At 43.0% G+C, this 144,179-nt stretch overlaps 1 protein-coding gene across 2 annotated transcripts; it reads left to right on the forward strand.

Moving 5' to 3' along the window:
* Positions 1 to 31,666: 31,666 nt before the first annotated feature.
* LOC147890642 (uncharacterized) lies at positions 31,667 to 85,604 on the forward strand. Of its 2 annotated transcripts, XM_087390682.1 has the most exons (7): positions 31,667 to 32,217; positions 67,239 to 67,370; positions 67,515 to 67,760; positions 67,953 to 68,066; positions 84,249 to 84,431; positions 84,692 to 84,906; positions 85,039 to 85,604. In XM_087390682.1, exons 1-7 carry the CDS (start codon positions 31,678 to 31,680, stop codon positions 85,364 to 85,366), a joined length of 1,758 nt encoding a protein of 585 aa, XP_087246808.1. In that variant the 5' UTR covers positions 31,667 to 31,677; the 3' UTR covers positions 85,367 to 85,604. The 2 variants fall into 2 exon arrangements, with proteins under 2 accessions (XP_087246808.1, XP_087246809.1); XM_087390683.1 differs by lacking the exons at positions 84,692 to 84,906; positions 85,039 to 85,604 and adding an exon at positions 84,581 to 84,667.
* Positions 85,605 to 144,179: the final 58,575 nt, after the last annotated feature.

The following is a 144,179-nucleotide window of genomic DNA, read 5'->3' on the forward strand; positions in this document are numbered from 1 at the left end:
ATGCTCCTATAGAGCTTTAGTAGACTTTCTCACCATGCCTTGATCCCAGCACCTTATTGCCCTGCAAGATATCGAGTGTGTATCCCTTCTTGCGCTATTTTTGCAGCATTCAACTCCCACTAAACCCTCAAGATGATGGCCTAGATATCTACTGCTCTACTACTCTGAAATTGCTCCACAAGTGTTGCTGCAATGGATGTATAAAAAGCCCAAATGGCTCCCTTTATATAGGGGCTAGTAGCCCCTCCCAAAATGACCGACTAGGGGTCTAGACGGACTGACCAACCAACTAGACCCTGAAGTCTCTGAACAAAACTTGAGGGTGCTCAATTCTTAAGGCCTTGCAAGCCCTACTTGCTAGCCACATCATGGCCCCATGTGGCAGGCAACCATGCAAGTCTTTCCTGCTAACCTATTCCAAGCCTATATCCAAGCCCAAATCTATCACACAAGGATGTGATTTTCTATGTGCAAATAAACCTGTGGATACTAAAAACACCTAAGGTTCGATGCGCGAGAAGTAGGGTCTAATCCTAAGTGCACCCACTAGGCCCAAATGCTAGGTCCAAGTCAAGGAATCAAGGGTTCTAATTGTTTGATCCAAGGGAAGGCATAAGCATGTCAGAGGCTTTAATGAGCCATGTGGTAGTCTCTGGTGTGCATGTGATTGCAAATTTTGTCACTTGTTTCTACCTTGGATTTCTCTCTCTAGATTTGGACTTTGCATTAGGGAAAAAGGGGGCTCATTTGGGGCCCTGAGAGAAATTCATGATTTCTTCAAATTTTTTTCCCCTAAAACAATAAAATACATCATAATCCCACTGATATACAGTGTAGAATTTGGTATTTCTGACATCACTGGCGCATCCGGAGTGGGGATCAACCCTCGAGAAGACTTTTGAAATGTCGAAAAAGGCCACCAGGAGGCCCAAAAAAGGCCAGAAAGGCTAAAAAAACCGATTGTACAAAAGAATGAGATTTGATAGATCAAATCGGTTTTTTGGGGCCCTATCAAATTGCATTCTTTTGCACAATCAGTTTTGGGCTTTTCTAGCATTTTTCGAGCATCTAGGTGCTCGTTTTTGGCATTTCAAAAGTTGTTTCAAGGGTTTTGGCCCGCTTCAAATGTGCTAATGATGTCAAAAATACCCAATTCTACACCGTATATCAAATGTAATAAAGTAGCTCAAGTATCTTCATTGAATGTAAACTCAACGGTACATGCTCTCCTAAGACCATATTATCATTGATGGTTGTATATTATAAATGATGCACATGCTTGTATGGGTTATTCATGGCTAATTCATTGTTGTTTATTTGCTATAATTTAGTAGCAAACTAGATAGTTTTCTATCTCAAGAAGGGTGTATGTTTTGGGGACGTGATTTTCTATGTGCAAATAAACTTGTAGATACATCAAACCCTTAAGGTTTGATGTGAGAAGTAGGGTCTAATCCTAACTGCACCCACCAGGCCCAAATGCTAGGCCCAACTCAAGGAATTAGGGGGTCTAGCTATTTGACCACAAGAAGGCATAAGTGTGTCATTGGAAAGGGGTTAGATGGTTTAATAAGCCATGTGGTAGTAGTCTCTAGTGTGCATGTGATTGCAAGTGTTGTCACTTCTCTCTACCTTGGATTTCTCTCTCTAGATTTGGATTTTGTAGGCTGCTCATGTGACGTATGAAATTCTCTCTAGCTATCTTTTTTTTTTTAATAAAAATAAATGCGGGTTTATATTAAAAAAGACTCAACAGTATTTACAATAGTAAAAAAGATTAACATAAAACTGATAGTTCTGCTCGCTATAGTAGAGCCTATACCAGAGTCTATATCAACCACACCAGTCATCATCTTAATAGAATTCAAACCACAAATGAAAAGTGTGTTATGCCACCTCCTACGATTCTTCCTTTGGCTCAAGATGGACAACCACTCGTAGGACGATCATGCAGGAATGTGAGAATGTGGGTACAGTTTATGGATTCTGCTTCGAGGCTTGGGTTCAAGCAGCTTGAAATCTGGGGGAGGAGTAGCTTCATTGTGCACTTTGATAAAGACACCGGCTGGGACGTTCCTTGCCACCGGTCTCTTGTAAACAATTGGAGGGGGTGCCTGTGGAGAAGGAGTAACATAAGACATATGTTGAGGCACTGTGGAAGTAGGGAGAGTTGTTGAAGGGGAAGCAGTGGAAGTCTGAACCATAGGGGGAGCAGTGGTCATCTGAGTCACAAGGGAGGCATGGAACAATTGACCCAAAGGGACGTGATAGTACAATACTAGGCATTTGTCCAAAGAAGATGCCTAGCCATGGGGAGGGATCCTCTGAGTGGTAGTGGTAGGGAGCTCTTCCTTTCTGGCCTATTGCTACAGCTGGGCCAGCAGATCTATTTCCTTTTTCACAATGAGCTCCTCCTTTTTGTAGCACTCTTGAATTTGTTGTTGAAATCATGAAATCTTTTCACGGTTTTTTCCTCTTTCCTGTGATCACACATACATTCGTTACAATACTAACCACAACATTACCAAAGATTTTAGTGCATCTCTAACCCCATAGGGCCCAAGGAATGGAGCTACGCATGATATTCCAATTTACCGGGGCTCTTGTTGGTCTATCTCCCAGCAGTCGACATGCATAATTAATCGAAAAAAAACCAAACTATTTGTGGACCAAGTCCCATACATCTCTGGATGACCTACAATTTAGAAACAGATGGGGGATATCCTCCTATGCCCTACTGCACCTTTGGCAGTATCCGTCACCTTGACCAATTGTTAGTGCATGCTTCATAGTCCAAACTCCCTTGTGTATAATTAGCCATAAGAGGCAGGCCTCTTTCTATGGAATTTCCTTGTCCCATAATTTTTCAAACCTCCTCGCCCACACTCTTTCCATGCCTGCTCTCAACCCATTTCCTGTTCAGCTGGGATAAAAGCTCTTCCTGCCCTTCAACAAAAATGGGGACCGGGAAGAGCTTAGTTTGCCCTGCCCACCTGAATTCTTTGATCGTCAGCGGTGATCTACCCCCCATCCATGCAATCGAGTCTCTGTCCCACAAGTTTTGTCTCTCGGATATCATTTCCAGGTCGAATCTATTAAGATTAAATCGAACCTTTAAACGGTTGTTATCTAACCATTTCCTTTACTCCCTATCCCACAAGTCTCCCCAGACCCGTACCCCTTTCTTGTTGAGTCTCAAGGCGCTTTTGATTTCATCATCCCTGAGTGGGGAAGCTTTCCAGATGACAAAAAACCAGATTTAGTTATTTGCCACGAAGGTGTCCATTTTTCTTGAGAAACCTTTCCAAATAATGTAAGGTCTCAACACCTCCCAGGCTGTCCACATGCCTTTCCAAAGGTCTAAACCCTTCACAGAGCAGCTTTCTTTCCCATACAGGGCAGACCCCACCGGGAGATGTTTCCAGTGCTTAAAGGGGCTGCTTAAAGGGGCTGTAGATAGAGACTTTTCCCTAGGAGAGCTGAAAGGGGCTGTAGATCAAATGGGGAAGGTAAGACCCCAGGGGAAGATGGACTCCCTATTGAGTTCTATCAAGTCTTTTGGGAGACGACAGCAGGCCCTTACCTCATGCTGCTCTTGCAAGATTCCAAGGAAGGGTTTCTCTGGCTATATTCATGCATTATGAGGCTATAAACGAATTATGTCATGCATTTTGAGGTGATCTACTAGTGTATAACCATTTACAAGCATTCTGATGCACATTTGATACTCGTACACATTGTATGGACTATTGCACACATCTCAAGGTCTATTTGTTGATCATACGGATTGTTTGCATGCCACTTGGGGTGCAGTTGTTGGCTATACAATGGACTATTTCACAAATCTTGAGGTATTTTTAGCTTATTGTATGGATTATTAGCATGCATTTCAAAGCTAATTGTGCTAGTCGTATGGCCTAACTGCATGCATCCTAAGGCATCTGAATGAATGTACAATTTTTTGCATGCACCTTGATTGCATTTTTTTCCCAAAAAGTAGCATGAATAGGGTTGGTATACAACCATGGTGCATGAGACCATATTGGGGGTAATCCACACCCATCACTGAATCATAAATGAGCATTGTCAAGGAATATTCTATCCACTTTGAGCAAAATATTTCAAGGGGGGTAGTCCACGCCCTTGAGTGAAGATTATTATAACCAACCATTATAGGGGCTAATCCGCACTTGTAATTAAAAGTCTAATAAAAACTTGAAGGTTTACATGAGAATAACTAATTATTCAATAAATTCAAGTAAATGACAATTTTAGTAATTAATGGCTATATGATTAGATTAATTAATAAAGACATTATAAGTTAGATTTTTTTTTTAATGAAAAAATGAAAGAACTAGGAAGGCAAATTTTGACTCATAAATTTCCTAAAAAGTTATTAAGTGGAGTAATCCATACCACCAAATTGAGTAAGGCTATAACTCAAATGAACCAATTTAAGGAAATTAGGGCCATTGAAGGAAAATTAAGAGAGAGAATTAAGTAAGGCAATTAGTTAAAGGAAAAAAAAAGAAAAAAAATATGGGAGATAAAGAAGGAAAAAATAAATGCTATAACCTAAAAAGTTATTAAGTCGGGTAATCCATATCACCAAATTGAGTAAGGCTATAACTCAAAGGAATTAATTAAAGTAAATTAGAGCCATTGAAAGAAACTTAAGAGAGAGAATTAAGTAAGGAAATTAATTAAAGGAAAAAATGAAAGGAAAAGCTTATGGGAAATAAAGAAAGAAAAAATAAAAGAAAATAAGAAGGAATGGAATAAGTACATCAATAAAATCAAGTACACCAAGAAACCAAATGAGTATTATTCATTATGAAAAAAGTAAAGCAAAATAAAAATTATGAAGAATTAAAAATTTTAAGGAGCATTAATAGAATAAATTGAAAGAAATAAATTACATTATCCGAGAGAGTATATATATTGTTAATGTAGATAGATAGATAGGGTGATTAATTAAATGTTGTGGAACTAAGCAAATAAATCAAGTATATAAAGCATCAATCACTAATCGCATACTATATGATAAGAAAAAAAGGAACATTAGAAAAAGTGTTATTATTTTACAATCAAATACATAAATTACATTGAACCAAAAAATTACACCACACACACACAAACATTAATTGTTCTTTATAATTTGTCACACACACACACACATTCCTCTCTCAGAATGCCCCTTTTTTTTAAAAAAAAACCCTTACAATAACAACACACATATAGCCCTACATTTTCTAAATTTTTTAATTAACTCACACTATTGGGATGGTAGGCGTAATGCATACCCTCTCACTTACACACACATAAAAAACTCATTGCTCTTACTCACTCACAATTAATTTCATTTCATCTCATTTGTTCCTTGAACTAGTTCTATTATGTTCTTCTTAATCTCGGTTTTTCTTTACATACTTAAATCTTGTTCTCGTAACCTTTTAGTTTCTTCTTTTTTAATTGTGGATTTTCTTAATTAAGTTAATGGTTATCATTTTATTCTAACTTGAGACAAGCTACAATGGTACAAAGTTTATTTTTCTTTTAATTTTTCTAATAGCATGCCTAGTTCTCGAACCCCTTTTATTAACTAACCTTGTAATTACCTAAACCCTTTGATCTAACCCTCTCTCCACCTAACTATTTGCTCCACCGCTTGCCACCTCTCACGTTTTCTCCACCACCACTGTTCTTGGTATGTCATTACTCCACTTCTTATCTTCACTGGCTTGCTTAGACTGCTCCTTCCGCCTTCCTTCGTCTATACTTCTTCATTGCCTATGTCCCTTTTGCCTCCTCTCCTTTCGTAGTACTTTGCTCGCTCCTTCCTTCTCGTGCTCCCAGCTCTCTTCTTCATCCTTTACTCACTTTGCTTGGCCGCCTTGGCTCTACCACCAGAGCTGCTCCCCTTCTCGTTGCTCTTCTTTACAACTTCTTGCACGACAACCTTTAAGCCAGGTTCTTGGCTTCTTATCATTGCACCTCTTCCATCTCATAGTTGCCAACGCAATCACTCGAGACCTTCTTACGGTACTTTTTTTACCTTAGGCTTGCTATTTATAGGCTGGCGATGCCACCTTTTGCTCTCCAACTTTTTGTCTTACAGCTTTAGTATCGACTGCCGTGTCTTTACGTTTTAGTGACCTTCTCAACTACCTCTCTTCTATGTTCTACCCTACCTTACACACTTACTTTATTTTCCTCCCGACTTCTATTGCACGATTCTGCTTATGTGCACCTCACTCAACTAATGCTACCACAAAAAATACAATGGAAGCTCCTTCAAGCACCATCTCTGTCTTGCATGCTAAGAGCAAGCTAGCCAATAACTATTGATTCATTGTTACCTCTTATATAGAATCGGAGTAAATCAATATCAAATCCACCCTTATCTACCCACCATCAATGCCAATAATTTTGCACCTACTTTTTGGTCATATTATGGTCCCATGAGCATGGCCAAGGGGGCAGCTAAGCAACGCAAGAGGACTAGAGCAAAATATTAATAACAACTAGAAGATTGTCAAGAAATAGTTGTGAAATCAAAGACATAATCCTAGGTGGTAGAAGATGCTCAAGAAGTAGGTGCAAAATCAATAGCACTCATCATGGGCAACAAATCACGGTCAAGAAGCAAGTGCAAAATCATTGCACTGATCACGGACAAAGGAGGTAGTTTTGAAACTAATCTACTCTGGTACTATATAAGAGGTGATGATGAATTAGTAGTTGTGTGGCTAGCATACAAGACAAATAGAGGCCAAGCAGGGACTTTGAGCTAGTTGTATTTTGTGTGGTAGCATTATTTGAGTGAGGTGCGCACACAAAGCATTAAGCATGCAACTACAACTATGTGTATTTGGGCATAGAGCCCCCTTCTTTCCTAATATAACTTGGCTTCCCTTCAATATCTAGCCTATTATTCAGTAGTCACCTCTTTCATGTCTTCATATGTCTATCACCATGCATAGTAAATGAATAGTGTAGTGACACTTGGTTTCCTCCCTAACTTGCAACATTGCTAGTGTCACTTGGCAAATAGGCCAAGGTGGTTTCAAAACTGATTTACTCAATTCTATATAGGAGGAAATGGCAAATTAATAGTTGTTGGCTAGCAATTGAGACAAAGAGTTGGAGCTTGAAGGGCTTTTGTAAGGCTTCCAACATTTTCTTAATAGCATCAAAGCATTTTCTTAATAGCTTGAAGGGGATTTTGTAAGGCTTCCAAATTCCACGTCATAATAGCATCAAAACATTTTTCCCACTTTTGATCTTGTCCTAAAGGAAATTTAAAAACTTGGGAAATCAAGTCAACTGTGATAGATAACCCCAGTAATATCTAACCTTGTGATTTTTACAGAGTTTACTTCATAGGGGCAAAGATATTGGCCGACTAGTGCTTCCATGGTACTTAATCATATTCCTTCAAACCAATTTGATGAAGCTAAATCATATTTCCCACAACATTAAGGTTGGTAGAGATAGAAAAATCCTGACATGGATACACAAAATCTATTGCCAAAGTTGTCATCTATTGGGACTTTGATACTGGGTGAAAAATTGGAACCGTCTGATGTTGAGGAAATGGAGGCTGCTTTAGCAATCAACATTATCTTCCACAAACTTTTTTGAAGAGAAGTAGCGATATTCTACACTTTTGTTAGCTTTTGCTTGAAGTGAAGACATTAGCTGCACACTTGAGGTCATGCTATCAGATTGCATTTTGGAATATAACATGCAAATGATAGAATGAAATGAGTACCTGATAAAGCAAATTGAGTAACAGCTAGAAACAATGATGTTTAACATGCAAACACGTCAATTTGAGAGCATCTTTTTTATAAACTTAATGTTACAACGAACTAGTTTGAAGATGGCAACCCAATTGGCTAATAGTTTTTGTTGATCTATTCCTTAGGCCCCACATATGGTTTCAAAGAAAAACCAATAATTGGTTTTTTGAAAGCAATGCCATTTAAATCAAAACTATGAATGTACCTTCTTCTAACACATCATTGATCTCAAATGGCCCATCGTACCTGAGTTTCATTTTATATGCTCAGTGACCCAACTTAGAATTGTACATCATGACCAAATTAACATTTTTGAATATTTTTAATTTGATATTTCAATTTACCCATGCTTGTTTGTGTCTATGAATTATATTACAAATCAAAGAATTTGGAATGCTATATCTCTACTTAAGTTTTTCTAGTCTATCATTAAAAGACTTTTTAAGGGGATAATTTATGCTACATAATGAGTATATGATAAAGAAAATTAAGTAACAGCTAGAAAAAATGATGTTTAACATGCAAACACATCAATTTGAGAGCATCTTTTTTATAGACTTAATGTTACAACGAACTGGTTTGAAGATACCAATTGGCTAATAGTTTTTGTTGATCTATTCCTTAGGCCCCACATATGGTTTCAAAGAAAAACCATTAATTGGTTTTTTGAAAGCAATGCCATTTACATCAAAAACTATGAATGTATCTTCTTCTAACACATCATTGATCTCAAATGGTCCATCATACCTGAGTTTCATTTTATATGCTCGGAGACCCAACTTAGAATTGTACATCATGACCAAATTAACATTTTTGAATATTTTTAATTTGATATTTCAATTTACCCATGCTTGTTTACATCTATGAATTATATTACAAATCAAAGAATTTTGAATGCTTTCTCTCTACTTATAGAAGTTTTTCTAGTCTATCATTAAAAGATTTTTTAAGGGGATAATTCATGCTACATAATGACCTTGAGATTTGTTTAGAGATAATTTTAGGGGATAATTTATGCTACACAACGACCCTGTTACTTTTGATAAAGAGATTTTACAACACTATTGGCCTTATGGTCTGGTAGTGCCTACAACAACTAGAATAAGTGACTATGTGTATGTTTTGTGGCCGTTTGATTGGACCGACAAAATCTAGTCCCCATTTCTAAAATGGTTTTAGAGGAAGCCTTGGATTAATGAGACATTTTATCTGATTCAAGTGGTCTACCATTTTTTTAACACTGAAACAATTTTTAGCATAATTGAAATTCTATAACGAAATAATATTTAAAAAGTGGTGGCCATAATAAACCTACTTGCATTACTTTGCTACCAGTTATATCTCCAAAAAATGACTTGTAGAAATTCGTTGTTGTGTTTTTTAAACAAATGCATCTTTTGCAAAGTCAAGAGCACATCTTCAAAGCACTTGATCACCAACAATTACTAAAATTACTTACTCCTTAAAGCAATACTCTTTCCTTGATCCTTGGATAGAGATTCTTTTGAAACAATCCATCAGAAGAAAAAAAACAAGCATCTGAGCATACCAATCATCACAGGTGAGTGATTGAATGTGAAAATATGAATTAGGTAACTAATGATAAATGCATTTTGATGTTTTTATTAATTCAAGTTTACTTAGATAATTGCATCTTGTCACCTTGGAGTATGCGAAACTGTATTATCAAATTTTTATAGAGTAAAAGAATCCATCTAGCCAATTTATCGAATGATGGATCACTAGGGGATCACTATTGATGTTAACCAAATAATCAGAGTTTAATGATCAACATGAAATATGCTTTTCCAATAAATAATGTCTCAATTTTTTCAATGATTAAGCAAGACCCAAGGCTTCTCTTCCCATTGTTGAATAATTTTGTTTAGCTTTATTCAATCAATCTACTTGCATAATACACTAGTTTGTACTAGATCTTTATTTCACTCTACATTATAACTACTCTAACAATGACTTGTGAGGCACCCACAAAAATATGAAAGGTAGTTTCTAATCCAGAGACTGTGAGATTAGAGATACTATTAATATATTATATAATAGAGTTTTTTTTTTAACTATTTTTCAAACCATATATAAGGAACATTCTTTCTAGTCAAAGTTGTCAAAGGTTTACTAATATGAGACAAATACATGAGAAATCTATTATATCATTTAATTTTCCCAATGAATCTTCTCAACTAAAGAATTTTAGGATCAAGGGCTTTTGTAATTGCCTAAATTTGTGAAGGATCCATTATTGTACCTCCTGAAATAACATGTCCCGACCGTCTCTTTAACTTTGAAAGCACGCTTCTTAGGATTCAAACTTAATCTTTCCATTTGACATTTTTCCCAATAGAGCTTCAAATGCTGAATATGCTTTGCCTTTCTGCCAAAAATGCTGAGATCATCCGAAAAGAGTCTCATAAAATCAATAAGGAAAGGCCCCAAACAGTTGCAAGATCTATTTTGTAAAGTAGGTGGAATATTTTTAAGACCAAAAGTCATTACATTACTAGCAAATACTCCCCATTTTAGTGATAAAAGCTATCTTATTTTTGTCTTTTGGTGCCATCAAAATATGATTATAACCATTGAATCCATCAAAAAATTTGTATATTTCATGACCTATTAGGAAGAGGCAGGTGCCGAGATCATCCAAATTGGCAAGGATAACACAAGAACCATTTGGATTTGTCCTCCTAGATGTTTGAATGTATTATAAAATTGGGAACAGACCAAGGGAGTATCATAGACTTGGGATATGGGAGTTGATATGTGTGGAAAAATGTGGCCAAGCGTTATCACACACAATTGAGAGTGCGTAACCGCCTAGCCCACATGGGAGACTCTTCCACACACACCATGCATGTGGGAGGATGCATTTATTGGGAGAGACCCTCTCTCTTGGCTATAAAAGGAGGGGGCTATTCCTTGATGAGACACGCTCATTCTTGTAAAGCCACCTAGCTAGTACTTTGATTTCTCCCTTTCCTTCCTTTCAAAGTAAAGCATGGTCCTCTTTATTGATGTCTCCATCTTTACATTCCTCCTCCCATCATGTACACGCTTCTCTTCCCCCTCTTCCTTTCCCCTTGTGTCATAGTCTCCCTCTTGATTCCCTCCCCTTCTAATTCCTTTTCCCCTCCCATGATAACGTTTTGCCCTCACGTTCTCTTTTCCTCTATGGCCCTCGAGTGTCACCATGCTTAGCCTCTAGCCTCTGGTCGTGATTTCTTTTCTGGCTAATAGAAATGGTGTGGCTGCTGGGATCGAAATCTCCACAGCTAGTGGTATAAAATCTGTTACTCCTACGACTGGGTGCGGCACTGCGGCCTCTTCCGTGCACAGTTCTCTTCTTTTGCGCCTCCAGACTGCATGCCTTCCCTATCTCTACGGCTGCAAAACTGCCCTACTTCTACGCTTCCAATCGGCCTGCTTTCTTCTTGCGGTTCCCATGTGTATTCTGGCTGGCGAATCTTCTGCTCGTACCGATCACAGTTGCAGGACTGCAACATCTGTGCTCCTGCACGCGCATTCGCGCATCCACTGTGTACACTCGCATGCATCATGGACAAATCACGACATTTTTCTGGGCTCCTACGTCTTCTGGTCACGGACTGTTTTTCTGGGTTTTTGCAAAACTGTAACAGATCCTGCGCCCCCCCTCTCTTCTCTTCTTCTTCTTCTTCTCTCTCTTTCTCTTCTCCTTCTCCTCTCCTCTCCTATCTTTTTATTAAAGAGTGGGATTTGAACCCAAGACCTCCCCCTTCACAAAAGGGAGACTTACCATTGGGCCAGCAGATAAGAAGTGATGAAAATGGAGTGAAAATGTAATGATTCTTGCTTATATATTGAAATCTCAAAAACTGTAACTCTCTAACCGTAGGGAGTTTTCACATGCTGTAAAAAGCAAAAGTACTTCACTTCACGTGCTCTACTCATATCTCCTACTAGATTGCATATTCTGAACTTTTCAAGTTCACTTCACGGATGCACACCACATGAAGAGGGCGGATATTTATGTTGACCACTTCTCAATGAGTTCAAGGATTTGGTGCCTAGTCCTCCGCGCCTTATGGCTACCAATGGGTGAGATCTCTTTCTTGATCTTGATGTCGATCTGCAACAATTGATTGTACAGTGCATTGCTCAAGGAGACGACGGGTGGGATGATACACTGTGGATGATTCAAGGTGAAGAACTACTGATACGCTGGGAGAACTTTGATTTCAATTCTACTCATTGTACGGTGATCGAGCTACTTGTTGCTTTGGAGGTAATTAAAAGGGTGTCCTTCTTCGAAGGGTGGGATGCTCCCCAAGCTTGGGGGGAGATTTGGTGCATCTGCTTATTAATTCCTGTGGATAAGCTCGTCTTGAATGGTTTATTCTCAATCTCACTACAAAGGTTTCTAGGCCTTGGCTATGGTTGGTAATGTTTCGACCAAGGAATCTATTTGTACCTAATCAACCCTTTGTGCCTCATTTTGAGCTTCAAGTTGTAATTCTTTTTTGTCTAAAGATAAACTATCAACAAAGGATTGCCAGTTTATTTGGTGCTGAACGTTTGGCTCAAGTATTGAATTCTCCCCACCCTCTCCTTCTACCTATCTTGGACTACCGAGAAACTTGGGTCCAGATTTGAGTCTTGGTGCGATGACATCTTGGATCCTTCAATTTGATGAAGCTCACAAACCTTCGACCAAGGCTGTTGGCATGGGTGTGAAGCTCAGTTCACCGGGTGGTGAGGAGTATTGTTACAGCAAGTATGCACCTACAAGTACTTGCAACCAAGCTGAGTACTCAGTACTCATTTTTGGGCTACAAACGGCACAAGACCATTGCATCAAGAAACTTGAGGTGCAAGGAGATTCTTAACTAGTGTGTGAACAAGTTAGTGGAAGGTGGAAGCTGCGGAGCAAAGGCTTGGTTCCATGACGTCAACAAGCATTGGAACTGTGCCAACAATTTGAAGAGGTAAAAATTCAGCATATCCCTCGAGCTCAAAATATAGTTGCTAATTTCTTGGAACGAGAAGCTTGTCCTTCAATCATGCATGACCCAAGTGGAAGCACCACCCCAACAAAGCTACAAGCCACGAAGGAGGGTGATCATTTGTAAGGAATGCAAAGGTTGTGGTCATCATGAAACTAAGTGTTGGGCATACTTGATATGAGTTTATTGACTTCAGAAGATCATCAGAAAGGTCCTCAATGACATTGCTCAAAAGAAGGATGCCAAACCGCTCACCCCTTGAAGAAATAGCATGGCGACTACAAGAACTGGAAGAAGCTGAAGGTGATATGCAAGCTCTCCAACTGTTGACATTTGTCATGGCATTCTTGTTTGCCTTGATGAACAACCTCATGCAGTGCCACATCTCTAACCCTCACTTGTAAAGATGGCTGTGATATCATGAGGGTTGGTCCTTTTAAGATTGTCTATGAGCTATTCTATGCCGAAAATTATTCCCGTGTAGTGTTTCACAATACACCAGTCACACCCTACACTGCCTATGTGTGCTTTGTGGATGTATCTTCACCTGATTTTCAGTTCAAGCTACCTCTTTCCATTGTTTGCCCATAGATAAGGTTCATTTCGTCTCTCTCTTTTCCATTTTCCAAGCATGGCTGACATTCCCGTGTTTTGTGGATGGGTTGAAGAAAATCCAAATGAGTATCTTGTGACCTTCAAGCGCCGTTGTGTTTCTCTCAACTTTCTTACTGAAGACAGATGGCTATTGGTTCTTCCCACATTTCTAGAGGGTTTGGCTCAAGTGTGGTATGAGAAGTAGGCCGAAGACGTTTGCCAAAGCTGGCCAAGGTTGACAACAGTGATGATTGAGTATTTCGGCAAAGAAGAGGAGCCAGAGAATGTGTACCTACAGGTGGCAAACTTGAAGCAGTCAGAAGGTGAGACGACGTGTCGATATGTGGATCGAGCAGCCGTGTTCTTGGACTGTTTAATTGCCACATAGGAGGACAATGCCGGATTTCAAGTTGGAATGACTCAGCATGTGCTGGGCTATCTTGTAGCAGGAGCAAGTGACGAATTCCGCCTCAAGCTTAAATGGGAGAATCCAGAAACTATGGTGCTAGCAAATGAGATTGCTCAAAAGTTTAATAAAGTTCAGTCTGATCCCGCTTCAAAGAAGACGATTGTCCCTCCACAAGCCCCTCAATTCTTGCAACAACAACCTGGGGGGTCTAACTCAGGGGCATACCCCCACCCCTCATCAAGGATGTATCCACCACCTCCACCTCAAATGTATGGTCCTCCCTTAGATGCTTACCCTCAACAAGGTGTATATTCTCACCCTCCGCCTCGAAGATTTCCCCAGCCTCGCCCACGAGCCCCCCTTCTTTCTACTCCCTTGGCCCCTCCAGCTAAAGAGGCCCCTCCTGCAAAAGAACTCGGAGTCAATGACCTAGCCAAGGCCCTGCATGATATTCGGCTTGAGATGGTGGGCATCAAAAATCAAGCCAACTGCCCTCCAAGAGACCGAGGTAATGTTGTATGCTACGAGTGCCACTAGAAAGGTCATTATCGCACGGAATGTCCCAATATTCCAAGGGTGAATCTTCTAAGTGAATCTGGCATTGAGGATTCTGATGTAGAGATCCTTGACCTCGGGTAAAGAAGTCGTACCACCTCGGACCCCTCTCCAAACTGTGGAACAGGCCGCCCTAGGAAGAAGGTGTCCTTCTAAGAGCCCTCAGATGCTGAGATGGTAGACCCACCAATAGAGAAGACTAAAAGATCTCGCAGGAGTAAGTGGTCGCCCTCGGATTTTCCCATCGACTCGGGGCAAGAAGACTATTCGGTCATTCAGGACCTTGCTCATCATTCTTTGAGCATCCCGATCCCTCAACTAATAGCATTAAGCCCTAAGGTGAGACGTGAGCTGCAGCAAGGGCTCTCAACAAGGAGGAACAAGAAAAAGGGAAAGGTAAGAGAGGTATCTTCTATCTCTGAAGCAATTGATCGGCACCCACATATAGTCGATGTCATCATAGATAATTGCCGTGTCAAAAATGTGTGTGTTGATGGGAAAGGTGCATGTAATATCATGGTGCCCCGAATCATGAAGAAATTTAGAAATGTACAAGGCGTTTCTCCACTCGAATCAAGGTAGCAGATGGTCGACGACTCGCCACCCTGGGAGTCATTGAGGATTTGCCCATCACTGTCAATGGGTTGGCCACCACCGTCAATTTCTATGTAGTGGACATTGAAGATACAGGTAGGAGTTACCCAGCCATACTCGGGAGACCATGGTTGAGAAAGAGTGATGCAGTCAGCTATTGGAAGACAGGACACATGTCTTTTGGTGCTTCTAAGGAGAAGATCCCGGTGCAACTAGGTGCCACAGATTCAGAAGAAGAAGAGGAGCAAGACAATGATACTCTGTCATCCTCGGTGTCTGAATCAATGGAAGAATCAGATGGGGCGAAGGAGTTCTCAAAGGAGGAAGTTTACATGATGGGGGTGTCTTCGACCCCGCCACCTGCAGAAAAGGTAATAGCTAGTCCTCAACAACTTGAATCTATGCTTTCCCCAAACCTCACTCCAAGTGAGAAAGACAAGTTCCTAGAAATGTTCAAAGATTTCCTTGACCTCTTTGCAACTAGCTACCACCACCTTCGCCATGTGACTGCCATAGAGCACAAGATAGAGCTGAAGCCTGATGCGAAGCCTGTGGCTCAGAAGTATCAGAGATTAGGACCCCTATAGACCGATGCTTTGTGCTCGGAGTTGCAGGAGCTTGTAGAAGCTGGGTTTATTGTTCCGGTTCAGCAAATGCATTGTGGTCAAAGAGCTGTGTATGCCTCCACCTCTCTTATGAAATGAAGAACTTCTCTCGTGTGTGTATACTTGCACAATTATAGAGCTCAAGCTCCCTCCTCTTCCGCTATGTCATTGTTGTTGTCTTATTTTGTTTCTTGGTATTAGAGCTCCACACATATCTTTTCAGATGGTATCAGAGCTTTGTGATTTTTACATGGTATTAGAGCCTACATAGCTAGAGGTCTAGCACATGTGAATGTTGCACATCCTTAGTAAAGACATCAACATTTTACCCATAATTATTGTGGAGATTGGTATTTCATCCACCGCTAGTGTGAAGGACGACATCTCATCCATAATCAATGTTTGAAATCTCAGATTCATAGAAGTTGCAAAGTGTTGAACACTTAGATCCATACATATTGTAGGGTGTTGAAAGTATTTTCATGCTACAAGCAATTTTATTCCCTCAAAAACGTTTGGGTTGCATTGTCACGGCTAAAAAAGGCTCCTTATTGTATTTTTGAAGGTTAAAGGCCAGTCTACATCGAAAAGCAAAAGGAAGGTACAACCTCTAGAGACTTACGAGAAGTTTGGTAAAATATTTTGGTTTTTAAATCACCTTGATCCGGTGGGGTGCAAAACTTATAGTCTTCCGAAGAAGTGCTAGAAAAATCATTATATCGTGAGAAGGGACTCTTAGCAGATTCGTCCCAAGGTGGCCATGCTGCAATATCAGCTGCCTCTACTGATAATGAACAAGGTGGCCATGTTGCTAGAAGAGCTAGTAGTAGTGGACACTAGCAAAGCTACAAAAATCAGCAATACTCTAGTGAGAGGTCTCGAGGTCGAGGAAGAGGAAACTATAGAGGCAGGGGGAGCAACAGAGGCCAAGGTGGAGGGAAGAACAATAGACAAAGTGAAAATCAAAGTGGTTGCTATTATTGTGGAAAACCAAGTCACATTGAAAAGTTTTATTACGCAAAGAAGTTGCAAAGAATGGCAAATTTCAACAAGGCAATTATGCATCATCCAGCAGACAAAATGAAGAGAGAGAAAATTTGTTTCTAATGCAGCATATGTTGAACACCATTTGAGATAAGGAAAGGATTAAAGATGTATAGTATGTGGACTTAGGTGCATCGAACCGCATGAGCTATCATGGAGAGTGGTTTGCTGAGCTGCAATAGCTTGAGAGGCCTGACTTTGTTGACATAGGAGATGATACTTGTCATACAATTGAGCATGTTAGCAGAATTTATTTGAACATTCAAAATGGGCATATAAGTACTTGATTAATGTATTACATGTGCCAATTATTCCTAAAAACTTAGTTTTGGTTGGTAAAATGGTAGACCAAGGATTACAGGTCAATTTTAATAGAGAGGGTGTGCAAAAAGTGAGGCCTACAAATGAGAAAACTCTACATGGATCCAGTAGGGTAAAGTATCCAATGCAAAGTTTTGGATTTGATAATTATGTAGCACATCATTATGCATACATGACAAAAGTAATGCAAAGTGCTGAGCCTATATGTTATGAAGAGGCTCGTGGTCATGCTAAATGCAAATCAACAATGGATGAAGAGATGGATGCACTTAACTTGAATGGTACTTGGGATGTAGTACCATTGCCAAAGGGAAAGAAACCCATTTTTTTGTAAATGGATATATGAGTGAAGTATCACGTTGATGATATAGTCAATAGGTATAAGGCAAGGCTTGTTGCCAAAGGATACGTGCATACATATGCCAAAGGAGGCTTGTTGCCAAAGGATATGTGCAAACATATGCCAAAGGATCTATGTAGACATATGTGCAGACATATGCCAAAGGATCTGTGTAGACATATGTGCAGCCATATGCTATATATGGATATACAAGGTGAAGCATCATGCTGATGTTATAGTCAATAAGTATAAGGCAAGCTTGTTGCCAAAGCATATGTACAGACATATGGCATTGAATATGAGGAGACATTAAGCCCCATTGCCAACATGGCTACTGTGATAGCTGTGATAGCATTGGCTACATCAAAAGGATGGACATTACAACAAATGGATGCCAAGAATTCCTTCTTGAATGGAGACTTGCAAGAGGAAGTATATACGGAGCAACAAAAAGGGTATGTGCACCACACTATGTATGTAAGTTGAAAAGAGCATAGGATGGGCTGAAATAGGCTCCAAGATCTTGGATAGAGAGAATAAGCAAGTTCTTGAGGGAGTCAGGATTTGTGATTCCTTTTAAAGACAAGTGTAGGAATGGTGGCAATAGTCAGCTAGGTGGATGACTTAATAATTACATGAAGTGATGTGGTTGAGATAGCACATGAAAAATCATGCTCTGTGTGGAATTTGACATGAAGGACCTTGGTGAGCTAAGGTACTTATTGGGAACAGAAGTGATTTGTAGTCCTCATGGGATATGGATGCTACAATGGAAGGATATATTAGATATGCTCCAAAGGTTTGGGATGATAGGATATGAGCGAGCGTCCACACCAACAGAAGTGAGTTTGAAGTTATGGCTCGATGTTACAGAGGAATTGGAGAATCCAATGATGTACAGGAAGTTGGTTGGAAGTTTCTTCTATGATAACTTGAATAGGCCACATCTGTGTCACCATATAGGAGTGCTAGCTCACTCAAGAAAGCCACATTTTGATGTAGCACATGGAAGTTTCTATGGTATGAAAAGACTACATTGAATTATGGGCTATTTTATGCATAAGGTATAGTTATAGAGGTATTTGGATACACCGATGGAGATTGGGTAGGTAGCTCTTATGATAGAAGATAGACTAGTTGCTATGCATTTAGAAACCGCATTTGGATGCGGCTAGATGCATATTGAGGTATGTGAAGTCCACATTGCAGTATGGACTATTTTATGAGACTGGGGTTCACATACATTTGCATGGATACACTGATGCTGATTGGGTTGGTAGTATTTCTAATAGACAATCTACTAGTGGATATGTGTTCTCTTTTGGGGAGTGTTGAAATAGTGAGCTCACCACATGATCACCCACCTAGGTTGTGGGACCTACAACCATTGGCATGATAGATTAGGTGGGCTACAATGTGATTGATGGTATCACTAAGCCTAATAGCCACCTACATATTTAGTTGGTTCACCATTGTATGGTGATGTAGGGGAGCTATTGTTTGTTCTGTTGAGGTGGTGTATTGTTGTGGAGCTATTGTGTGTAAAGAGAAGATGTCTTTGAGTAGTTGCATTGTGGTCAGAGAGTTGTGTATGCCTCCAGCTCCCTTATGAATGAAGAACTCCTCTCTTGTGTATACTTGTGAAATTGTAGAGCTCAAGCTCCTTATGAAGAACTCCTCTCTTGTGTGTATACTTGTGCAATTGTAGAGCTCACTCCCCCCTATTCAATTGCATCATTGTTGTTGTCTTGTTTTGTCTCTTGGTATTAGACCTCTAGATACATCTTTTCACATGGTATCAAAGCTTTGTGATTTTTATAGTAATGAGGAGGAGTTGATAAACATCTTTTTAGCATCAACTCCAAGGACTTTTGCTAGAAATTCCTTGAGCACAATCCCCATCACCTCTCACAGACACATAGATTTAGTACACCTACACACACACATTATACGACATTCCACACCAACTCGCTCCTGACCTCTCAGACTCACCTCAACCTATCTCCTACACTCTTTTCACCGAGGGGGGTGCCAAGATGCAGTACTAAAGCTTCATAAATGGCCAAGCAAAGGAACATGAGGGTTTCTGGCACTGAATCCATTGCATATAGGATTGAAGACCTAGACTTGTGATCATACCAAAGCTCTTCAATGAGGCAATTTGTCTTAGCTTTCCACACACCTAGACTCAACACACCACTGCACCCATTACAAGGTAGTGGATCCCATGAGCTTGGAAAACTATAGGACCATCAGGATTAGACATGTCATGTCTAAGATATATGCAACAATACTTGATACTGAGGTCAGTCAATTTGTGGAGATGTAGGGACTCAAAGAGGGGGCAAGCTTGCTTTCGATCTGACCACAATACCATCGATCACATACTCATACTTAGGGGTATCTTCGATGAGGCTAGAGGATGGGGATAGAGGGTTTATTGTTGCTTTGTGATTTTCCACAAAGCCTTTGATATAGTACCAAGGGATCGCCTTTTTAGACAATTACAAGAGTTGGGGTTATGACCAAGAGATCATGTGGGCTACAACCCTGTTTTGCCCCTATATAGACAAGCTTGAGACATTTATGGACACATTAGGGGGGGTAAGATGTTCACCCAAACCACTAGACATTGTGTTGTTGTCCTCGTCTGTAGAGGGCCTCCAGATGCATTATAGTCATTATGTGAGTCACACGATTTGAAGGTCAACCTTAGTAAGACTGAGATCGTGATTGAAATCTTCAACACATCCTAAGAAGCTATGCATAGAGAGCAATTCACTTTTGATGGATCACTGGTTGAGATTGTTTCATCATACACTTATCTAGGGGTTCTCTTTTCTAGACAACAATAATATCGGCAATGTAGAGCTATTTAGTAGATGATATTCATCGTTAGTGAGGTTGAAGAGATTGTGCTTCCACTCACACTTTCACAACGCTCCAGGCCAAGGCTCTCCTCTTCAACTCCTTGGTCCAGCCAGCAAGCATGCACAGTAGCCCTTGTTGGGGATAGGATCTCTTTGATGTAAAGTGGGCTCAACTAGAACATCTCCAGGCTCTCATGCTATCTCAGATAATACACAATAAGCCATGAGTTCCTCGCTAGATCATTTAGGCTGAGTTTGGGTTGTCTCCACTATAGCTTGATGCAGCATTCCAAGTCATCACTTATCTATGCATGGTTGGTGGATACGGTGACTCTACTTCAAGGCAACATAGACTACCATGGCTAACACTATCCTCTCCCATGACCTTGGTAGCTAAGGGCGATTAGAGATGCTAGTATGCACACACATGTAGGTGGTTTGAGAGATTGGGGCTGCAGTACACACCATTTCTCCCACTCACATATCATGAGGTCACCTAGATCATATGCGAGGACCTTCTATAGCTACACACATTTAGGATTTGCTTGGCATTGAGTGAGCTCCCAATGAAGCTTAGCTTCTACAAAGATCATTGTTTGTGCATTTTTTATTAGGGATTTATTGATCCTCCAAAAATACTTGGATTCATTTCCAACCATTCATTGAGGATCTCTATTGGGAAATTTTGGAATTCATCACATTGACTGTGCATTGAGAATGGGGAGATGAGGGAATATCAAGGGAGAGGAAGATTTGTGCCTTGTGTGACCTACAGGAGATCGAGTTAGAGGAGCATTTCATCAAGTGCCCAGTGCACTATGAGATCCAAGGTCACTACTATTGTCTCTTCAAAGATAGCTGAAACTGCTCTCCCACTCCCTTTCTTATCTAAATTAGAGATGCCTTGCCACCTCCATCCATGAGGTAGTTAGACATTGAGTGTGCTTACGCAGATTGCAAAGACAAGGATGGGGCACACAAGCAGGCTCATCTCAATGCATGATAATAGAGTCCTTCCAGTCAGATCACACAAACCACCATTCCATGCGTAGTTGGCAAGGTAGAGATCTAGAGCTAGCAACACGACAGACCCAATGGAGAGAGGACCCATAGATCATGCTTGGAGACATCCCTTACATGTTCTAGGTAGGCCCAAGACACGACATATAGGAGGTACCATGGCCCTTGTCAAATGTAGTGTGACACTTAAGAGGCCATGTTGGACCACATCCATAGATAGCTGCCAACGTTCTATCTTTGATCTTATACCACCATAGCCCCACCAGCCACACTAGGTCCATCATGACACCCCTTCTAGGGACCTCTAGGATCTATTATATTAGACGAGACTTGACATTGGATTTGATGTGATATGATGATGATGATGATGATGTAGATTGATGTTGATGTTAGGACTATGTAGTAGTGATGTTTTTGTGACTATCATTTAGCATCTAGCAAGGGTGATGCTGCCTATTCTAGTACTCCATCCTTTTGGCTTGTCATTTCAGGTTTTAAACAGTCTCAGAGGCCCATTGTTATTCCAAAGACTTTAATAAACTTTCTTTCTTTCTCTCTCCCTACACCCCCTACCCCCCCTTACCCTCCCCTCTCCTCTTGTGGTAGTGGCTTTGCAGGAAGCCCCCTATCCTCCCCCCACCCCCCTTCCTATCTCACTAGGTGGCTATAGGTAGCCCCCTGCTCCCTCTCCTTCCCCCCTATCCTTTATCCTCCCTCGCCTCCCCCCGTCTCCCCACACTCGCGCTCTCGCCACTCTACCTACCCTCCCCACTCCCCACCCTCTCACTCCCATTGCTTGTGATAACAACTGCAAGTAGCCCCTCTCACTATCACTCCCCTCCCCCCCTCTCGCTACTACGATAGTGGACACAGGTAGCCCCCCCAATCTCATTTCCCCTAGTGTTGTTGCTCCTCACCTTCCCCTCCCCCCCTCTCGCTACTATGATAACAGACACAGGTAGCCCCCCAATCTCATTTCCCCTAGTGTTGTTGATCCTCACCTTCCCCTCTCGCTCAACGAGAGGGTAGCCCCCCCACCTTCCCTTCACCACCCTCCCATCTCACTATTGTGTTAGTGGCTACAAGCAGCCTCCCCCTCCCCTCCCGCTACCATGGTAGTGGTTGTTGTGAATGGTCCCCCCCTCCCCACACAACTAATGCTTCCTTACCTCTATCCTCTCCACTTACTGCTACAACATGGCAAAGTGGCTATGGGCAACCCAACCCTCCCCTCTCAATGCCCCTTTTCTCCTGCTCTCTTCCCCCCCTCCCCCCTCTATTGAGGATTCAACTCAACATCATGTGTTATCATATGTGCATAGCACTAACACAAAATGCTAAAAGGCACAAGCATTGGAAACCCTAAAGGAGCCAATACATATTTTTATCTTCAACTAAATCTAGCATGTAGTTAGTCATCTATGCTGTGCTCTCTAGCTATGCCCTCTCTCATCTCCACTCTTCTCCTCTCCATCAGAGCTCATGGTTTGAACTTTTGTTGAGGTGCCATCCTTGAGAGTGTCAGAGTGTGAGAAAGTTTGAGACATTCTGGAATGATCTCTTTCATATAGAGATTTCAATTCATCTTCTTGAGAGTCCTTAAAGGATTTCTATCCATTGCCAATTTTTTGTTCATCTAATCTTGAGAGAATTCTTCACTAAAGAGTTAGTGGTCCTTATGGAGAGTAAAGAAAGTTTGAGTATTTCTTATTCCAAGATTCCTTGAGACTAAGAGACAGGATTGCATTGAGAAAGAGAGCTAGTTATGTGAGAGAGAATTTAATGTTTTTGGTTTCTTCTTGTGAGAAAGAGAGAGATTGTTAGAGCCTAGACTCATTCCTACATGCATTACTACAACAAGGTGGCATGGGTGTCTGAGGACGTACATAGTGGCAAGCTCTATAATCTAAAGTGAAAACTACATGCAACCAGCTCGAAGCAAGCAAATGTAGCTGCCACATTGTCAAAGTGCCATGTTAGCATAGCCACATCATCAGATACGTTAGCATGCCATGTGATCAAGCCACATTAGCTATCATATCAGCTTAACACTACCACATGGCACATAGCCCCTCCAATGGCACTGTAATATCTTCCTCAACACTTCCATGTGCACACAAGTGCCACATCACATAGTTATCCATAGGCACATCTCTTGCTAGGCATAGTTTCTACATGTGAAACCTCTTGCCACATCATTATTTCAACCCTTTTTTGCCCCTCCACCTAGATCAAGCCATATCTCTAGATCCAAGAAGAATTTGAGGGTGCTCCAAAGAGGAAAATCGCTCAATTTTTTGTGCTCTATGTGCTTGTCACATCACCTGCACATTTTAATGCTCGTATCAAACACTTGTTAGCCTCAACACAAATCCACTTTTTGTGCACATTGAAGCTCTGCATCAATGCATCTAACCCCATAGCAAAAAGAAATAAAGGAAAATAAACTATTTGCTACTTCTCATCGCTTGATGGTTGGTGTAGGTCTAGATCAAAGTAGATTAGATTATCCATAGAGGAGACAACTCCAAAGGAGCCAATCAAAAGCCATGCCCAAAAATTCCCAGCTAGTCTCTACTTAGAGTTTCACAGCATCACATGTCTTGAAACCCAACCATCTACACATTAGTGATGAGCATATTCTAGAGTATTTATAGGTATTGGCATATTGTTCCATGTGGGTATATTGCACATCTTTCATTTTGCACTCACATGCCTTTATTGTAAAGACTTATTGGTTATTCTTAGCATTTTTGCATTCTATTTAAGCCTTGTAAAGCATCTTGGCTATTCCCAACATCATTTGCCACATAAGATTTGTAACAAATTGGAATATATTATAGTTTTATCTTCACCAAAAATTTAGGTCGCAATTGATTTAGATAGTATTTTCACATGCATTTTGAGTACTATTTTTTGCATCATGTTACCACTAGTGTGTGGTCTCAAGTGATGGCTCACGTGCTGTGGGAATCTTGGAGGAATGATGATGGAACTCTCCACCTCCGACTCCTTGTCACACTTGAATTGTCACAATGTGTTTCCATGAGATAGAGGAGGGGAAGGGGAAGATGGAAGAAGAAAGGGGATGAGAGGGGAGAGGGGCAAAATGAAGGGGTATAGAGTGGCAAACACAAGGGCACTACAATGGAAGCAATAGAGAACTCAAACACTTGGAAGAGAATGAGAGAGCTCTATTTCCAATCTTGTGCAAACAATAATGAAGACCAAAGTCAAACATTACATTCCACTTTTTGAAGGGAGGGAAAACCCTATTCTTTCTCACCTCTCTCTCTTTTGTTTTACAAGCACTTGGGCCCATATGGCTCCAAGGTGGATCTTGTATTGTCTACCTCTCATCCTCTCATCTTTCTCCACTCTATCTTGCAAAAGATTTGGCACTTGCATGAATAGTTAACCATGGAAGTTAACATGCCCCCCTTCATGCTTTTGATCCATAGTTTTGGACACGTAGATATAGCCGCATTACTTGTGGAAACTGGGAATGGGTGTTGAGGTCAAACACTATCTTGGACCACAGCCTTTGAAAGTTCTCCTCCGTAATGGCCTCTTCACTGAGGATGTCCCGCAATAAAGTGATGAGCAGCCAGAAAAAGTGAATAGTGGCTGTGACTGCTAGATTGGGGATCATGGAAAAAGTCATATGAAATCACTCCATTTGTGCCGCTAGTGCATAAGATGTACCCAATGTCGAAAAATCAAGCCTTGAAAATTTATATACAATGTTTAGATTCGAGGCCTTCATGGCTTCAAAATTTTTCTAGGGCCAAGGTCTTCACAGAGGCATGTATGTATGGCCGACACTCGGTTGACGCTTACTGAACAGTAAGTTCTCTAAAAGGCTTCATGCTTTAAAAATGGTATCCATCATAGTGTGGCTGCAGTCATGCGTCTGTATCTATTTTTGGCACCTTATTGGGACCTGAGCGTTTGCAGCCATCTCAGCTTTTCCTTTAATTATCCCATTGCCATTTTTGGAAACTCTTTTGTAGTATTTCTATAAGGGCATTTTGGAAACTCTTTTGTAGTATTTCTATAAGGGCATGTCCCTCCATTATGACATCGGAGGCATCATTGATCATGTGGAATGACGTAATGGCTTGATACCATGTGTTGTGATCTAGTGGGGGCTCTTGTGGTGGCAGTTGTTCCTTGTCCTCATTCCGATTCTCACTGACTTCTTCATTGTCCTCTTCCTTGTAAGGACCCTAGAAATCTGAGAGAGTATGGGCTTTAGGACTTTATACCATGTGGTATTGCCCATATCTTCTAGACCCTCCATGCCAAAAGACTCTTGTTGCATTGTGTTGTGGGTTGTGTCATGCGGTGAGGTGGTGTGTTGTGAAGTGGAGGCCTGAGAAGGGTCTATGGTAGCAGTGATAGTGGAAGTGGGATCAGGGTGAGGTGCAGTGTTGGTATTAGTTGGAGGAAGAGGACGAGTGGAATTGAATATTACCCATGTTGTATCAGCATTAACTTCTCATAGACCCATGGGGTATGCTACATGAGAATCATCAAACTTGCTAATGCCCATTTGAATCATATTCTAAAGGGCTTCATGGATATTATTATACAAGGTGTTTATTCTCATGGGGTGATAGCGTTGGATATTATTTATATTAAGATGCTAGGAAATAAACTCAACATCATTTCGGCCCTACAATTGCATCCAAGGTTTGTGGGTTACACGGTATGTCCCAGAATTCAATGTGTTTTAGGAGTTTAAGCATACATGTCTCATTAGATAAGAGGGAAGAATCTTGGATAATTCGAATCCATGCCATAAAGTTAAAATATAATGGGATGGTATTTGAGGGTTAGAATATCAAAATAGTCTTGGAGGGTGATGTCCTCGTGAAAATAAGCCATGGAGATAATAGAATATGCTTGGATATTATTACGATGGAGGATTAGGTCAAAGGAAGAAGAGGAGAGTGGGTGTGCAAAATTGAGGGTGTGCTATGTGGCGGTGGGTCATAAATGGTGTGGAGATACTAGTTGAAGGTGTATTGAACTGTGCGTGTAGAGAAGGCGAGTGATGCGGCACATGTGGATGCTTACAAAAGTCTTTCTTAGATTTCGTCACAATCCTTTTGAGGAGATAAATCCATTTTCTTTACCTGCAATACTCTTGCTACCATTGACCATTGGCAAAGGAGGGCATGTAGCTACTCTATGTGAGTGACTTGCTGAGTCAATTGTAGAGCCATATTATGGGCCTATACGAGCTTGTGCTACTAGTGATCAAGGGTGTCTTAGTGTTGGAGGGATTCACAATCTGCTTGTACATCCTGTACCTTAGATCGCTCCATGACAAGAGCTTCTTCAGTTTCTTGTAGCTTTACACGAAGCTCTTTGGCAATTTTGATGGCTTTTAGGCCACTACCTTCGACTACTTTTCTGATCAGCCTTCTCTTTCTCTAGGGCAGCTTGGGCTCTTTCGAGCTACTGTTGGCAGCTATTACTTTGCAGCTGGGCATTGTGTGCCTGGAAGGCCTGCTAGGCGGCATACTCTTGCTTGCGGGCTAGTATATTCTAAGCTATATGGGCCATGGTTGTTGCTAGGGTCTCCATAGTACTGCTCCTTTTGCAGGGTACTCTGGTCATCCCTCATTAGCTGATCATACTGTTGGGGAGAGTTGTAGGTAGTGAAGATGCAATGGTCAAGCACTTCAAGTATTAATGGGTGACGAGGCAGTTGGAGTTGTGCCTGGCGTTGCTACATTGCCCAGAGTTATTATGTCATAATACTTTCCACCCTGCCCTCCGTAGGACGCGATGGTGAGCTCGGCCCCTATTTTTGAGAGAGGTTGATGAGAGGCTAGTCCTCAGATATTGGCTTCTTTAAGGCCCATTCTTGTTCCTTGAGCTGCTCTAGCACCACTCGGACTCCTTCTCCCGTGCTTCTTCTTCTTGCTTTTGTTTAGATCAACCTCCTACTTTTGAAGATCCTTTTGCACCTGTTTTCTAATTGCCTCTGCTTCGCCTGTGAGTCTTGGACATGCTGGCTTATTTGGCCATCTCTCTTCTTCCTTAGTGAGGGCTTGGTAGGCGTGGGACTTAGAGGAACTAGAGGTGATAGCAATGTGCTATCCTTGGATGCATCACCGAAGTTGTCAGGTACAAGATCCTTGGATAAGAGATGTATAATTGGCATGAAGAACATTGGATTCCCGATCCGATGCTGAGAGTTGGTGCAAACATTGAGTAGCTCTATGTAAAAGTGCTTCGCCCAATTTGTCTCCTTTGGTTGATGTAGGCGGGTGAGTTGATTTAGGAAGATCACGTTGTGATGCTCCATATGCAATATCTGGGCTAGTAATGTGATTGTCCTCATAGCCTTGGCAACCACATGATTGTTAATTAGATTTATAGGGATTCCACCCATGTGGACCTTTGTGTCATATGGCACTAGCCCTTGGAGCGATTGATCCACTTGGTGAAGCATCTCAAATGGCTTAGAGATTGTTAATAGGACTTGTGCTATGTTAACCGGCCGTATTGATACAATGTTTCACATACACAAATTTGCGAGCTAGAAATGAAGAAAAGGGGTTTGGGCGGTTTAATAGTACACATTTGAGTCAAGTTGCTTAATCAAACACGATAATGAAATACTAAAAAGAACCACAATTAAACACGGAGACAAAGTCAAAAGCTAGAAATTGAAATGAGGAATACATAGCTCAAAGTTCCCTGTGGAATACAACTCAACCAATGGATCTAATTGAGAAAAATCACATGTATTTTAGAAGTTTGGAATCAACTGCCTTTTATAAAGCCTATTTCCATCCAATGGTCATTGTAAGATGCCATGGGGTTTGAACTAACAACTGTTTGAATGAATGGCTATGGATATGTGGGTGGTGTTGCATTAACCATGAGTGGCACTACATTGAATAGGAAGCAGCATGGCACTAACCCACAATAGCTTCCCTCTTGACTGCGTCTTAAAGGGCTTGATCGCGGTGGGTCTGGGTCAAGTGGCTATGATGGTTGGACCTGCTGTGTTACCAGAACATCTACTCAATAGGGGTGGTTGGACCAGTTAACACTTTGGCATCGCCAAGGAAATGCGTAACCAAAATCGAGAATCTTGCAAGGCCTTAGGAGAAGTCATATACCTTAATAGTAATACTAATTTAAAAAATACATCATTTTATGGCAAAGACAGGGCTGAGAACCCAACTAATGACTTGGAAGATGCTAATTAAAAAGTCCTGATGAATCAAAAGATGCTACCTTTGGACTTCAAATGATGATGAGCATTGTGGAGGTGGAAGGCTGGCGGATTTGGTGCTAATGGCGGAGGCGATAGTGATAGCTAGGGCTAGAGTGGTCTGATTGCATGTGCGTAGCTACAAAAATCTAGATAGCACTCAGATACCACATTGATTCCGGTATCTATGCTTGTGCTACCAACTGGGCAAGGCACTGGATTCCCATGCAAGCATCTTCAACACTCTGCCAAATGAGGACCATCTGTTGCTGGGTTCTACTGGAGCTACTATTTCTTGAGTAGAAGGTCATTATTGGTTACCCACATCATGTGGACTGTTACTACCATTCTGCTATGCTCCTCATGCACTATCTGTAGAATCGTCTTGGAGGAAGGATGATGCTTTGCCTACTTCTATGGTGAAGGGGGATGAACTTGTTGGTTGGACAGGAGATGACTCATTAGTCGGTGTCTCTACTGGAGGATTCGAATCTGCTTGGCTCCTTATCTTTACTCTCCTCTTCTATAGGACCTTATTACTTTGCTTGAGTGTCTAAATTCGAAGCTTTAACTAGTGCTCTTGCTCTATCCAACTCTTTGAATCAAGATCAAAATGCAGCTTAGCTACCCTAAGTTGGTCCCTAGCATTGTTGGGGCATTGTTGGCATGTAGGTGATCAACATGCTGCCTCCACTATCGGGTTTGCTCTTCTATGATGAGCGTACAGAGCTCTATCAATGTGTTTTTGGCATCCATAGGGACTGCCTCTTCAATTGGCTTTTGGGGGTGTGGAGCTCCATATCCCAGAGGAGGGCTCGAACTACTATCTCTACATGTTGCTTGCAGAGGCTCTCCACCCTGCAGTCATGCTCCTCTTTGGTCTACTGTTGCTGCATGTGGTTGAGGTTTTCAACCTCCTGTGATAACTGGGAGACCCTGATCCCAAACTCCTGGTGCAGACCTACCATCTCCTATTCTTGCTATTGCAACATGTTGTTTGCATGTGCTAGCTCCTGGCAAAGATGCTTTATCTAGCTAACAACCAAGTATTCATTGATGTACTAGGCATGGAAGTAGACCACCTCAACATTAGTGAGCGGGGACAGACATGTGAACTCAACTGGGATGCCCAACTAGGTGGGAGGCAATGTGATGGTGAGATTTGATTGTGCCTCCTAATTCATGTTAGGCCTTGAGCGCTTGCTTGGCAGTTGTGGCGGATGTCTCTGTCATGGGGACTTATTGGGCCTTCCTCTTGAACAACATCTTGATGGGGTTGCTGAGCTTGGTGATCACCCATGTGGTGGTCTTTATACCAGCCGCACGGTCGTCAAGGGAGGAGGAATAGACACAAAGGCAATAGGGAGGGACACAATTGTCTAAAGAATAGATGAAGAAATGGCCAGATAGGATGAGAAAGCCGAGGCAATTGAAACAAGAGGGAGGGGTGCTAGCACGGTTGTGCTCATTGAGGGAGTTGAGGGAGGCACATGAGAGAAGGCCATAGTTTCAAGGCCAATGGGCAAGGGGAAGGAGGTGATTGGCTCAAAATCATCATCGGTGAAGGCCTCGAAGTCAATGGCCTAGTCCGGGTCGCTATCTGGTGCACTTGGTCTTCTTTTTCAATGTGTGCTTTGAGCGGCGCTTCATGGCATTGGAGGTCGTTGTTGGGTTGGACTCCAGTCCACTGCCTATTGGTGGAATCTCCAACTCCAGTATTGACCAGGGAAACAAGACTGAGTAGATTTGGCCGATGCAGCTTTGAGCATTCTTTTGCTCTACGAGGAGTTTTGCCTCGTTGAGGAAGTGCTCTAGGAATAGCCGTGCCCATGCCATGGGCTTCCCTTCCACGCCTACAACAACCACCCTATTGTAGCAATCGAGATGTTAGCTATTTTTTCTTGCAAACAAATCAGTTCGAGAAAGAACTTGAAGCAAGGGATGAGGGTAGGGTTGGCAAGGCTACTGAGGAGATACTCTTGTGCGGATTTCTTGCCAAATAAATACACCATATCATTGGACTTGGCACTGGGGCAGCGAGTTTTGACATCATAAGGGAGATGAAGCGTTGTGGCGACCACCTTTGTTGTGAGCATGTATTCCCGAAGTCGACATGAACTATCTTTCCTTTGTTGTAGTTGTGTGAGTCGTCTCTTCATAGTGGCCTCAAGTGGCTTTGTAAGCCAATCCAACAATGCCAAATGTTAGCACGAATAAAATTTTGTATGCTTGTTATCGTATTGGCCGAATTGGCATGAGCCATATCCAAAACTAGAACATTTATTGCAGTTGAGACAATGGTGAAGATTGTGGGCAAGCTAGTCCTTACTCTTAATCAATGTTCACAAAAACTCATCAAAGTATGTACAATGAAACTTTAATTTTACAAATATATTTATAGAGATTTATCTTTCAAATTTTAAAATTCAAAATTTTTTTCATGTTTTATTTAATATTTTGCCCTTAAAACTTGGAAAATTATAGGAAAACTGTGTGAGGTGGAAAGTTTAAGGTTTCCCTATCTACAAATATAGAACACTCCTTGGAATGACTCCCACAAGTTGATGAGTGAGGCATTTTCTAGGAGACCCACGAGCTATGCATTTGGTGGATCCCCTAAAGTTCAAAACCAAATAATGGGGGATTCACAAATTTTTGCACATCCTCCGGATTGTTTGATGAGTTGTGGACATTGTTTGTTGAGCTAGCAAATGATTCTTGGTTGAATGGCTCATTCTTGTAGATGTCCGTAGCTTGGGTAGCTTGGGGAGGTCGCCCATCAAATTCTCTAGTGGACAACAAAAACTTTTTGTATGGCTTATCAAAGACTGTCAAGTGGAAGTACGCCACTATTCTTGAGGCATGGGCGGATGTTTGTGAAACCTCCCTAAGGGCGGTTACACATCGAATGCTGCCCAGTACCTTGCGGTGAGTGGGACCAATGGGGGTGTACAAAACATAATCTTCGTTTAGAGACGATTTCATAGACTGCCAAGTTGGAGTCCACATCTCACTCGGGTGCTAGCCTCTGCGTGGCTCAAGTTTGGGCGGGTTTGCTGTGCAGGAAATGGCTATATGTCATCCTCGGACAGAATTGAGGAGGTAGATGAAATGCTACAAGATTTATGAAGTAGAGGGGCTTAGCGAGTTCCGGAACCACCGATTGTTTTGCTTGCACAAGTTCGGGCACACGTGGTCTCTTGGAGAGGGAGACTATCTAGTGCCCCATGAGTCTCTCCTCGTCCTTAAGGAGCTAGCATTTGGGGAGACTACGTAGTGTCCCATGGAGACTCTCCTCCTCGTGCAAGGAGCACATTATGAAGCATGCCTTGCCTCGTCATGGTTTTTGCCCCGTTGCCCTGCACGCTCTACACCCCACATCTTCTTTTCGACCTCTTCTCCCTCGCCCCTCGTTGGTCCCTTGCTTCCTCTTCGTTTTTGCGCAGCACATGCAGCAGCTTCACCCCATGACGCATCCTCCACTCCCCCTCCTAATGCATTCCAGCAGGCTGTCACTGCTCTTGCACGGGTGCTTTCGGAATCCGGGCTCCCCTACGACGACGCACTCCTCATCTCGTCCAAAGCTCCCGCCTCTGTCCAGTCTCTCATCGATGCAGCTGGCGAGCTTGATCAACTTGCCTTGTGGAGCTCCGACACACCAGCTGTTCACGTAGATTTCCAACAACAGGTCTACAAGGTTGCTAAAACGAGGCCTGGCCGACAGATTGGTGCCCTTATCGAGAGCGTTGGGGTTGAACAGCGCCATATATCCCGCGTATGCCACATTTTGGCGTCACAACATCTTCCTGATCTGTTACAAAAGGTTGTTACTTCTTTTCCCAACTTAGAGTCAAGACTTATTCCTATATGCCTTACGGGGGATGGCAAGACAAACCTGGTAACTCACTTTTTGGATCAGTCAGCTCATGGTTTTGTTTGCATGGTCAAAGATGAAGCATCCTCCGTCATCAACTTCAAACTCCATTTGCTATATCTGAAATGGGATTGACAAACAACAAATTCACTGGAGTCTAGGATACGACAGCTACTTCACGGTTTAGTGTCAGATAGACAAGGAGCGGCGTGTGCTTGCATTCATTCCATAGTTAGGAAAAACAGAAACGGAGACAGAAATGGGAACGTATCTGCATTTTTAGGAGGGCTGAAATGGGGAAATGCCACGTCAGCAAGGGGGTTAAAAAGGGGGTTTAGTACTCACATTCAAGATTACGTTCAGCACACATACATTCAAAATGCTATATTCTACCTCCTACATGGAGGCTGAAACATCAAACAAGTAACAAAATGCCAAATGGCAACAATATTTTAATCATGCATGTCTGATATCAAAAGTACAAAACCTAAAATGCATAGTCTTCACAAGCAGTTGTAGCTTGAATGAAGAGAATGTGGACTACTTTTTGATTAGCCTTCTCCTTTAGTGCTAGCCTTTGTCACGGTTGAGTTTGCCCTTCACCTCCGAAGTGTCGATAGAAACTCAGTACGAAGACCTTTGTATAAATGGATGCTCAAGTATTTCTGAGTGTGTGGACTTGTATGTGTGAGACCATATGTTTATGCTAAGTTAATTAATAGTCATTAGAACCTTATTATTATTAGGGGTCAATTTGATGGTGCGGTAATATGCTTGTATTTATGATCGATCAAGCAGTGTAAATAGTACCGCAAAACTATGTAACATTGGCCAATGATTAGTAATAAAGATGTGCACACACGTGTCTAGGTCTTAGGGACAATAGAAAAGGGAAGGGTGCATTAGAGTGCATTGAATGGTAGGTGCATGGGTCATAGGATAAGGGTAGGTGTAAATGGGAAGATGGAACTTGAGTCATCTCAAGGGACATTAATGAAAGGGTATCACCTTTAGTGTGAATCTCACGTAGCATTCTCTCTACCACATTGCATTGATCCGCCTTTTCTCTCCCACCTTGCATGTAGGTCGAAATAGAAAGAAGTATTCTCACGAGGGCGCTCTTCCCCATTGGAGGGCCAATTGGCATTCAAATTCTGCATGCATTGCACACATTTGCTTTCTTAGGGTTACCGGAAAAGAGTTACCCAAAAAGAGTGAGGAAGATAGGAGAAAGAAGTATTTAGCAGCCTTAAGCCCAAAGGTAAGATACGAGGTTGAAATGTTTAACCCGACCACGCTTAAGGACCTCACTAAGCTGGCTGAAATAGCCGAGAGGAAAGAAAAGGTCATTTGAAGAGTTTTTTGGACACAAGGGAAGCGGGAGTCGAATAAGTACCACCAACTCTACAACACTTGACTTTTGCTGTAAAATAAACCCTTTTTTTGAAATTACAGCAAGTCATTTTCTCTCTTGTATTACTAAAAGGAAAGAATGAAAGGGGAAGGGAGATATAACAATGAACTTATTCCTTTTCCTTCATTATCCGAAGGAGAGAAAGAAAGAAAGAAAGAAAGTCTATTAACGTCCACGGGAGACCAAGAGGTCTATGGGACAACATGAAATCCATCTAGTACATCAGCTTAGGGAGGGCGCAGGGCAGCTCCCAAGGAGTGCAAAAGCAGCTCCATTTATTTAGATAGTACCTATATTGTAGCCTAGATAAAACATACACACATATATATAGTTGGCCTTACATCAGTTTAAGACTGAGAGTCTTTTGGTTTTGATTTAAACTCTCTAATGAGTGCTATCCCGTCCCGGTAGACTGCCTATTTACCATCCTTCCTGGCAGCCCGAACCTTTGCTAATTCCTTTGCCTTATCCTTCAGTTGAGCCTTGGTGAGTTCCTCGGCTATCCGTATCTTCGTCCCTTTCAGCTTGTGAGATTGTCGCAGAACTTTTATACGTATGTCGCGTGAGTTGAACGTAATGATAGCATGGCCATTACGTTGACTGATATGAACTACTCGAGCTTCACCGTCATCATCTGGGTTGTCGGGATTGTCATTGGCATCAGTTGTCCAATCAACAGTAGGAATGGTTGTTTGGACATGTGCTGAGGTATCACTAAAAGATTCATCTTCTTTATACCATTCATCTGGATGCCCCCCAATTCTGATTTTCAAAGCATTATTCTTTCTAGCTGCATGTTCTTTAATCTCTTCTTGAATATCAGCTTTGTTGACCTTTGCATTAAACTCCACAGTCACTTCTTGCTTGGCTGTCTGCATTTCAGTATGAACTAGATTCTTGACTGCAGAGACTAGTTAGGGGGTAGGGGGGGAAGCATTGCATGACTTTATAATCTCGTCAATGACTTCCTTCTTACTAGGTCCTTCCAAGACTTGAATTCTAGTTATGGCATCCGTTAGCTGCATCCTCAGCTCTCTCACTCGATCCTGTAGGAAGTAAATTTGTTCATGATATCCAAGAATTGGTTGGTCAAAAAGACCACCTCGTTCATATATATGTGCATACGGGGAAGGCAACCTGGCTCCCACTGTGGAGTATCTTGCTTTGTTACTGGAGGCTGCTGGAGTAGAAGGGGTTTTTGAAGAGGAGGAAGGTAGGTTGGGCCATGCTTTGTTGGCCATATCTCCTGTTACCCCCTGGCTGAGCTAACCCCTAGTTGGGCTGGGGGTTCAGCCCAGCTAGGGGTTAAAAAGACCACCTCGTTCATATATATGTGCATACGGGGAAGGCAACCTGGCTCCCACTGTGGAGTATCTTGCTTTGTTACTGGAGGCTGCTGGAGTAGAAGGGGTTTTTGAAGAGGAGGAAGGTAGGTTGGGCCATGCTTTGTTGGCCATATCTCCTGTTACCCCCTGGCTGAGCTAACCCCTAGTTGGGCTGGGGGTTCAGCCCAGCTAGGGGTTCCTAATTCAAGAGCTTGCTACAACCAGCTAGGGGGAGCAGGTACGAGCGTACGGGTACGGACGGACAGGAGTAGGTACGGACGTGAGCCGGACGGGAGCCGGTATAGGTACGGATAGGAGCGAGAGCAGGTACGGACGGGAGCGAGAGCAGGTACGGACAGGAGGGAGGGGGAGGGGACTAGCAGAGGCTATGAGAGGGGGGCTGGAGAGGCTACGGGAAGGGGGGAGCGGAGAGGCTACGGGAGGGGGGGCGGAGAGGCTACAAGAGGGAGGGGCGGAGAGCTAGGGGGGGCGGAGAGCTAGAGCTAGGGCTGTTGGGCGGAGAGGCTACGGGAGGGGGGGGGGAGAGGCTACGAGTGGGGGGGCGGAGAGGAAAACGAAGAGCTTCTTAACCCCCGAGGGAAATCCTCAAGGGAGTGTCGAAGGCTGAAGACCGAGAGAGAAATAACACCTTCACCGCCTCTTGAAGAGGATGGATTAGGTGAGAGTTACACACATCTTGAGTATGATAACCCACAAATAGATTTACAACAGTCTCTCCTTCAAGAACCTTTTGATAGGGAGTTCTCCTTTCGTGATGAAAGAAAAAATGAGACTAGCCAAGAACAAGGTGATGAGTTTACGCCTTCAACTCGAAACCCAGCACACATGGATTATAATCCAAGTGCAAGAGGAAGAGAGGAGGACTCTTGTTGATAAGCTGATTTTCTAGCTTAGCAATATGATTGAACAGTCCATTATGACAAGATTAGGGACTAAGAGGACTTTAAACTTTGGGGATGAAGAGTTGAGTACCCCTTCTAAGAGATCCAAATTCCAACTGCGAGAGAGAATCGAGTTTGCCAAATATGATGGGGCAAGGGAGGCTGACAAAATCCTCAATTGGATTCGCCATTTTGAGCTATACTTTGCTCATCAAGACAAGGCCGAGCAAGAGAAGCTTGCTCTTGCTACATTGCATCTGTAAAAGGATGCTCTAATGTGTTGGTCTTTGTCACAAACAGGAAAAGAGCCTATTCATGAATCGGCTAAGTTTGTGGAGCAACTAAAAGCCACTTTCATGACACCAAGGCATGAAGAGAACCCTAACCTTTCGTTGGGAGAGGTTTAGGCAGTTCGATAATGAGAGTAATGCAGATTTTACAGTCAGGTTTTAAAAAGAGTGAGGAAGATAGGAGAAAGAAGTATTTAGCAGCCTTAAGCCCAAAAGTAAGATATGCGGTTGAAATGTTTAACCCGACCACAAGACCTCACTAAGCTGGCTGAAATAGCCGAGAGGAAATTGAATCCTCGTAAATCGTTCAATAAGGAGGGACATCTAAAACCAACAACATACCCACTTTTAGGAAACCAAACCAGTTTAAGAATAATAAAGGGAAGGGTAAAGCTCTTGTAAGGAATGTGAACAGCCAATCACGTCTTGGATGGGTGCCATTTCCTTCTATGACGGACGAAGAGAAGAAGAAGTTGATTAAGGAAGGAAAATGTTTGGAGTGTAAGAAACATAAGCCAGGGCACGTATGGCATAAGTGTCCTGTTCTCTTGGCTAAAATTGCCAAGACGAATTCAGTAAAAGGGAAAGCCAAGGCATCCGAGCAGGAGGGTGAGGCTTCTACCTTGTCACCCTCGAAATCTACCGTGACTATTGAGCCAATAGTGAATGCTGTCCATTCACCAATACCTTTGGTGTTGGAAAGGTCACCTCCCCATCTGTAAGCCCCCATATGAGAAGAGCATGGGGGGGGTGAACCTAGGGTTTGAGTGTCTGTCACATGGGCATCTGATTGGATGTCATGTGGGCAAGAATCAAAGAGATGGTGGGTACCTGGAGCTAGGATGGATCTGCAGTAGCAAAAGGCAAAGCAGTAGCCAGCACAAGGAACCCGTACGGCGCAGGACACGTGGCCGGGAAGAGGGCCTGGCAGAGGCACAGACATTGCAGGGAGTGCAGGCCCAGATCTGCAGCAGGAAAAGTGGCTGTCAGTGGGCAGGAAACAGGCCTTTTATAGGCTGGATATATGCCTTGAAAGGAGGGCCAAAGGGCCTTGGAAGTTTGGGCCAGAAAGCCCTGGGTTGTGTGCCTTATAGGGCTGGACCAGCCACAGACTGGTCGGCCAGTCTGTACCAGGCTGGTCGGTTTTTACCAGCCCCCTTGGGGCCTATATAAGGAGGCCATTCAGGCCTCATTTCATCATCACTTGCAGCAGCAGATCCAGAGTAGAAAGGAGCAGCAGGCAGCCACCCTCTGGACCTACATTCAGGAGGATAGAGAGGTGCTAGCAGGGCTGCAGACTTAGCAAGGAGGCTGCCCACCTAGGCTGGTTTCCAGACAGCAAGGTGGAGAGGATCATTCTAGACAGAAAGTTTACTTACGCTCGAGGTGGAGCACGCGGACTCTAGTCTAGAGATAGCCAGCAGATAGGAGAAGGACTTTGTGGTAAGATCAGAGGACCACACCATTGGTGGGACTCTGGATCTGTCTCTCTTGTATTGTGTCCATAGTTGTGGACGGAAATATATTATTTGGTGGTTTCTCTATCTAGTTTGGTTCATTGTCTATTGATGAGTCTGCACACCTATTGAATGCACATAAGTAAAGAAGTTTGTGATTCCACACCCACACCGCACATTGTGTGAGCTCCTGGGCATTACTATCAGTCTTCCGCTGCATGTACCCTCTGTTGGGTAATTTCTAACTTGGTATCAGAGCCCAAGTAGGAGGCTCACAGGTGTGGGAGCCTGAAGGCAGGGACCTTGCTGAAGGACGACCCTGATTCAGAAGCTCTAGGGAATCGACTTCCACGACTGGAGGATTGTGCCCTTGTGAGAAGGAGGGTGACTCAGGTTCAGTCAGGTGCGTTCAGAGTTCTGGTTTACTGAATTTGAGTTTGGTTGACTTTGTTGTGTGGTATATACAGCAGAGATGTCGACATCTACAGCCTCTTTAGCCCTAACTTTGGAGAGTCTGGGAACTTGGACGGGACTAATTACTCGATCTGGAAAGTGATGATCCGGAGTCATTTAGTGGCTCGGAAGTTGTGGAAGCTGACCACGGGAGAGGAGTCGAAGCCGGAAGACATGGTGGACAGTAAAGGGAAGGTACTCATGGCAGTAGACAGAGAAGAGCTTGAAGCTTGGGAAGAAAGAGATGCCCATGCCCTGGCAATAATCATAGGGACTACGGCGGACTCTGTTCTTCCGCATATCCAGCTGGCCGAGACGTCAGTAGAGGCGTGGGCCACCCTGAAGGATCTGTACGAGACAGATAATACCTCCCGGATCGTGCTTCTTCAGCATCAACTCTACAATCTTGATATGGAAGAAGGCGATACGGTACATAGCCATTTGACGAAGGTCAAGGTGGTGCGGGATCAGCTAGCAGCGATTGGTCAGAAGACAGACTCATGCCATCTGGCCTTGATGGTACTGAGGAGACTGCCTCGGAGTTTCAAGAGCTTTGTTATGGCTGTGACAGCAGGACAGAGGACCAAACCTCTGACATTTGAGGAGTTGTGTCCCTTACTGCTACAGGAGGAAGCTCGGGAGAAGCTCTACAGCGAGGATAAAGATGACAAGGCGATGCTGGTGAAGGATTCTGCTGGGAAAGGAAAGGGCAAGCCTAACTGTGGCAAGTCCAATAAAGACGACTCTGACGACGAGGGGATTTCGAAGAGGAAGCACAAGAAGAAGTGTTTCTATTGTGATACGCCCGGACATTTTGCAAAAGACTACAGAAAGAAAAAGGCGGATCTGAAAAACAAACAGGAGTCTGACTCAGATTCAGAGGGAAAGGCCAAAGCTAATGTGGTAATCGAAGAATTGTTCCTGGTGACATCACCGAGTGTTACCGAGGTCAGATATGTTGATCCAGAAGTCTTAGTAAGGATGTCTGACATAGAGATGTGGGTCGACGAGGAGTCAGATGCCTTTGTGAAGGTGAAGGACAGTATGGAGCGCTTGGTACCTTCCAGGTGTGTAGCTGTTGACACTGACATGAGGGTGGATTCCATGGAAAGTCCTGGGGTCTCATGGTCAGATGGATGCTGGACTTCAGAAGGGGACGGTACAGGATTACACAGGATCTTGGCGGGTGCCTCATTGAGGTACAGGGTTTGCTTTCAGAGCGAACATTCAGGTAGTACAACAGTCTGGTATGTATTTGATATTCTGCATTTGAGCCTTTATAGCATGCTGTGGAGAGATTCTGCTCTTCATTTGTCTCAGGTGATTAGAGATTGGAAGGAATTGGCCTTCTTCGAAGGCAGAAGGGGAAGTATTGGTGCTTCTTCAAATCTTGGACGCAGATTGCTAGAAGGTGGTGGACAAAGAGTACTGAAGCCAGAAGAGTACCTGCTTGAGAACTCAGCGAGAGTTCCTGGTCCAGGTTATCTGGAAATATTCATTGGTTGCAGACCTTGCCAAAGGAAGGACGGGTTGAAACAGACCCTCAGAGCATGGTGCCTGGAAGACTCTAGGTTGTTCACTCATTATGAGGGGGACGACTGGAAGATCGTGACGGCTGGGTTGCTCAAGTTCAGAGGCGGGAATGCGACTGAAGGAGGTGGTACCAGGAGGTGCTACTAGAGATGGACCTGTGTACGAGGATGGTGTGCGGAAGCGGAACCGGACCTGGTGGAGCAGGAGCCACTGGATGAAAAGCCAGGAAAAGATTTCGACACCGAAAGGTTCCAGAGGACTACGACCAGGGAGTTACTGGAGCATCTTCATCGACGTGTTGGCATTGGGCTGAGATGTGTCGGTGAGAGGGGGTGTTGGAAAGGTCACCTCCCCATCTGTAAGCCCCCATATGAGGAGAGCATGGCGTGTCTGTCACATGGGCATCTGATTGGATGTCATGTGGGCAAGAATCAAAGAGATGGTGGGTACCTGGAGCTAGGATGGATCTGCAGTAGCAAAAGGCAAAGCAGTAGCCAGCACAAGGAACCCGTACGGCGTAGGACACGTGGCCGGGAAGAGGGCCTGGCAGAGGCACAGACATTGCAGGGAGTGCAGGCCCAGATCTGCAGCAGGAAAAGTGGCTGTCAGTGGGCAGGAAACAGGCCTTTTATAGGCTGGATATATGCCTTGAAAGGAAGGCCAAAGGGCCCTGGAAGTTTGGGCCAGAAAGCCCTGGGTTGTGTGCCTTATAGGGCTGGACCAGCCACAGACAGACCAGGCTGGTCGGTTTTTACCAGCCCCCTTGGGGTCTATATAAGGAGGCCATTCAGGCCTCATTTCATCATCACTTGCAGCAGCAGATCCAGAGCAGAAAGGAGCAGCAGGCAGCCACCCTCTTAACCTACATTCAGGAGGATAGAGAGGTGCTAGCAGGGCTGTAGACTTAGCCAGGAGGCTGCCCACCTAGGCTGGTTTCCAGACAGCAAGGTGGAGAGGATCATTCTAGACAGAAAGTTTACTTACACTCGAGGTGGAGCACGCGGACTCTAGTCTAGAGATAGCCAGCAGATAGGAGAAGGACTTTGTGGTAAGATCAGAGGACCACACCATTGGTGGGACTCTGGATCTGTCTCTCTTGTATTGTGTCCATAGTTGTGGACGGAAATATATTATTTGGTGGTTTCTCTATCTAGTTTGGTTCATTGTCTATTGATGAGTCTGCACACCTATTGAATGCACATAAGTAAAGAAGTTTGTGATTCCACACCCACACCGCACACTGTGTGAGCTCCTGGGCATTACTATCAGTCTTCCGCTGCGTGTACCCTCTGTTGGGTAATTTCTAACTTTTGGGCCTCATGATCTTTTTAAGGTGTATGGATTCGTGAATGGATAGAGAATAGTGGTTCTCCTAGATGATGGATGTAATTATGACTTGGTGAGTGATAGATTGGTAAAATTACTCCATCTTAAACCAGAACTTATAAAAAACATGCCACTCTCAAGAGTTTTTAGGAGACATGATGAAGAAGACACATCCATAGTATGGAATATCCCTTTACGTATATAAAAATATAGAGATCGAAGGGATTTTCTAGTAGCTCCTTTACAAGACGTTGACATGATTCTAGGTAAACCATGGCAGTATGATTTAAACCCTGCTATTCATTCTCATACTCATCATTGTTGCTTTGTACATGAGGATGAAAACATAAGGATCATAGGGATTGAGACGTGTATACAATTCCATTGATTACTCCTACCCAAGTGAAAAGATTGGTAAAAAGAGGGGTAGATTGTAATGTTGTGTATATATGGGATTCACGAGATCTTCATATCTCAAAAGAAGATCAGGAGAGAAATGAGTTCCTTAGAGCTTACGAGGATCGATTTTCAAGAGATGACTCATTTGAATTGCCTATGGAGAGAGAAGATGATCATGCCATATACTTAGAGCGAGGAGCTTCTCCTCCATGTAGAGCCCCATACAGGATGAACAGGATAGAAATAGAGGAGGTAGAAAAACAAATTGAAGACCTATTGCAAAAAGGTCTGATTCGACCAAGCAGTTCTCCATTTGGAGACTTGTATTATTGATCAATAAGAAGGATGGATCATATCGTATGTATATAGATTACCGTGCTTTGAATAAAGTTACGATTAAGAACCGGTATCTGATTCCAAGAGTAGATGATTTATTGGATATGCTTAAAGGTGCTAAAGTTTTTATCAAATTGGATTTGAAATCTGGTTATCATCAACTTTGGATGAAAGCTGGAGATGAACATAAAATGCTTTTCGCACTCTCACTGGACATTATGAGTTTTTGGTTATGCCTTTTGGCCTAACTAATGCTCCAGTCACTTTTAGTAGGCTGATGAGAAGGGTTTTGCGACCCTACTTGGGAAAATTTGTCATAGTCTTCTTTGACGACATTTTAGTTTTCAGCCAGACTGAGGAAGAGCATAAGCATCACCTTGCTAAGGTGATGGAGCTCCTAAGGAAGGATTGATTGTTCCTAAATACCAAGAAGAGTGAGTTTTTCAAGACATAATTTTGCACATCTTGCTTCTCCACTAACAGATTGGTTGAAGAAGCATTTCTTGTATGAGTGGGGAGAGGTTCACCAAGTAGCTTTTGAGGAGCTTAAGAGAATATTGGTCGTAGGTGATGCTTTGAGTAGACGGCCCCAAGTTAAGCACATTTCTGTGATTAAGGAGAAATCATTAGGAGCGATGGTTGAAGCTTATCCTTTAGATGAGGACTTTGCTGAAATTTATGGGAAGATTCAGCGTAACGAGCTCGGGGGCTTAGAGGTTTATTCCATCATGGATGGATACTTATTGTTGGGACGTGCCATATGTATACCCAAAACATTTCGGTATCTAGTCAAGAGTGAGTTACATGTGAGTCCATATTCTGGATAGAGGCATTAGAGGGACCGTGGACAATATTGAGAGGTACTTCCATGGGCCTAAACTTCGCAAAGAAGTTTCAACCTTCGTTCAACAATGTGACGTATATCAGCGCATTAAATCTGACACAAGTAAGACTGTTGGTCCTTTTGCAGCCTTTGCCTATTCCCTCAGAAAGGTGGGAACACATTACAATGGATTTTGTGTTAGGTTTCCCCAAGGTTAGTCAGTTTGAGCAGATTTTCACTGTTATAGATAGGCTGAGTAAACATACTCATTTTATTCCCTGTAAAAAGGAGTTGTGTGTTCCTGAAACAGCAAGGTTATTCATTAGGGAAATCTTTAGGTTACATGGCTTACCAAAATCTATTGTATCCGATAATGATGGTTGTTTCATTAGCAACTTTTGGACAGCCCTATTAGAGAATCTCGGAACCAACTACAACCTTCCATCCTCAAGGAGATGGACAAAGTGGGAATGCCAATCAAACCATAATTACTTTACTTCGAGATTATGTCCATGACCAACCTAGAAGGTGGCCAGAATTCTTACCCATGTTAGAGTTTGCTTATAATAACACTGTACATACTTCCACCAAGAAAGCCCCTGTCACATGCACCCCTGCACTTGGGTGCAAGGTGACACATTGGCTACATCGACAAGTGCATTATAGTTCCTAGATAGGAGATTTTGTCGTATGCTGTGACCCCTTGTGAGCCCTTGTCCAGGGACAGTCAGGCACAAGCTACGTAGGTCAGTCTCTCAGCCTTAGGTCAAGTTAGTAGTCAGTTCTTGTTCACTAGTACCCACTGGAGAACAGTAGGTTAAGTGTTTCCATCTTATAGTTTAGGTCTTAGCCTAGGTTAAGAGTCCCTTTAAGGTCCCCAAAGGCTGGACAGGTAAGCAGGGAAGGCAGCCTGTAAAGGATGCCCAAAAACTCCCCTGGCAAATGAGCCAGGGAGGCCTTGGAAACACCTCCTCTCTGATCTGAAAACACCCTTCAAAGTCACCCCTTTGATGATCACCCGAACAGTCCACTCCTCGAATACGCTCCTCCTCAAAGACACCTCTGAACAACACCCCAAATCCTCCTCTCTGTAGGTTGGCTCAACACTCCCTTCACCCCTCGGATCTCAAGCCAACCGTGGCTCTGATACCATGTGAGAAGTGCAGCGGAAATGAACGGAAGAGAGAGAGAGAGAGAGAGAGAGAGAGAGAGAGAGAGAGAGCACACCTCACACACACACATTGAGGAGAGAGGAGAGAGAACGTGTGAGCCCCAGATTTGAGGGGACAAGGGGGCAGAAGACAATAGTGTTGGAAAGGTCCCCTCCCCATTTGTAAGCCCCCATATGAGGAGAGCATGGGGGAGGTAGACCAAGGGATATGGGGGCTGCCACATGGGCAGCACACAGCAAAAGGTAGAGGCTGCCACATGGGCAGCACACAGGCTGCCATGTGGGCAGCTATCCAGACAGGGCCAATGGGCTAACAAGAAGGGTACCTGGCAAGTCGTGGAGCTCCTGATGTACGGGGCAGACACGTGGACATCAGGGACCTGCAGCAACCTGATTGTGCAGGGTTTTCCAGCAAGAACAGATGGCGCACCCCACAATGGGTCAGTTTTGAGCAGACTGGTCGGCCACTAAGGGGCTGCCAGTCGGTTACTACAAGGGGCCCTTGAGGGCCTATAAAAGGAGAGGCCTCAGGCCTCATTTCATATCCAACATTCAGCAAGAGCAGGAGCAGACAGGAGCAGCCAAAAGCCACTCCCTTGGGCCTCACACTGGGGGTGAAGGAGAGTGGAAGGTGTGCTGCAGACCTAGAAGCTGGACCTTGGCTGTCTTCTAGGGCAGCAAGGTGTTGCAATCATCAATATATATTCTCTGGAACAACAAAGCTACAGCAGACAGGAGCAGCAGTTAGGGCTTTCTTGGGCCTACTCCCAAGAGGTGAAGGAGACCTACAAAGAGCTGCAGACTGAGCTAGTAAGTGCTGCCTACCTAGGCTGATCTACAGGCAGTAAGGTAGAGAGCCACTAAGGGGCTGCCAGTTGGTTACTACAAGGGGCCCTTGAGGGCCTATAAAAGGAGAGGCCTCAGGCCTCATTTCATATCCAACATTCAGCAAGAGCAGGAGCAGACAGGAGCAGCCAAAAGCCACTCCCTTGGGCCTCACACTGGGGGTGAAGGAGAGTGGAAGGTGTGCTGCAGACCTAGAAGCTGGACCTTGGCTGTCTTCTAGGGCAGCAAGGTGTTGCGATCATCAATATATATTCTCTGGAGCAACAAAGCTACAGCAGACAGGAGCAGCAGTTAGGGCTTTCTTGGGCCTACTCCCAAGAGGTGAAGGAGTCCTACAAAGAGCTGCAGACTGAGCTAGTTAAGTGGTGCCTACCTAGGCTGATCTACAGGCAGTAAGGTAGAGAGAACCACTCTGGACAGAGAGTCTACATACGCTCGAGTGGAGCACGCGGGCTCAGAGATGTAGAAGTGCTTGACATCTAGTAGGAGAACCTTTTGGTATTGTATCCTATCCTACTTTGTGGACAGACGGAAATGTACAGAGTTGCTTCTACATTTGTCTCTGAGCATTGTCTATTCACTGGCTTGCACATCTATGCACATTAAGTTAAGAAGTTTGTGATTCCACACCCCACACCACACTGTGTGAGCTCCTGGGCAATACTATCAGTCTTCCGCTGTGCGTACCCTCTGTTGGGTTATTTCTAACAAATAGGGGGATGGAGGAGGTTGTACCTGGCTGTTTGGAGGCAGATCTGTGCCAGATCTGAGGCAACACCCTGCGTGGAAGATTGCGCCAGCACCATGGGTCCATGCGGGGGCATATACAGCATCACTTGTAACAGCCAGCAGCAGCCCAAAGGCCCAGCATATGGGGCCTTATCTAGGCCAAGAGTCTGGCCCAAGAAAACCGATTAGAGGTCCGCCATTTTGGCCCCTTTAGGGGTCGGTCCAGCATGCAGAAACTGACTGGCCAAGTCGGCCAGTCTATGTGGGCAGCAAAGGCAATAACAATGCGAATGGTAGTGATCCCAGAAGTGGGAGCAAAATTCTCCTCAAAGTCAATGCCATGCTACTGAGCATAGCCCTTAGCAACAAGACGGGCTTTGTAACTGTCCACTGAACCATCAGCTTTCCGTTTGATTTTGTAAACCCACTTAGTTCCAATGGCATTCTTGCCATGAGGCAAATCACACAACTCCCAAGTGTTATTCTAATGGATAGAATCCAATTCAGCTTGCATGGCCTTCATCCAACAATCATTCTAAAAGGCATCTTGATGACATAAGGGCTCTTCATTGCATGCTGTAGGAACCAAAGCATAAGCAACAAAACTAGCATGCTCTTTTCGGACTGCTGCTCTCGTACGGGCTGGCAGAGGAGTGTCTTGTTTACTGTCTTTTAATGTGTCAAGGAGCTAACGGGGTACCTTTTTAGGCTCCTGAATTTCTGCTCTTTCCTGGTCAAGAGCCCTGTGCAAATGATCCTGATCAATGAGAGGCATATCAGGCCGAATTTCTGGCTGCACATGTGGCTGCAAATGACCAATAGATGGAGGAGGTACAACCTCAGATGGAACATCATCCTGAGCATTGGATGGAAACAAAGGCATCAAGCTGTCAAGTATGTCAGGGGGCATCAACAACGGGTTGTTTTTGACAGTCCAGCAATGGCATTATGGAAGATTCATCAAACACAACATCCCGACTGACAAAACACTTGCTCGTGCAGGGCTGATCTAGCTTATAGCCCTTGCTCTCTCAACTATACCCAAGAAAAATGCACTTGACAGTTTTATCATCCAACTTATTGCGTTTCTGTGAAGGCACATGAGCATAAGCTAAGCATCCAAAAGTCCTCATGTGGGAAATGCGAGGCTTACGACCCGTCCACCAAGCCTTATAAGGTGTGATAGTCTGCAATGCCTTTGTAGGACATCTATTCAAGATGTAATTTGCACACATGACCGCATACAACCACAACTTATTAGGAAAATGTTTGCCTTTCAACATGCATCTGGCCAATTCCATCACTGATCTACTCTTCCGCTCAACCACGGGATACTGCTGAGGAGTATAAGGCACCGTGCATCGATGATTGATGCCACGGGAAGCCAAAAAAACAGCAAACTCCTTCGACATGTATTCACCCCCCCTGTCTGTATTAAGGTGAGCAATGTGTAGCCAGTGTCACAAGAAACGTTTCTAGAAACACGTTTCGAGATTTTGACAAATGTTTCGTCTAGAAACGTGTAAAATTAGTGTATTTTATATAAATAATAAAAAAAGTGTATTTTTTATTTTAAAAATTTGAAAAAAACTTCCACATTTCGCACATTTCTTAGAAACGTTTCGAGCAAAAACGTTTATTCATGTTTCTACTGCTTGAAACGTGTTTTTTGGTTACAGTGTGTGCAGCCCACTCTCATTCTCAGCCAAGGCAATAAGGTGCTTGAAGCATGAAGAAACTTCAGATTTGGATTTCAATGTGAAAATCCAAGTGTACTTGGTGAAATCATTAATAAAAGTAACAAAATAGTAGAACCCCCCAAGAGCTGCAACCCTCATGGGTCCACAAACATCACTATGAACCAGATAAAGCTTGGGTGAAGCACCAACTCTCCCATCCTTGGGAAATGCAGCACGGTGCATCTTACCAAGCAAGCATGGTTCACAAACATGTTTTGTAGGCATATGCATTTTGGGAAGATCCACAACCATATCTTCCTTATATAACTTCACCAGGGCTTCAAAATTGAGGTGTCCAAACCTCTCATGCCACAAATGAGTCTCTGCCATGGTAGAATCAAGAGCAAAGGCATGTGCATTGGCAAGTGCAGCATCATCATCCAAGCATCTGTCATAAGCATCAAGTCTATAAAGACCTCTAGACAATGTGCCAGTCAAAACCATGGTAAAGGCATGTGTAGCATCATACACTGCGCACCTCACACCATCAAAAAGAACCTGAAAGCCACTTGTAGCAATGGCTGAAATAAAAATGAGGTTCTTACGGATGCCTGGAACATAAAGCACATGCTCTAGAGTAACAATACCACTAGAGACAGAAGTAAGAGCAACTTGCCCAATACCTTTCACGGTATATGATGCATTATTGGCACATGTGACACTGCTTTCCTTAGATGTAAGCTCCAAAGAGCTGAATAACTTCCTGCAAGAAGTGATGTGCTTGCTAGCACCACTATCAAAGAACTAGGCATCACGAACATCTGAAACTGCCATACAAGCATCATGAACATCAGGATTATATTGACATGTAATCAAGAAAGCCCAATGCTGGTCTTGTGCGAAATTAGCGGACTCATGTCGATCTTTTGCACTAGAAGAACCAAATACTGCAAGACCAGACTCTTACTTTTTCTTTTCAGATGCTATGCGCTTCCTGCATTCAGAAATATCATGCCCAGGTTTCCTGCAATAATTACATCTCTTCTTCTTTTTGTTATCCCTTGAAGAAGAGGCACCATGTGAATGACCAGCATGGGAATGAGAGGGTTTTCCAGTTGAAACCTTGCCTTTACCTTTTTGTTTGTGATGGGCAGCAAATGCTTGATCACTAGCCATAGAGGCATTGCGATTCACACGACTTTGCTCCTCGTGAAGAAGAAGAAACTAGTTGGTCAAATGAGAAATGATTGGCATCACCCCCTGCAACCAACCTCAATGTAGTAGCAAAGCCTTGATATGAATCAGGCAACCCATCAAGGGTATTAGAAACCAGCTGAGAATTAGGCATAATCTCATCAATGTTGGCCAACTACTCTTTCAAATCCTTCACATTAGTGAGATAGGCATCCATGTTACCACCCTCATCAAGCTTCAAATCTTTCAACTGCTTGCGGAGATATGCAACCCTCGCCTCATCCCGCACCTGATATAAAGATGCAAGCTAATCCCATGCTTGCTTAGCTGTCTTGCAAGACCGAATAACCCGTTTCACTGAAAGAGCAATCAAGACATGTGCTTTGGCACCACGACCATCCCACTGAATTTGCTCCTGTGAAGGAGGCAAAGCACCTGGAGCAGGAGGTGCAGGTGTCCTAGATGTAGCATTGGAACCATCACCTGAAGACCCATCACCTGAAGAAGCAGGGGCTGTAGGTGTAGCACAAGAAGTCACAGTGCGTGTAGGTCTGGCCTCAGAACCTGAAACAATATGCCATAGATTCTTGGCAACCAAAACATGTCCCATCATGTATGACCACATGGGATAATTGGTGCCATCAAGCTTGTCATCAGCCCCAATCAGCCCAAACAAATCATCTTTGCCACCAGACATGGTGCTGAAATACAAGACAAATGCACCAACTGACAAAGCAAATGAGAGAAAGGCAACCTCTCAAAATCAAGTAACAAAAATCTGCCCAAGCTTCAAAGCTTATGCCTACAAGAGACTTTGTTGTCCCAAGGTGTACCTGTTGCAAGACAAATCCCCGAAGGAAACACGAGGCCTTCCAAGGCAACACGAGGCCCGCGTGTTTCCAAAATGCAAATGAAGCAGAAATTGGAAAGAGCAAATGCAACAGCGGCTTACCCAATGATGTAGCCTGAAAGGACAGCAGTGAAAGGCTCTGAATGGGAGCAAATGAGGGCTGGAAATGAGAATTACAGCAAAAGAAAGTGCTCCCACGAGGAGGAGAGCACCTAGAATTGAGAGAAGAGTGATCCAATGGAGGGGTACAAGACAAATGCACCAACTGACAAAGCAAATGAGAGAAAGGCAACCTCTCAAAATCAAGTAACAAAAATCTGCCCAAGCTTCAAAGCTTATGCCTACAAGAGACTTTGTTGTCCCAAGGTGTACCTGTTGCAAGACAAATCCCCAAAGGAAACACGAGGCCTTCCAAGGCAACACGAGGCCCGCGTGTTTCCAAAATGCAAAATGAAGCAGAAATTGGAAAGAGCAAATGCAACAGCGGCTTACCCAATGATGTAGCCTGAAAGGACAGCAGTGAAAGGCTCTGAATGGGAGCAAATGAGGGCTGGAAATGAGAATTACAGCAAAAGAAAGTGCTCCCACGAGGAGGAGAGCACCTAGAATTGAGAGAAGAGTGATCCAATGGAGGGGTACAAGTACAGTCCGTACTAGCTGTACGAAATTCCGTACATGCAATAAATGCAGTGTACGGCCACACGTGCAGGGCGGAATTGCTGGAAAATAAGTTGAAAAAGCTCCTCCTCTGCAGCAAGTGCTCCAAAATGCACCGAAACAGGTCTTCCTTTGTAGCAGGCACTCCAAAATGCAAGCTTCCCGCGACAGAAATGCTTGGAGAAGCCACAGATGCTCACATGTGTGTAGAAGACCAGCAAACCAGCAAGAAATAGGCGGCCAAACAGCTCCCAATGGCTCTAGAAGGGCTCCGGGTGGCTGGAAATGGCTAGAGAGTGGATCCCTGACCTGCTCTAATACCACTGTCGGGTGTTGGAAGCAATGGAAGCTCAAAAATGGAAGCACAAAGGAGGAAAACGAGATGCTGTAATAGATTGCTTGAGTGAAGCACTGGGTTACGCGCAATGGCCAAAGCACTCTGGCTGTCAGTGTAGACAATAGTGGAGGATGTCTGGCAAATACCAAGATCTGTAAGTAACTGTCGAAGCCAAACACACTCTACTGTAGCGGTGAAAGCTGCCTTGTACTCAGCCTCATAGCTAGATGTGGCAACTGTTGGTTGCTTCTTGCTGAGCCAAGAGATACATGAATTGCCAAGCAAAAAACAATTGCCAGTATGTGACACTCTGGTGTCGGAACATCCTGCCCAATCACTATCCCTGTAAGCATGCATGGTAATTGAACCCTGATCACCATAGAAGAGGGCTAAATCCTGAGTGCCTCTGAGATATTTGAAGACTCTCTTCACTGCCTGCCAATGCTGTGAATTGGGCATGTGCATGAATCTGCTGAGCTGTGTGAAGATCCACACTTTTTCGAAAATGCAAATGTGTGCAATGCATGCAGAATTTGAATGCCGATTGGCCCTCCAATGGGGAAGAGCGCCCTCGTGAGAGTACTTGTTTCTTTTTTTGACCTACATGCAAGGTGGGAGAGAGATGACGGATGAATGCAATGTGGTAGAAAGAATGCTACGTGAGATTCACAATGAAAGGGTGATACCCTTTCATTAATGTCCCTTGAGATCACTCAAGTTCCATCTTCCCATTTACACCTACCCTTAGCTTATGACCCATGTACCTACCATTCAATGCACTCTAATGCACCCTTTCCCTTTCCTATTGCCCCTAGGACCTAGACACGTGTGTGCACATCTTTATTACTAATCATTGGCCAATGTTACATAGTTTTGGCGGTACTATTTACACCGCTTGATCGATCATAAATACAAACATATAACCGCACCATCAAATTGGCGCCTAACAATAATAAAGTTCTAATGACTATTAATTAACTAAATAATCATTTCTCTTGTCATGACACTCCCTCCTGCTTGAATGAGCAGAAGTCCTCTTCTGGATTATTGCTTGTCTCTTCCTCTTATGTGCACTTTCTCTTGTTACTTCTGCCATTGCATCGCCTCTTTGTAATCTGCGAGCATACTCTTCTCTTTATGGTACACGATCTGTTCCGGAGTAAGAACTTCAGTCCCATCTTCAAGTTCAGGTTCTTCTTATGCTGAGTATCTAAAAACGCAGAAGTATCGCCATGGTATCTCTTCAAATTGCTCACATGAAAGATGTTCTTCATACGCCAATGGGCTGGTAACTTCAGCTCATACGCACTGGATCCTTCTTCTGGATATAAAGCTGCTGAAATCTGAAATGGACCATAAAACTTCGGTGCTAGCTTGACATGTTTGGTACTTCCTCTCACTGACTTGATTCTTCTTTTATCAATCTTCAATAAAACCCAATCATCCTCCTTGTAATAAACTTCTTTTCTTTTTTTATTGGCTGCCTTGGATTGTTGAACCTGGGCCTTCTTAATATGTTCTTTTACCTGCTCAATAACCTGTGACATATTCTCAGCAAACTGGTCAGCAGCAAAAAATCGCTCCCCCAAGTGTGTTATTGGAGTGGGTAAACATTGCCCATAGATGATTTCAAATGGGGCTTTCTTGGTGGAAGTATGTACAGTGTTATTATAAGCAAACTCTAACATGGGTAAGAACTCCGGCCACCTTCTAGGTTGGTCATGGACATAAGCTCGAAGTAAAGTAATTATGGTTTGATTGGCATTCTCACTTTGTCCATCTCCTTGAGGATGGAAGGCTGTAGTAAATTTCAGTTTGGTTCCGAGATTCTCTAATAGAGCTGTCCAAAAGTTGCTAATGAAACGGCCATCATTATCGGATACAATGGATTTTGGTAACCCATGTAACCTGAAGATTTCCCTAATGAATAACCTTGCTGTTTCAGGAGCAGACAACTCTTTTTTACAGGGAATAAAATGAGCTTGTTTACTCAGCCTATCTATAACAGTGAAAATCTGCTCAAACTGATCAACCTTGGGGAAACCAGACACAAAATCCATTGTAATGTGTTCCCACCTTTCCGAAGGAATAGGCAAAGGCTGCAAAAGACCAGCAATCTTACTTGTGTCAGATTTAATGCGCTGACATACGTCACATTGTTGAACAAAGGTCGAAGCTTCTTTGTGAAGTTTAGGCCAATGGAAGTATCTCTCAATATTGTCAATGGTCCCTCTAATGCCTCTATGTCCAGAATATGGACTCGCATGTAACTCACTCATGACTAGATACCGAAATGTTTTAGGTACACATATGGCACGTCCCAAAAATAGGTATCCCTCCACGATGGAATAAGCCTCTAAATCCCCGACCTCATTACGCTGAATCTTTCCATAAATGTCAGCGAAGTCCTCATCTAAAGGATAAGCTTCAACCATTGCTCCTAATGATTTCTCCTTAATCACAGAAACGTGATTAACTTGGGGCCGTCTACTCAAAGCATCAGCTACTAAATTCTCCTTTCCTGGTTGATATTCGATATTTGGTTGCCCAAAGGATTGAATATATTCAGCCCATTTGATTTGCCTTGAAGAGACAATGGGTTGAGAAAACAAGTGCTTGATACTTTGATGGTCAGTCTTAATCTTGAAAGCAGAACCATATAAGTAATGCTTCCATAACTTTAGAGCATGAATGACTGCCAATAACTCCTTCTCATACGTGATATATTTCAATTCAGCCCCTTGAAGTTTTCTACTCTCATAAGCAATGGGATGTCCTCCTTGCATCAACACTGCCCCAATCGAGGTACCACTTGCATCCGTACATACAACAAAGAACTCTTTGTCCATGTCCGGAAGTGTTAACACTGGTGCAGTCACTAATGTTCTCTTAAGCTCCTCAAAAGCTGCTTGGTGAACCTCTCCCCACTCATACAAGGAATGCTTCTTCAACAAATCTGTTAGTGGGGAAGCAAGACGTGCAAAATTCTTAATGAATCTGCGATAATAACTACACATCCCTAGGAAGGATCTCAGCTCATGTAAGTTTTTGGGTATTGGCCATTCAATTATGGCCTTGACCTTTTTAGGGTCAACCCGAATTCCCTCGGCAGACACAATGTGTCCCAAATACTCTATTTCTGTCTTGAAGAACTCACTCTTCATGATATTTAGGAACAATCGATCCTTCCTTAGGAGCTCCATCACCTTAGCAAGGTGATCCTTATGCTCTTCCTCATTCTGGCTGAACACTAAAATGTCATCAAAAAAGACTATGACAAATTTTCCCAAGTAGGGTCGCAAAACCCTTCTCATCAGCCTACTAAAAGTGGCTGGAGCATTAGTTAGGCCAAAAGGCATGATTAAAAACTCATAATGTCCAGTGAGAGTGCGAAAAGCAGTCTTATGTTCATCCCCAGCTTTCATACGAAGTTGATGATAACCAGATTTCAAATCCAATTTGCTAAAAACTTTAGCACCTTTAAGCATATCCAATAAATCATCCACTCTTGGAATCGGATACCGGTTCTTAATCGTAAGTTTATTCAAAGCACGGTAATCTATACACATACGATATGATTCATCCTTCTTCTTAACCAATAATACAGGTGCTCCAAATGGAGAATTGCTTGGTCGAATCAGGCCTTTTTGCAACAGATCTTCAATTTGTTTTTCTACCTCCTCCATTTCTATCCTGTTCATCCTATATGGGGCTCTACATGGAGGAGAAGCTCCTGGCTCTAAGTCTATGGCATGATCATCTTCTCTCTCCATAGGCAATTCGAATGAGTCATCTCTTGAAAATCGATCCTCATAAGCTCTAAGGAACTCATTTCTCTTCCGATCTTCTTTTGAGATATGAAGATCTCGTGAATCCCGTATATACACAAGATTACAATCTACCCCTCTTTTTACCAATCTTTTCGCTTGGGTAGAAGTAATCAATGGAATTGTATACACGTCCCGATCCCCTACGATCCTTATGTTTTCATCCTTATGTACAAAGCAACAATGATGAGTATGAGGATGAATAGCAGGGTTAAAATCATACCGCCATGGTTCACCTTAGAATCATGTCAACGTCTTGTAAAGGGGCTACTAGAAAATCCCTTCGATCTCTATATTTTTGTATACGAAAATGAATATTTCGTATTATGGATGTGTCTTCTTCATTGTGTCCCCTAAAAGCTCCTGAGAGCGACATGTTTTTTATAGGTTCTGGTTTAAGATGGAGTAATTTTGCCAATCTATCACTTACTAAGTCATAATTACATCCATAATCTAGGAGAACCACTATTCTCTGTCCATTCACAAATCCATACACCTTAAAAAGATCATGAGGCCCAAAGGTATTGGCTGAATGGACAGCATTCACTATTGGCTCAATAGTCACAGTAGATTTCGAGGGTGATAAGGTAGAAGCCTCACCGTCCTGCTTGGATGCCTTGGCTTTCCCTTTTACTAAATTCGTCTTGGCAATCTTAGCCAAGAGAACGGGACACTTATGCCATACGTGCCCTGGCTTATGTTTCTTACAACCGAAACATTTTCCTTCCTTAATCAACTTCCCATCCAGGACGTGATTAGCTGTTCACATTCCTTACAAGAGCTTTACCCTTCCCTTTATTATTCTTAAACCGGTTTGGTTTCCTAAAAGTGGGTATAAGATGATGACCCATACTCCTTATTGAAGGGTTTACGAGGATTCAATTTCCTCTCGGCTATTTCAGCCAGCTTAGTGAGGTCCTTAAGCGTGGTCGGGTTAAACATTTCAACCTTGTACCTTACTTTTGGGCTTAAAGCTGCTAATTACTTCTTTCTCCTATCTTCCTCACTCTTTTCGGGTAACTCTAGAGAGAGTTTCCAAAATCTGGCTGTAAAATCTGCATTACTCTCATTATCGAACTGCCTAAACCTCTCCCAACGAAAGGTTAGGTTCTCTTCATGCCTCAGTGGCATGAAAGTGGTTTTCAGTTGCTCCACAAATTTAGCCCATTCATGAATAGGCTCTTTTCCTGTTTGTGACAAAGACCAACACATTAGAGCATCCTTTTGCAGATGCAATGTAGCAAGAGCAAGCTTCTCTTGCTCGGCCTTGTCTTGATGAGCAAAGTATAGCAAAATGGCGAATCCAATTGAGGATTTTGTCAGCCTCCCTTGCCCCATCATATTTGGCAAACTCGATTCTCTCTCGCAGTTGGAATTTGGATCTCTTAGAAGGAGTACTCAACTCTTCATCCCCAAAGTTTAAAGTCCTCTTAGTCCCTAATCTTGTCATAATGGACTGCTCAATCATATTGCTAAGCTGGAAAACCAGCTTATCAACAGGAGTCTCCTCTCTTCCTCTTGCACTTGGATTAAAATCCATGTGTATTGGGTTTTGAGTTGAAGGCGTGAACTCATCACCTTGTTCTTGGCTGGTCTCATTTCTTCTTTCATTACGAAAGGAGAACTCCCTATCAGGAGGTTCTTGAAGGAGAGACTGCTGTAAATCTATTTGTGGGTTATCATACTCAAGATGTGTATAACTCTCACCTAATCCATCCTCTTCAAGAGGGGGTGAAGGTGTTCTTTCTCTCTCTCCTTGGGGTAATGGAGGAAAAGGAATAAGTTCATTGTTATATGTCCCTTCCCCTTCCATTCTTTCCTTTTAGTAATACAAGAGAGAAAATGTCTTGCTGTAATTTCAAAAAAGAAGGTTTATTTTACAGCAAACTTCAAGTGTTGTAGAGGTGGTGGTACTTATCCGACTGCCGCTTCGTTTGTGTTGAGAAGACACTTAAAATGACCTCCTTTCCCTTCTTTTTCAAGCTTTTGTTCTTGTATTTCTGCTGTAAACTGGTACGCTCCGTTTGGGCTACTTGTTTTGAGCGGATTGGAGCTCTAGATACCGTTATAGGGGGTACTTGATGGGTGGATCACTCCCTTAAAATCTTATTCCGATCCGACTTCCCGTTTGGGTAGAACGGGGATCCCTTCTTCTCACGGTTTAAGGGTACATTCACATTGGGGGGGGGGGGCAAGAGAACACCCCATTCGTCGTTGAAGGCCAGAATTTTTTTCAGAAAAAATCCGTTGTCTCAGAACCTTGAGATCGGTCAGTCGTGATCCTTTTCCGCCAACCTCTCTTGCGACTTCCGTCGTTCGCAATTGTCGCCCTCTTCTCGTCCCGCTCGTGGATCGTCGCGGCTCTGATACCAAATGTGAAGATCCACACTTTTTCGAAAATGTAAATGTGTGCAATGCATGCAGAATTTGAATGCCGATTGGCCCTCCAATGGGGAAGAGCGCCCTCGTGAGAGTACTTGTTTCTTTTTTTGACCTACATGCAAGGTGGGAGAGAGATGACGGATGAATGCAATGTGGTAGAAAGAATGCTACGTGAGATTCACAATGAAAGGGTGATACCCTTTCATTAATGTCCCTTGAGATCACTCAAGTTCCATCTTCCCATTTACACCTACCCTTAGCCTATGACCCATGCACCTACCATTCAATGCACTCTAATGCACCCTTTCCCTTTCCTATTGCCCGTAGGACCTAGACACGTGTGTGCACATCTTTATTACTAATCATTGGCCAATGTTACATAGTTTTGGCGGTACTATTTACACCGCTTGATCGATCATAAATACAAACATATAACCGCACCATCAAATTGGCGCCTAACAATAATAAAGTTCTAATGACTATTAATTAACTAAATAATCATTTCTCTTGTCATGACAAGCTGAGATACTGCATACTGCAAGTCAGGTCTGGTGTGACATAAATAAATAAGGCATCCAACAGCCTACTGATAAAGAGTGATATCACATGGTGGGCTCCCATCATGAGCTGAGAATTTGAAGCCAGGGTCACTGGAGTAGAGATTGGCTTGCAATCCTCAAACTGAAAATGATCAAGGAGCTGTCCAATATACTTGGACTGAGACATCATGATACCCCCCTCAACATGAGCAAACTGAATGCCCAAATAATAATGGAGCCGTCCCATGTCTGACATGTCAAAAATCTGCTGCAAATCAGCCTTGAAAGCTGCAATTTGCTGAGTATCTGGGCTTGTGATGAGCATATCATCCACATATAAAATCAGCACTAAAAAATCAGATCCACTCCCACGGACATAAAGAGTGGGTTCTGTGGGACTATTCTGAAAACCAAGGGATAGTAAGTGTGCATGAATTTGGGCATACCATGCCCTGGGTGCTTGCTTCAAACCATAAAGGGCTTTTCTAAGCCGGCATACCTTATTTTCAGAATTAACAACCTCAAAGCCAGGAGGTTGTGTGACATAGACTTCTTCCTGCAGATCCCCATGAAGAAAAGCGGTCTTGATGTCAAGTTGGTGCACTTGCCAATGATGATGGGCTGCAATGGCAATGACACATCTAATGGTAGTAATCCTGGATGTGGGAGCAAATGTCTCCTCAAAGTCAATGCCTTGTTGTTCTTTTGCAACAAGATGGGCTTTGTATCGATCTATGCTGCCATCAGATTTCCTTTTTAATTTGTAGACCAACCGGGTTCCAATGGCATGCTTGCCGGGAGGGAGATCTACTAATTTCCATGTGTCATTTTTGGCAATAGATTGTAACTCAGCTTTCATTGCATCCATTCACTCTTTGCTGTCAAAAGCATCTTTATGGCACATAGGCTCTTCATTGCAAGTTGTAGCAAGGAGTGCAAACTCAAGAAAGTGACCATGCTGTCTATTCCCTGATTTTGTCCGGGCAGCAAAAGGCTGATCTTGTTTGCTGTCCCTCAATGTATCAAGAAGCCATCTGGGAACTTACCTTTGCTGTCTATTGACAGCTCTTTCTTCAATGACTGCATCATGAGTAGTGGGATCATTTTGTGCCGGAAGAGAAATGTGCAAATCAGCATGAGGTTTGTGGCTGATTATTGCTTAGTGGAGGGCCTGCAAGAGGCTCATGTTGCTGGTCAAAATCCTCTTCTGATGATGGCAGAGGCAACCAAGATTCAAAGGCATTAAACATGTCAACATCTGGCTTTGCTTTGCAGTCCACAAGAGGAGAAGCTGAGTGTTCAGCAAAGATCACATCTCTACTGACAATAATCTTCCCAGTATTTGGTTGATATAACCGATACCCTCTGCTCTCCTGGCTGTAACCAATAAATATGCATTTGATTGCCTTGTCATCAAGCTTATGTCTCAGCTGAGATGGTACATGTACATATGCAAGAGACCCAAAAACTCTCATGTGTGAAAGTGAAGGCTTCCTGCCTTTCCATGCTTCATAAGGTGTGATAGTCTTCAATGCTCGTGTAGGTGATCTATTCAGCACATAGTTGGCACACATTACTGCATCAAGCCAAAATTTATTAGGCAAAGACTTGGCCTTAAGCATGCATCTGGCCATCTCCATTGTGGACCTGTTTTTCCTTTCAGAAACAGGATTCTGCTGAGGAGTGTAAGGAGTAGTGCATGAGTGAATAATGCCCCGTGAAGATAGAAATGCATCAAACTCCTTTGACATATACTCTCCCCCTCAATCTGTGTTGAGGGTGACAAACTTGCATCCTGATTCATTCTCAACCATATTCAGCCATCTCTGAAAACATAAGAAAACTTCAGATTTGGCCTTTAAAGGATATACCCAGCAATATCTTGTGAAATCATCAATGAGAGTCATGAAATACTTGTACCCCCCAATGGCATTTGTCCTCATTGGGCCCCAGACATCACTGTGCACTAGCTGCAATTTCCTTTGTGAGAGTTTTGGACAATTTTTTTGAAAAGGAAATCGATGCATCTTGCTCTATAATTCAAATGGCCCATTCTCTCATGCCAAAGATGACTTTCAGCAAGCTGTGAATCTGAAATAGCCAATGCTTCAATAGAAAGTGTAGTTGAATGATGATCAAGGTGATAAAGCCCTTTTTGCAAAGTGCCAGTGAGAACTATGGCATTGTCATCACGAAGATCATAAACTAGACATCTGTAGCCATAAAAAATTACTCTGAATCCTGAAGTAGCAATTGCTGAAATTGAAATCAAGTTGACTTCAATGCGAGGCACAAAAAGAACATTTGTCAGAGTGATAGGATGGCTTGAAATGGATGTGAGCTGCACATCTCCAACTCCTTTTACAGCATATGAAGCATTATTAGCACATGTAACAGTCCCCCCTCGAGGTGCATCAGCTAAAGAATGAAACAATTGTTTGCAAGAAGTGACATGCTTGGAAGCACCACTATCAAAGTATCAGGACTGAGCATCATTAGCAGTAAAGAATGCATCAGCTTTGGATGGATCAAATGAACAATGGACGGCCCATGCCCAATCATCCTGAAGAGCATGTGCATGTGAAGCATCTTCTGGCTCATGGGATTCAATAGCATGAGAGGCATTAACTGTCAATCCCGCTTTCTTTTTCTTTGAAGCAATGCGCTTCCTGCATTCTGAAATGTCATGTCCAGGCTTGCGACAATAGTTGCATCTTTTCTTCTTTGCCTTATCTGCTGTATTTTTAGATGCATGGGAGGAATTGCAGCTGCTATGCGCAGATTTTGGCTTGCCCATTATTCCTGGTTGCTGTGAAGCAAATGCATGATCAGGAATAATGGCTTGTCTGTTAGCTCTACTTTGCTCTTCCTGCAAAAGCAAAGTAACTAGCTGATCAAAAGAATAGTGGTTTGGATTACCCATGGCCACTAATCGAAGGGTTGTAGCAAACCCTTGATATGTATCTGGCAGTTCATTCAATGTGGTACTGACAAGTTGTGAATTTGGCACCACCTCATCAATGTTGGCCAGCTGTTCCATGAGGTCCTTGACCTTTGTTAGGTATGCATCCATAGAGTCACCTTCATTCATACAGACTTCCTGTAATTGCCTTCTCAAATATGCAACACGAGCTTCATTGCGAATTTGATAGAGAGAAGCCAATTTATCCCAAGCATCCTTTGCTGTCCTACAAGACCGGATGTGTGGAATAATGATTCTCTTGCATGATAAAGCAATGCATGAATGTGCATTTGCATCTCTTGCATCCCATCTTGATTGTTCTTGAGTTGGAAGAGCAGCAGGAGGAGTGCTAGAGGAGGAGGCATCAGGAGGAGTATTCCCTGTAGAAGGACCAGCAGTAGAAGCAACCACTGTAGCATTGGCTGGCCTCAGATCAGCCCCAGAAACAATATTCCACAAATGCTTTGCAACAAGAATATGTTTCATGAGATAAGACCACATCGGATAGTTGGTGCCATCCAACTTATCATCTTCACGAAGAACTCCAAATAAATCTTGATTGTTCCCAGACATAGCAAATGTGATACCCTGAAAAAGACTTGAAAACCCAAAAGCCTCAAGGCTATCACTGCAAAAAGCTGGCTGTTAAAAAATGATAGCAAACATCTGCAAATTTCTGACCCAAATCAAAGGGCAAAATTGCAGACCAAATCCCAAAAAAAAAAAGCCTCAAGGCTTGCAACTGTAAAATTAGGACTTGTTGTCCACAATGTGACTGCAAAAAATGCAACTGTCCCAAAGTATAAACCTCAAGAAATAGGCTTCCCAAACTGTTGAAATAGTTTAATAAGACTTCAAACAGTAAAAGAAAGGTAAGGACAGCAAAAGTTCTCAAAAGCCCCAAATTTTGAGAATGTCCTATATATAGCTTTCACACGTGCGAAACCTGTACGGGGATCCCAAAACAAGTACGATGTAGGTACAACGTACGGCGTAGGTATTGAGTGCAGTGTAAGGAAGCAAGTACGTGTCTGTATGGATGTAGGTACGTTGTACGGAATCCAATGTACGGCACAAGTACATTGTACGTAGCCTGTACGAAAGCAGGTACAGGGCAAGTACGGAGCACAACGTACGGCTGTACGGAATGTGTACGATAGCAGTAAGGAGTGTTACGAGACACTGTACGGAATAGGTATCATAGTACGATGTACGGCGGCGCAGATACACAGTGGGTATCGAACGTAGTATTGAGCAGGCTGTATGGTGACGCAAGTACTGGATGTAATACGGAACATGTACTAGACCTTCCGTTCACAATACGGAGCGTAGTACAGAGCTGGTACGTGAACGTTTTGTATGGAGGTACGTGCTGTGTGTAGGCTGAGTACGGTCGTCCGTACAGTCGTACGGACTGTATGGATGGAGGAGTAGATAGGCTGAAGGGAGCTGGTGCGAGTGCGAGGAGCAGGAGACGAGTCAACCCCAGCTCTGATACCACTGTAGGATCGATAGGCAAAGAGAGAGTGCAGGTAGCAAAGAGTCGATAGAGTCTGTCACGTCAAAACTTAGATAATGAAAAAATACAAGTACAAGGTACTTGTACCTAGACCTAGGACTAAGTGTCCTAGGTGTCACATAGGACTAAGTGTCCTATGTGGCCTAAAAGGCACTAATACTACAAGTGCCTACACTTATGCCTACAAGGCACATACCATGGCCTATAGGGCATCACTAGAACCACCAGAAGATGGCCTACATGCACATGTACCCTCTCAATTGAGGCACAAGCTAGAGGCAGTAGGGCTGTGTGCTAGCCCTTTATAGAGGGTAGAGGTGGGTCGGCCCACCCTCCATGCTGGTCGGTGGCCTAGGGCAGGGGCTCGGCCATGAGCCCTCCTTATATGAGGCAGGGGCTGACCCTATTTATAGGCCCCCCTCCCCTCGTTTGTTTCTATCTTCTGGAGCAGCAGATCACATCGTTTGGAGGGCCTGGTACAGGAGCAGATCCAGCCCTGTTGTGCACCAGAGGAGCAGGGTAGTGGAGCAGTTCATCCACTCCGTAGTGCTCCCTTCACTTGGTTGTTGAGCTGTGTGTTCCGAGCTCTCGAGCAGCTCGTTGTTTTCGAGGTTTTCCCCCAGTTGTAGTGGGGTTTTCTCCAGAGATCACTTGCAGTTCTCTTGTGCCTTTCTCTCTCCTTTCTCTCATTCTCAGTGTGTGTGTGTGTGTGAGGTGTGCTCTCTCTCTCTCTCTCTCTCTCTCTCTCTCTTCTGTTCATTTCCGCTGCACTTCTCACATCATCACCCCCCAGATTAGTGTCTCTGGAATCTACATCTCTGTGGTCTCCTGATCGTGCGGGATCGTGGGACAGTGTCAAAGGCCTTCTGAAAGTCTACAAAGCATGTGTAGCCTTTCTGGTGTCTAGACCTCGCCTCCTCAATGATAGCCGTCAAAGTGAAGATGTGGTCTAGTGAAGAGAGAGAATGAATTGCGACTAGCGAGAGAATAGACTATCAAGAGAATACATAATAAAATTGTGCATATACTACGTCTTTGGTGGAGTGGAAACTATGGTAGAACTGCATCTCTGAGTTTATGAGTAGGATGGAATGCATGTTGGAAAGGTCACCTCCCCATCTGTAAGCCCCCATATGAGGAGAGCATGGGGGAGGGAGACCTAGGGCAGTACCCAACAGGAAAAGAGAGAAAGGGGCTGCCACATAGACAGCATCATGGCTGGCATGAGGGCAGCACATCTAGAACTGTTATGGGCAGGACAGAGGGCCAGGAAAGTACGGAAGGATGGCAGAATACAGATGCCTGCTGTATGGCTGGTGTACGGAGCTCAGGCAGGAGCCCTAGAGCTGGAACAAGCCCGGAGCAGAGGCAAGACAGTCTGGGACAGATTGCGATGGATCTAGACAGGAGGCGCAGGTTTTGGGGGGGGCTGGACCCTGTATTTATAGGGCATCTGCCCTTGAAAGGTGGGCCAAGGGCCCTTGTAATGAGTGCCCCAAAAGGGCAGCCCACAGTCCCATAAAAAGGGAGCTGGTGGCTGAACCGACCAGCAGTCGGCCCTTTCTACGGCTGCTGGGTCGGTTGGCTGGCCAGGCTCTTGGGCCTATATAAAGAAGGCATTCAGGCCTTATTTGGATATCACTTGCAGCAGCAGATCCAGAGCAGAAAGGAGCAGCAGGTAGCCACCCTCTGGACCTACATTCAGGAGAATAGAGAGGTGCTAGCAGGGCTGCAGACTTAGCCAGGAAGCTGCCCACCTAGGCTGGTTCCCAGACAGCAAGGTGGAGAGGATCATCCTAGACGGAAAGTTTACTTACGCTCGAGGTGGAGCACGCGGACTCTAGTCTAGAGATAGCCAGCAGATAGGAGAAGGACTTTGTGGTAAGATCAGAGGACCACACCATTGGTGGGACTCTGGATCTGTCTCTCTTGTATTGTGTCCATAGTTGTGGACGGAAATATATTATATGGTGGTTTCTCTATCTAGTTTGGTTCATTGTCTATTGATGAGTCTGCACACCTATTGAATGCACATAAGTAAAGAAGTTTGTGATTCCACACCCACACTGCACACTGTGTGAGCTCCTGGGCATTATTTCCGCTGCGTGTACCCTCTATTGGGTCATTTCTAACATGGTATCAGAGCCCAAGTAGGAGGCTCACAGGTGTGGGGGCCTGAAGGATGGGACCTTGCTGAAGGACGACCCTGATTCAGAAGCTCTAGGGAATCGACTTCCACGATTGGAGGATTGTGCCCTTGCGAGAAGGAGGGTGACTCAGGTTTAGTCAGGTGCGTTCAGAGTTCTGGTTTACTGAGTTTGAGTTTGGTTGACTTTGCTGTGTGGTATATACAGCAGAGATGTCGCCATCTACAGCCTCTTCAGCCCCTGCTATCCCTTCCTCCTCCTCCAGTTTTCTCTCTTTCACTATCCCTAACTTTGGAGAGTTTGGGAACCTGGACGAGACTAATTACCTGATCTGGAAAGTGAAGATCCGGAGTCATTTAGTGGCTCGGGAGTTGTGGAAGCTGGCCACGGGAGAGGAGTTGAAGCCGGAAGACTTGGTGGACAGTAAAGGGAAGGTACTCATGGCAGTAGACAGAGAGGAGCTTGAAGCTTGGGAAGAAAGAGATGCCCATGCCTTGGCAATAATCATAGGGACTACGGCGGACTCAGTTCTTCCGCATATCCAGCTGGCCGAGACGTCAGTAGAGGCATGGGCCACCCTGAAGGATCTGTACGAGACAGATAATACCTCCCGGATCGTGCTTCTTCAGCATCAACTGTACAATCTTGATATGGAAGAAGGCGATACGGTACATAGCCATTTGACGAAGGTCAAGGTGGTGCGGGATCAGCTGGTAGCAATTGGTCAGGAGACAGACTCATGCCATCTGGCCTTGATGGTACTGAGGAGATTGCCTCGGAGTTTCAAGAGCTTTGTTACGGCTGTGACAGCAGGACAGAGGACCAAACCTCTGACGTTTGAGGAGTTGTGTCCATTATTGCTACAGGAGGAAGCTTGGGAGAAGCTCTACAACGAGGACAAAGATGACAAGGCGATGCTGGTGAAGGATTTCGCTGGCAAAGGGAAGGGCAAGCCTAACAGTGGCAAGTCCAATAAAGATGACTCTGATGACGAGGGGACTTCGAAGAGGAAGCACAAGAAGAAGTGTTTCTATTGTGATACGCTCGGACATTTTGCAAAGGACTGCAGAAAGAAAAAGGCGGATCTGAAAAACAAACATGAGTCTGATCCAGATTCAGAGGGAAAGGCCAAAGCTAATGTGGTAATCGAAGAATTGTTCCTGGTGACATCACCGAGTGTTACCGAGGTCAGATATGTTGATCCAGAATCACAGTAAGGATGTCTGACATAGAGAAGTGGGTTGACGAGGAGTCAGATACCTTTGTGAAGGTGAAGGACAGTATGGAGCGCTTGGTACCTTCCAGGTGTGTAGCTGTTGACACTGACACGAGGGTGGATTCCATGGAAAGCCCTGGGGTCTCATGGTCAGATGGATGCTGGACTTCAGAAGGGGACAGTACAGGATTACACAGGATCTTGGCGGGTGCCTCATTGAGGTACAGGGTTTGCTTTCAGAGCGAACATTCAGGCAGTACAACAGTTTGGTATGTATTTGATATTCTGCATTTGAGCCTTTATAGCATGCTGTGGAGAGATTCTGTTCTTCATTTGTCTCAGGTGATCAGAGATTGGAAGGAATTGGCCTTCTTCGAAGGCAGAAGGGGAAGTATTGGTGCTTCTTCAAATCTCGGACGCAGATTGCTAGAAGGTGGTGGACAAAGAGTACTGAAGCCAGAAGAGTACCTGCTTGAGAACTCAGCGAGAGTTCCTGGTCCAGGTTATCTGGAAATATTCATTGGTTGCAGACCTTGCCAAAGGAAGGACGGGTTGAAACAGACCCTCAGAGCATGGTGCTTGGAAGACTCCAGGTTGTTCACTCATTATGAGGGGGACCACTGGAAGATCGTGACGGCTGGGTTGCTCAAGTTCAGAGGCGGGAATGTGACTGAAGGAGGTGGTACCAGGAGGTGGTACCAGAGATGGACCTGTGTACCAGGATGGTGTGCGGAAGCAGAACCGGACCTGGTGGAGCAGGAGCCACTGGATGAAAAGCCAGGAAAAGATTTCGACACCGAAAGGTTCCAAAGGACTACGACTAGGGAGTTACTGGAGCATCTTCATCGACGTGTTGGCATTGGGCTGAGATGTGTCGGTGAGAGGGGGTGTTGGAAAGGTCACCTCCCCATCTGTAAGCCCCCATATGAGGAGAGCATGGGGGAGGGAGACCTAGGGCAGTACCCAACAGGAAAAGAGAGAAAGGGGCTGCCACATAGACAGCATCATGGCTGGCATGAGGGCAGCACATCTAGAACTGTTATGGGCAGGACAGAGGGCCAGGAAAGTACGGAAGGATGGCAGAATACAGATGCCTGCTGTATGGCTGGCGTACGGAGCTCAGGTAGGAGCCCTAGAGCTGGAACAAGCCTGGAGCAGAGGCAAGACAGTTTGGGACAGATTGCGATGGATCTAGACAGGAGGCGCGCTGTCTGCAGTAGGTTTTGGGGGGGGCTGGACCCTGTATTTATAGGGCATCTGCCCTTGAAAGGTGGGCCAAGGGCCCTTGTAATGAGTGCCCCAAAAGGGCAGCCCACAGTCCCATAAAAAGGGAGCTGTGGGTCGGTTTTGGTCGGCCAGGGGCAGGTGGCTGAACCGACCAGCAGTCGGCCCTTTCTAGGGCTGCTGGGTCGGTTGGCTGGCCAGGCTCTTGGGCCTATATAAAGAAGGCATTCAGGCCTTATTTGGATATCACTTGCAGCAGCAGATCCAGAGCAGAAAGGAGCAGCAGGTAGCCACCCTCTGGACCTACATTCAGGAGGATAGAGAGGTGCTAGCAGGGCTGCAGACTTAGCCAGGAAGCTGCCCACCTAGGCTGGTTCCCAGACAGCAAGGTGGAGAGGATCATCCTAGACGAAAAGTTTACTTACGCTCGAGGTGGAGCACGCGGACTCTAGTCTAGAGATAGCCAGCAGATAGGAGAAGGACTTTGTGGTAAGGTCAGAGGACCACACCATTGGTGGGACTCTGGATCTGTCTCTCTTGTATTGTGTCCATAGTTGTGGACAGAAATATATTATATGGTGGTTTCTCTATCTAGTTTGGTTCATTGTCTATTGATGAGTCTGCACACCTATTGAATGCACATAAGTAAAGAAGTTTGTGGTTCCACACCCACACTGCACACTGTGTGAGCTCCTGGGCATTATTTCCGCTGCGTGTACCCTCTATTGGGTCATTTCTAACAATGCACCTATAAACTAGTACAAACCCAAGGCTGGAATTGTACCTGGGAACACTCCAAAATGAGGTAAGAGACTTACGCCTCAGTTTGGTCACAACGCATACAAGATCTGCTGGAGATTGTGTAAAACTGCACCAAGAACTAAAGAAAACCAAGGCCAAATGACCCGATATACAGGGGCCGGGGCCATCGCATGTTGACCTGACCGGCCAAGTTTGCTGACCTAGCTGACTGAGCCGACCACGTTTGGTTTGCTGACCTGACCTGGTTTAGTTGGGTTAACTTGACATGGTCACCCCATCTAACCTGTAGAATACGTTGAGAAAGGAGTATTGTCTCTTAGGTGGGCACACCCACATAAAAGCCCTCTCTCAGAGATGACTATCTCAGACATAAAAGCCCTCTCTCAAAGATGGCTATCTCTAACAAGTGTATGAAGCAGATCGTGTCATAGAGTCTTATGAGCAGATCATGGAATTAGTGAGAAATCAGGTCAACAAGCATAGACGATGAGATAGAGGTGGTGGAGCCAAATTAGATTTTGTTTCATTGATCTTCTTATTGTCTGTAATTCGAGTACTTATAGGTTTGAAAGACTGTTGTATTAGCTATACTTTATTTTCAAGCAATTGTATTTATTTTCTTATATGCTTGTTTTTCATGAAGTAATATGCATGTAACGTATTTTCAACAGATAAGGTTTTTGGAGGAGCTATTTCCTGATGACAAGGATGATGCAATTAGCATACGAACTCGCAGAATGATGCGTGAGATGTCTATAAATGCAGACGATGGTCTTCAGAAAACTCTATCATTTTTTGAAAAGGTTTCGAGATATCCTTTTGTAATGTGTTTTTCTACTAAATTTGCATGAGCTTTGATATTTCTAGAGTTTTTTATTGGTATTAGTGAGTGGTTGTACAAGGACCACCTCAATGAAGTGTTGTGTTGCAAAATGTTCAAGCTGTAGATGGAGGCTCGACGTGGAGGGATAAGTATGTTGAGTGTTCCAAGAAAGGCCATTCCACACATCATTGAGGAGTTCCCACAAGTATTAGCAAGGAATCTGGAGTCAGATCTCAAGCCCCTAATTAATTACTTAGAGGAGATTAGTGTGCCAAAAGAGCGCATGGGTACAGTGATCATGTGCTATCCTTCTACACTTCTTTGTGGCTCCAAGGAAGAACTTCAAGTTAGATTACGAAAGCTGAAAAAGGTAACGACACTTTCCTAGTATGATTGAAAGTCGTTTTACCAGCATGTGATTGGTATTGCTTGAATGTTGTGAAACCATTGGTCCTTGGTTGTATGAATATCAATTCGAAGGACTCGTTATCTTGCAAGCTAACGTATTTAAAACCCATGGTGCACTGATTTTGTGTTTGTACTTGTTTTTCTGAAAGAACAGGTGGACGTCAAGCCAAGGAACTTTGGGAGCATGGTCGTTAAATACCCATGGATATTAAGTAAAAGTATAGAACACAACATCGAAGACATTGTTACCTTCCTTGTCACAATAAAGGTAAGCAATATTTGTGAAGAACAATTGAAGAGTTGTGTTCTTGGAGTCTCAATGTAGGAAATGCTGATGAATCTTGTTTGCAAAGCATGGGCAATTTGGCATGCCCTCTACGTAGGTTTTTGGTAACTATGTTTACTTCATAGCTTAAAGACATGCAAATAGATATATGGTCCTCCTCATATAACATTGTAGGCAGCTCAGATGTATGAAAAGTTTGCATCGAGAAGGAAGTAATTGACACAATGTGATAATCTCTTTCTTTGATCTTTTTGTTATCGTCCATTATAAGATCCTTGCTGGTTGAGTTTCTCAAATTGCTTATTATTGTTAGAAACATGGTGAAGAGAGAGAGAGAGAGAGAGAGAGAGAGAGAGAGAGAGTTAGGGTGTGAGGAAATAATGCTCAAATGAAGACATGAAGAAGGCTTTCATTCATTCATCAAGTGTGACAAGACAAGTGAAGTACAAGCCTTATATAGGCCACTCACTCACACACTAGTACCTAGTGCATATGGGATAAGTCCCATGATGACACGTGGCACTCACACATGACTCACACACATAGAATAGTACTAGATCACCTAGTACTACACACCAACACTAAACTTCAACACACTCTTTGGCTATGATATCTCCAAAACCCTCCTTTAGAGCAAAGAGTGTGAGACCCAACACACAAGAGTAGATCGATCCCCCCTCCATCGCAATATTGCAAAGAGCAAGTCCAACTATCCAACACTTCCGTGTGATAGTGACTTCTTAGTCAGCTCTTGCGACCGGCAAGAGTTAACGATCACTCGTCATCCCCCCTTACTCTGAACTAGGTGGTCAGGTATTTTCAAGGGCCCCTTGAGGCCTATAAAAGCAGCCCATTGCAGGGCATTCACTTATCCAGCACACCAGCAGTTGTGGGAGCAGCAGGAGCAGCAGTGCACATCGTCTTCAGGTCTACTTCTAGGAGGCAGAAGAGTGCAATAGAGGCTGCAGACTGAGCTCTACTAGGGCTGGGACTTGGCTGTCTTCTAGGGCAGCAAGAAGCTGAGATCTTTGGACGAAGAAGTCTACATACACTCGAGGTGGAGCACGCGGGCTCAAGTTCTAGAGATATCCAGGAGATAGTAGAAGTACGTGGTGGTAAGATCAAAGGACCACGCTCTGGCGGGACTTTGGATCTATCTCTCTTTGTATTGTGTCCATAGTTATGGACGGAAATATATTCTTTTGGTAGCTTCTATATCTGGCTGGATTATTGTCTATTGATGAGTCTGCACATTTATTTGAAGCACAGAAGTTTAAGAAGTTTGTGATTCCACTCCCCACACACAGATCCGGGGTTATTCTATCAGTCTTCTGCATTGTGTACCCTCTGTTGGTTGATTTCTAACATTCCAGGCCCTGAATATCCTTCATATCCACCGGTACCTGTTGGTGTACCTTTCCGTACAAGGGCTGATGTCATCCCTTTAGTATCGCAGCCATTCCTTCGACTCAAGGTTGTGACTTCCCCACATGACCATGGGAAGGAATATTCTCTAAGAGGACCTTCTTGATGGCTCCAACTCTGAGTCCTCTTGACCAGCTTGCTCCTACTGAGCATGATCCCTCATAACCCTTTCCATTGGTTGACCTCCAACAATTTTTGAGCATGTACCCTGCAAACAATTTGCCCCTGGAGGAAACCTCTTGGGCAGTGGAATGCTAGCCTTGGCATCCTTGGTTGGCCTTATGACTTGGTTGACATAGATGGTAACCTTGATGAAATATTTATAGCTAATGCCAAGTATGTGCCATTGATAAAGGCTCACCAACCAATAAGAAGGGGGACACAAACACTTGCTGTCTTCCCTGTGCGAACTGGCCTCTTCTATTCGTGGACATCCTCTTTGACATATCTGCCCTCCATGGTGGCTCTCCTTTGCCAGGTACTTGCTCTTTCTCTGCTGCCCACATGGCTGCTCATGTGGCAGCCACATGACCCATTCTATTTTCCTATGGTCCACCCACCCGATGCATTCTCATTTGGGGGCTCAAAGGTGGACGTGACCAACCCTAATCGAACACCCCTTCTCATTGACCCACATTGGCCCGATCCCAATCCGTCGATGAAGATGCTTCAATAATTCTCGTGTAGCAGCCCTTGCCATCGCTTTTACTGTCTCTTTAGATATAGCTTCGGGTTGCTCTTTAGCTCCCTTGCTTTTCTAGATGAGAGATGTTTGGCCGCATTCATTCATGAAGCAGTCAGACACGAGAGCGTTTACTCTGATCACAGAGACATGAGTGAGGCACTCTAGCAAACTCTTCTCAGCGCATGATCACATGAATTTTTTCAGCCGGACCATGCAGGCTCTCACCCCGCGGGTTTTTGACATGAGCATGACCCAAAGCTAGCGACACAACATATCCATCAGAGGAGGGGCACACAGATTATACTTGGAGACATTCCTTTCGTGTGTAGGGACCGACACGGGTCACCGTTGCCCTAGTCCGACGCAGAGCCATTGCCAGGAGATCACACCGGACAGCGCGCACGGACAGCCGACAACACTCTATCTCTAAGTTTATACTACTACTGTCCCACTGATCATTGGGCCCATCTTCTTCCTTGTGAGGGAAGGCTACTGTATCTGCAAATTGGACCGGATTTGTTTTGTCTTGTACCCTGATAACATATGGTGATAGTGGTGACGAGGAGGGTCATATTGATGTTATGTCAGGACTTTGTATTGATGTTCTTATGGCGATGTAGCATGTAGTATGTAGGATGGGTGTTGATGCTTGTTTAGTAGCTCCCCTTTCAGCTTTTGTTGTATGAGGTTTCTCACAGTCTCATAGACCCATCGGTCTTCCGAAAAATTTAATAAACTTTCTTTCTTTCTTTTCTTTCTTTGGTGTCGTCATAGTTTCCAAGTTGTTCATCCAGTGGCTCCTACTCCGCCAGGTTCAATTTTGCATCAGCTCACCATTCTAGTACACAGGTCCATCATTGGTAGCACACTACCACCTTCAATCAAACCGCCTTTGAACTCCAACAGCTTGAAGTTCTCCAAGGACTAAGCTCTTAGGGTTTGTTTCAATCCGTCCTTCGTCTGGCTAGGTACCAAGCACCAAGCTCTTAGGGTTTGTTTCAACACGTCCTGGTCTGGCTAGGTCTGCAACCAAATAATATACCCGAGACATTATAGGCACCAAGCTCTTAGGGTTTGTTTCAATCCATCTTGGCTAGGTCTGCAACCAAACAATATACCCGAGACATTATATCCGAAGCATAAATCTAGATTACGTGGACCGTAAAGCTCCATGTTTGGTTTTGTGTTGTCCCCTCAAAGTCACAGCCTTCGTCTGGCACTTACTCCTCAAGTCCTATCGAAGAATCCTTGTCTTTGTCAGCAACACTAGCCAAGCACCTAGATGGCTCCAGGCTCGCATCATTGCTCATCTGACTCCTCTTCTGACCATCTCTCAATGTCAAGTGGTGGTCTCGCCACATTCTTTCGGTGCTAAAGCTTCGATCAGAGCTAATCCTTGGCTAAAATGTGTGAGCTAGCTACATCTTGACATGAGGGTGTGTATACCTAATCTTAGCAGCACACTGGGAGATGCCACCAAGGAAAGTTCCTCTTTGACCACCAACTGAGCTGACTTCTCTGACTTTGATCTAGCCCCCTTCTTCTTCTGATTGGCCTTTTTCTTTCTGCAGTCCTTCATGAAATGCCCTGGCTCATCACAATAGAAGCATCTTTTCTCTTTCTTTCTCTTCTTCTTGTTCTCTTAATCTGAAGAGTTTGCTTCGTTGTCAGATTTTTCCTTCTTTGCCAAGCTTACCCTTGCCCTTGCCTTTGTTCCTGTCCTGAGCTACTAGGGCTTTATCATTTGTTCCATCATACTTCTTTTCCCGAGCTTTTTGTTGTAGCAACAATGGAACTAGCTCCTCGAAAGTTACTAGCGCCACCCTCTGCCCTGCAACCATTGTAGTACAAAACTACTATAGCTTGGGGGGAGTCGAGCTCGTCCTTTGACCAACTGCTGCCAGCTGATCCCACACCACCTTCTGTGAGAAGTGCAACGGAAATGAACGGGAAAGAGAGAGAAAGACAATGCCTCACACACACCACAATGAGAAGGAGAGCCTCGAGAGAGGCACAGGAGAACTGCAAGTGATCTCTGGAGAAAACCCCGCTACAACTTGGGGAAAACCTCGGAACCAACGGGCTGCTCGAGAGCTCAGAACAAACAGCTCAACAACCAAGTGGAAGGGAGCACAAGGGAGTGCTCCTCAACAGAAGGCAAGGGAGCTCTTATACCATGAACAAATATGGAGAAAGAAGGGGAGAAGAGCACAATTGGGCTGGCTCTGCTCCTCTGCTAGGCCCTGCAAGAGATGATGAAATGAGCAAGTGAGGGGGACCTATAAATAGCCCCCTAGCCTCCTAGTCGGCCAACAAGGGGCTGGGCCGATGTTGGCCGCCTCACAGGCCTAGGGGGCTGACCCAAACAACAACCTATATGGGGCTGAAATCGGTGTGTCTATCTCCTGTGTGTTTGAGGTTTTCCATTATGATTCCTCATCAAAGATTACATCTCTAGGCCCTAAGGCATGGGCTTGCCAGCCGACAGGCTGGGCTCTAGAGCCGACTGCTTCTTGAAGGAACATGGTGGAAAGAGGGAGAGAGAGAGGGTAGGCTAGGGAGAGAGGAAGTGATACTCAAAATGAGACATAATGAAATGGAAATGAAATGACTAGAGCAATGAACAAAAATGAGAGTACTCACATGTAGACCAAAGAGCTTGTAGCTTGATACTTGATTAATTTGACACTAGACACGTACAACTCTTATATAAGAGCACACACACACATATGAACACCTATGCATATGGGATAACTCCCAATATGACACGTGGCATCCATAGGACACACTAGACTAGAACTCACACTAGAACACACTAGAACACACATTTTTGACTCACTTTGGCTTCATATTCCAACAGTTCTAGCCCTCCACTGGGATCTGCACAGCCAATATGAAGGGGCTGTGCCCTTTGCCCTCCAGCCGTCCTGCTCATAAGGGAGCCGACTCCCTAGGCGCCTCAAAGGGGGATCGCCATACGGCAACTGTAGTTGATGTGGCTGGAGTAGTAACAGTGGGTTGAGGCATTAGCTCCCTCCCATTCCATTAGGGGAGAAATGGGGTCTCAAAGAGGCCTCCAATTTGTGTTTGCTAATTTCAAGGGATTAGAGAGCGATTTGAGGTGTACCAATGAGAGTGCTCTAAGGTGTGGGGCAATGCCATGTTGAACTTGACAAAAGCATTTAAGGGCGTTGAGACCTCTAACCCAGAGTTTGTACTCATGATCTTCACGCCTAGTCCTTGATCTGATCTCCAATCCAAGGGATACATTCAAATTTGAGGTAGAGCATTCCAGCCCTTAGATCAAGGGGCAGATCTAAGAGATACCATCAAAGGATGGAGGGATCAAATATCCACCCTTGATCAGAACAAAGATCTAATGGAGGAGGTGAGAGGAAAATGTGCTTCAATCTAGGCCATGGATTTGATTGTAGATCCTAGGGAGGAGATGAGTGTAGAAGGCGTTTCAATCCGGTCCATTGATGTGGTGGAGGATCCAAGGGAGGAGCTTTTAGAGTTAGGCGCTTCGGCCGTCCATTATGCGCCTTTATCGTAGCCCTCCATCTGATCTCCACCCTCTATCATGCGCCTCAAGCCTAGCCCTCCATTATGTGCCTCCATCTCAGCCATTGATCTTGATCTAGATCAAGGGTCCACATTGAAAGGAGCCTTTCCTTCTTAATGAGGCCTCCCCAAAGTCAAAATTCGCCATTTTGAGGCCACCAAAGCGCATCCACCATCCACCAAAGGCATCCTAGGCCTTTGATCCATCCACCATCCACGTCCATTCAAAGGCCAAGGTTGCCTAATTTCAAATTAAAGGTACCCATGTCAGTTTAGTCAATGCTATGGGGCTCTTAGCCCATTGGTTACCATAGTTGGTTCACTTCCCATTAACTTCATCCATTCCTTATGAGGCCCTTTTGAGACCCCATTTCTCCCCTAATGGCAATCTTTCATGATCCCTTAACTCTAAGTGACTCCAAATCTTCATTTTGTCGTGTACTTGCCTGAACCTGAGCCTCCCACCTGGGTACAATCCTTTAGACACCTTTCTGGAACTGAGCCTCTTGCCTGGGTACAATCCTTGAGACATCGAAGTTAATTCCCTTGAGCAATGAATCAAGGTCGTTGAGCAAGGTCCTTCCTAGCTCCACTACCCGTGGACTTTTGTAGGGGCTGTGATACCATGTTAGAAATGAAAGCCCACCATAGGGTATCCCGTTGTGGAAGACCGATAGATGAGGCCAGGAATTACACGCGGAAGTGTTTCATTATGGAATCAAACTTCTTAACTTGTGTGTGCTTCATGTGTGTGCAAGCCAGTATATAGCGAGTGCATCGAAGACAAATATAGAAGCCACAATGATATATTTCCGTCCATCCAAAACTGGACTCAGTACAAAAGAGATCTAGAGTACCACCAAACCATCGTCCTCTGATCTTACCAAGAGTCCTCCTAGTATCTGTCTGGCACCTCTAGATCTTTGAGCCCGTGTGCTCCTCTAAGCTTATGTAGACTCTCTATCCAGTGATCCTTCCATATTGCTGCCTGGTTAGTCAGCCTAGGTGGGCAGCCCTTTCTGAGCCAAGTCTGCAGCTCCTCAGTTTGGTTCACCTCCTAGAAATAGGCCCAATTGTTGCTGCTCTTACTGCTGCTTTCTGCTCTCTTCAGATGTTGCTCCAAGTGATGCCAAGTGTGGCCCCAAAGGGTCCCTTATAGGGCTGGATGCCCTCTCAAAATAGCCGACTGGTAGGGGGAAAATTGGCTGACCCAATCAGCCCCCCTACCAGAATTTTTGCTGTAGTATATCAGCCCTCCTTTGGGGGAACACAGACTGAGGGGGGGCAGGCCCTAGCCTGTCCAGCCCTAACCCTACCTTGATGTAGGGCTATATGCCCTCCACAGTCTGCCATTTCTGATGCGAATCAGGGTGCCACCCTATCCTGGTGATTCTGCATTTTTCGGCCTAGTTCCAGGTCCCGAATCTCCTTCATTTCTACCCATACTGCTGCTGTACCATTACATAAAAAAGGGCTGATGTCATCCCTGCATTATCGCAGCCAGTCCTTGCTGTATTCCCTGTGCAGATTGGCCTCTTCCATCTGTGGACATCCTCCGGAAACTTCTCTGCTTTCCTCTGCCAGGTACTTGCTCTCTTTCTCTGCTGCCCTTGTGGCAGCCCCAGGACCCTTGCTATTTTCATATGGTCCACCCCCCCAAAGCACTGCTCATTTGGGGGCTCATAGGTGGGGAGGTGGCCAACCCTAATCCAACACTTTCTCTCACCAACCCACATTGACCCGATCTCAATTGGTCGATGAAGATGCTTCGCTCCCGTGTTGTAGCCCTTTGGATCACGTTGGTGTCATCATAGCTATTCATCTAGTGGCTCTTGCTCTGCCAGGTTCGGTTCTTCATCAACACACCAGTCTGGTACACGGGTCCATCCTTGGTAGCACCTGATGGCACCACCAGCTTTAGTCACTACCCTGCCTTCAAACTCGAGCACTCCAAGTACCAGCATCCTTTAACTATCCTCCTCATGATAGGTAAAACAGCCTGAAGTTCTCGAGGCACCAAGCTCTCAGGGTCTGTTTCAACCGATCCTTCGTCTGGCTAAGTGTGCAACCAAATAGTATAACTGAGACATTATATCCTAAGCATAAATCCAGATTACTTGGACCATAAAGCTCCATGTGTGGTTTTGTGTTGTTCCCCTCTAAGTCACAGCCTTCGTTTGAGCCAGAGTCCTCAGGTCTTGTCGAAGAATCCCCCTCTGTGTTAGCAACACCATCCAAACACCAGATGGTTCCAGGCATTCATCATTGCTCATCACCTTCACAAAAGTTGCTGACTCCTCTTCTGACCATCTTTCAATGTCGGACATCTTAATAGTAACTCCTGGACCCGTATACCTAATCTCGGCAGCACTGGGACCACCAAGAAAAGTTCCTCTTTGACCACCAACTGAGCTGACTCATTTGACTCCGAGTTGGCCCCCTTCTTCTTCTGATCAGCCTTTTCTTTATGCAGCCCTTCACAAAATGCCGTGGCTCATCACAATAGAAGCATTTCTTCTCTTTCTTTCTCTTCTGCTTGTTCTCTTCATCTAAGAGTCTGCTCCATTTTCAGGTTTGTCCTTCTTGGGCTTGCCGTTGCCAGGCTTACCCTTGCCTTGCCTTTGCTCCTGTCTTGGGCTACTAGGGCTTTATCATTTGTTCCATCATACTTCTTTTCCCGAGCTTCTTGTTGTAGCAACAATGGAACTAGCTCTTCGAAAGTTACTGGTGCCACCCTCTATCGTGCAACCATTGTAGCAACTAGCGGTTGAAGAAGCTAGGGAAGGAGCTCACTGCTATTCCCACTACAGAAGGGGAGAATAGATCTCCCAACAGTAAAGAGGAGTTGAGTGTAAAATGCCGCCCCCCAACCCCAAGATGCATATTGATCGATCACCAATCACTAGTTTCTATTTCTCCTTTTCCGGAAACCCCTGTCACCTCGTCGGTTTGATTTAGTCGATGGTGTTTCGTATTGGTTAGATGAGTTGGGGATTCCTAATTCAAGAAATTGCTCACGTAACGATAGATTATCCAATTAATTTTCTAATCTTTTAATGTCTCTTTGTCTCGATTTACCCAAGGCTTTCTTGTAACTGAAAAGATATCCTTTTCCCCTTACTGATGCAATAACTTCTGCTTATAGAATTCTATATAACTACTAAGTTATAGATCACCTTCGGAATCTTCCTATTTGGGAGATGGAAGTTGTTTGCTCCCTAAGATTTTACACCCCAGCGTCAGTAGAGACCTAGAAAGCTGCCTTCGCTATTTCGGCGTTCCTTCGTATATCTTTGGATTTTATCCCATCCACTTGCTGACCCGAAAAAAGCCGCTTCGACACAAATAATGGAAGTCGATTTGCCATCCTGAATAGGTTAACCCTTTGAACTGTTGCTGAATCCATAGGCAGACAAGAGACGACCCGACAAACTGACCTCATTACTGAGAATCTCGAATGTGGATAGGAACCAGCTCCAAAAAGCAATATTGGCCATGTGCAAGCTATCCTTGCGTTCCCCCCGATGAGGTATATAACAGCTATATACAAATTCTGAGGGATGTGTCGGGACCCACCCCACTAGAAATTTTAGAGTATAGAATGCTTGGGGAATGCCAACTTTGCGTTTAATCGGGCTGTTGGATTGATAGTAATACGTGAAGCCCACCACAGAAGTGAGAAGTAGTAACTGCCTACTTGAAAGGAACCAAGGAAAGTCGGAGTAGTGATCCAGTAGTCGAGAACTGTTCGTCACTATTCAATCGATCTACACGGAATATCCCGCGTGAGTTACTTATGTCTACCCTATTGGGAGATGTTCGTCGCTATTCAATCGATTTACGCGGAATATCCCGCGTGAGTTACTTATGTCTACCCTATTGGGAGATGTGGAAGAACAATAACATGACGAAGAATTGATCGAAAAAAGGATCAATTTCAGATAATGTCTGGATTTTTTCAAATATGTCGGTCTTCTAGAATAACTAGTGAGTTACAAGTCTATCGACCGCAACTTTAGAAAGATTCTAGTAAACGTGACGGTAGTCATGATGGCTAGCCCCGCCATGCTGATCGAAGGCGTCCTTTGACCAACTGCCGCCAGTTGATGCCGCACCTCCTTCATCTTGATGATGTGCTCCTGTATTGATGCCCCTTCATCCATGCTCATGCCATACAACTCCGTCTCGAGGTCCAAGATTCTCGCCTCGTTATTGAGCTCATACATATCCCTCAATGTTGTCCAAGCCTTGAACGAATCTGTATGAGGTAGTACCGCATCCGCCGTGGTACCCACAATGGTATCATCCCTGATCTACCATGCTCTCACTAAAACGAGGTCTGTTGGTGTCAGCACTGCTACTGTAGTTGATGCGGATGGAGTAGCCATGGCGGGTGGAGGCATCAGCTCCCTCCCATTCGCAATCTCCCACGACTCCCTCAACACTAAGTGGCTCCCAACCTTCAATTTCTAGAATGAGTAATTGGTCCAATCGAGCTTGCCTAGCTCACCAAAATTAGGGATCTAATATCTAGTTGCCATGACAATGAATTTAAAGGAGTACAGTTTACAGTGTCGTACACCTGCCTAAACCCGAGCCTCCCACCTGGGTACAATCCTTCAGACACCTGCTTGAACTTGAGCCTCCTGCCTGGGTACAATCCTTCAGACGTCAAAGGTAATTCCCCCGAGCAATGAATCAAGGTCATCCTTGAGCAAGGTCTTTGCCTTCAAGGTCCACTTTATGTGAACTTCCTTCATACCATGTTAGAAATGGAAATCCCACCAGAGGGTATCCTACAACGGAAGACTAATAGATGAGCTCAATAATTACATGTGGAAGTGTTTCACTACGGAATCAAACTTCTTAACTTGTGTGTACTTCACAACCATAGATGTGTGTGCAAGCGAGTAAATAGACAGTGCATCGAAGACAAATATAGAAGCCACAATGATATATTTCCATCTGTCCAAGACCGGACACAGTACAAGAGATGAGGGGTACCACCAAACCGTGGTCCTCCGATCTTACTAAAAGTCCCATCTGCATGGCACCTCTAGATCTCTGAGCCTGTGTGCTTTTTGAGCTTATGTAGACTCCCTGTCTAATGATCCACCTTGCTGCCTGGGTAGTCAGCCTAGGTGGGCAGCCCTTTCTGAGCTAAGTCTGTAGCTCCTCAGCTTAGTTCACCTCTTGGAAATAGGCCTAACTGTTGCTGCTCTTGCTGCTCCTTTATGCTCTTCAGAGGCTGCTCCAAGTGAGGCCCCAAAGGGCCCCTTTTAAAGCCTCTCAAAATAGCCTACTGGTAGGAGGCAAATTGGCGGACGCAATCAAGCCCCCTACCTGACTTCTTCCTGTAGTATATCAGCCCTCCTTTGGAGGCATACAGATTGAGGGCTGGCTGGCCCAGCCAGGCCACATGGCAGGCTGCCACTGTTTGATGTAGGGCCATATGCCCTCCAAAGTCTGCCCACTTCTGCTACGAATCAGGGCGCCACCCTATCCCAGTGTTTCTTCAACTGTCAGCCTAGTTCCAGGCCCCGAATCTCCTTCATATCCACCTGTACCTGCTGCTGTGCCTTTCTGTACAAGGGCTGTTGTCATCCCTGCATCATCGCAGCCATTCCTTGCTGTATTTCCTGCGCAGACTAGCCTCTTCCATCCGTGGACATCCTCTGGAAACTTCTCTGCCAGATCAGCCCTCCATGGTGGCTCTCCTCTGCCAGCAGGTACTTGCTCTCTTTCTCTGCTGCCCACATGGCAGCCCCATGACCCATTCTATTTTCCCATGTTCCACCTCCCCAATGCACATGTCATTTAGGGCTCACAGGTGGGGAGGTGATCAACCGTAATCCAACAAGATTTATAGTCAAATCGCTCACATCGAGGGAAATCTGAAGGCTCTGGGAGAAAAATTGGAGTAAAATTGCAATCAAGGAGGTGTCTTTTGGGAAGGGCTGAATCAAAAATCAGATTTCATCCCAAGCTTTAGATCAGTCGCAATTTTGACACATGGGCGTAGACTCAGTAGATAGGCATGCACCGCAACATATGGCTCTACATTGCACTTTGCGGTGGCTGTTTAAGCTGAAAAATTATTTGAGGCAGCTTGTTGTTTCTTCCAAGTGGGTTGCATGGCGTGAATGTAACTCTGTCTTGGATGACATCTTTTGGGATGATGTTGGCCTATGCTTCAGGTCAAAAAGCCTATTCTTATGACGTGGAGGCTTCTTGATGGGGATAGTCGATTCCCAGGAGCCTCTGAATTAGGGTCGTCCTTCAGCACGGTCCCTGCCTTCAGGCTCCCACACTTGTGAGCCTCCAACTTGGGCTCTGATACCATGTTAGAAATCGACCAACAGAGGGTACGCACAACGGAAGATTGATAGAATAGCCTAGGAGCTCAATGGGACGTGGAATCACAAACTTCTTTACTTAATGTGCATCAAATAGATGTGCAGACTCATCAGTAGACAATGAACGAGCCAGATATAGAAGCTACCAAAACAATATATTTGCGTCCAAAACTATGGACACAACAAAAGAGAGAGAGATCCAAAGTCACACCAGAGCGTGGTCTTGTGATCTTACCACAGGATATCTCTAGACTTGAGCCCGCGTGCTCCACCTTGAGCTTATGTAGACTCTCCGTCTAGATCACAAGACCTTGCTGCCCTAGAAGACAGCCAAGGTCCAGCCCTTAGAGAGCTCAGTCTTCAGCACACCTTCAACTCTCCTTCACCTCCATTGTGAGGCCCAAGGGAGTGGCTTCTGGCTGCTTTGTCTGCTCCTGCTTTTGCTGAACTGTGGGCTGATTTATGAGGCCCAGGGCCTCTCTTTTTATAGGCCCAAGTCCTGGTCAAAATAGCCAACCAGTCAGGCTGCATCTGGCTGACCCAAACAGGCTGACCAGGCCCTGACCTGGTATGCTCTATAACTGCCCCTTGGGGGCTCTCATGTCTAGGGCCTTTGGCCCACACTTCTAGGCATGGCCTGGCCTAGTACCAAGCCTATAAATAGGCCTGGTTGGCTGGCTATTCCCAGCCCAACCAGCCTACTTACACAGACCACTTGTCTGCTGGTTTTGTCCCGCTATTATTGTGCCATATTCTTGCTGTGTAGCAGGTCGCCTTCCTGCCCACAAACTCCGTCTTTTGGCTTGCCACATGGGCGCTACTTTCCTGGGATATCCTTGCCACGTTTGCTGCTCCAGATCTGCCTGTTTCAGGCCAGATCCATGCTCCGTGCATCTTGCCTCTCCTGCCATTTTGGTCCCTCTAGGTACATCTCTTTTCTTTTCTCTTCCTGACCACAAGGCAGACATAACCCTGCCCATGTGTCAGTCTCTCAAGACCCAGGTCCACCTCCCCCATGCTCTCCTCATATGGGGGCTTACAGATGGGGCGGTGACCTTTCCATCACCCAAATATGTGTAGGACTGCACTGCTCGTGAGGTGTTGAAGACCATAACCTTGGTCTTCCTGAAGGCAGATTGTTAGGTCTCTCTCTCTGCAAAACACCTCCAAGGCCTCCAGGTGTCTTTGCAACGCCTCCGCTGAGGATTATATAAGGACTATATCATTAGCGTACAACAATATTTGTATCAAGAGGTCGCCCAGTAATGATCCCTTGCCCCCTAGGCGATCTATGAAGAAAGTGATCTCATCAATGTAAAGTCCGAAGAGCGTTGGTGAGAGGGAGCAGCCCTGCTTCACCCCAATCGTGCTCTCGACCCAATCCGATAGACCGCCTGGGGCACGGACTCTACCTATGACTGACTCATATATGCTCATCTCCTGTAGTCTCCTAATCATACGAGATCGTGGGACAGTGTCGAAGGCCTTCTGAAAGTCTACGAAACATGTGTAGACTTTCTGGTGTCTAGACCTCGCCTCCTCAATGATGGCCCTCACAGTGAAAATGTGATCTAGAGTAGGATCCTGCCTACCCTACATGTGTGAAATGCTTTGTCCGTAGGTCCTCATGATCTCGTTCTTTCTGGTTGTGGAGCCGGCGGAGTGCAGCCCGTACATTTTGTGTAGTAAATAAGTGATAGGTAGTGGGCTTGGGCATAAAGGACATATCCGATGGTGCTTGCCTCGAGACATCGTATAAGGAAAATGTATAGGTGTACCATATCCCGGGTCAGTAATGGGAATGGGCGGCTTCCCCTCTGAAAGAAGTCCCCATCTAGTGGTCGGGTCTCTTCCTCGAAATCATTTGATGATCTCATCCATACTGTGTGTGAGGAAGGTTCGCCTCTAGCTGCGTGTCAGCTGTCAAAAGATCCGCTTTGTCTCAGATGACATCAACTTACCCAAGGCTCCCTCCCGTGTAAGGTGGGCTTGCGTCTCTTTGCACTTGTCATCAAACCAAGGGTTTTGAGGCATCTTCCCATCTCGGGTCCGTGCGGGTCGGGTCATAGGGAAGGATCTGGTTGTAGCGTCTTGTACCATTATGACAAGCACATCTGAGGTGTGGATGAGGTCTAAATCATCCTCGAGTAGGTTCAAAAGCTCTCTGGCTAAGTGACTCACATATATTTTATCAAGGGCACGATCAAAGTGGATTTGGGTATGGGTAGGTGTGATAGGAGCTCTCCTTGTGACTGGCGTAGTTGCAAGGACACAAAAGGCTAGATATGAGTGGTCAGCTCCGAGTGGGGGGAGGGGGGGGGGTACTATGAGGTCATGTATCTGCGAGACAAAAGCAAATGGGCCCAGTAGGTAGTCTACTGTGCTAGTCCCACCGCCATGTGGAAAACAAGTGAATCCCTTGGATGATGGCCATCTCTGAAGGCCATTGTAGATGATGAGGTGGTGGACTGCTCCCAACTCAAGTAAGTGTCGTCCGTATGCTGTCACATGTGAGGTATCTGCATAGTGTCTATGGACCCCGAGCTCTATTGCATCTAGCTCCGGAATCATGTGGGGGTCTCTCTCATATGTGAAGTCTAGTAGGCCCACTTGCCTATCTCTTGTCCTTGCATTCAAGTCCCCCAAAAGGAGGGTGTCTCCCTATCCGGAGAACTCTATGATATCATCATGTACGTCTCATATGGGCTGTGTCCCTCTGTAGTGACCTCATGAGCAAATGATGACGTGTTTGAGGGAAAGTAGCATACTGCAATAAAGATCGGTCGGGCATCTAGCAACTGGACTTGTATCCACATATGACGTGCATGTTCCTCTCTTCGTACCATAGATATGAGCGTTCTCTAGTGTGTCTTGAAAAGGACAGCTACGCCTCCAGAGCCTTGTACTCCACTATCTCTCCTCAGTTCTTTGCTATGAGCTACTCCTAGGTGTATCCTGTCACTGTGGGCAGCCCTCTCTCTGGGCTTTCATGTGTTTTGGTGTAGAAGATAATGTCTCTATCTCTGTATGTCTCCAAGAAACCACCTAGGTCGGACCAAAGGGTACCGTTACAGTTCCATACAACCATATTCAGCTTGTTTTGTGCACTTTCCTCTCGGGCCCGACACCGTCATAATTCCCCTTCTTCTTTCTCCTCTTCTGCCTTCTCCCTCCTGTCTGCTCTTTCCCGGATAATCACTTTGCCATCCTTGTAAGCAGCGCATTTCCCCGCTTCCCTTGCAGCCATTACATGTACCATCCCTTCCCTTCTGTGTTTCTGCTGTAGAAGGGTGAGGTCATCATTCAAGTAGATTTTGGTCCCCTTCAGAGATGCTCTCATGCTCATGAGGGTGGACCTGTCTACTGCAGTCCGGAGTTTCAGCACTAAAGGTCTTGTTGGTATCTCAGTCTTCCCTACCCTTCAAGCTGCATCACATGCAAGGTTGACCCCCATCTTGGTGAATAAGCTTGAGCTTCTGCCATTGGAGTGTCCCCCACTGTGAAGCCTCTAACTAGGACATTCATTGCTTTGCTGGCCCTCCTTTTCTCTTCCTCTGGTGTCTCGGAAATGAGCTCTTTTTTAGGAGCTGCTGATCCTTTTTTCACCACTTCTGTCCTCTCAAGCATCACTTCTTTTCCCTTGTTGAGTTGTTGTGCGAACTTGGCATGTTTACCATTCATGGTAGCTTGCATGGCCTCCATCTCTTTCTTAAGGGATGCATTTTCTGCTTTGAGCTCTTCCATAACTTCGTTGCCCCCATCTGATGTTATTTGCTTGTCCTTCATTTGTTGTAGCTCAACCCCCACTATGTGTACTTTGTCTTGGAGCTTGGTCTTCCCATTTTCCCATCCTGCCCTCTCCTTCTCCCATTCTTCTTTCTTGGCCTTCTCCTTCCTCCATTCTTCTTGTACCTTCCCTCCTTGGAGGAAAGGGGTGATTAGGAGGGGACAGGAAGATGGGCTGAGAGAGAGAGACTCGTTGACAATCTACCAAGTGCCAAGTATTTCCTTCAGTACATATGCTGCCTCTAGATGTAGCGATAAAAGAACAAAGAACATGGAACAGAAAAAGCAAGGTTTGATCTAGGAAAGCTGAAAGCAAAATAAACAACATTTTCTTGGTTTGTTTTCCAGGTTCCTAAAGATAAGATTGGCCGCTCCATCACAAAGTGTCCCAATTTACTTGGCTGTTCTCCAAAGATACTGCAGTTGATGGTTCAGCGTATGAATTTGGTTGGTGTGAAAAGCAGGAGGCTAGGTTACGTTGTAGCCCACAGCCCTCAGCTTCTACTAAAAACTCCACGGGCATTTAATGAAGTAAGTTCTATCGCCAGATCATTTGATTAGGGTTCACCTAAATACACTGTTCTGATCTCTTTTTGCTCTGTTTTGGGGTGAAGGGAAAATGGATTGCTTCATGTCTGTGGTCTCAACTTTCTGTCTAATGTTTGTTCTGATTGCTACAGGTTACGTGAAGGATTTAATTTCATAACAATTTTGGTAAATTTGATTTATCCGTTGCTCTTTACAATTGAATGACAATTTGGAAAGCTAGAACGTGGACCTCTTTGCTGTAGGTTCATGACTTTCTAGAGGGTTTCGGAATCGAGGCAGATGATATGGCCAAGCTTCTTATGAGATCACCTGAACTGTTTGCATCAAATGTACCATTTCTAGAGAAAAAGATAAAGTTTCTGCAGCATTATGGGATACCTAATCATCGCTTGAAGCATGTTGTGCTTAAGTACCCGAATGTGCTCATGCTAAGTGTGGAAGGTTCCTTAAAGCCACGGTATGGGTTTTCCCTGCTGAGAAATATAGTTACTATCAACACAAAAGGAAAGAAAGCCATTGTATTAGTTGATTTTGTTTTGTTTTTGTTGCAAACTCGTAATTGCTAATAATAGAGAAACCTCGTCAACAGGATGGAGTTTTTTCGGAGCATGGGACTGAGCAGAGCAGACATTTCTTTCATGGTTTGTGGATTTCCTCCCCTGCTAGGGTACTCTATTGAACGGGTTCTTAGACCGAAGTTTGACTTCTTAGAAAATGTAATTTGCCTACCGGTGCAAGAAGTGGTTTTGTACCCTAGATATTTCAGCTACTGCCTTCAGAAAAAGATAATCCCGAGATTCAGAGTTTTGAAGCGCTTAAATATCCAGTGCGAGTTGAAGGGTATGCTGTCTAGAAGTGATGATGACTTTGCTGCAGATCATTTTGGATTTGTGCGGATGCTTGTGCCTCCTGTTTAAATGTAAATTGATATTGCTAAGATTCATTTCAAGGCTCTTAGTAGCACATAGGAATCTTCTTCAGTAGACATGGGGTTGGGTTTGAATTTAAGAAAGTATTAATGTTAAGGACAATTATCTATTTTTGGAACTTCAAACCTGAAGCCTGCTTGAAAGGCAGAGGTAGAGTGCCCAAATTTTCAGAGACTCACACTCTTAGTCATGCAAGGAAGAGAGTTCCTAGCTTGTCAGTTGTAACACTTCTTGTCCCGTGAACCAATCCTCCACCCCAATAACAAAGATGCATCTATAAATTTGTTGAAGCAGGTTTAGTTTTAGTTGAAATTGTTACCTTCCCTACCAGCCATATCAGTAAACATACGTGGAATGAACATTAAAGTTTCACTATATATTTTTCTCCCTGCTGCATATTTTGTATTGAGATCACTTGTATATGAGCTAGTTTGAAACGTTCATATGAAATGATGAAAAAAAGAGAACAAACTGTACAAAATGGGATAGAGTCCAGAGAATTGAGTGCTAGCTATTGAGTTTAGCGATTTTATAGTTCAATTTTTCCTTTCCATTTGGGATGTCTTACATGACAAAAGGACATACTTGGTAGTCTTACGTTGGGTTGGATCATCCAAGAGTTGCTAGATTATGTTGTGATTTAGGCCATTTAGAATATCTTGTCAAGGCAGTACCATAGGTTGTCTTAGGATGAGGATAATGTTCTATGCTCAAGACAATCGTCTCTACAAAAATTGGCCAATGCCTCAGCTTGTGTAACCCTTAAAAGGGCGACTTCTCCAAGATGACCTTGATGCCATGCCCTTTTAAGATCTTTTATTGCCAACCTTTGTTTTGGATCAACGAGGTGTTGACGGTCTTTTCCTCTCACCCCTCGGTTGACTAGTGAACTAAGTGCTCAAATGCGAATAGTGTGCTTAGATGGAAGATGCTCTGGTGCGTAGGACCTACTCATTGCTAGGGTGCAGAGTTAGTCGTTGACTACCATCATAGGGTTTTGTGTTGCATGGACGAAACCGTATGAAGATGGATAGGCTAGTACATATGAGAGAAACATGAGCATTGCAGAAACTCAAAAGACAGTCGTGGTATCAAATCCAATCCTTGTATTATCAAAGAGGCCTCCGCCTATTACAAATAGCCGTATATGAGACACTACACTCTCTTTGAGCAGCAAGGCTCTGCTACAAAACGAACAAGAAGGCGAGTAAAAGGCCCATTCTACATTAGACTCATGACTTAAATAACCTAGACTCTATGCTTGGTTGGTTTTGGCCACAGCCTTTCGATCTTGGGCCGGGAGATTTGCAAAACGGCTTCTAGGGATTGGCTCCATAGTGTGGTCTATGTTTTCTCTTCTTGGATGCTCAAGGTCATGTCGCTTGGCTTCTCAGTGGCAGGTCTTGGTTCGCCATGTTCGGTTGCTCGACCTAACCCGGGTTGGTAGGGAAACTTGAGGCTAACATTTTGTCTTGGCGTCATTGGAACTTACATCCTCATGATTCCAAGCTTGAATGCATCAATTTTGCTCAAAACTCGGAGGCCAAATGGTGGGCTTCCAACAACATGGTTTAAATTTTGTTTTGCACCTCTTGGAAGTTGGGGTGTTAGAGGCAATCGAGGCCTTCAAAGGGTCAGCATTGCAGAAGGACGAGGCACCTTCAATGAACTCGGCAAGGCTAATGTAATTTGCTTGAGAAGTATGAATGCTCTATTGTTAGTGGTGGTGGTCAAGGGTAGAGCGAATTATGTTAATTGGCTCCCGATCGGAATGTTGGAGCTAGTCTTTGGACCATTGTTTAGCCACTGGGTCGACCTTCGGGTCTATTATATGCAACTTCTTGAACTTGTACCTGTACCTTTTGAATTGGGAGGTGGGCTTCATTCATTTATCCACGGGACATTTGCACATCTAATAAGTGGTACCGCATGTTGGTGGCCTTTGTTATTGTAGACCCCATTAGCTTTTCAAGCAACTTTTGTGATACACAAGCAACATGTCCATTGTGGACTGGGGCAGTGCTTGGATTTTGTCGATGATTGCTTGGCACTCGGTCCTGACCGTTAGTCATTGGCGTTGGGCCATCTCCTTCATTGCTCTATCAAAATTGTGACATGCCTTGTAAATGGAGAATTTGGCGGGTAACCTAATGGCTCTACTTGGTGGAGAGGCTAATTAGCACATCGAGCGGACGAGATGGATCCACTTGCTTAGGCTAGGGGCAACTGAAATTATTGTAAGCGGTGGGAAAATTATTTCAGCTAGGCATAGGGCGGAGTACGCCATGGGTGTCCTGTGTTGGTATGACCTCTTGAGCTAAAGGAAATAGCTCGGGACAAGGAAGTTACTCCAGGGATATCTGCAACTGTGCCTCAATCAAGCATGGAGTCATTGTTTGTGTGCTTGTCTCGATCCATGCACTTGGGGGTGATGAACCACGAGTCTTTAATGGTGCAGAACGAGGCTCAATATCCAATAATAACAAGGCTTGGGCCATTGTCTTTTCATCCGAATCTATTGCATGCTTGGTGGTGGGGACTTGACTTGCCTTAGCTGTTGTGTTCTGTGAACCAATGGTTTTCACTGAAGTAGCTGGCATGTTACACTTGGGAAGGGGTTGCAAAGTTGACTAGGGACCACCTTGCTCAGAGGCACCATCCTCATCATTTATCACCCGTCCTCGTCGTTGGGCGAGTTTGTTGGGGTGCTCGTCAGGAGCATTCAATCTTGGTAGGAGGGCTTGAACCTGCTCCAAAGTAGCCACCTTATCTTGAAGTGTGGCGTTCTTTGGGCACAATTGGTAAAGATCGCAGTGATGGAAGTCGGTAGGAGTAGTTGTTTTTGGTTCGCAGTGAGGAGCCAACCTTGTGTGGCAATCGTGGCAGGAGCCATCCTAGTGTGGCAATCGTGGCTTGCGCTTGCACCATTTAGGCTTGGGTCTCCTTAACCTGACGAATAATTGTGGCATTTTTTTCTTGCAGCTTGGTATGGGCCACTTGAAGGCTGTCAAACTCTTCATGTAGCTTCTTACGCTTGGAGCTTGTGAACTCGAGCTCATTCCCATAAAAGGCTTCCATTTTATTTTTGTAAGCCACATGCTCTCTTCTGTTGTAAATGCGGGCCTGGGGAGGGTTTTTGGCTACGTACCATAAGGTACGGGAAATGGCGAGGGTCCCTTCACGAAGCTGGTGCCAATTGGCTTGTTTGTTAAGGTGTCACGAGGAAGATCGCTATCAAAGTAAAATAGTTGATCTATGGCCTCTCTTGCAGCAAACGTTTTGGGGTGGTAATAGCAACCTTACAACAGAGAGGATTGGGGAACCAATGGGGTTTCGAGTCATCTGGTTACTTGGTCGCGAGGCTCGCTTCATGCGTGCCTAGTTCGACACCTTTTAGACCTATGTCGGGTAGCTCGGCGAGAATCTTCCTGCCTTTCACATCAGGCATTGTGGTTAGTGCCAACAGCTACTCATCAAGCACGGGCCTCTCGGTGTCCATGACACCACATTCGTCGAATACTACCTTCTTTCCCTTAAGACTTGTAAGTGTTGCCATAGCCAATTGCTCTTCGGTATCCTTTCACGCGTCTTTGTCACCTTGCTTGGTGACTGCTTCTTTGTTGGGTTGTTTTCCATGGACCTTGATTTGTTCAGTTGGGACTTCATGTGTTGCCTTCTTCGCTTTGTAGCTTCTCCAGTATTTTTACTGGGGTCTCTTCGGTATCCTTTCACGCGCCTTTGTCACCTTGCTTGGTGACTGCTTCTTTGTTGGGTTGTTTTCCTTGGACCTTGATCTGTTCAGTTGGGACTTCATGTGTTGCCTTCTCCGCTTTGTAGCTTCTCCAGTATTTTTACTGGGGTCTCGATTGTTGCCCGGCTCAAAAGCTGTACGTGGCTTCTTTGCAGTCTCTTTGGCTAGCGGAGAAGGGATAGTGGAGCTATCTTGGACAATAGAGGACACTCGCTGTTGAGGATTAGGCTGAGGATGTGGGTGGGCAACTTACCCTACAGGAGGAAGATTTCGTGGAGGAGCGGACATTGATGATGATCCCTTGAAAATACATTTGATTGTTCTAGAAGGGGGCTTGGCTAGCTCAAAGACAAGGCTAGCTTGAAAACATGCAGGACTCGCTTGGGAACATGCAGACTACGTTGGAGACAGGCAGCAGGACTGGCTTAGCGGCATATGGGGTTGGCTTGGAAGGTGGCACTGGCTCGGGAGCTGACTCGACGAGCTAGAGGATTGACAAAGAAGTAGGTTGGTTCTCTTCATCCAAGGCCGACGAACTGGGTTTATCCATAAGAGCAAGTAGTGAGGGTGCGGGCCGACCTTCCAAAGCTAGGGCACCTAGCCAAGGTACTTCTCTAGTCACCAGTTTGTGGCGGATCATGCAAAGATGAGGGATGAGCTTGCAGTGCACTTGGCCCTTGCCACTTATTGCTTGAAGTTGCTGCTCGAAATTGTTCTGGAACACAGTGATCCAGTCAACTGGAACCTTCTCTTCATGAGTTGATAGTGCCTTAGCAAGGTATGATGGACTGTTGCCGGCACTCTTCGATCCCACGTATTTTTATAGGAATTGGAAGAACAATCGGATCTCAAGATTTGGTGTAGCCCTGGGAAACAGTGCGCGTTGCTTGACACCTGTATGGTCTTTGAAGTTTCTAGGGGAATGGGTGGAAGCCAGAACGCTTGATGTAGTAGCGGCTTGTCGATTCGAACGTGATGATTTTTGACCAATATGCTGTTGTCCATTGGCATGTATGACTCTAGGAGACTTCAGCTCTACTGATGCATTCCACACACCCAACCATGGTAGCTCCGCAAACTGCTTGAGTCCATTGTGTGCTTCATGAATAGCTTTGCAATGTCATTGATGTCGATTGGGTGTGGTGCAAATATCTTTGGTGCCGCCTTCTATTGCTTAATTAGATGTTCCTAAGCCCAGGAGAGTGAGGATGAAAGCAATAGTGTAGATGGAAGTAATGTAGATTACGAAGATTTGATGGTGCAAGTAAGGGTGCGGGGAGCATAAATACGCTAAAAAGTGTGAGGCAATACATTGGTCCTTTAGTACCCATCCACCAACGGGGGGTTCTTAGAGATGCGTTGTTGGAGTACTACTGCATGTGACACCTCGACTAGAATAACCTCCATATCCTCTTAATGATGATGAACAATTAAGGTTCCTTTACAAGTTTCCCCTCCATGTGGCAATTCCTCATGCAGTTCCTATGTACACACTATCAACCAAGCAAGCAGATGCTCAATACAACTTCACTTGGATTTTCTTAAAGAGCTTGAGTATCACTTGGCCTTGCAAATCTGTGAGTTGTATTGTATTGTTGTTGAAGACCTCAATTATCTCATTCCATTTGAGTTTGAGATTGGTTTTCAGTGGGAGTTATACAATAAAATGAGCATATCTTTCTTTAGATACTTCCACACAACGTGCAGGTCATGCTAGGCCTTTCGTCTTCTCTGGATTACCCGCTGCTGTGACCACGCTACTTGAATGTGTAGCTCATCTAGGTGGGCTAGTTGATACAATCACCTCTTGATTGCCTTGGGTTTCCCAAGCTTACCAAAAATTCCAAAAGAACCACTACCTCTAATCCAAATAAGGGGTCAGGTTTGTGGTCCCCTTATTTGTTGGCCATATGCCCATAGTGTAGCATGAAGCTTGGCGTCCCAATCTTGGTGATGTGTACCGAATTGACTTTGTGAAAATAGACTTAAAGAGTCTTATTAGTGGCCTTGGCTTAGCCATTGCACGGGGGTCATATGTCGTGGCAATTCGATGAATCACGATGAACTCAATTGCCAGAGATTGGAAAGCTTCATTCATAAAGTATGTGCTTTGATCACTGACAACCTCGATGGTTGTGCTGCGAGCCGAGTTATCCTGTAGTGCTTTAGTGTCTACTCACTATGTAGCATAATCTGTGGCAAGAATAATGTACTATTTTGTGTATACTGAGCCACATTCTTAAATGGCACGATATAGTCCAAGCCCCATCTGTGGAATGGTTCCAACGGTTGGCTTGGTTGCAATGGCTTATGATGCTATAGAAAGAATGTGCATGTTCTCTGACAAACATCATATCTGACACACCTAGCATGTTAATCCCTGAATAAGGTACTCCACGTATGCTTGCTTGTAGAATTTTTTGACCTGTTAGCTTGCCATTGAAACGACCTGCATGCCTAATGTGTGCTTCATTGAGTACCATTGCTCGTTCATGTGGCAGGATCAAACGGCTCAATACTCTTGGCGAAATAGCTAGCCACCAATTAAAGTAAATTTCGAGGCTTTCAAAGACAATTGTTTGCGCTTGTCTCGGGACATTTGCTCAGGAAATGTGCCTCGTGTGACAGGTACTAAAGCATTTCATCATAATCTGCTCTTTGCAAAACAAATGGACATGTGGGAGCTTGGTTTTTACTCCCTGGTTTCCATTGTAGTCATGCAATCATGATAGACAGTTTGCCAGTAACTCATGATATTTACTTGGCTTATGAATATATTGGAATTGGACTCTGTAACAATAGCATCCATCTCACCAAACCTCCTTGAATCATTATTTTGTTAATAAAATATTGTAAAGCTTGGTTATCCACATAGAAAATGAATGGGTTACTAAGCAAATAGTGCCTAAATTCTCGGACACTATAAACCATACCAAGAGCTTCATGCTCAGTGGTGCTATAATTGCACTTGGGTGGCGTCATCAATCAATCAGCACAATAGACAAGGTAGTCCAGTCTACCATTTGGATGTGCCAATATAATGCCAATTGCATAGCCTGATGCATCCACATGGTTGTCGAAGAATTGGCGTCTGTTGCCTGTTTCTTCAATTCACGAAAACGACGGAGACAACTCTGCGGTCCACGGGAACTTGGTATCCTTCTTGGTCATCTCATACACTAGTGCTGCAATGGTCATCTCCCAATATATTGACATTTATGCTTTGAAGGTTTGGTGATGAACCTAATGTGTTACATAGTGGAGAATTTTCTACCATTTGGAGAGTCATGGAATATAGGGCACCAATACTATAGGGAGAGAATGAGTCATTGAGAGCAACATGGGTATTCTTCGAGGAGGATCATAAATTATGGCAAGATGAGGTGAGAAAGACCACCGAGCAATGCGTGGCAGCCATTCATGAAGCTGATGAAGTGAAGCAAGAAGCGACAACATTGCGCAAAGAACTCAAAAAGCTGAAGCACGAGATTAAATATAGGAGAAGTCAAGAAAAGGATGTGTGAACACATAGTGACTAGGTAGACAAGGAGAACATTGAATTACAAATCCATGTCAGCATCCTTGAAGCACAATAAGAGAAGGACAAGGGAAAAGTACCAATATCAAAGGCTAAGCTCACCAAAGTCTAGGCTTAGATCAGATCCAACATGTTTGAAGGAATTCAACAACAAAGGGACAAAGTACAATAGTAGATCAAAGAACTCCTACAGTTGCTCATGCAATTGCTGGACAATGAGAAACCCAAGTCAAGGAAGGATGGGAGACCTCAAAGGCAAAGGAATTATAGGAGTGATTGGAGCCTAGGCCACAACCTTGACAACATCTTGCAAATTGACCTCCATGGAAAAAACATTGTATAAAAGTGAAGGAAGGGGGGAATTGGGAAAAGAAAAGGGCCAAAGTAGCAACATGCCAAGCAGCCCAAGAAGCATAGTACCAAGAAATGAAAGAAGAAAAAGAAACCCACAAAGCAAAGGGAAAAGTCGAAGCAGCAAAGGTGAAGCTGAGTGAAAACAAATCAAAGAGGTGTGCCATTTAGAAATAGCTTGGGTACCCTTGAATGAGGACCCCATCAAATTGGATTCTGAACCCTAATTGCCCCATTAAGTGTGGAATGAGGACTCGACAACAAACCATGCTTGCAGTGAACTAGGTGGGAAGGAGCAGATCCCAAAGTCACGGACTTGTCTCCTCAACATCCTTGTCCATGCCACTCAACACTGAGCAAGCAAGGAACTGACCAATCAAACTATAACTTGACAAGACAAAGAAGATTGGGGAGGTGGCAGCAAATCATTGAACCATTCTGCTAGAAACACTCGCCAATCTTTCATCACTCTAGGTGCCGAAAGGAACACATGACTTAATCATGAGCCTCAACATGGGGAATGATATTTGTTACAGGATGCATCACATCTTGGTGCATGAGGTGGCATCGATTTATGAACTCTTCTATGAGTGCAACCAACCCTTGATTCCCCGATCGATACGAAGCATGCGTCACCAATTTTGTGAGTAGCAGAGAAAGATCCAATCCACGACGATGTGGCTTCAAGTAGAGGTGGGGCCCATTTCTTAGGGATTCAACTAAGGACAAAAGTGTATGCTTCTACTAAAGAGGTAATTGAGTGAAGTGAGCGAACCAAGCTACTAATCGACGAGCAATTGGGTAAAGTGGGAAGTAGCTCACACCCCCTTGTTAAGATTGTGTATCGGATGCCCAATCCTCGTAGATGGCACTATGCGATTGGGCATAGTGGGAAGTAGCCCATACCTCCTTGTTAAGATTATGTATCGAATGCCCAATCCTCACAGATGGCACTATGCGAGAGAGTGAGGTGGTTCTATGCAGCGAGGCAAGACAACAAAGGGCCCAATTGTTTGTCTGAATTCTTCAGTGGATGTCAGATGAGAGCAAACACAAGATTCATGAAGGTTAAATGTGTAAGGAGGATCTGATACAATGTAATATTGCCTATAGTTCTAGCATTTAGGCTCATTTTACCCCTAAGGCAACATGAGTGCATACAGCGCATCCGATTGTACACTATTGCTGATTTTGGCTACGTAACAGAAGAAGTCTATCTCCAATTCATGAGTACATCCCTGTTACTCTTTTTGCATAATGAACTTTTTGAGTTGTGCCCACCCCCATCCACGCTACATACTCATGGCATGTCAATTTGCATCGCTTGACAAAGAGCGAACACCTTGTTAGTCTTTTGGAAATAGAAATTGCCCCAAACACCCAAAACAAAATGAAGGATGATAGGGCACCATGACAAAGTAGCACAATTTGGTGCTAACGGTAATCTATTTCCTCACCATTCATGGCTTGCTCCAGTTCTATACCTTCAAATAAATATTGCTTCCTAGGTGCAACTTGAATCATATACACTCACAACTTCGGAAGTTTAAAATGCGTGGGAAATATTAATGCACTTATAAAGAATGATTATTCACTACAATGCACAAGTACAATGAATGTGTCAAGATCATCTCAAAATTTTGTTGGGTCAAGGGATTTTTTTTCAAATCTGTAGCTTGAGCACCTACATACATGATCATGAACCCATTAACATGAAAGACAAATACTTTGAATTCTTTAAAGTTCACTCAGATAATGTCTTGTATGGTTCTTATACATGATCGTGTACCCTTTGACATCAAAGATAAATACTTTGAATTTCTCTAAAATTCACTTGGATAATGTCTTGTATGGCTCTTATACAGTCCAACTCACCTGTAATGAGATTTATATGCCTAGCACTACTTGAGCTGTCTATTGTACTTTACATCAAGCTTCTCCACACAAAAGTGATTATCATGTGATTTCATTACATTGAATGAATGGCACTAAAGAGAAGAAAATCAACATTTTGTTAATGGAAGACATGTACCAGAAATCTAAGACATAAAGATTAAAAAAGAATACAGACTACATGTATACCTTGATATCAGAATGCTATGCAATTTCTCTCTCCCCCTATCTATCACCTTCCCCTTCCCCTTCCCCCCCTCCCCCCCTCTAACTAGCCTGCATGAGAGAGATAGTGTGTTTTGTAGGCCTTGCAAACAACTTTGAGGACTTGCACTGCATCTTTTGAAGTTTTCATATCATCCTCTCATTGTCGTTTGTCCTCTTTGCATCTTCTAATCTATTTGTCCAGAATTGTTTAGATAGGAGCTGTTGAATTTTGATTCCATGGAGACACTTTTCTTTCTTTGCTTTCTCTTTCCTTTTTTCATCACCCCCTCCATGCCAAGAGGCCTCAAAAGTCATTGTTGTGCCTAGACTACCCCAAGTCTTGCTTGTGGTCCTATTCCCATTCTACTCAAACCCATAGGGATATCAATCAAATCCACACAAAAAATATTCATACAGTTATCATTCCCATTAACAACAAACAATTTGTTTCCAATGCAAGCTATGTTGTGTTGTTGGTTTCATTAATTAACTTGGACGTGGGGTAGGTGGTGTAGTCTTTAGTGGTCTTATTGGATCTCCTAGTTGTTCTCATTATAGATTAGGTTTCAATGGCATTTTTTTGTTTCATTACTTTAGATTTCATGCTTATTTGGTTGATATTTTAGCTCTTTTTATTTCCTTCTTCTCATTGGGTTAGGATGAACCATCTTTGGGGGCTTAGGCATTAACTCTTAAAGCTCTTTCTTGGTCAATGCACCTTTTCCATCTCTTGATCTTATACATTAACCTAAATATTTACCTTCTCTACCATAGTTGCATGGCATATTATGCCAATCAATTCTCCATTGTCAAAAATCCATTAGGGTATCGACAACCATTGTCAATGAAAATCCATTGGGGTATCAACAACCATCTCTCGATCTTATACATTAACATAAATATTTACCTTCTCTACCATAGTTGCATAGCGTATGATGCCAATCAATTCTCCGTTGTCAATGAAAATCCATCGCGGTATTGACAACCATTCATCATACATGATAGATGGCCAGTTGATTTTACCACCTCTATATTTAATCATTTGCTGTAAATTACTCAAGAGATGATTTGGAGATGGTAACCCCAATGGTTACCAAACCAACGATTATCTATTGTGAGGCTACAACTCATTATCATTGACATCAAAGTCCACCATTGTTCATGCTCCCATTCATGTAATGAGTTTGTACCTTGAACATATTCTTACATTACATAGCATCTCCATCCTTTTAATCAATTGCTTTGATATTGATATCCTCTCCACGTCATCGTCATCTTTCATCGTCATCTTTTAGACAACTTAAAATAGAGAGCAACATCTAGATTGGAATAGTTTTCTTGTTATGTTAGAATTTGAAGATCATTGAGACGATATCCATTGAATTGCCATTGATTCTTTTGAATATACATTTAGAATTTGATGAGTGAGATAAACTAGAGGAATTACTTGGTAATGGAAAAAATGGTGGTAGTGTTTGCTAAGTTTGATTGTAGTCTATTATGATGGTTGATTGTAGCTTATTGATCATGGTTGAGTGAATGTTATTGTTCACCTAGGGGGTCACTTCTTAAAAACCCATTTAACACCACAATCAAGCATGTGCTTAAAATATCTCTCTATTCAAAGTTTTACATTTAAAAACATGATTTTTTACCCCATTCCAAATCTATACATGTATATGTTTTGATGTTAATTTAACTTCTTCCCCTTGTATATCCACAAAATTTAATTACATTAGATAAGCAGTTTTCAAAATATCCTCATATGCACAAATAGCATGTAAGTCCCACCATTAAAAAACACCCCTACCATGATATCTTACATGTTCATATGGCAATGATGCCCCCTCCCCCCCCCCCTCCCACGTGCCTGCTTCCCCCCAACACACACACATGCATGCATGCATGTACGCACAAATGCACACATGCAAGCACACGCACATGTGTGTGCCTACACATGCACATATGCGCATGCATGTACATGCACACACACACACACGCGCACACACACACGCACACACACACACAATAAACTTGATTTTTAGTAAATGTATCTCACACACATAGACACATTTCTTTACACACACACACACACACACACACACACATGAATACTTCTTTAATTATAAATTATTCTTTTATGTAGCCCCATGAAATCTTCCCTTTACACTTTCTTTTTAACCACCCCACATACCAAGCCCACTAATCATCCCATACCTTCTTTAATCCCTTCTTAACCTAGGCACTCATTCGCTCCTTACTCCACTTGTGACTTAAACTTCACTTAAGAATCCATATGGTTGTCTATATTCCTAGGTAAAGGGATAACAAGCTCGGGAAAAGAGGCATTACCTCTCTACCCAAACGTAACTATGATGCTCTAACACCTAGCTTGTTTGGATGGTGGCACGTAAGTGGACCCCGACCTCGGAACCTGGACTGCTTGAGGATTTGACATCTTTTTTCAATAAGATGTTTGTCAAACTCAATATTATTAAAAAATTGTTAATTTTAATCAAAATTTTTGCAAACTCTAGTTGCATTTTTCAACTTAGATGTCTCAAACATTTTTTCCTTGTATGTTTCCCTTTTTTTAACTTTTTATCCAATTGATGGAATTAATTGTATGGCTCAATTATTGATGGGACTTTTTAATCTACACACACACACGTGTGTGCGCGCACATAGACACAGCTTTCAAGACCAAAAACAAAATTTAAATTATGAACAAGGTGGTATAGGATTTGATTTGTTAACAATGATTTATGTTGTTGTATACACGTATGCACATGCGCACGCACACGCACACACGCACACACACACACACACACACACTTGTGATGACATTATTATAAATGCAAGCATCATGTTAACATTGATTTCAAGATGGTTCAAGCATAATAGACATTGGGTCCATATTATATAGAAAAAATTTTTTCACAAGGAAAATATTAACACAAATAATGAGGTGTTTTTCGTACATTATTCACCTCCTACAAAATTCTATTAATTAATTAGTTTGGGTGCATGGAGGCTTAATTAAACTATGTTTATCTATAACTTAATATTTTAGTACTTTCATTAACCTATGTTTTTCTATGGCTTAGTTTATTCATGATTTAATTAACCTATGTCTCAAGGGGGCTTCCCCAAACGTTCAAGAACCCAAAACAAAGATTTGAACCCAAAACCTTCTTTTTCCAAAGCATGAGACCTACCACTAGGCTATTAAGTAATATTATATGCCTTATTCCTTATAATAGTATTATAAATCCTCCCTCATCCCCCTCCCCCTTTGGGATGTCCTTTTCCTCTTTAATGCCTTTCATAAGTGGTCCTCCCTGTCCCCAATCTGACATGTCAATCCCTCTTTAATGCCCCTTCCCCCCCCTTTTATTTAATTCAAGCTCTCTGCCTCCCCCACCTGAGACTAATTATTGCCCCTCCTCCCCCCTTTATGCTTAAATATTTGCCATCATATACCACTCCCCTCTCACCCCCCTCCCCCAACTAATTAATTAATATGACTTTTTGAATGTTAGGGGCACCTATTTTTATGGCATGAGAAGGTGGTATTAACCATGTTTATGATTACCATTTATTAAAGTTGGTATAAAGAATGGCGTTGAGGACCATTTATTAAAGGTGGTATAAAGAATGGTGTTGAGGACCATGCATTATGTTGAGAAACCATGCTCATCATGTGATCATATGTGCATAACACTAACCCAATAGAGTGCTATAAAGGAAAGGGTTAGATGCCCTAACCCTAACCCTAAAAGGGTTTATATATATTCTACATTTTCAAAACTAAATCTAGTGTACAGTTAGTCATTTGTGGTGTGCTCTCTAGCTGTGCCCTCTCTCCTCATCTCCACTCTTCTCCTCTCACCTCTTCATATTTTGTCATGGTATCAGAGTATGGTTCTACCTTCCACTGAGGCACCATCCTTCATGAGTGAGAGATTGAGAGATCGAGAAATTGATTGTTCTCTTCTGTGAGAGAAAATTCCATCCATTGTGTTGAGAGAATTTTTCATCATTCATTTCCATTCATTGAGAGTTCTTCCATGAGAGAAAGAGATGAATTCATTCCGATTTGAAGAGAAAGAGTGAGGCATTCTTGCTTTAGAGATTCATGTTCATTTGTATGGTCTAGAACTCTGTTCTCTGCAAGCTACAACCAAAACAAGCAAAAGAGACCTCCTTTCAGGGCTCTAAAGCCTAGGTCTCCGCCGCACTGAAATGACTTGCAAGCTTCCAACGAGTCCTTTCCAACAAGCGTACCAGCCCATCTTCAGCCAACCGAGCCACCTGCAATGAAATGGCAGTGCCGCCTTGCCTCTCTAAACGATTCGACTCCATGAGTTCCCATAGCTCAAAAAGGGTCTATAGGGTCTTCCACTAGCAAGTGGGGATCCATAGCACAGACAAACGACCAGTAGAGCCTCCATCAACCAATTATCAAAGCCAAACAACGGAAGCCATGCACTAAGCCCTACACGCCTGGCCATCCACAACAGACTACGTACCTCGGCGGGGCGGCTGTCCCATTCATCAATTGGTCCAAGCCACCAGCCACTCCAACAGCTCAATGAGCCACGAGCGATTCCAGCTTCAGACGAATGCACATAGCGATCCAACAAAGAGCCGACTCTTGCAAAGTACAGTACCACCTCCATGCTCATGGGCTCTAGCGCCTCCATCAAGCGTGGCTTATTTGGTCAACAACTGACTACACAAACCACCTCTCCTTAGCTAGTTGCCAACCGGCCTCTCCATGCAACCTCACGACGGCTCCAACAGAGCGTGTCACAATAAAGGCCACCTCCAGTCAGTCGCCTTCAACTGCGGGCATCAACTCGGCTAACAAGGCCTGAATGACCAAATGAGTGCCCTCCTAAATGACACAGGTGGGCATTCAACAAAGAAGAAAGCAACTCAACAAGGTGGACATCAATTTCTAGTGCCAAACGACCGCCAGTGACACATTCAATCAACCTTCTACAACATCATGCAACAAAGTCCTTCTCTAGCATAGCTCCAACGAAGCCCACAACAACAACAGGTGACCTCGCAGTGCTCCAACTTCTACATCCATTGCCAACACACCGAGCTCCATGCTCCAGCCTCGCCTTCAACGACTCATGGCTTCTCATGGGACAGCAACGTTGTCATCCATGCAAGCGATTGCATCTCATTTAGTGAGCCCTCGAATCAATGGATAGCCTACAAGCATGTCCACACGATGATCTTCAACAAAGCCACCACCACCCCTCAATAGAATCTTTTTAATTTTGTAAGAATATTTTTTATTTCGACCTTATCCTAACATGTGGCAAGATACAAGCCACTTAGGTTAGGTTAATAAGGGTTGGTCAAATTCTTGATATGTGCGGATAAGGGTCAGGCTAACCCAAGTAAAGTGAACCCTGGGTCAAGCATTTGGATAAAGGTTTTGTAAACTAAGAGGTAGTCTTATCTACCACATGGCAGCCTCCTACCACATCAACTGTGATGTCATTTGCTGACTCACATCAACATCCACGTGGCTATCCATATCATCACTGCCACCTCAATAATGACACATGGCACACTGCCCCTTGCTAAGCACAGTCACGTCTTGCATGGCACACACAGCACCTTGCATGTGCACACAATAGCCACATATTCAGTGCTCCACTAGCACACCTCTCCACAGGCATAGCTTTGCATTTGACTCACCCTGGCACATCATCATTTTCTCGTTTTTGTCCCTCCACCTAGATCAAGCCATATCTCTTGACCAAGAAGAATTTGAGGGCGCCCCAAAAAGAATTTCAGGACACATCTGACCCAACACCTAAAACAAACAAAGAAAATGAATTATTTGCTACTTTGCATCGCTCAATGGTTGGTCTAGTTCTAGATCAGAGTATTTTAGATCATCCATGATGGAGAGAACTCCAAAGAAGCCACCAATCGAAGCCATGCCAAAAAATTCCTAAATAGTTCTGACTCGGAGTCAGTCCCTTTGCTCACATGCAGTTTCACATCATCACATTACCTGAAACCTAACGTTCCACAGTTTAGTTAGCAGACTTCAGAGTGTTCAGAGACTTTGACCGATTGTTCAGTGGGTAGATAGCACATGATTTGACTTCACACACACATGCCATTATTGTAAAGCCTATTTGGCTATTTTTCGGCATTGTGCACTTTATTCAAGCCTTGTAAAGCCTCTTGGCTATTCCCGGCATCATTTGCCACAAGCCTTGTAACGGATTCGATTATATATTGCAGTTATTTCTTCGCCAATAGTTCATATTTTAGTTTTGATACAGTCAATGTTTTGCGGTTGATTCAGACTATGATTTCATAGACACTTTGAGTACATTTCTTGCACCATGTCTACGACTAGCAACCTTAATTTGGAGGCATTTGCTAAGCTAGAAAACTCCAATTATGACACATGGAAATACCAAATGGAGACCATTCTTGTACTTCAGGACAAATGGAAGTATGTCAATGGGTCTACACCTAGACCATTGGACGATCCAGCCAGCAGTAGCTCTACTCCACTTGTTGCCAGTAGTAGCTCTACTCCTCCTATTACTGCAGCTCCAGCAGCAGGATCTTCAGAGGGATTTATAGCTACACCAAAAATGTTCGCATTTCTAGTAGATCCTGCCCTTGACCAAGCACAGGCAGAACAGGACAAGAAAGACAAGTATGCATATCATCTGATCAAGCAAAATGTGCAAGATGTCATGCTAGGACAGCTCAACACAGTCAAGACATTAAAAGAAGCATGGGATATGTTCGTAGCTGTTTATGAGTCCAAGGACACTTCCAGGATTCTCACACTGAGAAACGAAATCCACCAGAGTTTCCAAAATAGTAGTGAAATTGGTCATGGTTATGTACTCAGGATCAAGGATTACAACAATCAACTCACAGCTAGCAAGAGAGACCATGAATCCTGCAGAAATGGTTCAAGTCATCTTGAATGGATTAGGAAAAGAATACAAGAATCTACTCCAAAGTATTGCCATCCAATGGAAAATTTCGACACTTGAAGAGCTCCAATCAATTTTACTTAGTGAAGAACTCAGGACGCAAGCTACTCACACATGCAAATGTCATTCCAATGATCAAGCATTCATAGCTTCAGATAGAAGCAGAGGCAGAGGTAGAGTTAGATCTTTCTAGCTAAGTGGTCATCATCAGCAACAAAGCTAGCATCAGAGTCAGAATCAACATCAACATCATCCTCAGCAACATTAGCATCAATAAAGGGGAAATCATTCCAACTGAGGAAGATTCCAAGGATGAGGGAATGCATCCATCAACGTGTCAAACATTTAGTGCAACTACTGTCATAAGTTTGGACACTATGAAAGAGATTGCCGCAAGAAGCACTATGACCAAGGTGATCAATCTTGCTATAATTGAGGGAATTTTTGAGGAAGAGAAAATCATCACGGTGGACATTCAAGTCACAGTCATTATGCCAATTAAAATAATTGCAGTGGACATTCAAGTCACAGTCATTATGTAAGCAAGGATATGCAGCACACTAATATCTTGACATTGATTGCAATTTGAAAGGGAAATTCAGTTATAAAGTCAAACTAGCAGATCAAGATCCTTGGTACATCAACAATGGTGCATCATTTCATATGACAAAGTGTCAGGATTGGTTCACAGAGATGAAACCATTATAAGTACAGAAGAATGTCATCTACACGGTAGATAACACATTGAATCTAGTTCAAGGGAAAGACATTGTCCCTACGAACAATTTCACTGGTACGAAACGATTGGTGAAAGATGTACTCTATGTTTTAAAACTCAACAAGAACCTCTTATCAATTTGTCAAATGACAAAACACAACTACTGAGTCATCTTTGATGGAGACGAATCCAGAGGATAAGACAAATCCAGAGGATATCACCTAGTAGGAAAAGCAGTCAAGGAAGGACGCTTGTTCAGAATGCTAGATTTTCATGCCATGTCAACTCAACCAGAATAGACGCCACTTTTCGCAAAATGGCACAAAAGATATGGACATGTCAATTCCAAAAGCTTGATAGAGCTCAGAGACCAAAATATGGCAATTGGAATTCTTAAACTTTAGTTTCTTGGAAAGTTTTTTTCAGCATGTTGCTTTGGTAAACAAAAGTGAACCAATTTTAGCAGAAGCACCTCTCGAGCACGAGGTATTCTAGATTTGATACATACAAATGTATGGGGTTATGCCTCGACCCACAACATCAATGGTTCACTATACTACTTGACTTTCATCAATGACTACAACACATATTGTTGGGTCTACTTTCTGAAAGAGAAATCTGAAGTATTTTCCAGATTTCAAGAATCCACAGCCATGGTAGAAAACCAGATAGGTGGAAAGATCAAAGTCATAAGATTAGATAGAGGAGGTGAATACATGTCTTTAACATTCATGAAATTTTGTAGAAGTAACGGCATTCACGAAGACAATTCACATGTGCAGATACTCCTTAACAAAATGCAAGAGCTGAAAGGAAGAATGGTACTTTAGTAGACAGTGCTAGAGCAATACTTAGTGAGAAGAATCTTTCAAATCAGTATTGGGAAAAAGCAATAGTCACTTCAAGCTACTTGCTTAATCGTCTTCCTACCAAACCGACTTAGGGTATGACACCTTATGAAGCATTCACTAGACACAAGCCACGCATTGGGCATCTCCGCATATTTGATTGCATAGCATATGACCACACATGATGACCATCACAGGAAATTGGATGTGAAGTCATGTAAATGCATTATGGTTGGCTATAGTGAAGAAAGCAAAGCATACAATTGTATGATCCCATCAACCAAAAGGTCATTATCTCCAGAGATGTAATCTTTGATGAGGAATCAAAATGGAAAACCTCAAATACACAGGAGATAGACACACCAATTACACAGTCATCTACAGAAAAGGTTGATGAATAAGAGGAAGAGTTGTCAGAAGCACCTTGAGAAGAAGGATAAAAACTCAGATGGTCTACTAGGGAAAGTAGACCTCCAATCAAATTGACATATGCTCAGAAAGGCGAAGCAATTCAGGTTGAAACTACCAACTATGCTGCTAGGTGATGCAGGTGATGCACCAAGACCTGTCAAGAAGACCATTGACTCTTAGCTTATGCTGTAAAGGAGGAGGAATCTTCTGGTAAGAATTTCTATATGAGTGCTTTTGTTTCTTTTTAGTTGTATGTGCAAGACTCTTTTTTTGATTTTGTATGATGCAGTGAAGAGAAGAAAGCCCAATGACAAGGGTTCAAACAAAGGTGGACAATCAGTTGGTAAGGGAAAGGAGAAGGAGGAAAAGAAGTTGTTGCAAACGACAAGATGAGGTATCAAATGCACAAGGTGTTTGACAGTTTTGAAGACTGCCACAAGGGAACTGTACACAAGGGCAATTGTAGGATACTTGAAGAGGCACTTGCATTTGCCATGTATGTACACTATGCTGATGGATCAATTGAGGATTCAAAGGATAGCGATGAGGAAGAAGAAACAGAGGAAAAGTCAGATCGACCGGAAGTGGAAGAGAAGATCAACCCAATAGAGGAAGAGATTGCAGTTGCAGCATTGGACCGAGTGGCCTTAAAAAATGAGACCCTAAGAGATGCTGTCATAGTGGATGACATGGAGGTTGAGAGCTCTGACCTCACTGTTCCCATTCTTCCCTCATTCAATATTGAGGGAAAAGAGTATGTCTTATTGTATGACGTACAGTGCCTATTTAATTTGAGAGAAGATTATGCAATTGTCCTTATTGCACAATCTTGTAGGGTTGATAAGGAAGTAAGGATTGAGGACGATTCTTTGTTAGAGCTGGAGGACAAATTCAATGCTTCAGAAGCATTGTCCATCTATTTTGAGCAAGCCAAAATGTATGAAGAGGTGGATGAGACAATCTTCCAGGAAACCCAAGCACGAATGAACCTCGCAGCAGCAAGCTTGGATATCAGTGACATCTTTGAGGGGAAGGAGGAGATGGGTATCTCCTTGTTTAATGATGATATACTAGAGAAAGATGAGAATATTGACGTAAGGAACCTACCTTTCTTGCATTTTGAGAAACTTTGCAAGGGTCTTACAAAAAGTATTTTTAATGTCCTTGCAAAGGATTATGTGCATCTAGTACTGTATGTGCTACTAAGAAGGCAGTTTGCTCCTGACCACCTGTGGACTATAAGTATGTCAACGAAAAATACACATTGGACAAGGACATCCATGTGTCCCACCATTGGATCAGCACTAAAATTTGCACAAGTATTAAAATAAAATTTTTTTAAGTCCTTGCAAACTCTCAAGTGCATCAGATGCCGGATATGCCACCGAGGAACAAGACTGCCCATATTCACATGTGGATGCTACGTGAAATAAAGAAAATATGCAATGGACACCAACATTCATATATCCCACGGTCGGATAAGCACCAAACTTTGAAATGGCCTTAAAACAAGTTCTTTTAATAAATCCTTGCAAAGTGTAAGGTGCATCAGATGCCAGATGTGACACCAGGGAACAAGAATGCTCATATTCGCATGTGGATGCTATTTATATGAAGGAAAAATGCGCAAATGGACACCGACATCCATATACCCCACTCTCAAATTGGCACCAAAATTTGCACGAGTGTTAAAACAATTGGTTTTAATGTCCGTGCAAAGGTTTGGTTGCATTTGGTACTATTTGTGCTCCAGGGAAGGCAGTTCGCCTTATTCCACATGTGGATCATATGTATGTCAAGGAAAAATACAAATCGGACAAGGACATCCATAGGTCCCACCATTGGCTTGGCCCTACACTCTACACAAGTCTTAAACTAATTTTTTTAAATGTCTTTTCAAAGTCTCAGGTGCATCGAATGCCAAATGTGCCATTGAGGAACAAGAATGCCCATATTCGCATGTGGATGCTGTGTATATAAAGAAAAAATGTGGAACGGACACTGGCATCTGTATATCCCACCATCAGATCGGCACCAAATTTTGAAAGGGTCTTAAAACAAGTGGTTTTAATGTTCTTGAAAAGGACATGCGGATCATATGTATGTCAAGGAAAAATACACATCAGACAAGGACATCCATATGTCCCACCATTGGATTGGCACTGAAATTTGCACAAGTATCAAACTAAATGTTATTTATGTCCTTGCAAACTCTCAAGTTCATCAGATGCCAGATATGGCTCTGGGGAACAAGAATGCCTTTATTCACATGTGGATGCTATGCGATATGAAAGAAAAATGTACAACGGACACTGACATCTGTGTATCCCACTGTCGGATTAGCACCAAACTTTGCAAGGGTCATAAAACAAGTGGTTTTAATGTCCTTGCAAAGCGTAAGGTGCATCGGATGCTAGATGGAACATCGAGGAACAAGAATGGTCATATTCACATGTGGATGCTATGTATATGAAGGGAAAAAGTGTAACGGACACCTACATCCATATACCTCACTGTCAAATTGGCACCCAATTTGCACGGGTCTTAAAATAAGTGGTTTTAATGTCCTTGCAAAGGGTTAGTTGCATCTGGTACTGTTTGTACTCCAGGGAAGGTAGTTTGTCCCATTCCACATGTCCCACCATTAGATTGGCCCTAAACTTTGCACAAGTCTTACACTAATTGTTTTTTATGTCCTTGCAAAGTCTTAGGTGCATCGAATGTCGGATGTATCGCTAGCAAACATGAATTCCCTTATTTGTATGTGGACGCTACGTATGTGAAGGAAAACTGTGCAACAGACATTGGCATCCATTTATCCCATAGTCAGATCGACACCAACCTTTCTTAAAACAAGTGGTTGCAATGTCCATGGAAAAGGTCATGTGCATTTGGTGCTGTATGCGCTACCTCAAAGGCAGTTTGTCCCCATTCACATATGGATCATTTGCATGTCAAGGAAAAATAGACATCAGACAAGGACATCCAGATGTCCCATGATCGAATCACCACCAAAATTTCCACAAGTGTTAGAGTAATTGGTTTTGATTACCTTGCAAAGTCTCAAGTCAATCGAATGCTGAATGTGCCATTGGGAAACAAGAATGCCCATATTCGCATGTGGATGCTATGTATGTGAAGGAAAAATGCGCAACAGACCCTGTTATCTGTATATCCCACCATTAGATCAACACCAAAATTTACAATCATCTTAAAGCAATTGGTTTTAATGTCCTTGCAGAGGGTCAGGTGCATTTGGTGATGTATGTGTTGCCGGGAAGGTAGTTTGTCCCCATCCAGATGTGTATTTTTCTTTGGCACACATATGATCCACTTGGGACAAGGACATCCATATATCCCAGTATCGGATTTGAACCAAACTTTACAGGGGTCTTAGAACAAGTGTTAGGTGTTATAATGTCCTTGAAAAGTATCAGTTGCATCTGGTACTATATGTGATATCGGGGAGATAGTTTGTTCCAATCTAAATTTGGATCATACGTGTATCAAGGAAAAATACACATCGGACAAGAACATCCATATGTCCCACCATCAGATTAGCACTAAAATTTTCACAAGTCTTAAAATGATTAGTTTTAATTTCCTTGCAAAGTCTCAGGTTGATCGAATGCCGGATGTGCCATCGGGAAACAAGAATGCCCATATTCACATGTGGATGCTACGTATAGTGAAGGAAGAATGTCCCACCCATCAGATTATCGCCAAGATTTGCACAACTATTAAAATAATTGGTTTTGATATCCTTGCAAAGTCATAGTTGCATCGGATGCTAGATGTGCCAATGGGAAGCAAGAATGCCCAGATTCGCATGTGGATGCTATGTATGCGAAGGGAAAATGTGCAATTGACACCAACATCCTTATATCCCACTGTAGGATATGCACCAAACTTTGCACAAGTCTTAAAACCAGTGGCTTTGATGTCCTTAACTTGCAAAGGCTCAGATGCATCAGGTGCCCAGTGTGCTACCGAGAAGGTAGAATGCCCTAATCTAGGTGTGGATCATACATATGTCAAGGAAAAGAGAAGGGAAAAATACACATCGAACAAGGACATCCATATGTCCCACCATTGGATCGGCAGTAGAATTTGTACAGGTCTTAAAATAATTGGTTTTGATGACCATGAAAAGTATAAGATGCATCAAATCTCGGATGTACCGAACGCCCATATTCACATGTGGATGGTATGGTGCGTATAGTGTGAAGGAAAAATGTGCAACAGGCAATGACATCGGTGTGCCCAGATTGGCACCAAAGTTTGCAAGGCCCTTAATCTAAAGTGTATTTGATGTCCCTACAAAGCTCCACATGCATTGTGTGCCGCCACGAATGAAGAATGCCCCAATTTCGCATGTGCATCCTACGCATGTTAGGGAAATATACGCATTGGACAACGAATCCACATGTTCCACAATTGGGTTGGTTTCAAACTTTGCATGGATCTTAAAGCAATTGGTTTTGATGTCCTTGCAAAGTCTCTTGGCGGATCGGATGCGCGGTGTACTGTCGAGAAAGTGGAATGCCCAAGGGCCCAATTCACCGCCCCTTGATCCGTGGCTCTCTGTATTGACTGGATTCTAGACCTCCCTGTTACTGACATCAATATCGGAAAGAAGGATCGAGTTGAAGTACGACCTCACCGGGAACGCTTGATGGCCACGTCTACCGGTTGCCTCTCGCCTCCGAAGTCTGCAGTAGAAGAAGCTACGCCTGAGAAAAAACTAATCTGCTCCAGCCTAGAGGTTCCTTCAGATCTCACTTTACATGAATTAAAATCTTCATGTGAGATTGCATGTGGAAAGGCTAGGGATGCCGGTGTATGGTAGAAGGCTAGACGCGATTGCGCATGATATGTCGGACGAGTGAGGTGTAAAGTTGAGGGTGGCAAGCTCGCAAGTCGCGATCGACATTTAGTTGATCGATCGCTTTAGGGGATGGCTTCTTTTTGCAGATTTATGGCCTGCCGAAGGTTGTATAAGGGGCCCGGGGTGGTACGAGTTCGTCTTGAAAGGGCAGGACAGAGAGCCCATAGCCTCTGGGTAGCGACTCACCTCTCACGTGCGGAGAAGAATATATGTAATTTTGTAAAATATGCGATCACGGAGAGAGCATTGGCGATTGTGCTGCAGATGGAAGACGGGGAGAAGCCTTTACGAGAGGCACTGGCAGCAGGGAAGGCAGCAGGGAAAGTATTTTTTTAATTGAAAGAGCAAGGAAAGTATTTTTGTAACCATGATACTCACGAGCTTGGACGATCCAAACTCTTCTTTCTGTGTAGCTACACGTTGGTTCTTCTGTCTGGTGCACGGTGTCCCTTGCTTCTTTTCCGCCAGCGAGCTGAGACCGAAGAGAAACTTCACCTCGTACATACTGTCATGCTGCAAAGAAGCGTAGATGCATTTTTCTGTATCCCTGCAGACCCTATCATCCGCTTCCCATCATTGAAAAGTGGGCGGCTAAACTTCTTCTTTCTTAACGCCAACACTATCAACCAGTAGTCATTGTTCAGGAATTGTGAACCGAACACATGATTATCCATAGGTCCTCAGGACATGAATCGCGTTACTGTTTTGTTTCATTAAATAACAGAAAATTGAATCTAGGGCTCCCAAATTGATTGCAACATGGATGCACAAAGTAGACATTCCCAACACATGATAGCTCTTTACTCAGTCCGGTATTCTATGAATTCGCGTGTGATCCATTCTTTTCGTTTTTATTAGCAGTCCTTCCTTAAGGCTTAGAGGCAATGTTATGAAGAACGGAGACGGTGAATTGTTAAATTAGAAGGTTTTAAGAATTGCAATGAGGGGTTTGTAACTTTTTGACCTTATGTGAAATTGGAAGGACCATAAGGTATTTGAATTGTTCTCGAAGTATTTGCAATTTTGTATATAATAGTTCATATGTCTTAGTCTAGGACCTGAGTTATAGGGTGTGAGTCTAAGTTATAGGGTGGGAGTCTAGGGCATGAGTGAGTGTGTGGCATTTAGTAGGGCAAAGTTAAAACTTGGATAGAGGGTGGGTAGTGTGGAAAGGGCATTCTAAAAAAAGGTGGTTTGCACTTCAAGCAATAGCCGAAGGAGCTAGCCCCACTCTCTTACCAAGCATCCGAATTTATAATGTTATCATAGTGGAGACTTTAAGAATTTATAATGTTATCATAGTGGGGACTTTAATAAAATGCATTGGGTTCCAAGGGTAGGTTGTGAAGGGAAGAAGTGCAATATTTTAAAATTTGAAGGCTTTTGGATGAAATCTTTCACAAAATTTCAAGGTTTTTTTAGTGCGAAGTATGTGGGAAGAAATTTAATTCATATACATAAAGTGCAAATCTGGCATGGTAAAGGTTTTTATATTTGCTATGGAAAACTTTTTTCATCTCTTTTTCATGAGCATTACTTAGATAGAGAGGTATGAATTTCCGTATGTAATTATGAGTTATTAAATAAGGTTGCTCAGGTAAAAGGTTACATCAAGCTAAGTTAAACTATAATCTCTAAATAAGACTTGCTCTCTCTCTCTCTATATATAAGGTGTGTATGCTTTCGAGGAAGTGTCCACACACACTTTTGCATTGAGCTTGTTTTATATGTTAATACAAGGTTTAGATTCACAAATTAGCTTATTTACATTCTATCATATATTTGTCCCGATGATATTGCCAATGCTACCTAAATGTAGGCACAGATCCAAAAATGCAAGGATTTGGGAGGGAATTAAAACGAGCATTTTAAATCAGTGAATTAAAACGTTTGAAACATTTTTTGACCCCCTGGAGCGATTTAAACCGGCCCTGCCACGTTTTTTTACTGGGACTGTCGCTACAGTGCGGTACAAAGGTAGGTGGGTGGTAGCACGATTGGCTAGACTAAAAAGCAGTGTCCATGGACACTGCTTTTTCAGTGCTTGTAAAAGCATCTTTCAAAGTGATTGTGAGACTGGTTAGGAGTGTAAATTTAAAAATAAAAACCACGTCCCACATCCATGATGCATAACTAACAGGGATTTGCAAGAGAATTAAAATGAGCATTTTAATTCGCCAAATTAAAACGTTCAAAGCATCTTTTGATCCCTCCCAGGAGCAATTAAAACCGGCCTTGTCACGTTTTTTAATCGGGACCGACTCTTGTAGCCAACTACCGCGTGGTAAAACCACCTATCATGTGGTACAAGGGTAGGTATACTGCCCAATGTTCACCTATATTGTGTGAGGGATGTATACACTGCATGGTCTAAGCCATGTACCGCACGGGTTTGTGATACATTCCGAGCGGTTTATGAAGATACCATGCGATGCAGTTTCTTATATATACTTTGTGCCAACCTCGTACTATTCACATTCCCAAGAATCTAGCTCTGCTTAGAGTCTCAAAAAAAACAAAGAAGGACAAGGAAAAATGGATAAAGAAAGCTTCCAAACTAATTTGTGAGTTTTTATATTCTTTGAAAAAGTGTCCAGAGTCGGTGGTGGGCTCGCTTAGGCCAACTAATATCTACCCACACTAGGGTGCAATATGGATGAATGCATAGCTCTAACTTGATGGTTTATCGTTTGTGATTTGAAAGATTATTTTTTAAAGAATGTTTTCATCTAAATATATTTGAAGTTATTTTCACAAAAAGAAAAGGCAAATTTGTTTTTTTCGTAGACATTAGCTTTTAAAATTTAGATAAAATCTCACATTTTTTATATGTTACTAGCTATATAGCCTATAGGTTACCAAAAACTAGTAAAAAATATATATGAGATTGATTATAAGTATCTATGTGGTAGTGGGGAGTTCGCTTATGCCGACTAGTATATATCATGGAGTTTCTTGCATCCACGGATCTCGATATGCCACAGGCTTGGCATAACAAGGATGATGATCGCATCATTGGCGAGGTTCCCCAAGGAAAAGGGACTGAAAGAAAGATGAGCGAAGAACAAATGGAGAAATTCAATAAGTTTTGTATCCTCAATAGCAAGGAGATGCAGAAGTGGATTGAGAGATATGAAGCGGCCAAAGTAGAAAGAGTAGTTACAATGAAGAGATTTGGAGTAATTTATAGCCGATCGCAACCATATCCATGGGATCTCACCCTTCTCCCCACTCATATGTCACTTGATTGGCTACAACTGGCTCTACATAAAGCCAAATATGATGGAGAGACAATAAATGAGCACGAGCGAGAGTAATCATCTGGATGTAGGATGCATGTAACTTTCTTACCTCTTGATGTAATATAGTGATTATTTGTGGCAATATACACTATAAAATAGATGCATCCTCATTGTTTTAATGATGCTCTTTTACAGTACAAAAAGTACAGTGCATTATGGTCATATGGACGATATTTTCACATGGAACGCATCGATTCAAAGAGAGTCACATATGATTGTGGAGTGATGGCTAACTTCACAAAAGATAGCCGAGCAAGTGCTTCGGATACTAATCTTCTCTCCTCATGGTTGGATTATTGTGGGACCATACACGAAATCTATGAAATTGATTTGAGATGATTTAGTATTTTCATTCTTGATGTAAAATGGTTTAGAACTATTTACAATGGTCCCCATGTGACAGTGAGAAAAGACAGTAGCGGTTTCTTTGCAATGAAATCCACCAAACTTTGGACCGATGAAAGTGATAATCTTGTTCTTCCTGAGCATTGTGAGCAGCTGCATACTAATGATTTAATTAATTGAAGTTTTTGTTTTAAAATATCCATTGATACATGTAGTTAAGCATACTTTCATATATATAATTGATGGCATTTGGCACCCACCTTCAATATAGTTGGTTTTTTATCCGAATCTTTCTGATCCAAGATGGTGGTACGTGATCTAAGTTGCACCACGAAGTAAGCAAATTTTTGAAGATAGAGATGTGGATATGGAGATGCCACTACCAATGCCAGATCCAATTAATCCAGATGGATCTAGCGAAGAAGATGAAGATCACAATATGAGCCAAGAGGAAGATGCGCATAATGACATCATATGGGAGGAAGATGAAGATCATGATATTGAGGAAGAAGACGACAATCATCAAGAATCACCATGCTTTATTGAAGAAGATGATCAAGTCTTAGGTGAACATACGATGTTAGAGTATGATGATGATATAGGAGATCAACTCGGTATAGAGTTAGAGATAAACTTGTTTGGCACGTTAGACTTAGCTCAGGATGAAGCCGTTGATGTAAATGCCCTTCATTAATTTTTTCCTTCTCAAACTTGGACATGAATATATGAGCTTCAAACTTGATGTACATGCTCTTGTAATTTTATTCTCTCAAAGGATCAAACATGTATGAAAAGGAAAAGAAATTTGTCGTTGGGAAAAACTATCTTTAAAGGTCGGTATGGGAGAAAACACTCTTTGTAAAATGTCGCTATAGGAAACTGTCTCAGTGTCGCTATATAACGACCATTCACAAGTCTAGTAAGTGTCACTATATAGCGACTCTCTTTAAAGGTTGCTATATAGCGACACTTGTCTAAAGTTGCTATATAGCGACACTTGTCTAAAGTTGCTATATAGTGACACTTGACTAATCCCGCTTTGATTACCGACAATGAGTGCCTGATGCACACTAAACTGTTGAGATATCGAGCTCCACTCGCGATATGCCAAGGTGACCGTTGTGCATTTATGTCACCGACTTGTTAGCTACAGATGCGGTTGGTACACCGCCCATGAATAATAGCTGAGGAACTTCAAAAGAAACTATCTTCTACTCAAATGCTGGAAGAGGTAGAGGCAGAGGTAGAGGAGGCCGATCTGCAGGCCGTGGTAGAAATCAGAATATGCAGCAAACTCAAGAAAACCAGTCCTATGGAGGAGGATGTGGTAACTCTAGAGGCAGGGGGAGCCAAAGAGGCCGTGGTGGATGGCAGAGAGGCCAAAATGCAAACAGCAATGTTGAATGCTACTACTGTGGTAAAATGGGACATATGGCTAAAGACTCTGCTACAAAAAGCAGAATGACATTATGAATGGAAAATTGCAGTAAGGCAATTATGCATCTTCTAGTAGAGAGGGGGATGATAGAAATGAGCATCTATTTATGGTGCAGCATATGACCAATTCTGTGACAAGTGCAGAAGAACGAAATAATGTGTGGTATGTTGACTCAGGTGCGTCAAACCACATGACAGGTCATGCAGAATGGATGCAAGATGCAAGGAAAATGGAAAAACCAGGATTTGTGGAGACTGGTGATGATACTGCACATCCTATTGTGCAGGTTGGTAACATTCCTTTGTCTATCCAGGATGGGAAAAAGAAATACCTATCTGATGTATTTCATGTCCCGAACATCACCAAGAACCTGGTCTCTGTTGGTCAAATGGTTGAGCAAGGCTTGTAGGTCAGATTTAATCCTCATGGATGCTTTGTTGAGGATATGAAAAATAACGGTCGCTTGATAGCAAAAGGAAAGAAGAAGGGCAGGATGTTTACGTTGGATGCAGACATGCCTGAATTGAGTGCAGCAATGTTTGCACATGGGACCGGTGTAGTTGCAGATATTGATATTTGGCATAAACGCATTGGTCATGTTAATATACAGCGACTTAAATCAATTTGTTGCAGGATTGCCTAAATTCAAGGTTGTAGAAATGCATAAGGTTTGTGAAGCCTGTCAATTTGGAAAACAGGCAAGGAAACCATTTCCTAGGCATGTTCAAGAGAGTAAAAAGCCATTGGAATTAATCCACTCTGATGTATGGAGTACTAAAGCTGCATCTATTGGAGGCTGTCACTATTTTGTCACTTTTATTGATGACTTCAGCAGAAAAGTTTGGGTGTATTTTATGAAAAAGAAAAGTGAAGTGTTTGGGCACTTCAAAGCTTTTAAAGTTATGGTTGAAAAAGAAACAGGCCTGCAAATAAAATGCCTAAGGTCAGATGGAGGGGGAGAGTACCTCTCAAATGAGTTTGCAAGGTTCCTGCAGGAGCATGGGATAAAGCAGCAATATTCATGCAGTCATACCCCACAGCAAAATGGACTTGCAGAAAGGAAAAACAGGCATATTGGAGAGGTATCTCGGGCCATGCTAAATGAAAAAGATATACCAGATTATTATTGGGCTGAAGCAGTTGCTACAGTAGTTTACACAATGAACAGGACTCCCACTGCAGCAATACATGGCATGATGCCAGAGGAGATGTACACTGGTAGGAAACCAGACATTTCTCATTTGAAAATTTTTGGGTGCATTGCCTATGTTCATGTGCTAGATGAGTTGAGGTCCAAGTTGGATCCAAAAGCTGAGAAGTGCATCTTTATTGGTTATTCTCTACAGCAGAAAGGGTATAGATGCTATAACCCTTCTACTCGTAAGTTTACAGTGAGCAGGGATGTTGTTTTTGATGAGATGAGCAGCTGGTATAAACCAGCAAATGTGATGATTGATGTAGATGCACAAAATGGTAATGCTGCACAGAATTCACAGCAGCAATCACAAAATATCAGTGGACCTGCAGTGTCCTCTAGCAGTGGTTCACATACCTCACCATGGACAGGTAGATTGAGATCAGGAGAATCTCCTCAAAGCAATGCAGATAGTGGTACACAGGTATCACGAAAAGGAAAAGAGAAGGTAGATCAGACCATGTTTGATGTGAATGCAAGTCACTCTTATGTGGATGGTGAATCCAGTGGCCCAGAACAGAGCATTAATGATGAATTGGGTATTCCTTCTGTTGTTACACCTGGAGTAAGGAAGACCAGGGATGTTTTGAGAGGACCTGGAAGTGAGCCTATTTTGCGCAGGTCTACCAGAGCTAGGTATCCTGTGGATAGGCTGTTCAATATGATGGATCTACAGCCATTCACTATGCCTCTATGGTCAAAGTGATACAAGAACCAGAACCCACTTCTTTTGAGCAAGCCATGGGAAATGAAAAATGGGAGAAAGCCATGGATGAAGAAATGGATGCCTTGGAAGCAAATGCTACATGGGAATCGGTGCCTTTGCCTAAAGACAAGAATGCAATTGGCTGTAAGTGGGTTTATAAGATCAAGCACAATGCAGATGGTTCTGTGAATAGATACAAGGCAAGATTAGTTGTCAAGGGGTATGCACAGACATATGGCATTGATTATGAAGAAACATTCAGTCTGGTTGCAAGGATGGCAAAGCCAGTTGTATCCAATCAAGTGACATGTGAATGGGGAGAAGAGCCAGATCCCGTGGATATGGTTGCGATTGCCTGTACATTACTCTGAATCTCGTCCTTGTAGTTATTCTTTCTGCTTTGGCCACTTCATATCTCTCAATCCACTTCTGCATCTCAGGGCTATTGAAGATACAAAACTTATTGAATTTCTCCATTTTCTCTTCGCTCATCTTTCTTTCAATCCCTTTTCCTTGGGGAACCTCGCCAATGATGCGATCATCATCCTTGTTATGCCAAGCTTGCGACATATCGGGATCCGTGGATGCAAGAAACTCCGTGATATATACTAATGACTCTTGCACAAGCCATCCCTCTGCCATGCTTACTTCTGGTCTTGCTCTTTGTCTTACAAATCCCTTCAAAGTTTTCATAAACCGCTTAAGAAAAAACATCCATTGACTATGAACGGTACCTGCAATAGCCACCTCATCAACTATGTGCACAAGCAAGTGGACTTGAGTTGTCATAATGCTCAAGGGAAAGTGCCTCTCAAGCAAGCATATGGCTTTGATGGATTCCACCCTAGCCTTCTCGATGCTCGATATGGAGATCTCTTTTTGAGATATCCACCTATTTCACATGTCCATGTAAGATATTTTCATAATTAGTCTACAGATTAATCAGCTTAAATTGAAGAAAATGCAATCAATGCGAATTGATAGTAAGCATACCTCACAATACCATTGATCTTGAATATAGCATTTCTAACATCTTGTTGTAAGCACCCTTTTATTATAATTGGGAGGATGAACTATCAAAGCAACAAAGAAGTCATGTCAACAATATAACATAATCATAATTATGCTAACGCATCATGATTATCGATACACTAATTCTATAGCTTAGAATACCTGTAAGACCTTATGCCAATCATGGGACTTGACCCCACTAAGCTTATTGTCCTTTGAAAATGCTCCTTTCAAGCAAGGCATGTATTCTGTCGGTGTTTGAAAAGAGGTAATGTCTACCTTGACCGCTGCCTCCTCCCTCGTAGAGAGGATCCACGTTGCTTTTGTGGGGACAACTTTTCCCAAAGCATGCACTTGGGGCCACAAACGAGACATCCTATTCATAGCATGGAAGTCTTCTCGCACTCCTCTCGAGTCTTTGGAACCAACCAATTGTGCCCAAATAGTAGCCCCCACATTCTTGAAGATATGCATGGGATCCAAGAGATGATTGATTTGTAACTGACCCCAATAAGGAAGCTCGTGAAAGATCGATAGCCTCTTCATACCAGGAGGACGTTCCTCTCCATTCACCCTCCAAGCTTGAATCCAGTCACTTGCCTTCAAATATGATGGTGGTGGATCAAGCTGACCCCTCCACTTGCGAGATGGTCCAACGGAAGGTATCAAGCATGACCTTCATAAACATTTTTCCTCATATGTTTGGAGTATCATGCAAGTGATTTCAAACCCAGTCCACAAATAGGACAAGCATGGTACCCACTTGTAACAAGTCCTTCACGCGTGCATGAATGTGTTAGTATAAGACGCATGCAAAAGAGAGTCATAAAAGCATAATCCTATATTATACTTGTAGAGACACAACCACGTACCTGTGCACTCTCTATATCCTGGGTAGTCATGCATGTTCCACATCAAGATACCCCTGACCAAAATATCATTGGTATGTCTAGGAGCTCTGGAAATATCAAAGACCCGCACTCCTCTCCATAATATCTATAACTCCTCTATCAAAGGTGCCATGTACACGTCCATATTTTTTGCCTTGTACTTCCCTGGCAAAGTAGTGCAAGCATGAGGTGTCCCTTTTTTAATTATTAGCCATGGTGGGATATTGTAATTCACCACGACTATGGGCCATGTCGACTAAGATTCGAGCGTAATCCAAAAGGATTCACGCTGTCCATGGCGAGCCCAAGATGTAAGTTGCGTGGCTCCCTTGCAAAGTCTGGCCACTGATTGTCTATGTGCTTCCAAGCTGCACAATCTGTGGGAATCCTCAATGTGTCATCAGTGGACCGATGAGATGCATGCCATGTCATCAACTCCACTATGGATTTGCATCGGAACATGTGCTGTATTCTTGCAATGATGGGAAAGTGTCTCAAGACGTTTACCGGTATCTGCTCACCTTGCAAGTCATCTCTATATCATTGTTCCCCACAGTTCAGACAACTAGCCAAATCTCCATGCTCACGATGAAAGAGAATACAATCATTATGACAAGCATGGATGGTATCATAATCCATACCCACCATTGTTAGCATCTTTTTTGCTTCATCTATTGATGCAGGCATGGTATTTGGTGCAGGCAACATCTTCTGGAGCAACCTATCACAATTCAAACATACATAGGCTTCGAATAATGATGATTCGGTACACTAATCCATACATGATGATTCTAAAAACAAACAATATCCAAATAATGAGTCAAATTAATGCAAGAGCTAACCTCATTCAGGCCAAGACACTTGTATTTGATCACCCATACTTTACTTGCAGATTCAAGATTGAGAGACAAGCACGTAGTTTAGACATCCTAGCATCCTCGTACAATTGTGTTGATTGCAACTCTCGCATTTTGACCTCAAACTCTAACATCACGTGTACATGGGATGTAGTGCCTCTAAAAATAGAATCCATCATGTTGACCATACCCTCATCATCATCCGGGAGACTATAGTCTTGCTCAAAGTGTGAAGGTATATGCGTACCCTCATCAACCTCCTCATCCTGTTTTAAGATTTTGTGTAAATATAAGATCTTGTCTCAAGGTTTTGTACCATAATGGTATCCAATATTAACTGCGAACTTAAATAGCTTTGACTTACTGATAATCCATCAACACGTGCAACACCAACGGTGGGTACTGGTTGGGATCCTCCCCATACATCTGCAAGTGGCACATGATAATATGACGTTGATGTCATACTTCTTGCTTGCAATGAGTGCAATGAAAATATAACCTCTCTGTAAGCCACTTTGTGCTCCCGAGCATTGGTGTATCATCGGACGAGCTTCCACTCATTCCTTCTATCTGCACTTATAAAATCACAACATAAGCTGCAAGGAAATATATTAACAGTTATAAAATAGCATCTATGAACTTCTTTTTTAACTTTAAGCATAAAGTATCCTGAAGCGTCACTATATAGCGACGTTTTCACCTGTTCTGTCACTATACAATGATAATTTGCTCTGTTCTGTCACTATATAGCGACTGACTAGCGTCACTATATAGCGACGCTGTGGGTTAAAACTCGAACCTCATGATGCGGTGCTTTCTTTAGCAATCTCTATTGTAAGAAAAGCTGCAATCTCTCCTCCCACCTATATCCGACAACCTCCCACTCTATTCTTCACTCCTCACCACTACTCACCCCTCTCCTAACACTTGTGCTCCATCTCCACCCTTCTCCCTCTTTGCTTGTGTGAAAAGAAGTCTTTCAAGAAGGTGAGTCTCTTTGAACAATGTAGGTTCGTTGTTTGTGAGATTTTATTTTGTGAGTGTTAGAGCATGTTTCTCCTTGTATTGCTAAGGCTATGTGCTAGTTTTCATGCTTGATTTCAAAGGATTGAAGACAAAAAATGAGATTTTGTGAAAGAAAGAAGACTCACCTCTTCTAGTCTTTTTTGTATTTCTCTTCCTTCTCTTTCTCCTTGTCTCCTCAATCCAATCTCTTTGAGAAGTTGCTTCTTTAAACTCCTCCTTCCTCTAACGTAGGGCCAGTCCACAAAACACTGAGCGGGACTATTCCAGGTAAGAAAGTGCTTCCTCTGTTTTCCTTTTGTTATTTTTATTATTTGCATTGGCCTGCAGCTAGCGCTTAAGGTGCTAGCTGCAGTGATGGGCGTAGGAACCCTCTCTTTCCCTCTCTTCCCTCTTCTTTCCCTCTTTTCTCCTCTTCCTTCTCTTCTTTTTCCTTCTTTTTCCCCTCTTTCAATTTCTTTTCCCCTCTTCTTTTTCTCCCTCTTTCAATCTCTTTTTCCCTCCTTTCCTTCTCTTCTTTTTTTCATCTTTCAATCTCTTTTCCCCTCTTCTTTATTTCCCCTCTTTCAATCTCTTTTTCCCTCCTTTCCTTCTCCTTCTCCTTCAATCTTTCAATCTCTTTCCCCCTCTTTGAATCTCTTTTCCTCTTTTCCTCCCTCTTTTCCTCCCTCGTTCCCCTCTTTCATGCTCATGCTCTTATGCTCATGCATAAGCATAAGCATATGTCTCCTTGTCTTATGCTCATGCATAAACATAAGCATGAGCATATGTCTCTTTCTCTTATGCTTATGCTTGTGCTTATGCATGAGCATATGTCTCCTGTTATGCACAAGCATGAGCATAAGCATAAAAGAAGGAGACATATGCTCATGCTTATGCTTATGCATGACATAAGAGGAGACATATGCTCATGCATAAGCATGAGCATATGTCTCCTTCTCCTTCTCCTTCTCCTTCTCCTCTTTTCCTCTTTCCCCTCTTTGAATCTCTTTTCCTCTTTTCCTTCCTCTTTTCTCCCCTCTTTTCCCTCTTTCATGCTCATGCTCTTATGCTCATGCATAAGCATAAGCATAAGCATGAGCATATGTCTCCTTCTCTTATGCGCATGCATAAGCATAAGCATGAGCATATGTCTCATTCTCTTATGCTTATGCTTATGCATGAGCATATGTCTCTTTTTCCCTCTTTCCTTTCCTTCTTCTTCTCTCTTTCCCCTCCTCTTTCCCCTCTTCCAATCTCTTTTCCTTTCCCTCTTCTTCCTCTTTTCCCCCCTCTTTCCCCTCTTTCATGCTCATGCTCTTATGCTCATGCATAAGCATAAGCATAAGCATAAGCATGAGCATATGTCTCTTTCTCTTACGCTCATGCATAAGCATAAGCATGAGCATATGTCTCCTTCTCTTATGCTTATGCTTATGCTTATGGTAAGCATAAGCATAAGCATAAGAGAAGGAGACATATGCTCATGCTTATGCTTATGCATGAGCATAAGAGAACCTCTTATGCATAAGCATAAGCATAAGTATAAGAGAAGGAGACATATGCTCATGCTTATGCTTATGCATGAGCATAAGAGAAGGAGACATATGCTCATGCATAAGCATGAGCATATGTCTCCTTCTCCTTCTCCTTCTCCTCTTTTCCTCTTTCCCCTCTTTGAATCTCTTTTCCTCTTTTCCTCCCTCTTTTGCCCCCTCTTTCCCCTCTTTCATGCTCATGCTCTTATGCTCATGCATAAGCAAAGCATAAGCATAAGCATATGTCTCCTTCTCTATGCTCATGCATAAGCATAAGCATGAGCATATGTCTCCTTCTCTTATGCTTATGCATGAGCATAAGCATAAGCATAAGAGAAGGAGACATATGCTCATGCTTATGATTATGCATGAGCATAAGAGAACCTCTTATGCATAAGCATAAGAGAAGGAGACATATGCTCATGCTTATGCTTATGCATGAGCATAAGAGAAGGAGACATATGCTCATGCATAAGCATGAGCGTATGTCTCCTTCTCCTTCTCCTTCTCCTCTTTTCCTCTTTCCCCTCTTTGAATCTCTTTTCCTCTTTTGCTCCCTCTTTTCCCCCCTCTTTCATGCTCATACTCTTATGCTCATGCATAAGCATAAGCATATGTCTCCTTCTGTTTTGCTCATGCATAAGCATAAGCAGGAGCATATGTCTCCTTCTCTTATGCTTATGCTTATGCTTATGCATGAGCATATGTCTCCTCTTATGCATAAGCATAAGCATAAGCATAAGAGAAGGAGACATATGCTCATGCTTATGCTTATGCATGAGCATAAGAGAAGGAGACATATGCTTATGCATAAGCATGAGCATATGTCTCCTTCTCCTTCTCCTTCTCCTTCTCCTCTTTTCTTTTTTTCCTCTTTGAATCTCTTTTCCTCTTTTCCTCCCTCTTTCCCCCCCTCTTTCCCCTCTTTCATGCTCATGCTCTTATGCTCATGCATAAGCATAAGCATATGTCTCCTTCTCTTATGCTCATGCATAAGCATAAGCATGAGCATATGTCCCCTTCTCTTATGCTTATGCATAAGAGGAGACATATGCTCATGCATAAGCATATGTCCCCTTCTCTTATGCTTATGCATAAGAGGAGACATATGCTCATGCATAAGCATAAGCATAAGCATAAGAGAAGGGGACATATGCTCATGCTTATGCTTATGCATGAGCATAAGAGAAGGAGACATATGCTCATGCATAAGCATGAGCATATGTCTACTCCTTCTCCTTCTCCTCTTTTTCTCTTGAATCCCCTCTTCGAATCTCTTTTCCTCGTTTCCTCCCTATTTCCCCCCCTCTTTCCCCTCTTTCATGCTCATGCTCTTATGCTCATGCATAAGCATAAGCATAAGCATATGTCTCTTTCTCCTATGCTCATGCATAAGCATAAGCATGAGCATATGTCTTCTTCTCTTATGCTTATGCTTATGCTTATGCATGAGCATATGTCTTCCTCTTTCAATCTCTTTTTCACTTTCCCTCCCTCTTTTCCCTCTTTTCCTTCTCTCATGAGCATATCTCATTTTCCTCTTTCGATCATAAGCATATCTATTTGCCTATGCCTATGCCTATGCCTATGCTTATGTTTGTTTTTTGTTTTGTTTTTGTGTTTGTGTCTATGTTAGTCATGGGATCACGTCGCACGTTCGATGAGTACGGACAGCCTCGCAGAAGGAGATATCACGATCTCTATACTCTAGAGGACTTTGATTCCTCTCAGGCGACACCTGAGGGGACTACCCCTGGTCTGACTCCTCTTAGATGTAGCACTATGACTACTCCTAGTCCCACTCCTCTCGGACCTAGCACTATAACTACCCCTAGTCTGACTCCTCTCAGATGTAGCACTACAACTACCCCTCGGGGAACTCCTTTGCTAGCAGCACATGGCTTTGTCGAGAGGCCCGATGAGTTTGTAGCGCAGATGACCGATGAGGAGGTAGCGAGGTTCTTCTCTCTGCTATCTCAAAGGACCTCAGCCTACACCGACAGCTGGACCTACTGCCCAGCCGTCCCCTCGTGCCCCTTCAATTGAGGGGTCATCACCTACGCGTGCCTATTGTAAGGGAAGGAAGAGTAGGAGGGGCTGCTTATGTTGTGATGAGTCAGGAGATGTAGATGATTCAGCACACTCACATCCCTACAGGTCTCCACTTGGTCCTGAGACATAGTATCAGTCAGGTCCCTTGCCCTCTCCTACTCCCACTACTACTCCCACTGGAAGCGCTCGCACAACTTCCACTCCTTCTGACTGCCACTACCATCAGTCCTCCTTACCCAGTAGAGGACCTCTCCTATCAAATCACGGCTGCCAAAGAGATAATAGAAGATAGAAAGGGCAAAGCAGTGATGGCCACCATGAGGCAGTCGATGAGCCATCACTTCAAGAGCGGAATTGCTACCGATTGGCGATATCAAGATGACCAAAAGAAGCAGGCGGTCATCGATCAATTAAAACCAAAATACCCTAACCCGCCAAATTGGGAGTTTAATGAGAATTATATGTGAGAGCACACGGGTTTGGTCTTGAAGCATCGTAGATCAACCTTGCGTACTTCCATCGCAAAGGGGATGGCTAAACCCAGTTGGGTAGACAAAGCTAGCTAAACCCAGCTGGGCAAGCAAAGCTGATTGGAAGTTCTTCAAGAAGCGGAATAGGGACCATCTCGAAATGTTCGAGGGTGAGAGGAGGGCTGCAAGGAGACAGCTGGACATCGTAGGTACTTCGCACTTTGGTGCAGGTAGACGGTTGGTGTTCGAGGCAACCGTGGTAAGTCTACTTCTCATTTAATGTATTGTTCTATTTGTTTTACTACATATTACATGCACTTTATCTAACTCTAACTCTCGTAAATTGGATCCACAGTAAGTTGTGATGGGTCGTCTTCCCACAGATGTAGAGACGTGATGTGCGTTTCGCATAAGAACAAAGCTGTGGTTTATTGAGCAAGAGGCAATGGGAGCGACGGTCGATTGGGCTGAGGTGGCTACTTGCACGGTACTTCTAATCTCACTTTTTAAATTGTTTTATTCTTTAAGTTTCAATCTAATTTTCAATTTATATGGTTTACTCTTAGGGTCAAAGCTCGAGCGTCCCATCATCGGAGGCGAGCAATCACCAGGGCTAGGGATCAGATGCACGTGACGAGGGTCAGGGAGAAGGCGCAACTCACAAGGACCAAGGATCAGGACAACAAGATGAGGACGAGGACAAGGACGGCGAGGATGATTCGAATGAGTAGTAGTAGTAGTAGTAGCAGTTTGCATATACTTCGCCATGTATGTCATTTCGTATATCCGCTCGTTTGAGCGATTCTGTATCACCCTTTTCGAAAGGGTAATTTTGTAATAAACAATGTTGTATATGTTTGACATGTATATGCTTTTGTTGCTCAATCATTTCATTTGAGCGATTTTGTATCACCCTTTTTGCAAGGGAGATTTTGTAATAAAAAACTTTTTTTTTGTAATTACAAAAAAAAAAACATTAGTGGGGCAAAACAAGGCTTGCTATGGCCCTGTTTAGCCCCACTAATGCTTTTTTAAAGTTCTGTTAATCGTTGCTATATAGCGATGTTTACCAGTGTCGTTATATAGTGACGATTATCAGTGTCGCTATATAGTGACGTTTATCAGCGTCGCTATATGGTAAGCCAACTTGTAGTGACTCTATTCAATTCCATATTGGTAAGCCAACTTAATGGAAATCCTATGTCACTCTCTAAAGCTAGACTTACGAGGGTTCGACAAAGAGTATACTACTGTAAGGAAGAGATACCTCTTGCTACATCAAATGAGCACCTATTTGGAATAGGTTCTGATTGTGCTGTATACTTTCAAGAAGAAGACAAAACAAGAAAAATCACAAGGAAATGCAATCCAAGCTCTTTGCAAAGAAAGAAGAAACAAGCTACATGGTATCTTGGACAAGCTAAAAAAATGAGGAGAAAGGTTGGTGGGGGATATGTGGAATATAAGATAGGGTTCAACCTCTCAAATAGACCTTTTGGAGTAGAAGTCCAACTTGGGTGGTATCAAAAGGCAAAAGGCTCATGATGCGTCACATATGACCTTACAGACCTTGACATGATAGATATTAAGAGCGTCATTGCATTGGCAAACCTGACCTATGAATGTAATAGCAACAAGTTGTTGGCACAAAGACAACATGTGTGGACTTATGTAGAACAAAATGTGTGTGTACAGTAGTGGCAAAGCTCCGCTTGTACTTGCATAAGGCTAGAAATAATCCCTCTTAGAAATCCAACTTGCATGTTCTACATGCAAGTTCCACATACAACTCCTACATGCAACTCCTACATGCGAGTTGAACATGTGAGTTGTACATGCATGCGAGTTCTACATGCAAGTTCTACATACGACTTCTACATACAACTCCTACATGCAACTCCTACATGTGGGTTGTACATGCGAGTTGTACATGTGAGTTCTACCTAAGTCCATGTTGGCATAGAGACAACACAAGTATACTTTGGATGAGAATGATTGGAATGTATTCAATAGATTTGTAAAGGGCAATTAAGGGTACTTGGTATGTCCCTCTTCTTTCTCTTCTCTTTTATAGACCTATCTAAGAAAAAAGCTACATTTTTTGTGTGTGTTGAGCTCGTGTTGAGTTGGATCTAGCTTGATGAATGCCCTTATTAAATTAACATTTTGCAGGACCTTCAATCACACAAGTGGATGATTTGCAATAGTTTCACGGTTACTTCCATGATTTACTCAACCGCTTAGGCTTAAACTCTTCTCTGTCTCCCCCTCTCCAACCCCCTCTAGACCAAATCTTTGCCTGGGACTTGTTACAGCAAGTCCTATAAGAATGCAACAAAGTGGTTTTGGACACTGGCTTCCACATCCATTACAATAAGGTTCTACATGGATGTGGCACTGCAAGTCTAAATACTATGTTACTTGGCATTGAGCCTTGAGAGAAGTGAACTTCAATAATTTGAGCCTAGAGAGTATCATGCTTAATCTTCCAAAATATCATGCATATAAATAGTTCAAAGGCTCAAGCCTCAAACCTTTTTGTCATAATTAAGGCTTGTGTTTGTGTGGCCCCCTTTTAAACCAATATCAACTAGCATGGATAAAGAGCCCTTATGTGCCAACGAAGGAATAACATAAAAGAAGGCAGTATGTTTAATGGCTTAATTTGTTTTTTAGTTTTCATTGATAAGAAAAGGGCATCTTTTCTTCATTGATTATAAATCCTTGATCTAGGTGTGGTCTTCATTAGACTATCAATTAGATGATTATTTTTTGGCCTTGTGAATTCTTATTTGGATATGAGCTCTGATGGTTTCTTGGTTAAAGCTAGTGGAAATATTCTAAGTTGTCTCACCCTTAGAAATCCCGAAACGTCTCCGTTTTCATTTTCGTTTCCATTCCCCATTTCTGTATCCCCTAACTGTGACTCGAACGGCGGATTATTCCTATTACCATCTCAATAGTTGCTTCATTTTTTTGCATGAATCTCATAAGGCCTCCGAATCCTATCTTACGTATGGGAGCTTGGAATCCAAATCAATCGACAGTATTTTCTAGGTTAGTTGCTCTGATTTTTTTAAACAATATTGCAAGACTTGTAATGTAATATGTGTACCTTTCACATGCCTTGTATTATATACACCTTCACCTTGTACTATATGCACATATGTTATGATATGATATGCTATGCACAAATAGAACATTCACCTGATAATCATCGGCTTTTTGGGTATTTGCTCTTGTTTCGACTGTGCTATCTTCTACCCATTTTGGTAGCTTGAAGAAGGGATGCTTTGAGATCCTGATAGAAGCTTTAATGTCATTTTGGTAGAGTAGAACCAAAAACAAACTTTAATACCCATTGCTAGATTTGATAAATGCTAAGTTATAGCAAATGGGAGCCCACAATAAATGTATGCAAAGTATTTGGGAATGGAAAACCACATCGTAAAAAACAGAGCCAATTTTCTTTTTAGCATTCAATATATATGGATGGTTTTGTATGGCAGCATAAACCTTTACAATTACATGTGTGCCTTTATTTTTCCTTAATTTTAAAGTAATTTTAAAACATCTACCAAGAGAGTTATTGATGTAGCAAGGGAGCACCACATATGAGTATTTTTTAAAGTTTTAAAGTAGTACTAAAATAGATAGCAATAGTGTTATTGATGCAATAAGAGAAAAACACATAGGAGTAATTTATAAGGAAAAACCCATACATGATGATCTCATGCATGCTGAAACCTAATTTTGAGATTCATGGCAATATCTCAAATAATCCATAGAGACTCAAACTTGAGTTTGAGCCTAATTAAAGAGAAATTATGGACTTTAGTCACAAATTGCCCCATCAGCTAAATCCTACACTCATAAGAATTAACAATATGCTAGTTATCTCTTTTCTTTTATATTTTAGAATGGATCATATGTACAATTAATTTCATATTTTACTTGGGATTTATTTAAAATGGAAGGATTTATTTAAAATATTGAAACCTACTTATTGTTTTAGGGTTGCTAGTTTGCAAATTCGGATGGAATGCACATGTGACTTCAATAAACTATAATTGTAACCTACTTTATTCTATAAATTTCAATTATTTATTACTTTATTCATTCATAAATGCAACCATATAAACTTGAAAGAACATATAACTTAAAACAAAGTCATAGATTTCCATCACAGAGAATGTATACATATATTTCCATCATAAAGAGAATATCTAACTTCATTCAATGTCATAGTCCTGGATACAACTGTCCTAGGCCCTAAACCATATACAATGCCATTGATAGTTGGGCTTTAACCTACTAGACAATAAATATGAAATTTGTGGCCATAAGGCAAATAATAATAGCTAGTTGAGTTATCAAACAAACACTAGCATATTGGGAGCAAACAATTGTCTGGGCTATTGGAGGGAAGGGGATGCATGGTATATGGTTAAGAAGATGGATGTCGACAAACAGCTAACCGTGCCTCCATGTTCGCATCTTCGATAAGTGTTGCATGTGCATCGTGGGCCTGTTGCCACAACCATGTGTTAAGGTCCTCCAGGTTCTTCAATTGGGCACGTAGAGCTATAATCCTGTTGTCGAATCCATTCATCTCGGAAATTTGCTATCTTCCATCTCCCGTGTTGGTCCAAAGCTTGGGTTGGGGTGCTTCCATCTCCCTGTGTTGTTCTTCTATGCCTCCTCGCCTGGGTGCTTGAGGCTAGCTCTTCATTGGCCTCTAAGGGCCAAATTGTGAAAAGCTCTTCTTTGGAGACCAACTTGTTCACTTCTTTCCATTGCATGCCTGCAAAACCAATGCCCATGGTGTTGATTGCTAGTTCGTATGTGATACTTATTGACAATATCTTCAGACAAAAATTAAATTATTGAACATGCAGACCTCCAAGCTGAGCATACATGGATGTACGTGCAATAGTGTCTGGCACATGCTCGAGCACTATGTTGGAAACCTTGCGTAGCCGCTCGAACTATAAGTGTTGATGCTCGACATGTCAAGCCTCCTCTTGCATCAGTGGATGCTTGCCTACTCTTCTAGAGCATTCCTCCTCCCTGTGTGGAGGAGTATTCTCTCCTTGTGACATTCTCACAGGAAAGTTGTAAGTGCAGTTCAGATAGTGTAGTGAAGATGAATGCTCAGAGTGCAACAGTATGCAAAGCTTGCATGCATCAAATTCAACATTGTGAGTTCAAGATATGTGAGGTAGGACACAAGATGCAAATGTCACATGCAATATGCTCGATGAAAGATGAAGATGTTACATATGTTGCAATCAAGGTAAGAAAACCATTAATTATAACCTCATTTCAAGCCTCTTATTTATATTTCTTGCCTATTTATATTATGCTAGTGCATCATCATGATGTCAGGAAAATTTTTTGCGAGAGCGCAGGTCTGTCCCAAACTCATCCCAAATTCAAAATCTCACCCAGGAGCATGTTGCATTGCGGCCCCAAAATGGCCCCGAAAATAGTTTTGTGATTGGCTATACCTAAGCAAACGTTGACCTGGGAGAATCACCAATCCAATCAAAGAGTTGAGTGTGTGTATGGAGCAAAATGAAACAAAATCAACAAAGAGTTATACAAAGAGCTCATCAATATAACCCACTAAGTATTTTGAGAATTCAAGGACATCTTTGCTTCAGAATACACAGGTCTAAGGAGGATCTCTCCTTTAATATCTTATCACCCAAACACTACTACACATGGATCCTATTACGACATTTAAGTACCGACGTTTAGTGCACATGGGGAAATAATCATCAGTATGGGAAGCGCGTCCCGTAAAGCGTCGCTATATAGCAACTTTAAGCAAACCTCGCTATATAGCGACAATTTCTAAAGTCGCTATATAGCAACGTTTGTAAAAAATGTAAGTGTCGCTATATAGTGACATTGAGATACTATTTCATAGCGACATTTTCCAGAGAGCTTTTTTACTCATATAGGCCTTAAAAGTTAGTTTTTTCCAATGACAAATTTTTTTAAATTTCATACAAGTTTGATCTTTTGAGAGAATAAAAGCATGAGAGCATGTACATCACAACGTGAAGCTTGGTCATGGCAGAAAGAAAGGAGGTGAAACGTCAAGAAGAAAAACATCATTTCCAATGAGAACATGTATGTCCATGGAGTATCAGAGGACATGTGAGCCAGTTCTCCTCCTAGGCTATACCCACACACAATTTGTTTCCTAGAGCTACCTGTTGCTCACGAACACAAAGTGAAACGCTCCTTTCAATGCCTCTTCAAAAACAATCACCTAATCTATCTGAATCCTAGAGCTTGTCACTGGTGTCCTTATGGGTCAGCAAAGAAAGCTTGAGATGGTGTGCATTGACGTGAGAGAGAAGTGGTGCCTAGGATGGAGATCGATGTGATGAGGCTACACAGTCTTGGGGCTGCTATCCAAGGACATGAAAGTTTCTTCCGGTGAAGCTCTATGAGCCTCCTTTATTGCATGTTCCATTACGTGTAAACCATCTCATGCAAACGTGCAAAAGAGAAGAGACTTTGATCAAATCGAGTGCCTGTGTTATCAAAACAGATGACCACAAATGAGGCTTACCAACTATAGAAAACGTTGAGACCTGAGACAAGCGTGATGAGCACACGATCCAGCAACCGTATGACTCTGCAGAGTTTGTTAGCATGAGCAACGAACTCATGATCCAACAATCGTACCAGCTCGCAGAGATTGTTGGCATGAGCAATGAGTAGCGAAATGTGAAGCAAAGCAATGAGCTTGAGCAAAGCAGCACAACAACAACTCAAAGCTACCAGATTTCGTAAAAGGTACACGCCCATGCAACACACCATGCACCCAACCAGCTTGAGCAAAGCCGCACACTACCAAAGTAAAGCTGAAAAGAACTCGAGTCGATCTCCACTTAACGATTTTTTTGATTTTTACACCAAAAGCTGTCCAAACCTTTCTTAAAGGAGTGGGCTCTAACGAGCAAGTCTTAATAAATTCTAGCTTTGTTTATGATATTAAATCAAACTATTTTCAAATGACTAAATTGTGTCTGTCTATTTCCACACATTCCACACATGCGAGCAACAATGGGAGAATTCTCCATAGGAAGAACAAGCCTAGCGATCTAGCTTATCACCAACGATCTCCATACAGCCCAAACCAGTCGAGACGCCAGCGAACAGTGTAGTGAACCGAAGAAACCAGTGAGAAAGTCTAAGAAATTAAGGCATTCAGTTTGGAACTCACGCAAATCTCTGGTTATCGTCCAACGCCAATGTATATATAGGAGATTCGTTTGCTGAGATGATGACAACGTTTACTTACATAAACATCACAGCGACAGTCCGCCAGCACGATTTATCTAATACAACTTATAAGCCATCTAGCAAAGCGTACTCATATCTCCTTAGGTTTACTGGATAGTAGCACAATACAAGTTTAATCAAAACGATCTAGCTCCTGTCATGCCATTGGAGACTGTCTCAACAGAACCCGCGTAATATTCCGCAAATTGATGCTCCGTTGCGAATCGCACATGATGGGCTATGGAAATCGCCAACAGTTATTTACTGGATATCACCGGATCGGTCGTATGTTCAATATCAAAAGGGCGACGTCCAGCAGCTGAAGTTGAAGGTCATCTGATTGTCATTCAAACAGCGCCTTGATATGCTCTGGCAAAGCTTGTATATCTGACGGAACGAAAAATCGTTTCGGAACCACCCAAATCCGTTTCCTTTTGGAAATTCTCTTCTTGGGTGCAGGTGGGCATACCTTCGGTTCAGGAAGCCTGTACAGCGTCGACTCAGGCGTCGCGCAATTGTTGCCTTTGTAACATTCGTTAACGTCGACGACTGGATCGTGAGGAATTAGGACAGATGGACTCACGTTCTGCTCTCCGTTCTGGACCAGGGATAAGATCTTGCAAGATTTTAATTCATGTAAAGTGCTAAGATCCAAACGGACATCTGAAGGAACCTCTAGGCGGGAGCAGATTAGTTTGTTCTCAGGCGTAGCTTCTTCTACTGCAGACTTCGGAGGCGAGAGGCAACCGGTAGGCGTGGCCATTACGAGCGTTCCCGGTGCAGTCCTTCGTTCCGATATTGATGTCATTAACAGGGAGGTCTACAATCCAGTCAATACAGAAAGCCACGGATCGAGGGGCGCCGGTGCTGTGGAAAGGCTCGGGATGCCGGTGTATGGTGGAAGGCTAGAAGCGATTGCGCAATGCGCATGATATGTCGGACGAGTGAGGTGTAAAGTTGAGGGTGGCAAGCTCGCAAGTCGCGATCGACATTTAGTTGATCAATCGCTTTAGGGGATGGCTTCTTTTTGCAGATTTATGGCCTGCCGAAGGTTGTATCAAGGGGCCCGGGGTGGTACGAGCTCGTCTTGAAAGGGCAGAACAGAGAGCCCATAGCCTCTGGGTAGCGACTCACCTCTAGAAGAACGATCATGTTGGAGCATGACCCACGTGCGGGGAACAATATATGTAATTTTGTAAAATATGCGATCACGGAGAGAGCATTGGCGATTGTGCTGCAGATGGAAGACGGGGAGAAGCCTTTACGAGAGGCACTGCTGGAAGGAAAAGCAAGCAGCAGGGAAAGTATTTTTGTAACCATGAGCCTCACGAGCTTGCACGATCCAAACTCTTCTTTCTGTGTAGCTTCACGTTGGTTCTCCTGTCTGGTGCACGGTGTCCCTTGCTTCTTTCTGCCAGCGAGCTGAGACCGAAGAGAAACTTCACCTCGTACATACTGTCATGCTGCAAAGGGTAGATCATAGATGCATTTTTCTGTATCCCTGTAGACCCTATCATTCGCCTCCCAGCATTGGAGAGTGGGCAGCTAGACTTCTTCTTTCTTAACGCCAACACTATCAACCAGTAGTCATTGTTAAGGAATTGTGAAGTTTGAACCGAACCCCTTTCATGCAAAACAACGCAGTACCAAGCTCAAGTCGCTCGTAGAAGACGGTGGTCACTGTTAAGTAGTTGTGAATCCAACGGCTTTCAGGCTCCAAACAGTCATTTGTGGTAGTTAATGTTATTATACAGTCGTGAAGTTAAAATGAGTTGTAGTACAGTTCGAGCAGCTCTGAAGAATCAAGATAAGGACTTGAAAGAAAAAGAGATGAATACAAGACAGCCAGTACCAGATGCAGGCTCCATGGAATCTCACTGCTCATGATCATCCATAGGTCCTCAGGACATGAATCATGTTACTGTTTTGTTTCATTAAATAACAGAAAATTGAATTTAGGGATCCCAAATTGATTGCAACATGGATGCACAAAGTACTCGAGATCCCCAACATATGATAGCTCTTTACTCAGTCCGGTATTCTATGAATTCGCGTGTGATCATTAGATTCACTGCATTCTTTTCGTTTTTATTAGCAGTCCTTCCTTAGAGCCTAATAGAACAACCTTATGGTCATAAATAATTTGAACGCTGCAACACCCTTCAAAGGACACCCTTCAAAGGGAGTTTTCCCCTTCCCTAGAAGGGCAAATAGCAAGATGAACCTTCAAAAGGACCCCTTTGGAAAAAATTACAAAGGAAATGCCATGTCACCCTTTAAAAGTAACTTACAAGAAGGATAACTCTTAAATTGCCCTTCAAAATGAAATTCTAGGCTACCCTTCAAATTTGAGGGCTATGAATCAGAATCAGAATCAGAGTCAGACAATGAAGTTAGAGGCAATGTTACGAAAAACGGAGATGGTGAATTTTTAAACTTGAGAATTGACCGTTTTGACAAATTTTAGAAGGTTTTATGAATTGCAATGAGGGGTTTGTAACTTTTTGACCTACTAACGTATGTGAAATTGGAAGGACCGTAAGGTATTTGAATTGTTCTTGAAATATTTGCAATTTTTTATATAATAGTTCATATGTCTTACTCTAGGGCATAAGTTATAGGGGGTGAGTCTAAGTTATAGGGTGGGAGTCTAGGGCATGAGTGAGAGTATGTGGCATTTAGTAGGGCAAAGTTAAAACTTGGATAGAGAGTGGGTAGTGTGGAAAGGGCATTCTAAAAAAAGGTGGTTTGCACTTCAAACAATAGCCGAGGAGCTAGGCCCACTCTCTTATCAAGCATCCGAATTTATAATGTTATCATAGTGGGGACTTTAATGAAATGAATTAGGTTCCCAGGGTACGTTACGGAGGGAAGAAGTGCGACATTTTGAAATTTGAAGGTTTTTGGATGAAATCTTTCACAAAACTTCAAGGTTTTTTTGGAAGAATTTTAAGTCATATACATAAATTGCAAATCTGGCATGTTAAAGGTTTTTATATTTGTTGTGGAAAACCTTTTTCATCTCTTTTTCATGAGAGGTATGAATTTCCATATGTAATTATTAGTTATTAAATAAGGTTGCTTAGGTAAAAGGTTACATCAAGCTAAGTTAAACTATAAGCTCTAAATAAGACTAAGAGGTGCTCACTCTCTCTCTATATAAGGTGTGTATCATGCTTCCTAGGAAGTGTCTACATGCACTTTTGCATTGAGCTTGTTTTATATGTTAATAGAAGGTTAGATACACAAATTAGCTATTTACATTCTATCATATATTTGTCATGATCATATTGCCAATGCTACCTAAATGTAGGCACAAATCCCAAAATGCACATATTAGCTTGCTTGTTGTAAAATCTATGCAACATTATTTAAAGAGAAAGACTACATTTTATATGAACATAAATAGATTTCAAAATGAAATGCAACGTTACATGTTAGTAGTATATCTATGTATGTACATGCATACAAGTACTATATTTCAAAATTATATGCAATGTTATACGATTGTAGTGTGTAAATATGTATCCATGTATCCATGCAATGTTATATGATTCTAGTATGTATCCTCATAGAATGTTAATGTACCACATGCATCCAAAAGGAGGGGTTTTTTAATTCAACTTTTTTTTTTGGACAAGATTGCAATAATAGGAGGGGTTTTTTATTTCAAATTAAAAAGAACACCCATTAGTTCTTAAGTAAATAAGGGTGGTTTTATTGGGGGGGAAATTTTATTTGAGGGGTTTTTAAAAATACTTTTGAAATGCATGTGATGCATATGGTCTATTAGTAATGCACCCCCTCAGTTGAGAGGCTTTATTTGTCTATAGAACCTTCATAGGGAAAACTCTCCTCGTGACCTTCAACTTGCTCACACTATATTCTTGGAAACTTGTATGGGGTCCACCTCCTTTAAATGTTTACCTGATTACAAGTACCAATCCACGCGATCGATCTTGAAATCACATTTGCTAAGGCAAGGGAGGATGCCATTTATTTGTGCTCATGATTGGTTGGTTGCAAAAAGATCAAGGGTGAATGAGGCATTCTAAAAGATCAAGGGTGAATAATTTAGGTTGCTAAATGATCAATGGAGTGACTCATCCATTTGTATTCATTGCTTGGTCATGGCTAAGAGATCAAGGGTGAATGAAAGCACCCAATGATAAGTCCAACCTGTATCACCAATCCCCAAGTCCATCTACATGGTACACATGTTTCCTTTTCAAAAGTGTGTCCATAGAATCCATGGCCACTACCTGATTAAGGATGATGGAATGATGCTAATTATGGACTTTACAAAATTTCCTTCAATTGTAGAATTTCCTTACTAAAAGATCAAGTGCGAATAAGTTAGGTTGCTACATGATCAATGGAGTGACTCATCCATTTGTATTCATTGCTTGGTCACTAAGAGATCAAGGGTGAATGGAAGCACCCAATGATAAGTCCAACCTGTATCACTAATCTCCAAGTCCATCTACATGGTACACATGTTTCCTTTTTAAAGTGTCCATAGAATCCATGCCCACTACCTGATTAAGGATGATGGAATGATGCTAATTATGGAATTTACAAAATTTTCTTCAATTGTGAAAATTTCCTTACTAAATGTAATTGCTACATCTCAAAAATATTATTGCGACAAAAAAGACCTTGGATTGGGCTTAACTTCTTCATAAGTAGCTTAAAGATGTTATTGTGGGCTAGAAATTGAAGGACCAAATTTAGTGATGGAAAAGTATCTAAAGAATTTTGAAAGCAAAGAAGAATTCAAGGTCTTTAATATCTAGGAATCAAAATACATGAAGACATATAATTTATTAAGGATAACCAAACTTAACAAAAAGATTTATCAATTTGATACGAGAGAAAAGTTTGAGATCTCATTCAATAGTCCGTTCTATATTGGGTGAAGATAAGGAGTATTCTTATGCAAAGCGTTGTCATCCAAAAGTGGATACCATGATTGAATGCATTGAAAAAGTGTCCATAGAATCATGCCCACTACCTGATTAAGGATGATGGAATGATGCTAATTATGGAATTTACAAAATTTTCTTCAATTGTGAAAATTACCTTACTAAATGTAATTGCTACATCTCAAAAATATTATTGCGACAAAAAAGACCTTGGATTGGGCTTAACTTCTTCATAAGTAGCTTAAAGATGTTATTGTGGGCTAGAAATTGAAGGACCAAATTTAGTGATGGAAAAGTATCTAAAGAATTTTGAAAGCAAAGAAGAATTCAAGGTCTTTAATATCTAGGAATCAAAATACATGAAAACATATAATTTATTAAGGATAACCAAACTTAACAAAAAGATTTATCAATTTGATACGAGAGAAAAGTTTGAGATCTCATTCAATAGTTCGTTCTATATTGGGTGAAGATAAGGAGTATTCTTATGCAAAGCGTTGTCATCCAAAAGTGGATACCATGATTGAATGCATTGAAAATTTGTGTTATTGAGGGTAACCTACAAATTCAAATAAAAGTGTATTCAATGAGACACGTCTTGTCCAAAAGGACAAGCTAGATGTATTAGAAGCACAATGGACAAGACCTCACAACTATGGCATCACTAATAAAAATATTCTCAAAAGGCCTTGGAATAGGAATGCTATTGAAATGTATCTTTCGGGTATGGCCCATACTTTCATTAGCAGCACCAAGTATAGCATGAAGCTTTAAGTAAGGAGCACTACATTACACATCACACAAAGTCACCAAGATAATTGTGTAAGCTATGGTTAATATTGCAATGACATTATTGAAGGAGGAAATTCAATGGCAATTATTACCAAAGAGAAATGTCAAGCAGCTGCTTTTGCCAAAATGATTTCAAGGTGCCTTGAGAAGCATGGCTAGAGAAAGGAGCCATGATCATCATTCTATTCAAATGATTAGGGGGGATTTGGACTCAAAAAGGACCATTTCTTGGATTAGAAAAACTCATAATCTTGAGATTAGGGAGCTAGACAATAGGAAGGCTTGACCATTCAAAATTTGAAGGAAAAAAGTTTCAGCATAGACAAATAGGACGGCTTGGCCATTCAAAATCTACAACGTTTCAGCATGCCCACGGGCCTAATTTGTGAAAAAGTTCTTTGTCATTATATTGGATGGATAAGGAAACTCTGATGGATGCCACATGCCATCATCTATTGTGAGTCACTTTCTAGACCTATTAGATCTTTGGAAGATTCAAGGGCCTCAATGGCAAATGGTGCTATTAACTAGAAAAGAAATCAGGACATGAGGCTTGACGCTAGGCATGGCGACGCTTGAGGGCCATAGAGGAAAAGGGAACGTGAGGGGGGAAAGGGATTAAGAGGGGTGGGAATGAAGAGGGGGACTATGGCACAAGGGGGAAGGGGGAGGGGGAAGAGGAGCATGTACATGATGGGAGGTGGAATGTAGAGATGGAGACATCAAGGAAAGAGAGTCATGCTTTATTTGAAAGGAAGGATGGGGGGGAAATCAAAGTACTAGCTAGGTGGCTTTACAAGAATGAGCGTGTCCCATCAAGGAATAGCCCCCTCCTTTTATAGCCAAGAGAGAGGGTCTCTCCCAATAAATGCATCCTCCCACATGCATGGTGTGTATGGAGGAATCTCCCATGTGAGCTAGGTGGGTACACACTCTCAATTGTATGCGACAACACTTTGCCTCATTTTTCCACATAAATCAAACCCCATATCCCAAGTCTAAGATACTCCCTTGGTCTCTTCCCAATTTTACAATATGTTCAAACATCTAGGAGGACAAGTGGATAGTTGGCACAAGGAGTCTTGCCACCTCATCCTACTTTCCATTCTTGGACCATCTACACCCCCCCCACATGGGCCTATCCTACATGAAGGGAATAATCCAATATAATATCCATCTCCACCTATTTTATATTACTTCTCCCATGGTCCTTGGGCCATGTCTCACTAAATGCAGGCATGGGACCGCTTAGGTGGAGGGGTGGCACATGGAGGAACCATGCCACCTTAACATTTTATAATATTACTACCATGGATTATGTACAACACACCTTATGGGTCCTCTTACGTGGAAGGGTGGCACATGGTCATGCCCTACCACCTCAACCCTGGGCCCTATGCACACCATATTTTATTATACTATTGCCACACATACAAGCACCCACACATATTTATGCCTTTTACCTTGGTCAAATTTATCCATAACAGTTCCCCCCCCAAGCAAGGAATGCATAGCATTTCCATGCCTAGGACCAACACGCACAAAGGGCTTGAGATAATGCTTGTTGATCACCTTCTTGCCATATGGCTCATGCAGCTCCTAAACTTGTACAGACCCATTGCTACGTTCCTTGTTGACTTTGTATGGACCGGTCCACACTGGAAGAAACTTTTTATCCATTTGGTGGTCCAATCTGTTGTCAAAGCATAGCACAACATCCCCCTAAGCAAAGTGTCTTTCCCATCCCTTACGAATCTTAGCATCCAAGTGGGCCTTTTGTTGATTCTTTTGGATCTTTGTTTGATGTAGTGTAAGGCGTCGGGTTTCATCTAACTTCTCAAGTTGTACCAACCTGGCCTCTACATGTTCATCTTCTGTCATCCTCTATTCTTGTGCCAATATCAAGGCCGGAATCTCTATCTCTAGTGGTAAAACTGCCTCAGTACTGTACACCAACTTAAAAAGAGTGTGACCTATAGACGTTTTATGGGTGATATTATTGTAAGCCCACAGGACTTCAATGACCTTCTGATCCCACTGGCTCCTGTTCTCTGTGGCCATTTTTCCCATGGATTTACAATGGAGGCTGTTGGTCCGCTCCGTTTGTCCCATGGATGCTGGATAATCGATGCTAGAAGTGCGATGATCAATACCCATGCGATCCATGAGCAACTCCACTGCTTCATTTAAGAATGGACTCCCATGGTCAGATACTATTTCCATGGGTGTCCTAAACCTTGTGCAGATACGTTCAAATATGAAATTTGAAACTGCCTTACCATTTGTAGCGGGGAGGACAATAGCTTCAGCCCACTTAGTGACATATTGAGTGGCTACCAAAAGATACTTCTTTTTGCGAGCAGTCATGGGCAAGGGTCCGATAAAATCTATTCCCCACTTCTGAAACGGATGGATGGACATCACTAGATGATGTTGCCCAGGATGCAAATCCTTCCTACCAAAGAATTGGCATGGTTCACAAGTTTTACAATACATAGTGACATCCTTGACAAGGTCGGCCAATAGTACCCAGCATGTAAAATCTTCTTGGCTGTATAGTCATCGGCGTAGTGGCCTCCACAAAATCCATCATGATAATGCTTTAATACCTTAGGTACTTCATCTGCATCAATGGCCCGTCTTAGTACCCCATCCATGCCTTGACGGTACAACACCCCATCAAAGAGAGTGTAGTGCCTACTGTCTCTTCGGATCTTCTTTCTCTCATTAGCTAGTACTTTCCAGAGGAAAGGAGAAAGCGGTCAGAAACCTGTAGATACCACCATAGCATGGATCCCCAATTTCTATGGTTGCTCCAAGGGTTACATCAAGGCACTCCTCTAAATCAATCAAAGCATTCTTCAAATTGGAACAAACCCCCTTTACAATTTTGAAAGAAAAATCATATTCTTGTAGAACTGCGAACCATTTGGCCAACCAACCCATGGGATTTGGTGATTGAAGAACCTGTTTTGCAAGACCATTTCTAGAGATTATAATGAAGGACTTTCCAGCCACATAATGCTTAAATTTCTCAATGCAAAACACCAAAGACAAGGCATGCTTGTCAGCCTCAGAGTAGCATCGTTCAATTTCGAGCAATTATCGAGAAGCAAACCGGATGGGATACATGAATCGATTCTCCCCTTACTCGAGAAGAATACCCACAAGAGTGTGCTCACCAAACCCAGGATTGATATAGAAAGTCTTTGACCAATCAGGATTGTGTAGAATGTGTTTTGAAGCCAGAGCACTCTTGATTTGTACAAACCCATGATCACAATCCTCATCCCAAGAGAAATCAACACCATCTTTTAATAGCGTAGTCATGGGTCACGTCAAAGCAACATATTGATCGATGAAGCGGTGATAGTATCTTGCTAGATTGACAAATGAGTGTACCTGATGTTTGGTTGTTGGCTAGGAGAGCTTGAGGATAGCTTCTTCCTTCTCGGGGTCAGGCTTGATGGCCTCGGTGAGACAATCTGTCCCAGTCACCTCCCTTGAGTGGCTCCAATGGTGCATTTATCAGGGTTGAGGCTGCCATTTGCATCATTGACCCTTTGGAAGGCCAACCTAACCTTCATGACGTGCTCCTTCCATGCCGAGAATATAAAAAAATCATCTAAAAATACCTCCAAGAAAACCCCCATATAAGGAGCAAACACCATCTGCATAAATCTTTGAAAGGAAGCAAGAGAATTGGTGAGGCCAAATGGCATTACTTTGAATGCAAATATGGTTTTAAGCACATCCTCCTCAGCAATTCTAATTTGATAAAACCCAGAGTAACCATCATAGAAAGTATACATCTCATGACCACTTACCTTCTCAAGAATGAGTTCTTGGAAGGGTAGAGGATGATGGTCCCTCTTGGTGGTCGCATTGAGTTTCTTATAATCGATGTAGACCCACCACTTGTTATTTTTCTTTGGGGTGACTACCACTGGTAAAACCCATTCAAAATTGTGGACCGGAACAATAAACGCAGCTTCTACAAGCTTCCGCAACTCTGAGTGCAAAGTGCAGTTTGTAGGGGCCCTAACCTCTGATACTTCAGAGCCACCGGCTTAGCATTAGGCTTTAGCTGTATCTTGTGTTCTATGGCAGTCACATGGCGAAGGTGGTGGTAGCTAGTTGCGAAGAGGTCAGGGAAACCTTTGAACATTTCTAGGAATTTGTCTTTCTCACTTGGAGTAAGGTCTGGGAAAAACATAGATTCAAGCTGTTACCTTTTCCGTGGGTGGGGGGGTTGGAGACACCCCATCATGTAAACTTCTTCTTCTGAGAACTCCTCCCCCCCGTCTGAATCTTCCATTGATTCAGACACCAAGGATGAGAGAGTATCACTGTCTTACTCCTCTTCTTCTTCTGGTTCAGTGGCACTTGATTGCACTGGGATCTTCTCCTTTGAAGCACCAAAAAACATGTGTCTTGTCTTCCAATAGCTGATCGCATCACTCTTTCTCAACCACGGTCTCCCAAGTATCGCCGGGTAACTCCTGCCTATATCTTCAATGTACACTACATAGAAATTGACGGTGGTGGTCAACCCATTGACAGTGACAAAGTGGCGAGTCGTCGACCATCTGTTACCTTGATTCGAGTGGAGGAATGCCTTGTGCATTTCAAATTCAATTTCTTCATGATAAAGGGCACCATGATATTACATGAAGCTCCCCCATCAACACACACTTTTGATACTGCAGACTTTATCTATGATGACATCTACTATATGCGGGTGCCGATCAACTTCTTCAGAGATAGAAGAAATCTCTCGTACCTTTCCCTTTTTCTTGCTCCTCCTTGTTGAGAGCCCTTGTTGTAGCTCACGTCTCACCTTAGAGCTTAATGCTATTAGTTGAGAAAGTGTGATGCTCAAAGGCCGATGAGCAAGGTCATGAACGATCGAATAGTCTTCTGGCCCTAGACCAACAAGAAAATCCGAGGGCGACCACTTACTCCTGCGAGATCTTTTAGTCTTCTCTGTTGGTGGGTCTGCCATCTCAGCATCTGAGGGCTTTGAGAAGAACACCTTTTTCCTGGGGTGGCTCGATCCAAGGTTTGGAGAGGGGTCCGAGGTGGTATGACTTCTCTTCCCGAGGTCACCTCTACGTCAGAATCCTCGGTGCTTGATTCACTTAGAATATTCACCGTTGGAATATTGGGACATTTGGTGGATAATGACCCTTCTGGTGGCACTCGTAGCACACAACATTGGCACTTTCTCTTGGAGGGCGATTGGCTTGATTTTTTATGCCCACCATCTCAAGCCGAAGATCATTCAGGGCCTTGGCTAGGTCATTGACTCCGGGCTTTTTAGCCCCCAGGTTGTTGTTGCAAGAATTGAGGGGGTTGTAGAGGGACAACCGTCTTCTTTGAAGCGGGGTCAGAGATTGAACTTTATCAAACTTTTGAGCAATCTCTTGTGCTCGCACCATGGTCTCTGGATTCTCCCATTTAAGCTTGAGGCAGAATTCATCACTTGCTCCTACTACAAGGTAGTCCAGCACGTTGAGTCATTCCAGCTTGAAATCCGACATTGTCCTCTTCGTGGCAATCAAATGGTCTAAGAACACGGTCGCTCGAACCACATATCGACACGCCGTCTCACCTTCTGATTGCTTTAGGTTTGCCACCTATAGGTACACATTCTCTGGCTCCTCTTCTTTGCTGAAATACTTGATCATAGCTGCTGTCAACCTCAGCCAACTTTGGCGAACGTCCTTAGCCTGATTCTCATACCACACTTGAGCCAAACCCTCTAGAAATGTGGGAAGAACCAACAACCATCTATCTTCAGCAAGAAATTTGAGAGAAACACAACGGCACTTGAAGGCCACAAGATACTCATTTGGATTCTCTTCAACCCAACCACAAAACACAGGAATGTCAGCCATGCTTGAAAAATGGAAAAGAGAGGGGTGAAATGAGGCTTATCTATTGGCAAACAATGGAAAGAGGTAGCTTGAACTGAAAATTAGGTAAAGATACATCCACAAAGCACACATAGGAAGGGTAGGGTGTGACTAGTGTATTGTGAAACGCTATACGAGAAGAATTTTTAGCATAGAATAGCTCATAGACAATCTTAAAAGGACCAACCCTTACTAGTCGAGGCATGATATTGCATCCATCTTTATAGGCGAGGGTTAGAGACACGGCATTGCATGAGGTTGTTCATCAAGGTAAACAAGAATGCCATGACAAATGTCAATAGTTGGAGAGCTTGCACATCACCTTCAGCTTCTTCCAATTTTTTTAGTCGCCATGCTATTTCTTCAAGGGGTGTGCAGTTTGGCATCCTTCTTTTGAGAAATGTCCTTAAGGACCTTTCTGATGATGTTCTAAAGTCGGTAAACTCATATCAAATATGCACAACAATTAGTTTCATGATGACCACAACCTTTGCATTCTTTACAAATGATCACCCTCATTTGTGGCTTGCGGCTTTGTTGGGGCGGTGCTTCTACTCATTTCATGCGTGATTGAAGTACAAGCTTCATGTGCCAAGAAATCAGCAACTAAATTTTGAGCTCGAGGGATATGCTGAATTTTTACCTCTTCAATTTTTTTGCAAAGTTCCAATGCTTGTTGATGTCGTGGAACCAAGCCTTCGCTCTGCACCTTCCACCTTCCACTAACTTGTTCACATACGAGTTGAGAATCTCCTTGCACCTCAAGTTGCTTGATGTGATGTTCTTGTGCCTTCCGTAGCCCAAAAATGAGTGCTGAGTACTCAGCTTCATTGCAAGTACTTGCAGGTGCAGACTTGCTATAACAATACACCTCACCCCTCGGTGAAGTGAGCTTCACACCCACGCCAGCAGCCTTGGTCGAAGACTTGTATGCTCCGTCAAATTGAAGGATCCAAGATGTCATTACACCAAAACTAAAATCCGAACATCCCAAGTTTCTCGATAGTCCAAGATAGGTAGAAGGAGAGGGTGGGGAGAATTCAATACTTGAGTAAGACGTTCAACACCAAACAAACTTACTATCCTTTGTTGATAGTTTATCTTTCGACCAAAAAGAATTACAAATGAATCTCAAAATGTCGCGCAAAGGGTTGATTAGGTACAAAGGGATTCCTTGGTCGAAACATCACCAACCATAGCTGAGCTGTAGAAACCTTTGTAGTGAGGTCAAGAAGAAATAATTTAAGATGAGCTTATCCATAGGAATTAACAAGCAGATGCGCCAAATCTCACCCCAAGCTTGTGGATCATCCCACCCTTGGAAGAATGTCACCCTTTTAATTACCTCCGATGAAGCAAGTAGCTCGATCACTGCACAATGAGTAGAATTGGAATCAAAGCCCTCCCAGTGCATCACTAGTTCTTCACCTTGGACCATCCATGGTGTATCAT

This window comes from Dipteris shenzhenensis, chromosome 19, assembly GCF_047967505.1.
Source record: "Dipteris shenzhenensis isolate YYH24624 ecotype China chromosome 19, Dip_SZ_1.0, whole genome shotgun sequence".
Lineage (NCBI taxonomy): Eukaryota > Viridiplantae > Streptophyta > Polypodiopsida > Gleicheniales > Dipteridaceae > Dipteris > Dipteris shenzhenensis.

Bases quoted from the DNA above. Each gene is read 5' to 3' on its own strand.
- LOC147890642 (XM_087390682.1), top strand. From the start codon at position 31,678: ATGGAGACTCTCCTCCTCGTGCAAGGAGCACATTATGAAGCATGCCTT. The intron at 68,067-84,248 runs GTAAGCAATATT...TTTGTTTTCCAG, and splicing joins CCTTCCTTGTCACAATAAAG to GTTCCTAAAGATAAGATTGG. The intron at 84,907-85,038 runs GTATGGGTTTTC...CCTCGTCAACAG, and splicing joins GAAGGTTCCTTAAAGCCACG to GATGGAGTTTTTTCGGAGCA.